The following is a 123545-nucleotide window of genomic DNA, read 5'->3' on the forward strand; positions in this document are numbered from 1 at the left end:
CTTGGCTCTGTGTGTCATCAGTGGGCCCTAGGCCAAACTCCACTGCCCTGTCCCATTCCTCATCGTATGGCGCTAGCCCCCAAGTCAGTTCGAACCCCCTCCCAGGGGTGTTGGGAGGGTGTGAGGAGGCAGGTGAAGGCTGAGTTTCTGGGACTGGGTCAGAGAAAGCTCTAGAGAAGCCAGGAGAAAGGCCCAGGATCTCTTGGGCGTCCGCTAGGGCCGTACTGCTGCGGACAGACCCACCCAGTGGGGAGAGAGGAGATACAGCCCAGGTGAGAGGAGGGAGGGTGGACAGGTGGGATAGTGGAGCCAAGCTGGGGGGTGCTGTATTAGAGAGGGCATTCAGGGGGGAGAGAGGGGGCTGGGTGGGTGCAGAGGGTCCCTGTAATCCGAGAGTGGCCTTCCCTGTTTCTGTCTGGCTCTCCTTCAATGCAGGACTTTCCCCTTTGTTTACAGACTGTTAAGAAAGGATACACATAGCAAATGGAGAATGACTTAGGACAATGACTTGTTTACAACTCTATTATCACTACGACAATCCCTATATCGGTACAACTGTATCACCTAGCAACTCAGGGCCATGAAGCAACCAAGCATGAGTATATGACTGTCGTGTTGATAACCAAGACAATAATATAATAATGTATTGGTTCAGCCAAGCCACTCTAAAGGCCTCCTCTTTGTACTTTGTTTCCTTTCTACTATTTATAGTATTTTCTGCGACGCCTCAGTGACTATGTGGAATAGCCGTGCTTCTTTGACATTATTTAGAGTTGAAGTTATTTCCAGACCAATAGATCTACACACAACAGCACTGCAGAGTTCTGAGACATCTGTGACTCACTTCATGTGCTTGGTGTATTTCAGAACATAACACCCACTCACTCCTGGTGGTTTCAGGAGCTCTTGGTCTTTCGCCTTCTTCTTTGGCTCTTTGTCTTTTTTCTTCTTCTCCTTCTTCTTAGTGGCGGGGGGCCCGTGGGGCTGTGTGCCGGCTCGTTCGCGCTCCTGTTTTACCAGGCTGCGGTATTGCTCGTCACACGGGTGGTCCCAGGTGGACTGACCCGAGGAGAAGTTGAAGTAGTACACGTCCCCCGACACGTCCTGACTGCGAGAGGAGGGAGAGGAGGGAGTCACTTCAGCACCTCAGAACCCAGAGAAGGGAGAAGAGACCAGTGAACGTTAAAATAACAGTGGCACTAATAGGTGGGATTTGAGAAACCACTTACTGAACTAGGCCAGCTAGGGAGGATCTAGAGAGTAAGAAAGATGTGGAGAAAGCACTTTTCCTTTGACAGGTAGATTGTAGGCGTATATGGTGTCTGGGAATACTGGGCAGTCTACCACTGTTGTTACACAGCTAGGGGCCAGAGATGGAGTCAATGTCAGGTGTCTTCAAACTCAGATCACAGTAAAAAGACTGTGAATCGAGACCTCGACCAAGACACAACTGATCCATGCAAGAGAAGGGTGACATTGTGACTAGTCAGTATGACCAAATCTGTGTTATTTTTGCTTAATGAATCACTATCAAAAAAGTACTGTTAAAAATGTAATAAAAAGTACTGTTTTACTGCAATTAATTGGCGTAGCACAAAAAGCATCCCCCCTCTACAAATATGTTGACCATCCACACACAAATTCACCACACAGGTGAGAATATTTGTGTTCGGTTTCAAATTCACTTGAGTGGATGTTACCGACCGACGCCACCAGGTTCAGACTCCATTTCTGGTATAGTGGCAGACACCTGCCTGCTTACCAGGGTTTCCATTCGGGAGGCAGTGGGGCAACAATGCCCTCCCTGGCCAGCCATAGGAGCTCCGGCTCCTGATTGGGATCAATGCCAATCTCTCGTGCGTACTCGTGGATCTCTGATAGGGGAGGGGAAGAAAGCAGTGAGGAAAATATCCAGCTAACATTACATGACTTCTCACGCAACCAAAATAAGTTAGTGAATGTGTCATGAAGCACAGCATGTCTATGTAAAACAGAGCATTGCTTGGTTTTGAGACGTGCCTATGTGTTTGATGCCCACTACAATAATTTGCACCATGCTTGTGTAGTTCTGTTTCAGCAATGCGGTGTACAGTCTACTGATCTGTCAACTAGAAAGGTTGCCATACTGCCCCTTCTGTATCATTCCTCTCTACCTTGTTGAGAGGGGATATAGTTCTCATCGTAGTCCTCTTCCAGGATCAGCTGGTCTCCAATCTGTAGAGCAGCAGCTGCTGTCATGGTTACTAAGGGGGGGAAATAGTCATGTTGTAGATGCCATTTGAACATTTTAGCTGGGTTGAATTGCATTTGCAAGTAGCGTATGCATCACTACAAACCAAATCCCATATGGGACCTCTATTTGTGTACAGTCCTATGGGCAGTGGTGGAAAAAGCACCCAATTGTCATACTTGAGTAAAAGTAAAGATACCTTAATAGAAAATGACTCAAGTAAAAGTGAAAGTCACCCAGTAAAATAATACTTGAGTAAAAGTATAAAGGTATTTGGTTTTAAATATACTCTTAAGGATCGAACCCTTTTTTCAATTTTCGCCTAAAATGACATACCCAAATCTAACTGCCTGTAGCTCATTTACAAATGAAGCATTTGTGTTTAATAAGTCCGCCAGATCAGAGGCAGTATGGGTGACCAGGGATCTTGATAAGTGTGTGAATTTGGCCATTTTCCAGTCCTGCTAAGCATTCTTTAGGAATGTTGTGAAGTAAAAGTTGTCAAAAATATAAATAGTAAAGTAAAGATTACCCAAAAAACGACTTAAGTAGTTGGAGGGCCAGTAGGAGGCACCCTTCCATCTGGTCTAAAAAAATATCCCAATGCCCCAGGGCAATGATTGGGGACATTGCCCTGTGATGGGTGCCGTTTTTCTGATGGGACGTTAAACGGGTGTCCTGACTCTCTGTGGTCACTAAAGATCCCATGGCACTTATCGTAATCGTAGGGGTGTTAACCCCGGTGTCCTGGCTAAATTCCCAATCTGGCCACCTAATCATCCCCCACTCTCCACTGTAACTATTCCCCAGGTCGTTGCTGTAAATGAGAATGTGTTCTCAGTCAACTTACTTGGTAAAATAAGGGTTTAAAATAAATAAATAAATATATATATATATATTTAAAACAAAATGTAAGTACTTTACACCAGTGCCTATATGGGTCTATGCTATTATTGGGTTTTGCAAACTCTATCCACGTAACGTTAGCTATAGTAGTTGGGTAGCTAGCTAAGTGAATCTAGTCACAATGAAGAACCCTTTGCCACAGTTAAAGGGGGAAACGTTTTCAAGTGAAAACAAAAGGGGGTAGCGGGAGTTCACATCAATTAGCTAATTTAGCGAGTTAAAACCACAGTATAGTAGTTTTAACTTTGCTTTTTAGCTAGCTAGTACGTGAATGTAGTTGGCTAACGTCAGTTTAGCTACGTAACGAGCTAGTTAGCTACATTAGCTAGTTGGCCGTTTAAATTAGAATAACTAGCTAGATAGCAGGCTAACGTTAAGTTCCCTGACAGATCAAGGCAGGGAGGTGTCATCTCAGAGGAAAACGTCAGCATGCTAACGTTAGCATATTAGCTAGCTATAAAATTAAACTTGGACAAAAAAATTATACGATTTACCTACCTAACTACAAGTTCTTCTCCTGTCCCAGTAAGGGTAAGATCAATCGACTGCGATTATAATCGACATTTTCCCTTACAAATGAGTATAATAGTTGCACTGGGTCTGCTACCTAAACAACCACAACATATCAAAACAGAATCCGCTGATGGAGCTTCCAGGGACGCTTTATTCAGTTTCCGTTCTAACAGCCCTAGCAACCACGTAGACTGCTGCTTCTGCTGCTGCTTCTGCTTCTGTTTCTGCTTTTCAATGAAGATTGACGGCGGTTGACATCCAACATATGTTGCATTACCGCTACATATGTTGTATAAAATCAAAATCAAATTGTATTTGTCACATGCGCCGAATATACAACAGGTGTAAACCTTACAGTGAAATGCTTACTTACAAACTTACAAGAGTTATTAAAGTGAGTATGTGTAGATAATGGGGGGGGGGGGCAATGCAAATAGTCTGAGTAGCCATTTGATTAGCTGTTCAGGAGTCTTATTGCTTGGCGATAGAAGCTGTTTAGAAGCCTCTTGGACCTAGACATGGTGCTCCGGTACCACTTGCCGTGTGGTAGCAGAGAGAACAGTCTATGACTAGGGTGGCTGGGGTCGTTGACAATTTTTAGGGCCTTCCTCTGACACCGCCTGGTATAGAGGTCCTGGATTGCAGGAAGCGTGGCTGCGGTGATGTACTGGGCCATACGCACTACCCTCTGTAGTGGCTTGTGGTCGGAGGCCAAACAGTTGCCATACCAGGCAGTGATGCAACCCATCAGAATGCTCTCGATGGTGCAGCCGTAAAACCTTATGAGGATCTGAGGACCCATGCTAAATCATTTCAGTCTCCTGAGAGGGAATAGGTTTTGTCGTGGCCTCTACACGACTGTCTTGGTGTGCTTGAACCATGTTAGTTTGTTGGTGATGTGGACGCCAAGGAACTTGAAGCTCTCAACCTGCTCCACGACAGCCCTGTCGATGAGAATGGGGGCGTGCTCGGTCCTCCTTTTCCTGTAGTCTACAATCATCTCCTTTGTCTTGATCACATTGAGGGAGAGGTTGTTGTCCTTGCACCACACAGTCAGGTCACTGATCTCCTCCCGATAGGCTGTCTCATCGTTGTTGGTGATCAGGCCTACCACTGTTGTGTCATCAGCAAACTTAATGATGGTGTTGGAGTCGTGCCTGGCCTTGTAGTCATGAGTGAACAGGGAGTACAGGAGGGGACTGAGCACGCACACCTGAGGGGCAAACCCCTGTTGAGGATCGGCGTGGCGGATGTGTTGTTACCTCCCCTTACCACCTGGGGGCGGCCCGTCATGAAGTCCAGGATCCAGTTGCAGAGGGAGGTGTTTAGTCCCAGGGTTAGGGATGAGTCCTTAGCTTAATGATGAGCTTTGAGGGCACTATGGTGTTGAACGCTGAGCTGTAGTCAATGAATAACATTCTCACATAGTTCCTTTTGTCCAGGTGTGAAAGGGCAGTGTGGAGTGCAATAGAGATTGCATCATCTGTGGATCTGTTGGTGCGGTATGTATAACTCCCTTATACTTTGCTAAAATATATATATATATAAATATATAAATCTATTTAGTCCTACTTCAGGCCAACAGCCTGAAAGGATGGAACACCACCACTTAACACAGCCTGTAATTATTTTGATGTCCCGAGTGGAGCAGCGGTCTAAGGCACTGCATCTCAGTGCTTAAGGCGTCACTACAGACACTCTGGTTCGAATCCAGGCTGTATCAAAACCTGCTGTGATTGGGAGTCCCATAGGGCGTCTGGGTTTGGCTGGAGTAGGCCGTCGTTGTAAATAAGAATTTGTTCTTAACTGACTTGCCTAGTTAAATAAATGTTTGTTTTTTAAGTCTCGCACACCCAAATACCTCTCTGCAGCTGCCACCATAACCTCTATTTTTTGCAGCTTACATTCCATCCCTGCAGTACAGTTGATAACCATTACTATAAATGCCTAAAATCCAATCTTACTGAAACATATATCACTCGATGGTTTATCCCTCTGTACTGGTACAGATCTGCTACTCACAACACTCCTCTCAGGATCCCTACCCTTGACCCATCTTCCTCTACTTTCTTCACTGCCTCAGCATATGACAACTTCTGTACTACTCTAACCCTGGAAACCTCAACCTGCCTCTCTCGCACCAAGCATTTCTGATCCCCAGCCCCATGGGCACCCCTACATTTAATCTAGAGGCGAAAGAAACGCACACCTATTTAGGCGAGGTGCTGGCTAGCGGAGTAGAACACTTGAAAAATTAAAGGAGAGCCGCTCACTCTAGGAGCTGAGATGCAGTCATTTAATAACCTAATATCCAACATTTCGACAGACAAGCTGTCTAACCGATATTAGGTTATTACATTACTACATCTGAGCTCCTAGAGTGTGTGGCGCTCCTTTAATTTTTCACCCCTACAATTAACACATACTGTACCATTACTTTCCCCAGTGCTACACATTCCTTTGTCTCATGCCCTTCTGCACACTTCTCTAACCTAGGAACCTCCCTCCTACACACTGCTGCCACATGCCCATAAGCTTGACACCTGTAACAATGTAATGTAGTTGGCACAAAAGCTTGGACAGGTTAACTTATATATCCTAACATCCCTTTGTCGTCCAGACTCAACATCAAAACTCAAAAGAACAAACAATGACTCTTCTGTTTCTCCACTCACGCCACCCTGTCTGCATCGCACCAAACGACGAGCATCACAAACACCGGAAATCTTCCCCTTCAGTTTGTCAGCTTTCACATTTACCGCTACCCCAGTAATCACTCCTTTCAATGGCGCCCTTTTCTTGAGACCAAAACAATTCAGGTCTTGCCCCCATTCGTTTAACATGGAGTGCCTGCTCCTTCTGACCAGCAGAAACACAAACAATTATCACAAGACCACTTCTGGTTACCCTCAGCAATTCCACAGCACCCAACTCTGTTTTCACCCACCCTGAAACCTGAAATGGATCAGCCAAAAGGCAAGAGTACACTTTTTCCAAAAACGTCACTCCTACTGTCTCAGACTAATCTTTATCCTGACCCTCGGGGCAAGCCTTGGGCTTTGAGAACTTCACCACACCTACCACCTCTGATACTTCGCCCTCATTCACTTCCATTTCTCCTCCTGTCTTCAACTCACTCTGCTTACACTTTCTACCATTCTTCTTTAACAAACCATCTCCCTTTTTCCCACCATTTTTAACCGACTCAAGCTCACCCTCTTCCTCTTCCTCCCTCTCTCTCTTAGTCCTCCTCTGCCTCTCTTTTCCCTCCATTCCTCCACCGTATTCCAAGTATACGTCTCCTTATGATAATACTGCACTTCTCCTGACATACATCTTGTTCTTGCCTTGTCAAGGGACGCCATTTAACCGGATGTCACAATCTCCATACAATCACCACAAACCTATCACTCCACTCCATTTCAACCACGTAGCACCCGCCTACCACTCAGAAATATCGCGGTACTAGTAGATTGGACAACAGTGATGCAGAGGACACCTCTCATTGGGCCTAATCACCACCCCTCAAATTATTTACAGTACTGTAATTTACTAGCTAGTACAGTATAATCCCATTAGCAGGTAATCTTATAGTGTAATATGCTAGTGCTTTCATATTTCCACATTCTCATTGGAAACATGAATGCATTTGGCAGAAAATGTAATAAAACACGAATAAGCTTAGAAAAATACATGTAACCACAATCTATTGGTCAGTCCATGTAACAAATGATTGGTCGGATTTCTGCAATGTAATCAATTACATCAGGGGTTTTTGTATTACCACTGTGATTGGTCCCTGAGCCCATAGTAGTCCATTCGAAAATGTATTTCCTCTTTCTGTAAAACCCAACCTTTATCCAAGTGTTAGTTCAATTCATGCGCCTTGGTTAGAGAGTGAGATAGCGGCAGTGTTACTCTCTTAAACACAGGCCAGATTAGTTACAATTGAAGGCTCTAATTTGCATGCAATTGATACATTATTGCAGTGCCACTTCCACATGACATCAACAACAGTGCAATAAAAATAGGAGCCTTCCGGTATGAGGAGGTGTCAAACAGTTGTCATAAAACGTCTTCTCAATGAAGTGGTTCCTTGACAAATGCATCCTGCTTTGTTGTGGGCAAAGTTATGTTATTGACAGCAACCAAAAGGTATATGCACTCAGTTTAGCCTCCATTAATTTGTCACCAAAATGACTCCTTTTTTTACTGAAGTTACAGTATATTCTGCATTGCAACACTATAGATTGGTTTGTCTTTTCTGAATCCATGAATTGGGGCTTCTTTTTCAATAATAACAATAATATAGTTTAAAAGTATCATCTGATTTCAAAAACATTGTCACAATATCTACTGAAAAAAACAGCGTAGACCAGCATATGCTTGACCAGTTAAGACCAGCTTGACCAGCTAGGCAATGCTGTTCCAACCAACTTGACCAGCATCAGACCAGCACTGACCAGCATGGACCACCATACACCAGCATGGACAAGCTTGAAATGTATGCTGGTCTATGTAGTTTTTCTTTTGCAGTGTATTGCTACATGCAGTATGTTTGGCCCCTAGTGCAACACATGCATCTACCATAAGGTGGCAGCAAATCAATCAGAGAAATCCTCTGCTTTCGCTGCTGAGCAGTGACTATTCATTGGCTTTGCTCCTAATGAAAACCTGAAAGATGCCCCTGTGTGTCATCATCACTTTCCATCATTGCCTAGTTTCTCTGCAAAAAAAAACACCCACCGGCCATTTCTACTGTGAGACCCTCCTATAATTACAGAAGACAAATCAATGAGCTAATTGCTTATAGGCCTTGTTTGTCACGGATCCCCCCGGTACTGCTGCTCATTCTGTTCACCAGTTCCAGAGGTCTACGTCACCGGCTTTCTAGGCTTCCTTATCATCAACCCCGGACTGTCTTGTCTGATTACACACACCTGGTTCCCATTTCCCCTGATAAGTATGTTATATATGGGTCCTCTGTTGTCTTTGTCGGTTATTGTTCCCATGTCTGTTGGTGGTGTGAGTGCCTATGCGTTGGTGCAGCCGTTAAGCTGCGTGCAGTATATATTGTGTATTACGAGTATCGTCCCGTGTCTTTTAACGAGGTTTACCCTCGCCCTTTTGTTTAGCTACAGCCCAGTGTTTTTGTATACGTGTTTGTTTTGGGTGTATTAAAAACCCCTATTGTGTATTCCTGCGCCTGTCTCCAAATCCTTTATACCAGCGTGACATTGTATGTCAAGACAGCAGAGAATTTAGGCATGAATGCCAATCACATTTTCAGAAATATTATGATTATGTAGCTGTCTTTGAATATGTCCTCCATGAACTTGAACGTGAGATGTTATCTACACAGTAGCCTAATCTACACAGTAATTAAATTCTTGGCTTTGCAGTCCTCTGTTGCTATGAGAAATAGATAAAGATCTTGAAATAGCCTAGATCACTCTGATGGAATAAAAGCCTCACACCCAGTTGGCATGACTGGTTCAGTTTGTGTGGTAGATGTTTATTTGTTTAATGCCTGTAAAAAAAAAAATTGGCGTTAATGTTAACCCTCCACTGGTATTTTCAGCATATCCCTGATCTAGTATCGGCCAAATCTGAAGGTCAATGACTGATGGTCAATGTCACGGTTGTGTAAGATCTGTGGCAAAGTTTGCCGAATTGTTTCCAAAATGGAGAGATGGCATCTACATTCTTAGAAAAAAAGGTTCCCAAAGGGTTCTTCAGCTTTCCCCATAGTAGAACCATTTTGGGTTCCATGTAGAACCCTCTGTAAAAAAAAGGGTTCTACATGGAACCCAAAAGGGTTCTTCAAAGGATTCTCCTAAGGTTTTAGATAGCAAAAACAATTCGAACAGTATATGAATTTTGCATTGCTGTATTTTGGCCCCTGAATTGGGCACTGCTTTATCTTTATTTTCTGTACTAAGTATTGTGTAGGTGGTTTGGCCGAGGTCCTAGGTGAATGCCCCCTAATTCCCGGCAGTGATAGGCACTAGTACACAAACACGGGCCTTGGAACTTAAATAACAACATCTACACAGCTAAATAAACAGCATCTCTTGCTTATAAATGTAAGTTCTTGCATCTCGAGTACTCAGACTTCAAGGAATTGAAAAAATCAGATTGATTTAAAAAAAAAAATGCATAAATTCAAATCAAATGTATGGGTCACGTGCCAAATACTACAGGTGTAGACTTTACAGTGAAATGCTTACTTACGAGCCCATTCCCAACAATGCAGTGTTAAAAAGTAAGACAATTATTTGCACAAAAAAAAGGAAATAGTAACACAAACTTTAAATAACGAGGCTATATACACAAGGAGTACCAGTACTGAGTCAATGTGCAGGGGTATGAGGTAGTTGAGGTCATTGAGGTAATACAGTATGTACATGTAGATATGGGTAAAAGTGATTAGGCAATCAGGGTAGCAGCAGCAGCTTATGTGAAGAGTGTGAAAGTGTCTCTGTGTGTGTATGTGTGTGGCATAAATATGCATGTGTGTGTTGCGTGTGTATGTTGGAGTGACGGTGTAGTATGTGTGGGTAGAGTCTAGGGAGTGTGCATAGAACCAGTGCAAGAGTGTTGTAAAGAAAGGTCAAAAAAAAATAGCAAGAAGGACGATTTTGTGTTGAACGGCATCTGAAGGAGATAATAGTTGGACCCACTGATTCACAACCATAAATTCCACACAAAGAAGATATCAGTTCAGGATACAGAGAACTCCACTGTGAGTCGTTGGAACCGAGGTTGCTCTGGTCGTGTCCTTATTTACATTATTTATATTTCACAGATATGTGTTACCAAATGCTGGCCTGGTTCAGTCTTCCTACAGTGGCTTGTGAAAGTATTCACCCCCCTTGTCATTTTTCCTATTTTGTTGCTTTACAACCTGGAATTAAAATATATTGTGGGGGGATTTGTATCATTTGATTTACACGACATGCTTACCACTTTGAAGATGCAAAATATTTTTTATTGTCAAACAAACAAGAAATAAGACAAAACAAAAGCATGCATAACTATTCACCCCCCCCCCAAAGTGAATACTTTGTAGAGCCACCTTTTGCAGCAATTACAGCTGCAAGTCTCTTGGGGTATGTTTCTTTCTGCTTGGCACATCTAGCCACTGGGATTTTTGCCCATTCTTCAAGGCAAAACTGCTCCAGCTCCTTCAAGTTGGATTGTTTCCGCTGGTGTACAGCAATCTTTAAGTCATACCACAGATTCTCAATTGGATTGAGGTCTGGGCTTTGACTAGGCCATTCCAATACATTTGTATGTATCCCCTTAAACCACTCGACTGTTGCTTTAGCAGTATGCTTAGGATCATTGTCCTGCTGGAAGGTGAACCTCCGTCCCAGTCTCAAATCTCTGGAAGACAAACAGTTTTCCTCAAGAAAAAACCTGTATTTAGCGCCATCCATCATTCCTTCAATTCTGACCAGTTTCCCAGTCCCTGCCGATGAAAAACATCCCCACAGCATGATGCTGCCACCACCATGCTTCACTGTGGGGATGGTATTCTTGGGGTGATGAGAGGTGCTGGGTTTAGCGTTTTCCTTGATGGCCAAAAAGCTCAATTTTAGCCTCATCTGACCAGAGTACTTTCTTCCATATGTTTGAGGAGTCTCCCACATGCCTTTTGGCGAACACCAAAACTGTTTGCTTATTTTTTTCTTTAAGCAATAGCTTATTTCTTGCCACTCTTCTGTAAAGCCCAGCTCTGTGGAGTGTAAGGCTTAAAGTGGTGCTATGGACAGCTACTCCAATCTCCGCTGTGGAGCTTTGCAGCTCCTTCAGGGTTATTTTTGGTCTCTTTGTTGCCTCTCTGATAAATGCTCTCCTTGCCTGGTCTATGAGTTTTGGTGGGTAGCCCTCTCTTGGCAGGTTTGTTGTGGTACCATATTCTTTCCATTTTTGAATAATGGATTTAATGGTGCTCTGTGGGATGTTCAAAGTTTCAGATATTTTTTTATAACCCATCCCTGATCTGTACTTCTCCACAACTTTGTCCCTGACCTGTTTGGAGAGCTCCTTGGGTCTTCATGGTGCCGCTTCCTTTGTGGTGCCCCTTTCTTAGTGGTGTTGCAGACTCTGAGGCCTTTCAGAACAGGTGTATATATACTGAGATCATGTGACACTTAGATTGCACACAGGTGGACTTTATTTAGCTAATTATGTGACTTCTGAAGGTAATTGGTTGCACCAGATCTTATTTAGGGGCTTCATAGCAAAGGGGTGAATACATATGCACGCACCACTTTTCTGTTGGTTTTTTTTCCGAATTTTTTGAAACAAGTCATTTTTAAACAAGTCATTCTATTTAAATTACAGGTTGTAATGCAACAAAATAGGAAAAACACCAAGGGGGATGAATACTTTTGCAAGGCACTGTATGTGACCGTTGTATGTGACCGTATCTCATCCTAAAGTCTCCTTATCGCCAACACCCATCTGGGAAAAAACTGGTTGAATCAACATTATTTCCACATAATTTCAACCCCAAAATCCAATGTGATGACATTAAATCAAAGTGGAAAACTGATTGATCACCAACGTATGGGAATTTTGTCTTTTTTTCACCCAACTTTTAACCCAAATTCAATGGCATGGTGACTTTTTTTGTTGATTTCACGTTAACTTCACATCAGTTGACAACTCAACCAAATGTAAATCAAAACTAGACGTTGAACTGATGTCTGTGCCCAGTGGGGATCCTACCATTCAAGAGGTTATTCAAGTGCAGGGTGGATACAACTTCTGTTGCTTTGCTTCTGTTATTTCTACATGTTGGTAAACTTATAGGGAAAAGGGGAATTCAAATCTCTTCTGAAGTCGAAGACGTCACCTGGTCTCCAACAGATGCGTGGTTGCAATGCTACTTGTCACAGTGGAGATCAATCAGTAAAAAGTGAGGGAGGGGGTCACCATTCAGCCATATGTTCAGTTTTAGTGGGAAAACCTTCCCTGCTGGTTCTGAGCAATGCTCAATCATAGGGACAGCTGGATGGACCAGATCAAACAACTTGACCTTCGAACTCAGGCCAACATCTGATGAAGCGGTGATTGGCTAACTAAATATTTATAGCATATGGCAATTTTACCCCATGTGCTGTAGTCCGACAGTGGAAATACCTCTAACAGTGTTACCTTGTCATTTGTCACTGTGCTTATAGTTGCTCTTACGGATGTCACTTCTAATAGAATGTAATAATTATATTCTACTAACTTGTTCTAAGCCTGCTATCATAAATTACCTAGCTGAATAATTGTGGCAGTAAATGCATAGGTTACTTAAATAAAGTCTTATGGCCCTGTAATCTCGACGGCAACCTCTGTCAGGATAAATGTGGTGCAATGATAGCAGTTTCAAAGGTTGTTAAGATAACGCTCATTCAATGGACATCCATGCCTTGTTTATCTGGCCCGCACAGCTTATACGGAGTAGAATGTTTGCTGTGATAGTCTACCATCAATGCCAATAAAAGGTTGGTCCTCGTGCTCAGCTAAAGCCAGCTCAGTGCCCTAGGATAGTGAACTGACTGTGGGCTTCTGCAGACCACTAGTACAAGTTCAAAGTTGATTTGTCGTATGCACAGGATACACATACTGTAGTATACACACAGTCCAATGAAACGCTTACTTGCAGGTTCCCGCTCGATAATGCGACAACAATAAGAAATAGTAAAAAATCGGAATAAAAAAAAAAAACTAAATGAGCTCAGTAGAAATACAGGAGCAAACAAAGTAATAATTCACGCAAAAATAGACATTAAAAAAGTAAAGTCGAGTGGGAAGATGTTCACCCTACCCACCGTCTCCATCTTACATCTAATACAAAGCCAGTTCAGTTTGCATTGTTGTCCATAGGCATATGAAGCCGCATAAGATGTGTGTTACATGAATGGATTGAAAAAAGAGGTGTGATGGGTTAGTCTTATAAAGCTTAATGTACAAAAAAGATACATCACTGATATATGACCATGCAATACTTGTTGTACTTCTGACTGAGTGATGATGAAAGGAATGTCTCAAGCTATTCGTAGTTATTGCAAGAGATTCTGAAGGGTTAGGTTTGTATAGGCTGAGATTCTAAACGGTTAGGTTTGTACAGGCTGAGGTTATAAACGGTTAGGTTTGTACAGGCTGAGATCCTAAACGGTTAGGTTTGTATAGGCTGAGATTCTAAACGGTTAGGTTTGTACAGGCTGAGATTCTATGGGTTAGGTTTGTATAGGCTGAGATTCTAAACGGTTAGGTTGGTACAGGCTGAGATTCTAAACGGTTAGGTTTGTATAGGCTGAGATTCTAAACGGTTAGGTTTGTATAGGCTGAGATTCTAAACGGTTAGGTTTGTATAGGCTGAGCTTCTAAACGGTTAGGTTTGTATTGGCTGAGGTTATAAACGGTTAGGTTTGTATAGGCTGAGGTTATAAACGGTTAGGTTTGTATAGGCTGAGGTTATAAACGGTTAGGTTTGTATAGGCTGAGATTCTAAACAGTTAGGTTTGTACAGGCTGAGATTCTAAACGGTTAGGTTTGTACAGGCTGAGATTATAAACGGTTAGATTTCTATAGGCTGAGCTTCTAAACGGTTAGGTTTGTATTGGCTGAGGTTATAAACGGTTAGGTTTGTATAGGCTGAGGTTATAAACGGTTAGGTTTGTATAAGCTTAGGTTATAAACGGTTAGGTTTGTATAGGCTGAGGTTAAACGGTTAGGTTTGTATAGGCTGAGGTTATAAGCAGTTAGGTTTGTATAGGCTGAGATTGTAGGGGTTAGGTTTGTATAGGCTGAGGTTATAAACGGTTAGGTTTGTATAGGCTGAGGTTATAAACGTTTAGGTTTGTATAGGCTGAGGTTATAAACGGTTAGGTTTGTATAGGCTGAGATTATAAACGGTTAGGTTTGTATAGGCTTAGGTTATAAACGGTTAGGTTTGTATAGGCTGAGGTTATAAACGGTTAGGTTTGTATATGCTACTAAGGATCCCACTGGGCACAGAAGTCAGTTCAATGTCTATTTTTTAAATACATTTAGTTATGTTGTCAGCTAATTTTAATTCAATGTGAAATCAACAAAAAATGTCACCATGACATTTGATTTAGGTTAAACATTGGGTGAAAAAAATATGAAATTCCCTTACATTGATGACTGCAAATCCAATCAGTTTCCCACATTGAATCAATGTCATCAAATAGATTTTTGGGGTTGAAATTATATGCAAACAACATTGATTCAACCAGTTTTTGGGCAGTGGGAAGATTTTGATACTAATATTGTTATTTCCTATTTTATTTCATCTCATATCAGGTAACAAATGGTAAAACAGTCCAAGGCCCAGTTTCCTAGGTGGAGTCATGCAGGCTGGGTCAGGTGACAAGACAGGAGACAGGCCCCATCAGCCACTCTGTCTTCAACCACTCATAAAGCTCAATGGGGTTTCAGTGACCAACAGGGGGGAGTGATCCAGGAAGAATAGATTAAACGAGGGAGAAGTGGGGGTAAAAGAGGACACGGGGGAATGAGTGTGAAAATATGCATAAAAAAAGAAGAAATGCGAACAGGAAATAGGGCATCTGAATAGGCTGAGAAAGAATAGATGTTCAGTAGAATAACAATACAGAGGTTGGGAAGGAAACACATTCAAATACACCACAGGAGCTGTGTGATACAGAGTGTGATATGAGTCATTACATGCAGAAGAAAGTCATCTCACTGATTTTGTGGGGCACAATGGGTGCTGAGAGCCACAATTGTCAAAGGAAGTGTAATTCCATGCAACTCAACAATTACAATGTGTTGAAATTAGGACTGTCAGAGTTAATCAAATAACTCTAGTTCATTTTAGTGCAAAACAGTTTTTTTATTGTGATTAATCGTATTGTCTGAAAGCGTTCAAAATACACTGAAAATATCCAAAGTACATCAATACAGCTAAAACAATCAGAACAAGGTGATGTCAAAACAAGTTGACATTGAGGTTAAAGAAATTATACTTTGTCAATGTACCTAATTTTGATAACCGTTACTTTGGACAAAATCAAGACGTCAATATTCTTGTAATGCTTTTTGTATAAATTTTTTTTCATAAATTACAGTTCAATTTGAGCAAATTCTGAATTTGCGATGAATCATGATGAATCACAGCAAATCCTGCGATTAACTCAATTATTTTCTTATCATTTGACAGCCCTGGTTGAAATACATTGCATATTGCATGAGGAGCTGTGCTGTAGTTGCCATCTCTCTATCAAGCTATGAATTGTTTTGAGGGAAATAGTGAGATGACATCCCACTGGGCACAGACATCATGTCACGGGCTGGCTCAAGAAAGCAGGAGAGGTAGAGTCAGGCGCAGGAGACAGAGAATTCTTGACCACACTTCTTTATTCCAGAAAGTAGATATGGTCGCCAAAAAATAGGGACGCAGCCCAAAAAATAGGGACGCAATACTTCTGCGGTGGTGAACACAAAGAAACCAACCACAGGCAGAGGAAAACCAGCACACGTTCTTCAATCACACAAAACGGACAAGAAACATAATCACGCACAAACACAGACATCCTACACATAACCCCCCCCTACTAATAACTAACCCAAAACAGGTGCGTGCCTACCTAGACCTAACCAACAGAAAGTGAAACAAAAAAGGATCGATGGCAGCTAGTAGGCCGGCGACGACGACCGCCGAGCCCCGCCCGGCCGAGGAGGGGCGCCACCATCCGTCAGTGTCGTGACAGTACTCCCCCCCTGACGCGCGGCTCCCGCAGCGCGCCGACGCCGGCCTCGAGGACGCCCGGAGGGCGAGGCGCAGGGCGATCCGGATGGAGGCTGTGAAACTCCCGGATGAGCGCTGGGTCCAACCGGACTGTGTACACCGGGGGCCCCCCGATGTCCAGGGGGGGTGGAGGGACCTCCCATACCTAATTTTCCTGCAGCGGACCAGCTACCACCGGCCTGAGGAGAGACACATGAAACGAGGGGTTAATACGATAATAAGAAGGAAGTTGTAATCTGTAACACACCTCGTTTATTCTCCTCAGGACTTTAAATGGCCCCACAAACCGCGGACCCAGCTTCCGGCAGGGCAGGCGGAGGGGCAGGTTCCGGGTCGAGAGCCAGACTCTCTCCCCTGGGGTGAACACGGGGGCCTCGCTGCGGTGCCGGTCAGCGCTCGCCTTTTGTCGCTCCCTGGCTCGTTCCAGGGATTCCTGCACAGCGTCCCAGGTCTCCCTTGAGCGCTGAACCCATTCCTCCACCGCAGGGGCCTCCGTCTGGCTCTGATGCCATGGCCCCAGGACCGGCTGATAACCCAACACACATTGGAATGTTGGTAGAGGAGTGGCGCAAAGAGTTCTGAGCCATTTCGGCCCATGGCACGAACCTTGCCCACTCCCCTGGCCGGTCCTGGCAGTAGGACTGCAGAAACCTGCCCACCTCCTGGGTTACCCTTTCTACCTGCCCATTACTTTCGGGGTGAAACCCCGAGGTCAAACTGACCGAAACACCCAGTCGCTCCATAAACGCCCGCCACACTCGGGATGTGAACTGGGGGCCTCGATCTGAGACGATATCCTCGGGCACCCCGTAGTGCCGGAAGACGTGGGTGAATAAGGCTTCCGCGGTCTGCAGGGCCGTAGGAAGACCGGGAAACGGAAGCAGACGGCAGGACTTAGAGAACCGGTCCACAACGACCAGGATCGTAGTGTTGCCCTGAGACGGCGGGAGATCGGTCAGGAAATCCACCGCCAGGTGGGACCATGGTCGTTGTGGAACCGGGAGGGGCTGTAATTTCCCTCTAGGCAGGTGCCTGGGATCCTTACTCTGAGCGCACACCGAACAGGAGGAGACATAGTGCCTCACGTCCCTCACCAAGGTGGGCCACCAGTATCTCCCACTAAGACCACACACTGTCCGCTCAACCCCTGGGTGACCCGAGGAGGGAAGCGTGTGAGCCCACCGAATCAGACGATCGCGAACACCGAGCGGAACGTACTTACGACCCACTGGACACTGCGGAGGAGTAGGCTCCGTCCGTAACGCCTGCTCGATGTCCGCGTCCACCTCCCAGACCACCGGTGCCACCAGGCAGGAGGCTGGAAGTATGGGAGTGGGATCGGTGGACCGTTCCTCGGCGTCATGGAGACGAGACAGTGCGTCGGCCTTAGTGTTCCGGCAACCTGGGATATACGAGATGTTAAACTGAAATCTAGTAAAGAACATCGCCCACCTGGCTTGACGCGGGTTCAGTCTCCTCGCCGCCCGGATGTACTCCAGATTGTGGTGGTCAGTCCAGATGAGAAAAGGGTGACGCGCCCCCTCAAGCCAATGTCTCCACACCTTCAGGGCTCTGACCACAGCCAACAACTCCCTGTCCCCCACATCATAGTTACGCTCCGCCGGACTCAACTTCCTAGAGAAGAAGGCGCAGGGGCGGAGCTTGGGGGGGCGCCCGAGCGCTGGGACAGCACGGCTCCTACCCCAGCCTCTGACGCATCCACCTCCACTATGAAGGGCAAAGAGGGGTCCGGGTGCGCCAGCACCGGAGCGTCGGTGAACAAAACCTTCAGACGACTAAAGGCCCTGTCCGCCTCCGCGGACCACCGCAACCGCACCGGGCCCCCCTTTATCAGTGAGGTAATGGGAGCCGCCACCTGCCCAAAGCCCCGGATTAACCTCCGGTAGTAATTGGCAAATCCCAAAAACCGCTGCACCTCCTTCACCGTGGTGGGAGTCGGCCAATTACGCACGGCTGATATGCGGTCACATTCCATCACTACCCCTGATGTGGAAATGCGATACCCCAAGAAAGAGATGGCTGGTTTGGAAAACTCACATTTCTCAGCCTTGACGTATAGGTCATGCTCCATCAGTCGCCCAAGCACTCTACGCACCAGAGACACATGCTCGGCGCGTGTAGCAGAGTAGACCAGAATGTCATCGATGTATACCACTACACCCTGACCGAGCAGGTCCCGGAGAATCTCATCCACAAAGGATTGGAAGACTGCGGGAGCATTCTTTAACCCATACGGCATGACGAGGTACTCATAATGGCCAGATGTGGTACTAAATGTCGTTTTCCACTCGTCCCCTCCTCGGATACGCACCAGATTATATGCACTCCTGAGATCCAATTTCGTGAAGAAGCGCGCCCCGTGAAATGACTCTATCACCGAGGCGATGAGAGGTAGTGGGTAACTGACTAACTAACCTTTTGGAAGAAGCTAGCTAGCTAACGAAGAACAACAAAGAATATCTAGTTAACAGAAGAAAAGAAAGAGAAAATCAGGACAGAAGAAAAAGGATATCAAAGTGAAACAGTTCTCTAAAGACACAAGAGACAATAATACAAGAAACAACACTTCTGTAGCTTGTCAACTATGTGTCTGTCTATCCCTGTTCTCTCCTCTCTGCACAGGCCATACAAACGCTTCACACCGCGTGGCTGCTGCCACTCTAACCTGGTGGTCCCAGCGCGCACGACCCACGTGGAGTTCCAGGTCTCCGGCAGCCTCTGGAACTGCCGGTCTGCAGCCAACAAGGCTGAGTTCATCTCAGCCTATGCTACCCTCCAGTCCCTAGACTTCCTGGCGCTGACGGAAACATGGATTACCACAGATAACACTGCTACTCCTACTGCTCTCTCTTCGTCTGCCCACGTGTTCTCGCATACCCCTAGAGCATCGAGCCAGCGGGGTGGTGGCACTGGAATCCTCATCTCTCCCAAGTGGACATTCTCTCTTTCTCCCCTGACCCATATGTCTATCTCCTCATTTGAATTCCATGCTGTCACAGTTACCAGCCCTTTCAAGCTTAACATCCTTATCATTTATCGCCCTCCAGGTTCCCTTGGAGAGTTCATCAATGAGCTTGACGCCTTGATAAGTTCCTTTCCTGAGGATGGCTCACCTCTCACAGTTCTGGGTGACTTTAACCTCCCCACGTCTACCTTTGACTCATTCCTCTCTGCCTCCTTCTTTCCACTCCTCTCCTCTTTTGACCTCACCCTCTCACCTTCCCCCCCTACTCACAAGGCAGGCAATATGCTTGACCTCATCTTTACTAGATGCTGTTCTTCCACTAATCTCATTGCAACTCCCCTCCAAATCTCCGACCACTACCTTGTATCCTTTTCCCTCTTGCTCTCATCCAACACTTCTCACTCTGCCCCTACTCGGATGGTATTGCGCCGTCCCAACCTTCGCTCTCTCTCTCCCGCTACTCTCTCCTCTTCCATCCTATCATCTCTTCCCTCTGCTCAAACCTTCTCCAACCTATCTCCTGATTCTGCCTCCTCAACCCTCCTCTCCTCCCTTTCTGCATCCTTTGATTTTCTCTGTCCCCTATCCTCCAGGCCGGCTCGGTCCTCCCCTCCTGCTCCGTGGCTCGACGACTCACTACGAGCTCACAGAACAGGGCTCCGGGCAGCTGAGCGGAAATGGAGGAAAACTCGCCTCCCTGCGGACCTGGCATCCTTTCATTCCCTCCTCTCTACATTCTCCTCTTCTGTCTCTGCTGCTAAAGCCACTTTCTACCACTCTAAATTCCAAGCATCTGCCTCTAACCCTAGGAAGCTCTTTGCTACCTTCTCCTCCCTCCTGAATCCTCCTCCCCTCCCCCCCCTCCTCCCTCTCTGCGGATGACTTCGTCAACCATTTTGAAAAGAAGGTTGACGATATCCGATCCTCGTTTGCTTAGTCAAACGACACCGCTGGTCCTGCTCACACTGCCCTACCCTGTGCTTTGACCTCTTTCTCCCCTCTCTCTCCAGATGAAATCTCGCGTCTTGTGACGGCCGGCCGCCCAACAACCTGCCCACTTGACCCTATCCCCTCCTCTCTTCTCCAGACCATTTCCGGAGACCTTCTCCCCTACCTCACCTCGCTCATCAACTCATCCTTGACCGCTGGCTACGTCCCTTCCGTCTTCAAGAGAGCGAGAGTTGCACCCCTTCTGAAAAAAACCTACACTCGATCCCTCCGATGTCAACAACTACAGACCAGTATCCCTTCTTTCTTTTCTCTCCAAAACTCTTGAACGTGCCGTCCTTGGCCAGCTCTCCTGCTATCTCTCTCAGAATGACCTTCTTGATCCTAATCAGTCAGGTTTCAAGACTGGGCATTCAACTGAGACTGCTCTTCTCTGTGTCACGGAGGCTCTCCGCACTGCTAAAGCTAACTCTCTCTCCTCTGCTCTCATCCTTCTAGACCTATCTGCTGCCTTTGATACTGTGAACCATCAGATCCTCCTCTCCACCCTCTCCGAGTTGGGCATCTCCGGCGCGGCCCACGCTTGGATTGCGTCCTACCTGACAGGTTGCTCCTACCAGGTGGCGTGGCGAGAATCTGTCTCCGCACCATGCGCTCTCACCACTGGTGTCCCCCAGGGCTCTGTTCTAGGCCCTCTCCTATTCTCGCTATACACCAAGTCACTTGGCTCTGTCATATCCTCACATGGTCTCTCCTATCATTGCTATGCAGACGACACACAATTAATCTTCTCCTTTCCCCCTTCTGATAACCAGGCGGCGAATCGCATCTCTGCATGTCTGTCAGACATATCAGTGTGGATGACGGATCACCACCTCAAGCTGAACCTCGGCAAGACGGAGCTGCTCTTCCTCCCGGGGAAGGACTGCCCGTTCCATGATCTCGCCATCACGGTTGACAACTCCCTTGTGTCCTCCTCCCAGAGTGCTAAGAACCTTGGCGTGATCCTAGATAACACCCTGTCGTTCTCCACTAACATCAAGGCGGTGACCCGATCCTGTAGGTTCATGCTCTACAACATTCGCAGAGTACGACCCTGCCTCACACAGGAAGCGGCGCAGGTCCTAATCCAGGCACTTGTCATCTCCCGTCTGGATTACTGCAACTCGCTGTTGGCTGGGCTCCCTGCCTGTGCCATTAAACCCCTACAACTCATCCAGAACGCCGCAGCCCGTCTGGTGTTCAACCTTCCCAAGTTCTCTCACGTCACCCCGCTCCTCCGCTCTCTCCACTGGCTTCCAGTTTAAGCTCGCATCCGCTACAAGACCATGGTGATTGCCTACGGAGCTGTGAAGGGAACGGCACCTCCATACCTTCAGGCTCTGATCAGGCCCTACACCCAAACAAGGGCACTGCGTTCATCCACCTCTGGCCTGCTGGCCCCCCTACCTCTGAGGAAGCACAGTTCCCGCTCAGCCCAGTCAAAACTGTTCGCTGCTCTGGCACCCCAAAGGTGGAACAAGCTCCCTCATGACGCCAGGACAGCGGAGTCAATCACCACCTTCCGGAGACACTTGAAACCCCACCTCTTTAAGGAATACCTAGGATAGGATAAAGTAATCCTTCTAACCCCCCCCCCTTAAAATATTTAGATGCACTATTGTAAAGTGGTTGTTCCACTGGATATCATAAGGTGAATGCACCAATTTGTAAGTCGCTCTGGATAAGAGCGTCTGCTAAATGACTTAAATGTAAATGTAAATGTAACTGAAACCCACTGTGATGGCATTTAGACCTCTATAGTCAATGCACGGGCGCAGACCTCCCTCCTTCTTCTTCACAAAAAAGAAGCTCGAGGAGACGGGTGAGTTAGATGGCCGAATGTATCCCTGCCTCAAAGACTCAGTGACGTATGTTTCCATAGCCGCTGTTTCTTCCTGAGACGGGATAAACGTGACTACGAGGAAGTGCAGCGCCCACCTGAAGGTTTATCGCACAGTCTCCTCGTCGATGAGGTGGTAATTGGGTCGCCTTCGTTTTACTGAAGGCGATAGCCAAATCGGCATACTCTGAGGGAATGTGCACGGGGGAGACTTGGTCTGGACTCTCCACCGTAGTCGCACCGATAGAAACTCCTATGCACCTGCCCGAGCACTCATTTGACCACCCCTTAAGAGCCCTCTGTCCCCACGAAATCTAAGGGTTGTGAGTGGCTAGCCAGGGAATCCCTAGAACCACTGGAAACGCTGGGGAATCAATGAGGAAAAGACTAATCCGCTCCTCATGACCCCCCCGCATTACCATGACCAGTGGCACAGTGGCCTCCCTGACCAGCCCTGACCCTAGTGGTCGACTGTCTAGGGCGTGCACGGGGAAGGGTTGGTCCAACTGGACCAGGGGAATCCCTAACTTAGCCGCGACCCCATGGTCCATAAAACTCCCAGCCGCGCCTGAATCGACTAGCGCCTTAAACCGGGAGTGAGGGGAGAATCAAGGAAAAGACACTGACACATACATGTGACGGACAGGGGGCTCTGGGTGAGGCTGGTGCTGACTCACCTGAGGTGTCAAAGGAGCGCTCTGCCTGCCTTCTGGACTCCCAGGTGAGTCTCTCCAGCACCGGTCCACAGTGTGCCCTCTGCGACCACATGAGGTGCAGGAGCGAACTCCCCCTCCAGTCTTCCTGGCTGCTGCCCCCCCTATCTCCATAGGCGTGGGAGCAGGAGGGCTGGAGGGTGGAATGAGCAGGGCCCGGGTCGGACGTCCGCGGGCGGCCAGCAGATTGTCCAGTCGGATGGACAGGTCCACCAGTTGGTCCAGGGTGATGGTCGTGTCCCGACAGGCTAATTCCCGGCGGACGTCCTCCCTCAAACTACATCGGTAGTGATCTATAAGGGCCCTCTCATTCCACCCTGCTCCCGCGGCCAGGGTCCGGAACTCGAGAGCAAAATCCTGCGCGCTCCTCGTCTCCTGCCTCAGGTGAAACAGCCGCTCACCCGCCGCTCTCCCCTCCGGGGGATGATCGAACACTGCCCGAAAGCGGCGGGTGAACTCTGGGTAGTTGTCCCTGGCTGAGTCCGGACTGTCCCACATGGCGTTTGCCCATTCCAGGGCCTTACCCGTGAGACAGGAGACGAGGACGCTGACGCTCTCCTCCCCCGAGGGAGAGGGACGAACGGTCGCCAGGTATAACTCCAACTGGAGTAAGAAGCCCTTACACCCAGCGGCCGTCCCATCGTACTCCCTGGGGGGAGCGAGTTTCACCACACTGGTACTGGGTGCTGTGGGTGCTGGTGGGGGCGCAGGCTGTTGACCTGCCGCGTTCAGGGGGCCGAGAGCGCTTTGGTCCCAGCTCTCCATGCGCGCCAACACCTGATCCATGGCGGTCCCCAGACGGTGGAGCAGGGTGGAGTGTTGGGCAACTCTTTCCTCCATGGACAGGGTTGGCGCTGAAGCTCCTGCTGACTCCATCAAGTTTGGTGCGTGATTTCTGTCACGGGCTGGCTCAAGAAAGCAGGAGAGGTAGAGTCAGGCGCAGGAGTCAGAGAATTCTTGACCACACTTCTTTATTCCAGAAAGTAGATATGGTCGCCAAAAAATAGGGACGCAGCCCTTAAATACTTCTGCGGTGGTGAACACAAAGAAACCAACCACAGGCAGAGGAAAACCAGCACACGTTCCTCAAGCACACAAAACGGACAAGAAACATAATCACGCACAAACACAGACATCCTACGCTAAACTAAATAACCCCCCCCTACTAATAACTAACCCAAAACAGGTGCGTGCCTACCTAGACCTAACCAACAGAAAGTGAAACAAAAAAGGATCGATGGCAGCTAGTAGGCCGGCGACGACGACCGCCGAGCCCCGCCCGGCCGAGGAGGGGCGCCACCATCCGTCGGTGTCGTGACACATCAGTTCAATGTCTAGTTTTGATTTACATTTGGTTGAGTTGTCAACTAACGTGTATTCAATGTGAAATCAACAAAATAATCGTCATTGGATTTAGGTTAAATGTTGGGTGAAAAAGGCAGAAATGCCCTAATGTTGATGACTTTTGGCAAATCCAATCAGTTTTCCACATTGATTCAACGTAATCACATTGATTCAACCTGTTTTTTCCCAGTGGTATTGTATTATTAATTATGCTTAATTCCTAAATAGGAATGCTGAACTATTTTACAGTGCATTGTACACATGTGCAAGACTGCTCTGGACCTTCCCAGATAGCAGCCACCTATTGGAACTGTAATGTTACTGTAGCTACCCAATGTAACCCTCAGTTATGCCATTATAATATACAGTTGCTGACTGCTCTAGTCTAGACAAAGTGCATTCCAGCACATTTCTCCTGTTTTACATAATTGACCATTCTGAGAAAAGAGAGATATGGATGAAATATATTTCCTCAGCACACTGATTTGGAGCCCTTGACTTTTTCCACATTTTGTTACGTTACAGCCTTATTCTAAAATGGATTAAAAAAATGTTTGCCCTCATCAATTATACACAATAGCCCATAATGACAAAGCAAAAAACAGATGTAGAAATGTTTGCACATATTAAAAAGAAACAAAAGTATTCAGACCCTTTACTCATTATTTTGTTGAAGCACCTTTTGGCAGCGATTACAGCCTCGAGTCTTCTTGGGTATGACGCTACAAGCTTGGCACATCTGTATTTGGGGAGTTTCTCCATTCTTTTCTGTAGATCCTCTCTAGCTCTGTCAGGTTGGATGGGGAGCGTCGCTGCACAGCTATTTTCATTTCTCTCCAGAGATGTTCGATCGGGTTCAAGTCCGGGCTCTGGCTGGGTCACTCAAGGACATTCAGAGACTTGTCCCGAAGCCACTCCTGCGTTGTCTTGGCTGTGTGCTTAGGGTCATTGTCCTGTTGGAAGGTGATCCTTCGCCCCAGTCTGACGTCCTGAGCGCTCTGGAGCAGGTTTTCATTAAGGATCTCTCTGTACTTTGTTTCATTCGTCTGTCCCTCAATCCCAACTAGTCTCCCAGTCTCTGCCCCTGAAAAACATCCCCACAGCATGATGCTGCCACCACCATGCTTCACCGTAGGGATGGTGCCAGGTTTCTTCCAGACGTGACGCTTGGCATTCAGGCCAAAGAGTTAAATCTTGGTTATATCAGACCAGAGAATCTTGTTTCTCATGGTCTGAGAGTCCTACAGGGGACTTTTGACAAACTCCAAGTGGACTGTCGTGCCTTTTACTGAGGAATGGCTTCCGTCTGGCCACCATAAAGGCCTGATTGGTGGAGTTCTGCAGAGATGGAAGAACCTTACAGAAGGACAACCATCTCCACAGAGGAGCTCTGTCAGAGTGACCATCGGGTTCATGGTCACCTCTCTGACCAAGGCCCTTCTCCCCCGATTGCTCAGTTTGGCCGGGCGGCCAGCTCTAGGAAGAGTCTTGGTGGTTCCAAATTTCTTCTATTTAAGTATGATGGAGGCCACTGTGTTCTTGGGGACCTTCAATGTTGTAGACATTTGTTGGTACCCTTCCCCAGATCTGTGCCTCAACACAATCCTGTCTTGGAGCTCTACGGACAAATCCTTCGACGTCATGGCTTGGTTGTTGCTCTGACATGTATTGTCAACTGTGAGACCTTATATAGACAGGAGTGTGCCTTTCCAAATCATGTCCAATCAATTAAATTTACCACAGGTGGACTCCAATCAAGTTTTAGAAACATCTCAAGGATGATCAATGGAAACAGGATGCACCTGAGCTTAATTTCAAGTCTCATAGCAAAGTGTCTGAATACTTATGTAAATAAGATATTTCTGTTTAAAAAAAAAATGAAATTAGCAACAATAAAAATAAAAAAAATCACTTTGTCATTATGGGGTATTGTGTGTAGATTGATGAGGTTTTTTATTCATTAATACATTTTAGAATTAGGCTGTAACGTAACAAAATGTGGAAAAGTCTAGGGGTCTAAATACTTTCCGAATGCACTGTATACAACACCAGTCAAATTGTTTTAGAATTCATATTCTTCATGAACTGTTTTCATACCACAGAACGCTCACATTTCAGCTAGAACTCAAGCCCAGGGGTCTGCATGGTTGTCCCACTAATAAATGAACAAGTTCTGTGGAGCTCACTAATCCAGCATGGAAAACTTGAAGTTCAAATCAATTTAAAAATGTTTCATTTTATTTAACCTTCATTTAACTAAGCAAGTCAGTTAAGAACAAATTCTTATTTACGATGACGGCATACCCCGGCCAAACCCGGATAACAGTGAGCCAATTGTGTGTCCCCTATGGTTCTCCCAATCACTGCCGGTTGTGAAACAGCCTGGAATCAAACCAGAGTCTGTAGTGACGCCTCTAGCACTGAGATGCAGTGCCTTAGACCGCTGCACCACTTTAGAGCCCCATTTTTTTAAACCTTTATTTAACTAGGCAAGTCAGTTAAGAACAAATTCTTATTTATAATGACGGCCTACCGGGGTGCAGTGGGCTAACTGCCTTGTTCAGGGGCAGAACGACAGATTTTTACCTTGTCAGCTAGAGGATTCGATCCAGCAACCTTTCGGTTACAGGCACAATGCTCTAACCACTAGGCTACCTGTGACCAAGTGTATTGGTTACATTCGCAGAATACAACAGGTGTAGACTTTACAGTGAAATGCTTACTTATGAGCCCATTCACAACAATACAGAGTTAAAAACGTAAGACAAATATTTGCTAAGTAAAAAGGAAATAGTAACACAATAAACACAATAACGAGGCCATATACAAGGCTAAATACAAGTTTGCTTACAATATATCAATGGATATCTGATGACACACAAACACTATGATGACACACAATCCTCTATCCCAAGGAAATTCCAATTCCTCCGATTGACATGGAGCCAAAGTGACAAAGTCCATCGATGACGGAACAAGTTACAGCTCAACACTGAACCTTTAACCTATTAATCACCATGGAGCATGCGACACACACACACACACTCTCTCTCTCTCTCTCTCTCTCTCTCTCTCTCTCTCTTTCTCTCTCGCTCTCTCTCTCTTTCTCTATCTCTCTCTCTCTCGCTCTCTTTCTCTCTCTCTCTCTTGCTCTCTCTCTCTCTCTCTCTTTCTCTCTCTCTTTCTCTCTCGCTCTCTCTCTCTCTCTCTCTCTCTCTCTCTCTTGCTCTCTCTTTCTCTCTCTCTCTCTCGCTCTCTTTCTCTCTCTCTCTCTCTCTCTCGCTCTCTCTTTCTCTCTCTCTCTCTCTCTCTCTCTCTCTCTCTCTCTCACACGCATACTCTCTTTCTTTGTCTGTCTGTCTGTCTGTCTGTCTGTCTGTCTGTCTGTCTGTCTGTCTGTCTGTCTGTCTGTCTGTCTGTCTGTCTGTCTGTCTGTCTGTCTGTCTGTCTGTCTGTCTGTCTGTCTGTCTGTCTGTCTGTCTGTCTGTCTGTCTGTCTCTCTCTCTCTCTCTCTCTCTCTCTCACACACACACACCCCCACACACACAACTGGCAATACTTTTAATGGAGTGATATAGAAACACTGTGTTCCAATGGAAATTACAACATACTCTATGACACTGGGGTTTATGGCCCTGGACCTGATGCCCTCTCTGTGTATCTTATCAGTGGTCTCAATCAAGACAGCAAACGCTGTCCCACCCCCACACACGCTCCAATGCAACAGCCAACACACAAGAGAAGGAGTCAGAATTGATAGCAGAATGTTATTAGGTTGATTGCATTCAACTAACTCTCTTCTCTTTGACAGGGTTGCCGAAGTTCTACCAGATTTAAATAGCTGGTACCTAAAAAAAATGAAGAAAGCGATACATATACACTCTGACGTACTGTAGGTCCCCATAAATCAAACCATGGAGGCAACCAATAGTGATAATGCAGTATTTTAAACCTTTAAGGGTTTAAAACTAGACAACTCTCACGTATCTCTTTAGAATCTTATTATATATTAGTAGGTTTATTTTTGCTTCATTTCATTGTTGAATCAGGGACAAATCTCTTGTGTCCCAAATTTGGTAACCATAATCCCTCCAATAATGTATAATCCATTCTCTTTTTAGTGAACAATGCAGCGAACAAATGAACAAGATAGCTCGAGCCTAGTTTAGTTTAGTTAAAAAACAAGCACACGTAGAACTTGAAAAAGCCATACATGCACATGAATAAAATCATGGTGGATAACACACAATAAAGTCTGGGACTTATTTCCAATGTGGTCCTCTTGAGACGTCCAGGCTGTATCACATCCGGCCGTGATTGGGAATGCCACAGGGCGGCACACGGTTTGGCTGGGGTAGACCGTTATTGTAAATAACAATTTGTTCTTAACTGGCTAACCTTCTTTAAAGGTTAAATAAAATACAAATCAAAGACAAGATGGCTGGGCAAGTTCCAACGCGGTTGAACACGGTATGACACAAAGAAGAAGAACATCTATCTCATCGTTGCAGTTACATCGTAGAGTACAGATGTTCCTCCTTGAATGGTGAATGTTCTTTGGTAGCATCAAGATGCTAACGCATCCTCAGGGTGCCCCTGCACCTCTCTCTCCCATGCTGTCTGGCCCCATCTCCCTGGCTCCTGCTCAGTATGACTGGCCCTTTCATGTCCCACGGTAATGCCACAGGAGATTGCAGCTCAGGTAGACCAGCAAGGCCAGGCCAAATGTCCCAAGCAGTCATGGAGCACATGGTGGTTGTATTGTGTGTGAAAGTTTCACCATCACACAAGGTGATTGAGTTGAATGTGGCATTGGGAGCACAGCCAGAGTGGAGATTGTAATTATTCACCTGAAAATTAAACCATATCCCAATTAGAAAGACACAAGAACATTTGATTATCCAAGATAATGCACACGCAGACAAGTGTGTGTGCATACGAGAGTGTGGGGGTGTGCGCGTACACTAGTGTGGGAGTGTGTGTCCACAGCATTTCACTTTGCTGACTCCCCCTGAATGCACTCAGCAGGTGACCATTGTACCCGGCTCCTCCCTGTGAGGCGGTGTGGGGGTGAGGTCCACCTCCACGGAGGCACACAACCTCTCACACCTCTCCCCCCTCCTGCTGCTCCAGCCCTATAAAAAAACAGACCTGGCTCTCCTGTTCCCCAGTCCCATAACGACCAATCATCCACCAGGTAAGAGGACAGACTGGGAGAGCTAAGGGCTGGGGCCAGAGGCCAAGGACTTGGTCTGCATACGCAGAGGACTGAGGAACTAGCAGAGGGAAAGGCAGACTAGAATTCTTCTGGAAACTTTTTTTGTCTCTTATTTTGAACGCTTATTACCACTTTGATATGAACTGTTACAAATACATTAGGCAGCAGTTATCACTTTAGCAATACTTCTTTCAGACAGTTTACTATAATTTACTAGAGAGATAGAAGGGAACAATGGAGAAATAATGTTATTAAATGTCCTAGAATAAAAGATGTCGCTAATTTTCTTCCTATGCCAATAGCTTTCAGTTCATCTGGAATTACTCTCAACAACTGTTTAAGTGTAACCTCTGTCCAGGCCACAGTGATCCAGCGATGTGTCTGTTTTAGTGCAGGGATTGGGGATTAGGTGGTAGGAGTTGAGGGTTAATCTCTTTGTAGGAACGGTATAACTCTATCCAGCTCTGTGTAATCTGACCAGATTAGAGGTCCTTTCAATAGGCTGACATATGGCATGGGGTAAACTGATTGAGGGCAGCCTGGAGTTGCATGTCTTTGTGGGTTTGCTCCATGTGATTCTCCAAATCACTGAAGAATGACTTTGAATTATTGGCTTGTTTGGTCTTGGTGACATTTAAAGTTTGATTTAGAGTGTTTTGCAATTAGTAATTTGTTGCACTGTTAAAATATTGTTAGCTCTAATTTAATTTTTAACCATTCAATCTTGACTTCCCATGGTTTACCGTTTCAATTGCGAATATTGGAATTCTTGTCGGGCTCATTGCTCAACATTCGTTCTCTTTTTTCCTCTCAGACCTCCATCATGAAATTCCTGGCTCTCGCACTAACCATCCTGCTGGCCGCAGGTTAGTATCCCAGCCTTGTCATAGTGCCGCCGAACTGATAATGTAGTAATGACATTTTAATGCATCGTGTGTGTGTGTACCATGCTCTGGTATATTGAACAATTCAAAATTAAATCTTACTGAATTCTTTAAAGTGCTGGGCCATTCACCACTCTTCCCCTCTCTCCTCTCCCAGGTACCCAGGCTTTTCCTATGCAGGCCGATGCTCCCTCTCAGCTGGAGCATGTGAAGGCAGCCTTGAACATGTACATAGCTCAGGTGAAGTTGACTGCACAGAGGTCCATCGACCTTCTGGATGACACAGAGTACAAAGAGTACAAGTAAGGACATGTTTCATTTAGTCTTCTCTATCTTCTCGCTCCCTCTTCACTCACTCACTGACTCACTCACTCACTGACTCACTCACTCACTCACTCACTCACTCACTCACTCACTCACTCACTCACTCACTCCATTCAAATTTAAAAGGTTCAATTCAATGGTGCCCAACTTCCACAGATAACTAAACCAATATCTATCCCTCCTCCCTCCCTCCCTCCCTCCCTCCCTCCCTCCCTCCCTCCCTCCCTCCCTCCCTCCCTCCTCCTCTCTCTCTCTCCCTCCCTCTCTCTCCCTCCCTCCCTCCCTCTCTCTCTCTCTCTCTCTCTCTCTCCCTCTCTCCCTCTCCCTCCCTCCCTCTCTCTCCCTCTCTCTCCCTCCCCCTCCCTCTCTCTCTCTCTCTCTCCCTCTCCTTTTCTTGGTGTTCCTCTCAGGATGCAGCTGTCCCAGAGCCTTGACAACCTACAGCAGTTTGCTGATTCCACCTCCAAGTCCCTGGCCCCCTACACCACGGTCTTCGGCACCCAGTTGGCTGACGCCACCGCCACCGTGCGCGCTGAGGTCATGAAGGACGTGGAGGAGCTGCGCACCCAGCTGGAGCCCAAGCGCGCCGAGCTCAGGGAAGTCCTGAACAAGCACATAGATGAGTACCGCAAGAAGCTGGAGCCCCTGATCAAGGAGCACATCGAACTGCGCCGCACCGAGATGGATGCCTTCAGGGCCAAGATTGAGCCCGTTGTGGAGGAGATGCGCGCCAAGGTGGCCGTCAATGTGGAGGAGACCAAGACCAAGCTCATGCCCATTGTGGAGATTGTCCGTGCCAAGCTGACCGAGCGTCTGGAGGAGCTGAGGACCCTGGCAGCCCCCTACGCTGAGGAGTACAAGGAGCAGATGTTCAAGGCTGTTGGAGAGGTGCGTGAGAAGGTGGCTCCCCTGTCTGAGGACTTCAAGGGCCAGATGGGCCCCGCCGCCGAGGAGGCCAAGCAAAAGCTCCTGGCTCTCTACGAGACCATCAGCCAGGCCATGAAGGCATAAACACGCTCTCAGCCGGACCCTCCCTCCCTCCCTTCCCGTCGCACTCACACTGACTCACACACCATACGTACCACGCCAATGCCAAACTGATGCACTTCCTCTGCAGTGACATGGCAGGACTCTTGCTCTCTCTAACCACCACCACATGCGCTCAAGCGCACGCAAGCGCAGACACTAACGCACTATTGCATACATTCAGTTTTGAGTTGTGTTCAGGGCCTGTGTGCACAATCCTGGGCCTGCATCATTTTGACTGTACTATGAACATCAAGTGTGAATATTCTAGTGTCGCTGCTCAATAAACATCATACTGTTTCATACTATTTCATTCTCTGAGTTTGACTTCTTTGGATTGTATTGTTTAGAACAAGCTTTTACATGTGGTTCTCACAACTAACATGCGCTCTGTGACAAAATAGCCATGTTGGGTTTATGTATGAACATCTCGTATCACACACTTCTGTGTTCTAAAACGATATGCGTTCGATGATTTTGAACCACATCGCAACATGATCAAAATGAAGTGATGCAACTATTATCCCTTCTTAAGCATGCAATGAAACGAACGAATGTCTCTTACATGGATATCATGTCACTGTAACAGTATTCACATTGGTTTTAAAGAATGGTTCATCTGAAAATTAGATTTTTTTTACAAATTGACTTTTCTAATAATTTTCTCTGAGTACCAGTGACCATTCATGGAGATCATGGGAGTTCATATGAGTCGTAGTGTTAATAGCCATAGAGGGTTGATGAATGGGTTAATAAGGAGGAGGTGTCAGTGTGTTGGCAGGCTGTGACCCGTAGAGTTTCATTAGAGACGGTGTTAGATGGATGGGAAGCTACTCAGCACCTCTCAGGCTGAGCCCCATCAACACCCTCCCATCACAGAGTATGTACACACACACACACACACACACACACACACACACACACACACACACACACACACACACACACACACACACACACACACACACACACACACTGGAGCATTGGGAGGGGGTATGACTGTGGAGAAAAAAACGAAACTTCATGAGTTTATACTTGAATTCTACGGTTGTTTATCAGTCATGCCATCTAAACATAAGTTGGTTCTTTATAGACTAGACTTCTTCCACCAATACCAACTTCTGTCCCCTCACATGTAACAATCCTTGATAATAAGCAAGAGGGTAGGAATGGGCCTTCAACGGCTGAGTTGGTAGAGTATGGTGCTTCTATCATCAGAATTGTGGGTACTGTTATCTGCACCAACAGTATTATCAAATAATATCTACTGCTATATACTGCTAAGTTGTAATAGTTTTATAATAAACCTATATTAACTCTACTATAAACTTTTATTTGCTGCTATCTACTGCTCAGTTGTAATAGTTTTGATAATAAACCTATACTAACTGGACTATAAACTTGTATCCACTGCAATTTGGTTTTGGTTTGTTTTTAATGTGTTTTGCAACATGATCCTCTTATTGTTTTCTTGGTTTGTCTTAACTGTTCTTTTTTGTTGTTGTTAATGACTGAGTTCGATTCCCCAGGCCACCCATACCAAAAATATATACGCGCATGACTGTAAGCTGCTTTGGATAAAAGCATCTTTTAAATGGCAGATATTGTTATTATATTATTCCTATGGATACGGCACGTATACGATTTCTTCCCAGACGAGACATGGTGAAGCTCTTTTGGTGAACATCTCAAGGCAACTTTAGATTAGAGTTGAAGATTGCAATTAGCATGGTGTTGAAGAGCTTTTCTTTTTATCAATAGCAGCAGCGGCTCTCTGTCGGATGTCTGTCCTCACTCAATAACGGAGGACAACTAGGGTAATTAATGACCTACTTCTAAAAAGTGAAGTGCATCTCAATGAAAATACACATTGTGCATCCTATTATGGCATAAAACTGTAAAGAATTGTCTGAAAGCGGTAGTAAAGGTTTTCATTCCTCCTCTGTCACATCTCATGTGCATGTATCTATGTACATGTGCAGAGTGTGTGTTTTATCCCTCTCAGTGTGTGTGTGTGTGTGTGTGTGTGTGTGTGTGTGTGTGTGTGTGTGTGTGTCCTTGTGTGTGTGAGTATGTTAATATTGCATGTCAGTGGCTTTATTACAGTGTAATGGATGAGGTGGGATCGAGGGTCCCTTGAGTGTCCCAGCCTGTATAAAGCCTGCTTGGTGTTCCAGTCCTCTGTGTCCCAGACCCAGTCAGTGGTACACTGAACCACACAGACACTCTGCTTCTCCAAGGACAGCTAACGGTCTGAGACTAAAACAGGGGATTTGATGTGGTCAAAGTTCTACTCTAAACTGGACATCAGACTGGTCAGTGAACAGAAGACCGATTGATGGAAATTGAAAGTAGAGAAATCTGAAGCATTTCCCACCACTGGAGATTCTGACTGTAACACAAACAGTATGGATGGTACTGGAGCTTCACTGCATTAGTTTGAATTCATGGTTCCTACCTGACTTTTCTTGTGAAATCCTGTTTTTCATGTGTTTTTTTTCCTCCTCTCCTCTCCAGTTCCCCAGCTGTCTCACAGGTGTGCCCTCACGCTGCCCTGCTGTGCAGAAGCTGGTGGGGCCACCTGTGCCAAAGCCCCCCAGGTCACGGGGGTCACAGTTCAGCTGGAGATGCACGCGCTGTGGCAACAGTTTGACCAGCTGGGCACAGAGATGATCGTAACCAAGGCTGGGCGGTAGGAACATGCTAACACAAATGGACACACACACACACACACACACACACACACACACACACACACACACACACACACACACACACACACACACACACACACACACACACACACACACACACACACACACATACACACACACACACACACACACGTAAACACACACACATAAACACACACACTCACTGTGGTTGAACTAATCACATATCACTGTGTTGCTGCTGAGTCATGCATGGTCCTTGTAGGAGGATGTTCCCTACCTTCCAGGTGAGTATCTCAGGGATGGACCCTGCAGCGGAGTATGTGCTGCTCATGGACTTCATCCCTGTGGATGACAAGAGATACAGGTGAGTTTTCTCCATAGAGTTACATAGAATGTGATTTATAGGCTCTGTGGTTTTACCCACACTCTGCCAGCATAAGAGACATACACTAGATCTACACATAAGAGTGTTTGTGGGGAATCCTCATACAGTATATTGTGGTTATGATGTACAGTACATACCCTGGCAGCCTCTTCTTGATTGTACTACATAATATGTACCAGATAATGCACAAAATCTTAATCAGTGCCAATTGAGAATGTATTGAGTAGAACTTTCAGCCTGATGTAACAGAACTTTCAATAGTGGAGTGACACAACTTGCAACCAATGAATATAGTATCTTTGCTCTCCTGTATGTAGATATGCGTTCCACAGCTCCTCGTGGCTGGTGGCAGGCCGGGCCGACGTGGCGGCCCCGGGGAGGATGCACTTCCACCCAGACTCCCCCGCCAGAGGGTCCCAGTGGATGAAACAGATGGTCTCCTTCGACGCACTCAAACTGACCAACAACCTGCTGGATGACAATGGACATGTAAGACAAGCACACACACATACACACACACTCACCGACCAGTCCAGACACAGACACACACACACACCGACCAGTCCAGACACAGACACACACACACACCGACCAGTCCAGACACATACACACACACACACACACCGACCAGTCCAGACACAGACACACACACACCGACCAGTCCAGACACAGACACACACACACACCGACCAGTCCAGACACAGACACACACACCGACCAGTCCAGACACAGACACACATGCATGCACATACACACACATCTTTACAATCAGTACTTGCTTGTGTCCTTTATACATTCTTTGTATGTCTGAGTCTTTGTACCTGTGTGTGGATGTAATGTGCATTGTGATTGTTTGCCAAACACCCAGATGATCTTGAACTCCATGCATCGTTACCAGCCTCGATTCCATGTGGTGTATGTGGACCCACGGCGGGATAGCCAGCTTCATGCCCACCGCAACTTCTGCACCTTCTCCTTCCCTGAAACACGCTTCATAGCCGTCACTGCCTACCAGAACCACAGGGTAATGTAATGACTATGTTATAACGGTCACTTCATATGATGTTGCAGAGACAAAATAGTCCAGTCTTGTATGAATTATGTCTATTGGAGATTCACCCTACATACTGCCTTGAAATTGATGACAGATAATGTTCTCTCTCTCTCTCTCTCTCTCTCTCTCTCTCTCTCTCTCTCTCTCTCTCTCTCTCTCTCTCTCTCTCGCTCTCTCTCTCTCGCTCTCTCTCTCTCTCTCTCGCTCTCTCTCTCTCTACCTAGGAAAGGGCAAAACATACCCCATATTAATTTATGTAGCATTAGAAAAAAGTTAAAATGTGAAATGCTTGATAGAGTATGTGATGTAAACAGAGAGGTCTACTTTCATGGGGACCTGAATATTGACAGATTTTCATCAAGCTGTCCACTCAAGGGGAAGATTATCACTGTAACCAGTCCCTGTAATCTGGTTCAGGTTATTAATCAATTTGCCAGGTTGTTTATAAACACAACAGGAACTATATCATCCACATTTTTACTAATACTGTAGAACTTTGTTCTAAAGCTGTATCCGTGCCCAGTGATCACAATACAGTTGCTATATCCGCAGTTCCGAAAGCTGGGCCTAAAATAGTGTGTAAGAGATCATACAAAAGATTTAGCTGACTCTTATGTGGATGATGTTAAAAATATTTGTTGGTCTGATGTGATAAATAAGGAGCATCCAGACGCTGCACTTGATGAATTTATTAAATTGCTCCTTACAATTTACAATTACAATTATTGATAAACGTCCACTTGTTAAGAAACTGTTAGAACTGTTAAGGCTCCATGGATTGACGAGGAATTTAAAAACTGTATGGTTGAAAGAGATGGGGCAAAAGGAGTGGCTAATAAGTCTGGCTAACTTACTGCAAATTGAGAAATTATATGACTAAACTTAACAAAAAGAAGAAGAAACTGTATTATGAAGCCAAAATCAATGATATAAAGATGATCACATTACTTTAAATGATATTATGGGCAGAAAGACAAATTCAACTCCATCTTTCATCTAATCAGATGCCTTATTCATCACAAAACCATTTGATGTTGCCAATTACTTTACTGATTACTTAATTGGTGAAGTGGGCAAACTTAGGCAGGAAATGCCAACAACAAATAGTGAGACATTGTATTCATGCATAAAAAAAATGAATAATGAAAGAAAAGCATTATATGTTTGTATTTGGTAAAGTTTGTGTGGGAGAGGTGGGGAAATGATTGTTATCGATCAATAATGTCAAACCTCCTATCTGTCATATATTTAATCTGAGCCTAGCGGAAAGTGTTTGTCCTCAGGCCTGGAGGGAAGACAAAGTCATTCCGCTACCAAAGAATGGACCTTAACTGGTTCTAACAGCCAACCTATCAGCTTGCTGACAGCTCTTAGCAAATTGTAGGAAAAAACTGTGTTTGACCAAATACAATGCTATTTCTCTGTAAACAAATTAACGACAGACTTTCAGCATATCGTGGATTCAGAGCTATCTAACAGAACAGAGCGTTTTCTTTAATGGAAGCTTCTCTAATGTTAAACAGTGTTGTAAAATATAAAATGACCTGCCACTGGCATTAAACAAAGCCTGTGTGTCCATCTATGCTGATGATTTCTCCTGTACGTGTCAGCAACCCCAGCTAGTGAAATCACTGCAACCCTAAACAAAGAGTTACAGTCAGTTTTAGAATGGGTGGCCAGTAATAAACTGGTCCCGAACATCTCTAAAACTAAGAGCATTCTATTTGGTACATGTATATCATTCCATGTTCTAAAACTCAGCTTCTGAATGGCATGGCTGTTTAGCAAGTTGAGTAGACTAAATTACTTAGTGTTTGTTACCTTAGATTGATTCAATGGTTGTACAGATGGGGAGGTGTCTGTCCGTGACAAAGAGATGCTCAGCTTTTTGGACACTACACTTCTGCAGACTCTAGTTTTATCTTATCTTGATTATTGTCCAGTCATATGGTCAAGTGCCGCAAAGAAGGATCTTGATAAGCTGCAGCCGGCCCAGAACAGAGCGGCACGTTTTGCTCTTCATTGTAATCAGAGGGCTGATATAAATACTATGCATGCCAGTCTCTCTTGGTTAAGAGTTGAGGAAAGACTGACTGCATCACTTCTAGTTTTTATAAGTAATAATGTATTGTAAATTCCAAACTGTTTTCATAGTCAACTTATATACAGCACTGACACACAAACATACCCCACCAGACATGCCACCAGGGGTCTTATCACAGTCCCCAAATCCAGAACAAATTCAAGGAAACGTACAGTATTATAAAGAGCCATGATTGCATGGAACTCCCTCCCATCTCATATTGCGCAAGTGAACAGCAAACCTGGTTTCAAAAAGTGAATAAAGCAACACCTCACGGCCAAAACGGCTGCCTCCCATGTGACCTACTTTTTGTGTGTATGTGCTGAAATGTATGTGTAACTGATAGATACACACACACGCACACTACATGTTAATGTTTTTAAATGTATGTACATTTTAAAGTCTTTTGTCTATAATGTCTTTTTCATTATGTGTCAGACCCCAGTAAGACTATCTGTCGCCATTGGCGAGGGATCCTGTTCAAATCAAAAATGTCTCTCTCTCTCAGATCACCCAGTTGAAGATAGCCAGTAACCCGTTTGCCAAGGGCTTCCGAACTACTGATCCTGACGCCTGGTAAAATAAATAAACATGTTCTTTGTTCGTTAGTGTCTAGAATTTCAGAATGATTTTGGTGATACGTTGAACATAAAAGTCAAAGGACAACAACCGTATTCAGACATTGAGGACTGATTGTTGGATTCAGGGGGTTTCCCTCCTACAATTAATATCAAATCTAGATTGTTCCATGAAAACGCTCAAATAAATAATAACTGCACCATTGTACATCCTTAACGCTCTCTCTCTTATCACCTGATATTCAGGTTAAGGATCAATCGCAATATGATACCTGAACTTTGACTCTGGCCTCTACATATGACAACACGGCAGACACTCAATTAGGCTTGATAAAGTAAAACATTGGTTATTAAAGTCAAGCGTACCATGATAGGAAAAAAAGGTGACTAATGGTGGTGACCTGTTTTGAACCTGTTGTAATTCTGCCTAACTGTCCTTTGATTGTAATGTGACTGTGTGTTGTTGTGTGTTCAGGGTGGGCAGCGCCAGGCCCCTGCGTCACTCTCTGCCCACCTGGCAGCCACAGGAAGGCAGCCATGAGCCTGGCAGTATGTTGGGAGAGCAGCGAGCACAGAACCTAAAGAGTCTATCAAGTGAGCGGCTGAGACCCAGGAATTAAATACTGAGCTTTTTTTAAGGCAATATACAGCCCTTAATACTTCGCTGTCACTCCACAATGTGAACTAATCTTGGTCAGAGAAATGATATTTTACATAGGTGCTCTTGTTTTCTTCCTCTGTAGGATTAGAGGATTAAAACATTGTCTCTCTATCAACAGCGCATCGTGAACTAGGCCACCACTGCAGGGAAGACATCAGCTGTACCAGTGAGAGAAAAGACGTGGAGAATAATATTTTTCCACCCTTGACTTTCATCCCCCTTCCCACACTCTGGGAATGTCCAGGCATTTCAGAGAGAATGAACCTGGGATGAGAGGAGGGAAGTTCTTACATAGTTTCATTACTAAAGAGCTCCCTACAGTAGCCCGCATTCTCCTTCAATATGTGAATATCTCTCTTCATTATCTCTCAAAGGAACCAAGTGAAAATGTTCTATCATGAGCTCAATCATTTAGCCTATTTTCTTTGATTGTTTCATCTTGGGCTGGTGATTTTAGATATTACTTTTTACACAAAGCACACAAGGCAATATGGGAGGATTAATTGTTTAAAGTGGAAAATATTGTTATTCAAATGATGTCAATAAAGACCAATTTAAAATAATTAGCTCTTTTGCTTTATGATTTATTATAAGCGATTTTTATCAAAGGCAATTTTTTCTGTCATGCCCATGATTAAATCGAAAAACTACTATACCCACAATGCCCTGTGCGCTCCTATTTCCCAACTGAGGTTGTGCTTGCAAGGAGATGCTCCGCTCAGTTACAAGATGATGCAGGATTGATGGAGGAGGTGGGTGAATGCGGGAAGGTAGCGGAGAGAATGCACAGAGGAGTGATGCGGATTATGTTGGTCTATTTGACTTGGATTTTTGGTCGTGTGACAGAACGATGATCAGACGGGTAACGGGCCTCTAGATTGTTGACATTTGGACTACAGTCTTTTTTGGACAACCTCTAATTCAGGCGTTCTATGTTTTCATTTATTATCGGCCTATTTGCGCAATTGTTGATTTCATAATACTGAATTTGATTGTTTTGTGGACAACTATAGGCTATTGACACGTGGATATTTCTATCGTTTATCTAAGATTTTGTAAATTATTGTTATTTTTCTTATAAGGTGTGGACAAGTTATATGGTCGCGGCAGCAAAGCGCTCGATACGACAGCATCTGTACACGGACAGATCTTCAAATCAAGGGAACTCCGCTGTATTTTAATAAAGATGTCAACATTATTGCATTATGGCTGCAACTATCAATTGTTTTGCAGCATCAGCGTTTGATCTTGGTGCTATAAACAACAATTCTGTAGAATTTCTAATGATGCCAAACCGAAAGGAGACGACCGAGCGCGCAAATTAAGTGTCCTAAAATATAAAGCCTAAAATAACATTTCAAAATGGAGGCACTTTGTCCTTGCTGGATGGTATTTTTATGGACGATTGTCGGCCTGTTTGTGGGTGTCAGCTTCGGCACCAACGAGGCTGAAGTTGAACCAAACACCTCTGGCCCACTGACTTTCCACTTCCCACTGCGGCAGGGCCCTCTCTCCGAAACCCAACCCTCGCCTGTGGCCCCGCAGCGCTTCTTGAGGGCTGCGCGAAGGCGCAGAGGGGTCAGGGGCATCAATTTCGTGGACATGATCGACAACCTCCGTGGGAAATCTGGACAGGGCTACTACGTGGAGATGGCAGTGGGTTCACCGCCACAGAAGGTGACTGACTGACTCTCTCTCGCTCTCTCTCTCTCACTCTCTCTCTGTCTCGCTCTCTCTTATTGAGACGCCCAATCAGTTGACCCTGTATGACGTTTTACGCACCTGTGCACTGTATCCTCTGCATCGTGGCACGTCAAACCTACCCTATCAAACTTTTGATTGGTGGAATCAGGTGATGAGTAGTAGGGAAAAAACATGTACACCTCTTTGGGTCCCCAGGACCAGAATTAAGAAACACTGGCCTTCATAAACCTTGGTAACCTGGCCTTTAAAATGACAGATGGTGAAGAAGGAGAACAACAAGAATAAATATGTGTGTGTCTGTGTCTGTGTGCTTGCATGTGAGAGAAGGAGAGAGAAAGAAGGAGAGAATGAAGCCTTTAATTCTGCAGAGAGAGAGAGAGAGAGGGGACGGGGGATAATTCCCAGTGTGATGCAGCTAAGCAGCTGCAGGGTACAGACTGGCACACTACAGGGATTACTGTGTGACAGAGCCAATGTTATGCCCTGCCTAGGACACTCCCATTATGCCACTAGGAGGATAAACCAGCACTGGCTTCCATCCACTCATTAACATTTAGAGACATTGATACAAATACAACCATAGAGATGAATCCAGTATTAATAACTATTTATATGAAAAACTAAAATACACTCAAAAGGAATTCCATTACCATACTGCTTTGATTCAGTAATACAAACCAAACAAATTTCCACAAAGGCCTACTGTATAGACTGCTAAACTCAGCAAAAAAAAGAAACGTTCCTTTTTCAGGACCCTGTCTTTCAAAGATAATTCGTGAAAATCCAAATAACTTCACAGATCTTCATTGTAAAGGGTTTAAACACTGTTTCCCATTGTCACGTCCTGACCATAGAAAGCTGTTATTTTCTATGATAGAGTAGGCACTTTGGTCTGCTCCTTCCTACGACAACCGTGACAGAATCTCCCACCACCAAGGGACCAAGCAGCGTGGTCAGCAGGACAAATGGACATGGGAGGAAATCCTGGATGGGAGAGGACCCTGGAGGCAGGCCAGGGAATATCGCCGGTCAAGGGAGCAGATGGAGGCTGCGAGAGATGAACGGCGAATATATGAGGCACTAGCAAGGCAACAATGGAAGCCCGAGAGGCATCCCCAATATTATTTTTTTGGGGGGGGGGGGGCACACAGGGAGATTGGCAGAGTCAGGGTGGAGACCTGAGCCAACTCCCCGTGCTTACCGTGGGAGCGAGTGACGAAGCAAGCACCGTGTTATGCGGTGATGCGCACTGTGTCGCCAGTGCGCATTCACAGCCCGGTGCGATCTGTGCCCGCGCTCCGCATTTGTCGAGCTAGGTTGAGCATTCAGCCAGGAAGGGTGGTGCCAGCGCAGCGCTCCTGGTCTCCAGTTCGCCTTCTCGGTCCAGGATATCCTGCGCCGGCTCTGCGCACTGTGTCGCCAGTGCGTATTCACAGCCCAGTGCGTCCTGTGCCAGCGCCCCGCATTTGCCGGGCGAACGTAAGCATCCAGCCAGGACGGGTTGTGCCAGCTCTACGATCGAGACCTCCAGTGCGCCTCCACGGCCCAGTATATCCTGTGCCTGTCCCACGTACCCGACCTCCAGTGAGTCTGTCCAGCCTGGTACGCCCTGTGCCTGCTCCTCGCACTTTCCCTGAGGTGCGTGTCACCAGTCTGGCGGCACCTGTGCCAGCCCCACGCATCAGGCCTCCAGTGCGCCTGCCCAGTCTGGGGTGTCCTGTTCCTGCTCCCCGCACTCGCCCTGAGGTGTGTGTTACTAGTCTGGCGCCACCTGTGCCAGCCCCACGCATCAGGCCTCCAGTGCGCATTCCCAGTCCAGAGCTTCCGGCGACAGTTCCCAGTCCAGAGCTTCCGGCGACAGTTCCCAGTCCAGAGTTTCCGGCGACAGTTCCCAGTCCAGAGCTTCCGGCGACATTTCCGCAGTCCGGAACCACCTGAGACGGCCCACAGTCCAGAACCTCCTGAGAGGGCCCGCAGTCCGGAACCTCCTGAGACGGCCCGCAGTCCGGAACCTCCTGAGACAGTCCGCAGTCCAGAGCCTCCAGCGGCGGTCCGCAGTCCAGAACCTCCAGCGGCGGTTCGCAGTCCAGAAATTCCAGCGGCGGTCTGCAGTCCAGAACCTCCAGCGGCGGTCCGCAGTCCAGAACCTCCGGTGATGATCCACGGTCCGGGTCCTTCGGTGACGATCCAGAGTCCGGTGACACAAAAGCGGAGGGATCAGCGGGCGGAGCGGGGTTTAGGCCCCGAACCGGAGCCGCCTCCTCTGCTGGAGGATCTGCGGGATGAGAAGGTTCTGAGTACTGCACCAGAGCCGCCATAGACATTTGTCACCCTCCCTTTTTTTGTGTGTTGGTGTGTTCGGAGTCTGCACCTTTGGGGGGGGGGTACTGTCACGTCCTGACCATAGAAAGCTGTTATTTTCTATGGTAGAGTAGGTCAGGCCGTGACGGGGTTTTCTAGTTGAGTTTTTCTATGTTGTTATGTTCTAGTTTTGTATTTCTATGTTGGGTTTTGTTTGGGATGATCTCCAATTAGAGGCAGCTGGTCATCGTTGTCTCTAATTGGAGATCATACTTAAGTAGGTGTTTTTCTCACCTGGGTTTGTGGGAGATTGTCTTTGAGTTAGTGTATGTTTCACCTCTGCGTCACAGTTTGTTGTTTTCGTTCTTTAGTTTATGTGTATGTATTGCATAGTTTCACAGCGAAAATAAAATGTGGAACGACACACACGCTGCACTTTGGTCCGCTCCTTCCTACGAAAACCGTGACACCCATGCTTGTTCAATGAACCATAAACAATTAATGAGCATGCACCTGTGGAACGGTCATTAAGACACTAACATCTTACAGACGGTAGGCAATTAATGTCACAGTTATAAAAACGTAGGACACTAAAGAGGCCTTTCTACTGACTCTGAAAAACACCAAAAAAGGGTCCCTGCCCAGGGTCCCTGCTCATCTGCATGAGGACTGCAGTTGTGGCCAGGGCAATAAATTGCAATGTCTGTACTGTGAGACGCCTAAGACAGCACTACAGGGAGACAGGACAGACAGCTGATCGTCCTCGCAGTGGCAGACCACGTGTAACAACACCTGCACAGGATCGGTATATCCGAACATCACACCTACGGGACAGGTACAGGATGGCAACAACAACTGCCCAAGTTACACCAGGAACGCACAATCCCTCCATCAGTGCTCAGACTGTCCGCAATAGGCTGAGAGAGGCTGGACTGAGGGCTTGCAGGCCTGTTGTAAGGCAGGTCCTCACCAGACATCACCGGCAACAACGTTGCCTATGGGCACAAACCCACCGTCGCTGGACCAGACAGGACTGGCAAAAAGTGCTCTTCACTGACGTGAGTCGCCGTTTTGTCTCACCAGGGGTGATGGTCGGATTCGCATTTATCGTCGAAGGAATGAGCGTTACACTGGAGGTGGAGGGTCCGTCATGGTCTGGGGCGGTGTGTCACAGCATCATCGGACTGAGCTTATTGTCATTGCAGGCAATCTCAACGCTGTGCGTTACAGGGAAGACATCCTCCTCCCTCATGTGGTACCCTTCCTGCAGGCTCATCCTGACATGACCCTCCAGCATGACAATGCCACCAGCCATACTGCTCATTCTGCGCATGATTTCCTGCAAGACAGGAATGTCCATGTTCTGCCATGGCCAGCGAAGAGCCCGGATCTCAATCCCATTAAGCACGTAATGGACCTGTTGGATCGGAGGGTGAGGGCTAGGGCCATTCCCCCCAGAAATGTCCTGGAACATGCAACTGCCTTGGTGGAAGAGTGGGGTAACATCTCACAATATGAACTGGCAAATTTGGTGCAGTCCATGAAGAGGAGATGCACTGCAGTACTTAATGCAGCTGGTGGCCACACCAGATACTGACTGTTAGTTTGATTTTGACCCCCCTTTGGTTCAGGGACACATTATTAAATTTCTGTTAGTCACAGGTCTGTAGAACTTGTTCAGTTTATGTCTCAGTTGTTGAATCTTGTTATGTTCATATAAATATTTACACATGTTAAGTTTGCTGAAAATAAACACAGTTGACAGTGAGAGGACGTTTCTTTTTTTGCTGAGTTTATAAGACTCAAATGTGTGACTGTTAAATCAACTTCAAGATGTAAACCAGGGGCTGTATGTATCAATCATCACAGAGTAGAAGTTCTGATCTAGGATCAGGTCCCCCCTGTAATCTTATTCATGATCTAAAAGGCTCAACTGATCCTAAATCAGCACTCCTCTGAGATGCTTCATACACACAGCCCCTAAAATAATAGATGAGGTTTGCAACAGGGATTCTAGGCTTCTGCCAGCTAGAGGAAGTGTAGAAGGGTCATAGCAAGAATGAAGTGTGTGTGTGTGTGTGTCAGGATGCAGCCATTACCACGAGCCAGGCGTCTCGGGTGGTGTGTCTGAAGGGAAGCAGGATGCGGGCAGGACAAATCAATTGTGAGGCGTCAGCGTATTCCTCACCAAAATACACCCTCTACACTACAATCAGAGAGAGAAAGGGAAGAGAGCGGGCCAAGAGGCTGACTGAGGGAAAGTTTATGCAGGTTAAAGTTAAATCACTCTTTACAGTACTACCTCATAATGCGAAGGTGATTCTTTATTTATTTCAATATCATATAACATGCAAATGGTTCCACACAGACTGTTATGCACAATCTCCATAGTAACCCTCTTTAATTTACATTTGATTTGGGTTTCCACCGCAATTCATTGCAATGTATCTGTGTTTGCATGGATTGGGGTTTTGATGTGATGTGTGTACAGTGTAGAACATTATTTCAGCTACTGTAAACCTAGGGAATGCATGGTAAAGGGACATGCTCCTCCAAGGAATGTTTAGAAAATTGAAGCTCATTTACTGTATTTCTACAAAATGTAAAAATTCTAAAATGCATTTGGAGCACAGCAAAAACAAGCTAAAATGACTCCAGACATTATCACCTTGCTGCTGTAGCTTCATTCACCTCAGTCAACAGTGGACTGAACATTCTAGAAACCAGTGGAGGCTGCTGAGGGGATGACGGCTCATTTTAATGGCTGGAACGGAGCAAATGGAATGGCATCAAACACATGGAAACGTGTTGGATGTATTCGATGCCATTCCACCAATTCCGCTGAAGCCATTACCACGAGCCCGTTCTCCCCAATTAAGGTGCCACCAACCTCCTGTGCTACAAACACGTCATACAAGAATTAGCTGCTACTCACTAGCTCAGCACCGGGATTAAAACTCTAGTTTAGTTTCATGTCAAGTCAAACAGCAGGTACCTAGCCAAAGCCATCTACTATATCCATCTGTACCTCTGCACTGTTTTGAGTCAAAGTGGCACTGTTCCCTGCAGCTGCGTGATGCTCTCTCTATAAAGCCAGCCAGCCATCCATACAAACAGCCTTCCCTCCTGCTCCCAGCTGTCTGCATGGTCCTAAAGTCAGCCTTCTAGTTCCGGTAAACTGCATTTGCCTTCTAATCAGGATTTAAATTATTTTAGTAGCCTATTTTAAATTGTTTGTGTTGTAGGGTAGGGCGACTGCCATACCCAATTAACACTTCTGTGATAGAGGGTTAGAAGATGACATGGATATGTTATGGAACAGCATGGTGCATGTGATGAGTGAATCTCAAGTGACATGTTTCTGTTAGTGGGAGTGTGTGTGTGTGCACGTGGCATTTGTGAGGAGAGTGTGTGTGGGACCGGGTGAGAGACTAAGGCAACAGGCTGGGGGTTCTTCCATGCACACAGTCCTTCAGGCTCTTGGCTCTGCCACTGAGAAGAACAACTTCCCTGGGCTATGTCCCAAATGGCACCATATTCCCTACATAGTGCATTACTTGGGCTCAAGTCAAAAGTAGTGCACTAGGGAATAGGATGCCAGTTGAGGATGCATCCCTGGATATTTCTGGAGCAGATCTATTATTGATCAGGGTCCTGCTGGTCACCAGAGAGACAACATGGCTGCCAGTCTGATTGACTGACTGCGCAAAATGTGATACTCACACTGAAAGGAGAGGGAAGGTGGGAGACAGAGACAGAGAGAGAGAGAGAGAGAGAGAGGGCAATCCGAGAACAGCCTAGGGGTTGGATGCAGAGGGAAAAGAAAAGAGAAGGACATTTCGAGCAAAGAAACCAATACATAGCAACTGCCAGTACCGTAATGCCAGGAGGTGAGAGAGAGAGAAAGTGACTCCAAATGGCTGAAATGAAGAAGGGCTTTTAGCAGCAGCTGCAGGGAATCATTTTATGAATAGGCATGGTTGTCTCCAGGGTAACAGAGATAATGTCCTTATCATCAGTGTATTTCAATGTATTCTGTCCTTTAACCCTGGAAGACTCAATAACGCGCACACACACACACACACACACACACACACACACACACACACACACACACACACACACACACACACACACCTACATACACCACATATACCTACTGAATACCTGTCACAATATATATGCCTAGTTTGGAAAAATGCCCAGTGAATATGTAATATGGTCTCATAACAATGACAACTATGTTGTGTTTGTGTGTTTGGGAATCAGCTGAATATTCTGGTGGACACAGGCAGCAGTAACTTTGCAGTTGGGGCAGCTGCTCACCCTTTCCTCTGCAGATACTACCATCGCTCACTGTGAGTACCATGGGATCTTATTACGATACACTGAAAGTGCTCTTTCTTGAAAACGTTACTGCTGACATGCACAATGCTTTGGGACCCTATCAACAGTGGACTGATGCACAAAATACTCAAATATGTTTTCTTTTGAGTAAACTATCCCTTTAAATATAATATTAAATATGAATCCCATTGAAGAGTGAATCTCAGTGGTATCTCTACCTTTTAGATGACTCTGCACATACTTCCCTTGGGGGACTTATACAGTAAGCACCAGTTCTCCCCTGTTGTTCATAGGTCTAACTCCTACCGCGACCTTGGGCGCAGCGTCTACGTACCTTACACCCAGGGCCGCTGGGAGGGCGAGCTGGGCACTGACCTGGTGGCTGTGCCGCACGGCCCCAACGCCTCGCTCCGTGCCAACATCGCTGCCATTACCCAGTCGGACCGCTTCTTCATCAACGGATCAAACTGGGAGGGCATCCTGGGCCTGGCCTACGCCGAGATCGCCCGGGTGAGAGTAGGGAAGAGAGGGAGGGAAAGGGAAATGGTCTGGGTAGAAAACACATGGGTGAGAGGGGGGAAGAGGGAGATGGAAAGGGAGGGTGAGAGTGATCAGCTAGAGGGTCACTGGTGAGGGTAGAGAGACAGCACTATACAGTAATGTGAAAAATGCACAGTGATCGATTTATGGAGATACAATATCAGTTTAGGTTTGTTGTCAACAAGATGGCTAAAATGACCACAGGATTGATTTAGATTATTTCCCCCTCATTTTAATGTAGTTATCCTTTTCCCATCTTTAAATCCTTTACCCCCCCCTTTCTGTTTAGCCTGATGAGACGTTGGAGCCTTTCTTTGACTCGCTGGTGCGGCAGACCCCCGTGCCTAACCTGTTCTCCCTGCAGATGTGTGGCGCAGGGTTCACCCAGAACTACAGCCTGGGCAGTGCCACCGTGGGTGGCAGCATGGTGAGATGAGAGAGATAGAGCAAGAGAAATAGACATACAGTAGATAGGAAAAGGCACAGACAAATTTCTGTTTTAGGGAAATACACAGAAGTGGTGTGTTGTGTTAGTGTATAACCATGAGGGTTATAAACTCAGCAAAAAAAGAAACGTCCCTTTTTCAGGACCCTGTCTTTCAAAGATAATTCTTAAAAATCCAAATAACTTTACAGATCTTCATTGTAAAGGGTTTAAACACTGTTTCCCATGCTTGTTCAATGAACCATAAACAATTAATGAACATGCACCTGTGGAACGGTCGTTAAGTCACTAACAGCTTACAGACGGTAGGCAATTATGGTCACAGTTATGAAAATTTAGGACACTGAAGAGGCCTTTCTACTGACTCTGAAAAACACCAAAAGAAAGATGCCCAGGGTCCCTGCTCATCTGTGTGAACGTGCCTTAGGCATGCTGCAAGGAGGCATGAGGACTGCAGATGTGGCCAGGGCAATAAATTGCAATGTCCGTACTGTGAGATGCCTAAGACAGCGCTACAGGGAGACAGGACAGACAGCTGATCATCCTCGCAGTGGCAGACCACGTGTAACAGCACCTGCAAAGGATCAGTACATCCGAACATCACACCTGCGGGACAGGTACAGGATGGCAACAACAACTGCCCGAGTTACACCAGGAACGCACAATTCCTCCATCAGTGCTCAGACTGTCCGCAATAGGCTGAGAGAGGCTGGACTGAGGGCTTGCAGGCCTGTTGTAAGACAGGTCCTCACCAGACATTACCGGCAACAACGTTGCCTATGGGCACAAACCCACCGTTGCTGGACCAGACAGGACTGGCAAAAAGTGCTCTTAACTGACGAGTTGCGGTTTTGTCTCACCAGGGATGATGGTCGGATTCATGTTTATCATTGAAGGAATAAGCGTTACACCGAGGCCTGTACTCTGGAGCGGGATCGATTTGGAGGTGGAGGGTCCGTCATGGTCTGGGGCGGTGTGTCACAGCATCATCGGACTGAGCTTGTTGTCATTGCAGGCAATCTCAACACTGTGTGTTACAGGGAAGAAATCCTCCTCCCTCATGTGGTACCCTTCCAGCAGGCTCATCCTGACATGACCCTCCAGCATGACAATGCCACCAGCCATACTGCTCGTTCTGTGCATGATTTCCTGCAAGACAGGAATGTCAGTGTTCTGCCATGGCCAGCGAAGAGCCCGGAACTCAATCCCATTGAGCACGTCTGGGACCTGTTGGATCGGAGGGTGAGGGCTAGGGCCATTCCCTCCAGAAATGTCCGGGAACTTGCAGGTGCCTTGGTGGAAGAGTGGGGTAACATCTCACAGTAAGAACTGGCAAATCTGGTGCAGTCCATGAGGAGGAAATGCACTGCAGTACTTAATGCAGCTGGTGGCCACACTTTTGATTTTGACCCCCCCCTTTGTTCAGGGACACATTATTCAATTTCTGTTAGTCACATGTCTGTGGAACTTGTTCAGTTTATGTCTCAGTTGTTGAATCTTATGTTCATACAAATATTTACACATGTTAAGTTTGCTGAAAATAAACGCAGTTGACAGTGAGAGGACGTTTCTTTTTTTGCTGAGTTTATATAGAGATGGTATGTGCCAGGTAGGTATGTCGGTATTGTTTAGTTATAATCTGTATTGCAAAGGCAATATGAGATGGAAAGTGTGCTGAGTGTTTGGACCCAGCCTATGATACTGTCTGATTGCCGTTTTCTTAGATCATTGGTGGAGTGGATTCTTCTCTCTATGTTGGGGACCTGTGGTACACCCCGATCCGCCGGGAGTGGTATTATGAGGTCATCATTGTGCGCATTGAGGTCAATGGTCAGGATCTCAACATGGACTGCAAGGAGGTACTGGAGCTAACGGTTTTGCTGATAACATTTTTTATAATGTGTGTTTTTCTGATGATCCTTTAATCAACATTTTCCTCTGTATTTCATTCAATTTTTCTCTTTAATATAATAATATAATATATGCCATTTAGCAGATGCTTTTATCCAAAACGACGTATAGGCATGTGTGCGTACATTTTAAGTAGGAGTGGTCCCTTCTCTTTTTCTCTTTAGTTTGCTCCCGTATTCTCTTTAGTTAACCCTGAATATCTGTCTGTTTACCTTATATCACTAATACTGGTGCGGTAAGTGACAGTGAATAAAGAATGACAATTTGTTTCCTCTCTTGGCTTGCGGTTCTATCAGTACAACTATGATAAGAGCATTGTGGACAGTGGCACCACTAACCTCCGGCTCCCTCGTAAAGTGTTCCAGGCAGCCGTGAAGGCCATTGAGGCAGCCTCGTCTGTGAGTCCCTCCTCATACTTTTTCTCCTCTCTCTCTCACTCCCCCTCTCTGTTGTTTTGTTCTTTCTCATCTTTCCAGCTGCCAGTTTCAGCTAGTGCCATGTGAAATCCCCTTTCTCAGGTCTAATGTCTGTAATACTTTCATGGCTATCAACTTTCTCTAGTTTCTGCAATTGCTAAATATTCTTTCTATCCCTCTCTCTCACACACACACACACACACACACAAACCCCATGTTTCCCTATCAGACAGAGCAGTTTCCCTCTGGGTTCTGGTTGGGGGAGCAGCTGGTGTGCTGGCAGGCTGGCACCACCCCGTGGCACATCTTCCCTGTCATCTCGCTCTACCTAATGAGTGAGAACCGCAACCAGTCCTTCCGCATCTCTATTCTCCCACAGGTAACAGTGTCTGTCTGTGTACTTACCTTCAGTTCATCAATTCAATGAGCTAGTGATGATCCTCTCTTAAACTCCCTTCACTGTTCATTCAATTTAGATGTGTTGAGAACTACAGAGTGTATTTGATGTATGTTATTCCTAGGAGAGACTGGACCTTGGAGTGGTGATTAATAGAATCACTGTTTCAATGGAAATGAGATAGAAGTGGAGAGCAGCTTGTATTGGGACAGTAGAGGCAGCCAGCGCTGGCTTTGAACCTTCGACTAGCAACAGTTAACATTGATAATATGCTTGTATAAAAATGTGAAAGTAGTGAGTATATTCCTCACTCATGCATGGACTGGTTAATTCATGCTTACACCAAACCCAAACTGCATAGACAAGCACAAAACAGTGCTGTGAGCTTATTAGCCTATTGCTGTATTTCTCTTGGTTTACACTTAACATACATTGTAGGTGTCCTCTACTGACTGATGTCCGTTGTTTCTTTATGCCCCCTGCAGCAGTACCTGCGACCCGTGGAGGACGTGGCCTCGGCCCAGGAGGACTGCTATAAGTTTGCCGTGTCCCAGTCCAGCACAGGCACCGTCATGGGTGCCGTCATCATGGAGGGCTTCTATGTGGTGTTCGACCGCCAGAGGAAACGCATCGGATTTGCCGTCAGCACCTGCCATGGTGAGGGGGGGATGGAGGGAGTATGAGAGGGAGGGAGAGGGGAGATATATATATACTACTGTTCAAAAGTTTGGGGTCACTTAGAAATGTCCTTGTTTTTGAAAGAAAAGCAAATTTTTTTGTCCATTAAAATAACGTAAAATTGATCAGAAATAGTGTAGACATTGTTAATGTTGTAAATGACTACTTTAGCTGAAAATGGCAGATTTCTTTAATGGAATATCTACATAGGCGTACAGAGGCCCATTGTCAGCAACCATCAAGAAACTGAAGATCTCGAATAACGCTGTGTGCTACTCCCTTCACAGAACAGCACAAACTGGCTCTAACCAGAATAGAAAGAGGAGTGGGAGTCCCCGGTGCACAACTGAGCAAGAGGACAAGAACATTAGAATATCTAGTTTGAGAAACAGACGCCTTACAAGTCCACACTGGCAGCTTCATTAAATAGTACCCACAAAACACCAGTCTCAACGTCAACAATGAAGAGGTGACTCCGGGATGTTGGCCTTCTAGGCAGAGTTGCAAAAGAAAAGCCATATCTCAAACTGGCCAATAAAAATAAAAGATTAAGATGGCCAAAATAACACAGACACTGGACAGAGGAACTCTGCCTAGAAGGCCAGCATCCCGGAGTCGCATCTTCACTGTTGACGTTGAGACGTGTTTTGCGGTACTATTTAATGAGGCTGCCAGTTGAGGACTTGTGAGGCGTCTGTTTCTCAAACTGGACACTCTAATGTACTTGACCTCTTGCTCAGTTGTGCACTCCTCTTTCTATTCTGGTTAGAGCCAGATTGCACTGTTCTGTGAAGGGAGTAGTACACAGTGTTGTATGAAATCTTCAGTTTCTTGGCAATTTCTCGCATGGAATAGCCTTCATTTCTGAAACCAAGAATAGACTGACGAGTTTCAGAAGGAAGTTATTTGTTTCTGGCCATTTTGAGCCTGTAACCTAACCCACAAATGCTGATGCTCCAGATATTCAACTAGTCTAAAGAAGGCCAGTTGTATTGCTTCTTTAATCAGAACAACAGTTTTCAGCTCTGCTAACATAATTGCAAATGGTTTTCTAATGATAAGTTAGCCTTTTAAAATGATAAACTTGGATTAGCAAGCACAATGGTTAATAATAATGGGCCTCTGTTCACCTATGTAAATATTCCATAAAAAATCAGACGTTTCCAGCTACAATAGTAATTTACAACAACGTCTACACTGTATTTCTGATCAATTTGATGTTATTTTAATGGACAAAAAAATATGTTTTCTTTCATTAACAAGTGACCCCAAACTTTTGAACGGTAGTGTGTGTGATATATATATATATATATACTCAGCAAAAATATAAACGTCCTCTCACTGTCAACTGCATTTATTTTCAGCAAACTTAACATGTGTAAATATTTGTATGAACATAACAAGATTCAACAACTGAGACAAACTGAAAAAGTTCCACAGACATGTGACTAACAGAAATGTAATAATGTGTCCCTGAACAAAGGGGGGGTCAAAATCAAACTAACAGTCAGTATCTGGTGTGGCCACCAGCTGCATTAAGTACTGAAGTGTATCTCCTCCTCATGGACTGCACCAGATTTGCCAGTTCTTGCTGTGAGATGTTACCCCACTCTTCCAAGGCACCTGCAAGTTCCCAGACATTTCTGGGGCGAACGGCTCTAACCCTCACCCTGGCCCTAGCCCTCCCAGACGTGCTCAATGGGATTGAGTTCCGGGCTCTTCACTAGCCATGGCAGAACACTGACATTCCTGTCTTGCAAGAAATCACGCACAGAACGAGCAGTATGGCTGGTGGCATTGTCATGCTGGAGGGTCATGTCAGGATGAGCCTGCAGGAAGGGTCCACATGAGGGAGGAGGATGTCTTCCCTGTAATGCACAGCATTGAGATTGCCTGCAATGACAACAAGCTCAGTCCGACGATGCTGTGACACACCGCCCCAAACCATGACGGACCCTCCAACTCCAAATCAATCCCGCTCCAGAGTACAGGCCTCGGTGTAAAGCTCATTCCTTTGACGATAAACGCAAATCCGACCTTTATCCCTGGTGAGACAAAACCGCGACTCGTCAGTGAAGAGCACTTTTTGCCAGTCCTGTCTTGTCCAGCGACGGTGGGTTTGTGCCCATAGGCGACGTTGTTGCCGGTGATGTCTGGTGAGGACCTGCCTTACAACAGGCCTGCAAGCCCTCAGTCCAGCCTCTCTCAGCCTATTGCGGACAGTCTGAGCACTGATGGAGGGATTGTGCGTTCCTGGTGTAACTCGGGCAGTTGTTGTTGCCATCCTGTACCTGTCCAGCAGATGTGATGTTCGGATGTACCGATCCTGTGCAGGTGTTGTTACACGTGGTCTGCCACTGCGAGGATGATCAGCTGTCTGTCCTGTCTCCCTGTAGCGCTGTCTTAGGCGTCTCACAGTACGGACATTGAAATGTATTGCCCAGGCCACATCTGCAGTCCTTGTGCCTCCTTGCAGCATGCCTAAGGCACGTTCATGCAGATGAGCAGGGACCCTGGGTATCATTCTTTTGGTGTTTTTCAGAGTCCGTAGAAAGGCCTCTTTAGTGTCCTAAGTTTTCATAACTGTGACCTTAATTGCCTAGGGTCTGTAAGCTGTTAGTGTCTTAACGACCGTTCCACAAGTGCATGTTCATTAATTGTTTATGGTTAATTAAACAAGCATGGGAAACAGTGTTTAAACCCTTTACAATGAAGATCTCTGAAGTTATTTGGATTTTTACGAATTATCTTTGAAAGACAGGGTCCTGAAAAAGGGACGTTTCTTTTTTTGCTGAGTTAATATACAGTGGGGCAAAAAAGTACTTAGTCAGCCACCAATTGTGCAAGTTCTCCCACTTAAAAAGATGAGAGAGGCCTGTAATTTTCATCATAGGTACACGTCAACTATGACAGACAAAATGAGAAAAAAATAATCCAGAAAATCACATTGTAGGATTTTTTATGAATTTATTTGCAAATTATGGTGGAAAATAAGTATTTGGTCACCTACAAACAAGCAAGATTTCTGGCTCTCACAGAACTGTAATGTTTTCTTTAAGAGGCTCCTCTGTCCTCCACTCGTTACCTGTGTTAATGGCACCTGTTTGAACTTGTTATCAGTATAAAAGACACATGTCCACAACCTCAAACAGTCACACTACAAACTCCACTATGGCCAAGACCAAAGAGCTGTCAAAGGACACCAGAAACAAAATTGTAGACCTGCACCAGGCTGGGAAGACTGAATCTGCAATAGGTAAGCAGCTTGGTTTGAAGAAATCAACTGTGGGAGCAATTATTAGGAAATGGAAGACATACAAGATCACTGATAATCTCCCTTGATCTGGGGCTCCACGCAAGATCTCACCCCATGGGGTCAAAATGATCACAAGAACGGTGAGCAAAAATCCCAGAAGCACACGGGGGGACCTAGTGAATGACCTGCAGAGAGCTGGGACCAAAGTAACAAAGCCTACCATCAGTAACACACTACGCCGCCAGGGACTCAAATCCTGCAGTGCCAGACGTGTCCCCCTGCTTAAGCCAGTACATGTCCAGGCCCATCTGAAGTTTGCTAGAGAGCATTTGGATGATCCAGAAGAGGATTGGGAGAATGTCATATGGTCAGATGAAACCAAAATATAACTTTTTGGTAAAAACTCAACTCATCGTGTTTGGAGGACAAAGAATGCTGAGTTGCATCCAAAGAACACCATACCTACTGTGAAGCATGGGGGTGGAAACATCATGCTTTGGGGTTGTTTTTCTGCAAAGGGACCAGGACGACTGATCCGTGTAAAGGAAAGAATGAATGGGGCCATGTATCGTGAGATTTTGAGTGAAAACCTCCTTCCATCAGCAAGGGCATTGAAGATGAAACGTGGCTGGGTCTTTCAGCATGACAATGATCCCAAACACACCGCCCGGGCAACAAAGGAGTGGCTTCGTAAGAAGCATTTCAAGGTCCTGGAGTGGCCTAGCCAGTCTCCAGATCTCAACCCCATAGAAAATCTTTGGAGGGAGTTGAAAGTCCGTGTTGCCCAGCGACAGCCCCAAAACATCACTGCTCTAGAGGAGATCTGCATGGAGGAATGGGCCAAAATACCAGCAACAGTGTGTGAAAACCTTGTGAAGACTTACAGAAAACGTTTGACCTGTGTCATTGCCAACAAAGGGTATATAACAAAGTATTGAGATAAACTTTTGTTATTGACCAAATACTTATTTTCCACCATAATTTGCAAATAAATTCATAACAAATCCTACAATGTGATTTTCTGGATTTTTTTTTCTCATTTTGTCTGTCATAGTTGAAGTGTACCTATGATGAAAATTACAGGCCTCTCTCATCTTTTAAGTGGGGGAACTTGCACAATTGGTGGCTGACTAAATACTTTTTTTGCCCCACTGTATAATATACACTGCTCAAAAAAATAAAGGGAACACTAAAATAACACATCCTAGATCTGAATGAATGAAATAATCTTATTAAATACTTTTTTTTTACATAGTTGAATGTGCTGACAACAAAATCACACAAAAATAATCAATGGAAATCCAATTTATCAACCCATGGAGGTCTGGATTTGGAGTCACACTCAAAATTTAAGTGGAAAACCACACTACAGGCTGATCCAACTTGGATGTAATGTCCTTAAAACAAGTCAACATGAGGCTCAGTAGTGTGTGTGGCCTCCACGTGCCTGTATGACCTCCCTACAATGCCTGGGCATGCTCCTGATGAGGTGGTGGATGATCTCCTGAGGGATCTCCTCCCAGACCTGGACTAAAGCATCCGCCAACTCCTGGACAGTCTGTGGTGCAACGTGGCGTTGGTGGATGGAGCGAGACATGATGTCCCAGATGTGCTCAATTGGATTCAGGTCTGGGGAATGGGCGGGCCAGTCCATAGCATCAATACCTTCCTCTTGCAGGAACTGCTGACACACTCCAGCCACATGAGGTCTAGCATTGTCTTGCATTAGGAGGAACCCAGGGCCAACCGCACCAGCATATGGTCTCACAAGGGGTCTGAGGATCTCATCTCGGTACCTAATGGCAGTCAGGCTACCTCTGGCGAGCACATGGAGGGCTGTGCGGCCCCCCAAAGAAATGCCACCCCACACCATGACTGACCCACCGCCAAACCAGTCCTGCTGGAGGATGTTGCAGGCAGCAGAACGTTCTCCACGGCGTCTCCAGACTCTGTCACGTCTGTCACGTGCTCAGTGTGAACCTGCTTTCATCTGTGAAGAGCACAGGGCGCCAGTGGCGAATTTGCCAATCTTGGTGTTCTCTGGCAAATGCCAAACGTCCTGCACGGTGTTGGGCTGTAAGCACAACCCCCACCTGTGGACGTCGGGCCCTCATACCACCCTCATGCAGTATGTTTCTGACCGTTTGAGCAGACACATGCACATTTGTGGCCTGCTGGAGGTCATTTTGCAGGGCTCTGTCAGTGCTTCTCCTGTTCCTCCTTGCACAAAGGCGGAGGTAGCGGTCCTGCTGCTGAGTGGTTGCCCTCCTACGGCCTCCTCCACGTCTCCTGATGTACTGGCCTGTCTCCTGGTAGCGCCTCCATGCTCTGGACACTACGCTGACAGACACAGCAAACCTTCTTGCCATAGCTAGCATTGATGTGCCATCCTGGATGAGCTGCACTACCTGAGCCACTTGTGTGGGTTGTAGACTCCGTCTCATGCTACCACTAGAGTGAAAGCACCGCCAGCATTCAAAAGTGACCAAAACATCAGCCAGGAAGCATAGGAACTGAGAAGTGGTCTGTGGTCCCCACCTGCAGAACCACTCCTTTATTGGGGGTGTCTTGCTAATTGCCTATAATTTCCACCTGTTGTCTATTCCATTTGCACAACAGCATGTGAAATTTATTGTCAATCAGTGTTGCTTCCTAAGTGGACAGTTTTATTTCACAGAAGTGTGATTGACTTGGAGTTACATTGTGTTGTTTAAGTGTTCCCTTTATTTTTTTGAGCAGTGTATATACATACACACTGAGTGAAGAAAACATTATGAACACCTGCTCTTTCTATGACATAGACTGACCAGGTGAATCCAGATGAAAGCTATGATCCCTTATTGATGTCACTTGTTAAATCCACTTCAATCAGTGTAGATGAAGTGGAGACAGATTAAAGAAGGATTTATGTATGTGTGTGCCTGTATGTATGTTGCTGATCTATATGTATTTCTATGCTACAGTGCACGATGAGTTCCGTACGGCCTCCGTCGAGGGGCCATTCCACGGCGTGGATCTGGAGGACTGCGGCTACAACATCCCGCAGACGGACGAGTCCACCCTCATGACCATTGCCTACATCATGGCGGGCATCTGTGCCCTTTTCATGCTGCCACTGTGCCTCATGCTGTGCCAGTGGCGCTTCTCCCGCTGCCTCCGCCCACCTGGAGCTGGGGACTTCGCTGATAATATCTCACTCCTCAAATGATAGAGGCATGGAAATACAGTACACAGGAGAGGCAAGCCTACCAGGAATGGAGATGAAGGCTTTTCTAATTGTTGTTGAGGACGCATCAGCCTCATTGAGTAATGCAGAAACAGATTAACATGCAGGATGGTGTTGGTTGTGGCTTGGGAGGGTAGCACAATGACCAAACAAGCCAATGGCCACTTACTTTGGATTCATCAAAGGTGGATATACCAGCAAGCTGGGTTAAATGGCTTCCTGGATTCAGTGGACAACTTTGTTGATAGAAGGGCATGATATAAATATACAGTATTTATAGATGTATGTGAGTGTTCGTGATTGTATGAGGTGTGTGTAAATGTATGTACAGCACCAGTCAAAAGTTTGGACACACCTACTCATTCAAGGATTTTTCGTTATTTTTACTATTTTCTACATTATACAATAATAGTGAAGACATCAAAACAATGAAATAACACATATGAAATCATGCAGTAACCAAAAAAGTGTTAAACAAATCAAAATATTTTATATTTGAAATTCTTCAAAGTAGCCAACCTTTGCCTTGATGACAGCTTTGCACACTCTTGGCATTCTCTCAACCAGCGTCACCTGGAATGATTCCCAAACAGTCTTGAAGGAGTTCCCACATATGCTGAGAACTTGTTGTTTGCTTTTCCATTACTCTGCGGTCCAACTCATCCCAAACCATCTCAATTGGGTTGAGGTCAGGTGATTGTGGAGGCCAGGTCTTCTGATGCAGCACTCCATCACTCTCCTTCTTGGTCAAATAGCCCTTACACAGGCTGGAGGTGTGTTGGGTCATTGTCCTGTTGAAAAACAAATGATAGTCCCACTAAGCGCAAACCAGATGGGATGGCATATCGCTGCAGAATGCTGTGGTAGCCATGCTGGTTAAGTGTGCCTTGAATTCTAAATAAATCACACCAGCAAAGCACCCCCACAACATCACACCTCCTCCTCCATGCTTCACGGCGGGAACCACACATGCAGAGATCATCCGTTCACCTACTCTGCATCTGTTGGAACTAAAAATCTCAAATTTGCACTCACCAGACCAAAGGACAGATTTCCACCGGTCTACTGTCCATTGCTCGTGTTTTTTGACCCAAGCAAGTCTCTTCTTATTGATGTCCTTTAGTAGTGGTTTCTTTGCAGCAATTAGATCATGAAGGCCTGATTCACGCAGTCTCCTCTGAACAGTTGACGTTGAGATTAAGCATTTATTTGGGCTGCAATTTCTGAGGCTGGTAACTCTAATGAACTTATCCTCTGCAGCAGAAGTAACTCTGGGTCTTCCTTTCCTGTGGCGGCCCTCATGAGAGCCAGTTTCATCATAGCGTTTGATGGTATTTGCGACTGCACTTGAAGAAACTTTCAAAGTTCTTAAAATTGTCCGGATTGACTGACCGTCATGTCTTAAAATAATGATCGCCTGTCGTTTCTCTTTGCTTATTTGAGCTGTTCTTGTCATTATATGGACTTGGTCTTTTACCAAATAGGGCTATCTTCTGTATACCACCCCTACATTGTTACAACACAACTGATTGGCTTAAACGCATCAAGGAAATAAATTCCACAAATTAACAAGGCACACCTGTTAATTGAAATGCATTCCAGTTGACTACCTGAGTGTGCCAAGAGTGTGCAAAGCTGTCAAGGCAAAGGATGGCTACTTTGAAGAGTCTCAAATATAAAATATTTTGATTTAACACTTTTGTTACATGATTCCATGTGTTATTTCATAGTTTATGTCTTCACTATTATTCTACAATGTAGAAAATAGTACAAATTCAGAAACACCCTTGAATCAGGTGTGTCCAAACTTGACTGGTACTGTGTGTTTATGGATCACATATACACAAGGTAATCTAGAATTTAAGGATGGACCTGATTGAATATATTTGATTTTACATCAACAGTACCAGCTAAGCAACGCTAATCATAAGTGCTAATTGGGTGAACTTTTCAAGAGTAAAATTAGCACTCAAATATCAGATGCAGTGAACTTTTATGGTGAAGCCATGTTACTTGGTGTACATTAAAAAGCTTAGATTAATGTATTTAATACAGTTACTATCAGACACTTTTATATGGCTCTTAAGTTGGTACCTCACTGCCAGTGAATGTACCAATTCACACAGAAAGAGAAGCATGGACACGCAATCATTCTCCCACACATACAGAGGTCTTCAAAACCGCCAAACAGCTTGAACATCTCAGCCAACCCCTTAACAGCTCACCGGCACAGACCCGGACAGTAACACACGTTCATGTGCCCCAGTCAACTGCACTATTCCCATGGTGTGCTTGAATATAAATTGTTTTGTGATGATTATGTAAATTAACACAATTGTAAAATGTTTCATTTACGGACAGATTCTTTCATAGACCTGCTGTAAATAAATAGACGCACCTGACACAGCACTGACCACCAATAAATAAAGTAACAAATATAATTGAATCTGTGTCATGACATGAATTCCCCTTCCCTGATGAGTGAGATACAGACATCTGGACCTATGTCACTATTGAGTAAATCAATCCTGCATTGTCACTAATGCTGGGAGTCAGAAAGCACGTGCAGATGGTAAGTTTAATCAAACGGAACATCAAACAATATCACAAAACAAGAGTCGCATATAGACATTAAACACAAACAATACTGACTGGGGAAAGAATCTAAGGGACTGCCAGATATAGGGGAGGTAATGGAGTCTAGGTGTGCCTGATGATGTACAGATGCGCATAATGATAGAAGCCAGTTGTGCATTATGATGGATCCCAGGACTGGAGGGCAGGCGCGGGAGTAGACATGACTGTACCCAACGCGCGGTTCCAGCCGCTGGACGACGACAGCCAGAGGGACGGCCCCGAGGAGCAGGCCGGTCCGGGTGGCCGAAGGTATAAATCACGGATGTTGGGATCCAGAATGTCCTCCACTGGAACCCAACACCACTCCTCTGGGGCATACCCTTCTCAGTCCACCAGATACTGGAGCCAACCCCCATGACGTCGGGAGTCTAGAAGAGATCTGACGGCATAGGCTGGACCCCCCCCCCCACCCAATGTCCAGGGGGGTGGAGGGGTGTTGTGGGGGACAGCATCAGCTAGGGGACCAGAAACCACCGGCCTGAGAAGGGAGACGTGAAAAGAAGGTGAGATACAGTAGTCACTGGGAAGCTGTAACCTATACGTCACCTCGTTGACCCGCCGGAGAACCTTGAATGGCCCCACAAACCGGGGGCTCAGCTTCTTGCAGGGCAGGTGGCGTGGGAGGTTCCTGGTAGAAAGCCAGACACGATCCCCAAGGTGGTACACAGGAGTCTCACTGCAGTGGCGGTCTGCCTGCTCCTTTTGACGGTCGACAGTGCGCTGGAGTCTCACGTGAGCGTCGCGCCACACTTCTGCGCCTGAACCACTCATCGACCGCAGGAGCTTCGGTCTGGCCCGGGGTCCCGGAGACAGGGCCAGCTGAAAACTCAGAACACACGCACTGGGAAATACCTGGATGTCCAACGACAGCGGTGTGTGCCCAGGTCAGCAGCCGATCCCTTATCCTGTGGGAACTTAGATGTGCTCGGGAGGACGTGCGGGCTCCCTCTCCAGAGCCTGGCAAATGTCCACATCTACGTCCCAAACGACAGGGGCTACGACTCGGGAGGATGGGATTATAGGTCGGTGAGGATGACGAATGGTTCCTTGGCGCCCTCCAGCCAGTGTCTCCACTCCTCTAATGCAAACTTCACCGCCAGGAGCTCTCGATCACCAATGTCGTAATTCCTCTGCAGGGGACAGTTTCTTAGAGTAATATGCACACAGATACAATTTATGTGGATTACCCTGTCGTTGAGAGAGAACTGCCCCAACGCTCACCTCTGAAGCGTCCACCTCCACCACTAAGGAGATAGTGGGATCTGGGTGTTTGAGCAATGGGGCAGATGTGATGGAAGGCCCCGTAGGCTGCTGGACTCCACACCAACCTACGGGGACCACCCTTGAGGAGAGAGGGGCGGCGACAGAGCTGAAGTTCATGATGAAACAGAGGTAGAAGTTGCAAACCCCAAAAAACGTTGTAATCCCTTTATGGTGGTTGGGACTGGCCGTGACCACATCTACCTTCTTGTCATCCATCCTCAATCCCTGCGGGCTGATTTGGTAGCCTAAGACGGAGACCGCCTTCTGATGAAATTGGCACTTCTCAGTCTTGACGAACAGGTGGTTAGCCAGGAGGCGTCCCAGGACTGCTCGGACGTGAGTGATGTGATCCTCCAGGGTAGCCTAGTAGACCAGGATGTCATCGATATACACGACCACCTGGCGTCTGAGCAGGTCCCTGAACACCTCGTTAACGAATGCCTAGAACACTGACGGAGCATTGGCTAAACCAAATGGCAACACCAAGTACTTGTAGTGACCAGACATCGTGCTGAATGCAGTCTTCCATTCATCCCTCTCCTGGATGCAGATGAGATTGTATGCACTCCACAGGTCCAGTTCGGAAAAGGAATCGGGCCCCGCGGAGCTGTTCTATAGCTGCCGGCACCAACGGGAGAGGGTAATGGTACTTCATGGTGAATTCATTGAGTCCTCTAATCCTGCTTGGCCACGAATAAGAAACTACCCGATGCAGGAAAAGTGGACATACTCCACGGCCTGGGTCTCAGCCACCGACAGAGGGTAGATGCGTCTGCGCAGAGGGGCAGACCCTGCCAGCAGGTCGATGGAACAGTCCAAGTGGCAATGAGGAGGAAGACAAGTGGCGCGGGTCTTGGAGAATACATCCCGAAGGTCCTGGTAAACCTCCGGGGATGTTGGGCTGAAGGGCAACCATAGGACCCTCAACCGACATGGAACCACAGGGATGGGGAAAGCGAAGCAGGTCCTTCAGTATTCAGGTGACCAGCCTGTGATTCTCATCCTTGACCATGAGATGGTGGGGATATGGCGTTGAAGCCAAGCCAGGCCAAGGATGATTTTGTGAACTGGTGATGAAGGGGATGTTCTCCTGATGAATGGACTCCACGGTGAGGGTGAGTGGTTGGGTGATGGTTCAGGATCCTAATGGCCGACTATTGAGGGCTTGAACTGGGAAAGGATCGAGGGTATGAGATGTTGAGGCGGCAAGGGTCTGGTCAATAAAGTTCCCCGCGGCACCGGAATCCACTAATGCTGTAGACACAGTATGTGAGGGACAGTCAACTAGTATGAGGACGCCAAAAAGAGCATAGCAGAAAGTGATGAAGATGCCAACTGGACAACTTATTTGTATTGCTCTTAAATCTTTTTAATGACTTTTAATCTTATTAACACTTTGTTCTAGCTAGCTATTTGTGTAGGTAGCTATCAAGTAAACACAGGAGGAGAAACTGCCCCAGGAGGTGGAAGATCACATGACTGTCCCTCTGCTCTTGTGGATCCCGAATTGGGAAGTGCCGGACAACGCTGGAGCCCTCCTTGACCACAATACAGACAGAGCCCCAGCTATCTCCATCTGCGTTGCTCCACCCCAGGGAGGAGTGTGACCCCCTACCTCCCCCTACCTCCATGATCAAAGATGCACTTGAACCGAGCCATAAACCCCTCATATGAATCTAGCTTCTCCTCTCCCCCAAACGGTCGTGTCCCATTCCAACACCCACCTAGTCAGCAGAGAAATAACTGTAGCAACCTTAGACCTCTCGGTAGTGGGGCTCCCATCTGGTGTGTAAAGTAGAGGGAGCAGGTAGCAGGTAGCCACGACTTTTAGATGGGGTACTGTCATATTTATCCAGGAGGGACAAACGGGCATCGCTGACCTGAGAGGGTTGCTGAATGGGCTCTCTCAACTGGTTGTAGAGTATCCTCCGCTAGTTGACGACAACGCCTCCCGGGCATGTTCGAGACGTTGCAAACTGTGAAGAGCCTCTTCCATAGCCGTCCCAAGTTGTGCCCGCTGGTCATGGCGTTGACGTAGAAAGTATCCCTGCTCGTCGACCATCTGGGAGATATTCTGTTTCCCTGCTGCTTCAGTTGTTGGAGTCAGTATTCAGTAACATAAACGCTGGGAGTCAGAAGGAAGTGCAGGTGGTGAGTTTAATAAGAAATGGAACATTAAACAATATCACAAACACAAGTCGCATATAGACATGAAACATAAACAATACTGACTGGGGAAAGAACCTAAGGGAGTGCCAGGTGCTTGTAATGATTGATGCGAGGTCGAACACCGGAGGGGAGGAGCAGGAGTAGACGTGACAGTTACATTTTATGTAGGTTGAAATACTCAAGGTCTCTAAGTGAAAGACCAAATACTGCAGTATCATGATTAGAATAACTTAAGTTATATTTTTCAAGAATACATGGAATATATAATTAATTTAAAAGTAAAAAAGTTTATGTAGCAACATTCCTAGAGGTTATGATTATCTAGCTGTGAGAGATCTGTAAAATGTTATTATATTTCACCTTACTTTTTACCTGGGTCTCAGCCTGGGTACCAGTATTTTTAGCTAACATTCCACTGCTTGTTCTCCATGTCATGTGCCAAAGATGTTTAGCATGACAAGGAATGCAATGACGGCTAAACATACTGGCACACATAATAAGACTAGATCTCCCCCAAGTGGAGAAACAAATTATAGACGGTCAAGTTGTTGCGGAAGTGACAACCTTTCGGTAAACGACAGACAGCTAAATCGCTATCGTAAATGAAATTGTTGTCCACAAATAAACTGTAGAATAAAGACGTCGACGAAGAGGTAAAATACATAAAGCAGTATGAAATGTAGCCATGTTATTATAGTACTATACTTGCTTGCGTGTTGTGGGCTAGCTCTGACTACAACATCCTCATATCAAATGAGCCATACTGTCAGTTTATAGCTAGCTAACTAACGTTAGTAATTATCAGATTTACTAACGACTTCTCTGGCTATTTACATAGCTAACTAGCTGTTGAATAAAAACAATACAGTAAGCTGTGTTTCAGTCGCTGTCGTGTTATGAAACGAGCTTCCAAACTGCTTTACTGTAGCTAGGACAGTAACGTTAGCTAACTACAGTACTATAGCTTGCTAGCCTACGTATACTGTACAGATGGCTACACTCTTGAAACAAGCAATATTGGGGTTTTACATCGGTGTATGATATCTAGCCATCTTACTAGCTGTTATGTCAAGTTGATTCCATGCATTTTGGAATTGGGATATAGGAGGCTGAGTAAGCTAGCTAGTTTGGTAGAAGTAGGCCTAACAAATACATGACATAGTTAACGTTAGCTAACAAACATGTTTTTCTTAATTTGTGAATATCTGGCAACATCGATATCCATCCTCAATTAATTTACTACTGAATAACTGGTTGAACTGGTCAAACAACCCAGAAATGACAACCCTGGTATTTCCCTTTGTTGATGTAGCCTAGCTTATTCTGCTTTGTAGCTAAATTCACCCATCTTAATTTACAAGCTTGACAGTGTGTGAATTCTGTTGTGCTGTAACATGAATAACACGCATGGTTGTCTTAGTCGGGTTATAGTCCTATTATTTCCTAACAGAGAAAAAGGGCATGTCAATTCTCGGCAAAATATGCGTTGTCCGGGTTGGCTTTGGCATTTTGTGGAACTTGAGTTGATTCATATGCTACATGGCGTTGTCCTTGTATTCTGTGGTTAGACTAGCCTATAATTAGCAGGATCATAGTGTCACATGGATATGGTACAACATGTACCTGCCGCCTCTCCAGTGTTAGTGTCATTAACAGCACAATGTTATATAGGGCTGGTGCAGTGATTGGCTGGAGGTCTGATATGAACAGTGTGCCAATGAAGGGTGTGTACCAATGTGTTACTTTGAGGACTGTTGAATGTGAGAACTGGGCTGTTGTTGTGAAATATCGCTACTGCCTTTTGAATGTCACACTGTAGTGGAGCCATCTCTCCCTCTTCAGTGTGTTCAGCTACCTTCTCTACTCTTCCTCACCACACTGTGTCTCCTCAGGCTGCAGGTCCTAATGTGGAGGCAGAGCAGAACTTGCGTTGAGCACCTGCCTGTGTTGCCATGGGTTCACCCCCCTTGTTCCTGCTCCTCCTGGGCCTGACCCCTATGCTCTGCCTGACTGTTCATACCCTCCACACGTCTGCCCCTCCTGCGGCTCCTCCACCCTCCTGTGGGCCAGGCCAGTCCTGGGCAGTCCGGTTGCACACAGACTCAGAGCTGCTGGAGGCTGAAGGCTCCACCCTGCACGAGCTGGCCAGCATGGTGGCTGAGCAGGCTGGCCTGGAGAACAGGGGCCAGATAGGGCAGCTGGAGGGCCACTACCTGCTCTGTGCCGGCCCCGAGGAGGAGGGCAGACCGGGGGACGTGCTGGCAGCCCACCCTCATGTGCTCTGGCACTCCAAAGAGCAGGTCCTCAGCCGTTCCAAGAGGGCAATGGCCTTCAACGACCCCAGATACCCCTTACAGTGGCACCTGGTGAGAATTTGGCCTAATTTGTCTTTTAATTTCTCTTCAGAACTGTTTCATAGCTAAGCAACATTTAGATCTACTTACTGCACACTTATAGCCTATAGAAGATTCAGATCTACTTACTGGACACTTATAGCCTATAGAAGATTCAGATCTGTAAGAATGCACAGTACTTTTTGAACTGAGTCGCTATATGCCACGTTTATTTTCATTCTTAATTTGCAAACAATATCTTGGACTCGAACCTTTGTCACTTCCCCGCTCCTCTCCTCCTCCATCCACGCTTTCTTCCTCCTCCTCTCCACCCACCCGCAGCATAATGATGTCAGGGAGGGCATGGACATCAATGTGACTGGTGTATGGGAGCGCAACATCACAGGGACAGGGGTGACAGTGGTGGTCGTGGATGATGGGGTTCAGCACACCCTCCAGGATATTCAGCCAAACTATGTGAGTTTCATGCTGGCCACGTCTAGGCTGATTTTCTTTCTAGCTTTTTGCTGTTAAAAAGCATAAGATGACACACACCGCAAAATCTTTTGTAGAGGTTCTGACTAACAGAGATTAAACTATAAAAAGAAAGTAAGTAGCACACTCTAATTATACTCCCAAATATTTCATGGGTATCGCAACCAACGTTCCCGCACACAGTGCCTTCTTCAGTGTTAAGCACTGTGCTGAAACGTTGGTCGCGATACCCATAAAATATTTGGGAGTATAATTAGTAACTTTCTTTCTATCATGTCATCATCTAGTATGTTATTTTCAAATACGAATGTTCTCGTGCTTCATTCTGTCCCTTTAGAGTCCAGAGGGCAGTTATGACTTGAACTCCAACGACCCAGACCCCATGCCCCACCCGGACGCCCTCAGTGACAACCACCACGGCACGCGCTGTGCTGGGGAGATCGCCGCCGTCTCCAACAACAGCTTCTGTGCTGTGGGCGTGGCCTATGGCAGTAAAGTGGCAGGTACGTTGTGTGTTTGGAAAGCTTGGTTATGGTGACTGTCAGAAGTTTTTCCAGGGTTGTGTTCATTATTGCACACCGTAGCAAATAGTTTTGCATGGAAAATGAACATTTGTGTTGCTTATTGGACAAGATCATGTAGTCCCTCCCTGTTTGTCTGTTTTCTTTAGTTTTGTGCCTAGAGGGAAATTCAGACCCAAGTTACGTGCACATAAATGGAACTTTATTCACTTTTTATGCACTTTTCTCTCAACGAGTATTCTGATCTTTAACTTGAGCATCAGGAAACGCATGTGACAGCCAGCTAAACGTTTGGGGTGGATATCATAAAAATTGAGGTGGCAGAGGTGTATGCCGTATTCTGACCTTGACTTAATTCCCTCATAACTCCACCACCTTAACGCGCTAGGAAGCCATGAATAAGGTCGAGCACCTGTATGTTCAAAGTGGAAAAACATCTACTATTTCCGATAGAAATAACACATGCATGGTAATGTAGAAGTTGATAAGAGCTAGGTAAATGAGTAATCTGTTTGGAGAAGGGGTTTGTAATTTCAAATAGCAATTGTTTTAGCGTATTTTTCCTTATGATCTCTAGAGACGAATGTGAAACCAATCATGGAAGATAACAAAATAATATCAACATGACATTTTACAGTGCATTCAGAAAGTATTCAATTAAAGTCTTTTTTCCCTCATCAATCTACACACTACCCCATAATGACAAAGTAAACACAGGTTTTTAGATATGTTTGCTAATAAACAAAATAATTAAATACTGAAATAACCTTTTACATAAGTATTCAGACCCTTTACTCAGTACTTTGTTGAAGCACCTTTGGCGGTTACAGCCTCAAGTCTTCTTGGATATGACGCTACAAACTTGGCACACCTGTATTTGGGGAGTTTCTCCCATTGTTCTCTGCAGATCCTCTCAAGCTGTCAGGTTGGATGGGGAGCGTTGCTGCACAGCTATTTTCAGGTCTCTCCAGAGATGTTCGATTGGGTTCAAGTCCGGGCTCTGGCTGGGCCACTCAAGGACATTCAGAGAATTGTCCCGAAGCCACTCCTGCGTTGTCTTGGCTGTGTGCTTAGGGTCATTGGCCTGTTGCAAAGGTTCACCTTCCAACAGTCTGAGGTCCTGAGTGCTCTGGAGCAGGTTTTCATCAAGGATCCCTCAGTATTTTGCTTTGTTCATATTTCCCTCGATCCTGTCTAGTCTCCCAGTTCCTGCCGCTGAAAAACATCCACACAGCATGTTGCTGCCACCACCATGCTTCACCGTAGGGATGGTGACAGATTTCCTCCAGATGTGCCGCTTGGCATTCAGGCCAAAGAGTCAAGTCTTGGTTTCATCAGACCAGATAATCTTGTTTCTCATGGTCTGAGAGTAATTTAGGTGTCTTTTGGTAAACTCCAAGCGGGCTGTCGTGCCTTTTTAATGAGGAATGGCTTCTGTCTGGCCACTCTACCATAAAGGCCTGAATGGTGGACTTCTGCAGAGATGGTTGTCCTTCTGGATGGTTCTCTCATCTCCACAGAGGAACTCTGGAACTCTGTCAGAGTGACCAAGGCCCTTCTCCCCCGATTGCTCAGACTGGCCGGGCGGCCAGCTCAAGGAAGAGTCTTGGTGGTTCCAAACTCCTTCCATTTAAGAATGATGGAGGCCACTGTGTTTTGGTACCCTTTCCCAGTGCCTCGACACAATCCTGTCTCAGAGCTCTACAGACAATTCCTTCAACCTCATGGCTTGTTTTTTTGCTCTGACATGCACTGTCAACTGTCTGACATTATATAGACCGGTGTGTGCCTTTCCAAATCATGTCCAATCAATTTAATTTACCACAGGTGGACTCCAATCAAGTTGTAGAAACATCTCAAGGATGATCAATGGAAACAGAATGCACATGAGCTCAATTTCGAGTCTCATAGCAAAGGGTCTGAATACCTATGTAAATAAGATATTTCTGTTTTTTATTTTTAATACATTTTACAACAATTTCTAAAAACCTATTTTCGCTCTGTCATTATGGGGTATTGTGTGTAGTAGATGAGGATTTTCTTTTATTTCATTCATTTTAGAATAAGGCTGTAATGTAACAAAATGTGGTAAAAGTCAAGGGGTCAGAATACTTTCCGAATGCACTGTATACAGTGAAGTAGGCTATAAATAGCTGTGCCATTATTCAGAATTTTATTGTATTTCCTCAAAATTTGCAGGAATGAAATGGATACCGAAGCTATAGGGTTATGTATCACCAGACCTACTGAGTTGGTGTACTGTGTGCGCTCTAGAATGTTTTAATTATAAGCACAGGTTTTTATTTTATTTGTATCATGCTAAATATTAGCCACTATCGGTAGCCACCGTCAGTAATTCCCACATGCATTTTATAACAGTCACTTTAGTGTCAGTTTTCTTCAATTTGTAGCTTACATTTTGCATCATTCCATTCCGTTGACCTTTCTTTCCTCTGTCACGTCCGTGTAGTTGTTTCTGAGGGTTGCTAGCAAGTGTGGAACATATTAGGCTAACGTTGTGCAATAATTTGGCACATGTTAGCCTATTTCAGGGTTTCCCAAACTCGGTCCTCGGGACAAGGGGTGTACGTTTTGGTTTTGCCTAGCACTACACAGCTTATTAAAATTATCAAAGCTTGCTCATTCGTTCATTATTTGAATCAGCTGTGTAGTGCTAGGTCAAAAACCAGAAGGTGCACCCCTTGGGGTTCCTGAGCACCGAGTTTGGGAAACTCTGGCCTATTTGAATCATTATGGAACTCATACCACAGCCTGGTGCACAGTTCACGACGACTGGATCGTTATCATACAGTTCCATGATTAGCAGAGTAGATTTTATAGGACTATTGTTCAACCCCTATTGTGCACTTTTCTCACCTTCCAATATTTTATGGATTGCACAATTGAATATGGCAACATTCAGGATGAATCAAACCACTGTATTTTTCATTCATCAATATATTTTGTGCGTAAAGGCTCCAGACCATGATTTATAAATACTTTCCTAACCCTAAATTATCTACAAGATTAGAGTATTTTAAAATCAACCATTTGTTGCGGAGACAAATATGCATATATTTAGATGTCTTTCTTTTATCTATCCCTAGTATTCTGAACCCGTTCTCTCTATATATATTATATTGTCAGTCGAGAATTCAAATTAAAGGTACACCGAATTTAAACGGATGGCTTTAGATAAATGTACTGAAAACCCCATTGACTGAAAACTCCATGAGGAAATCTGTTGGCCAGCAAGTGTGAGGGTTTTCAGCAGTTTAATTAAATATATTCAGTGCGCATAATATGCCTCTGCCAAAGAGCTCCTTGCGCACCTGCATAAGGTAAGTCTGAATACCAAATACTGAGATGTGCTGAAATCAAAATATGTAGGAAAGGCATACATTTCCTAAGTCTGAATCGGGCCCCTAGTGAATACAACCTTGGTCTGGTCAGGTGCTGAGAAAAATCTCATGGCCCTAGTTAGGTAGAGGGTGCTATGACATTCTTATGTTTGAAGTCCTTTCTTCACGTCATGTTTTGTGTGTTCAGGTATCAGAGTCCTGGATGGTCCACTCACAGACAGTATGGAGGCTGTGGCTTTCAACAAGCACTACCAGATCAACGATGTCTACAGCTGCAGGTACAACAGTGTACAGCTCAGCCTCACATGACTCTGAACATGCTTGGTTTGCTTATAATCTCAGCATAAAGCAAACTACTAACTGTAATATACAGCCAACCACAGCTCTAAGCATAGTTATAAAGATATGCCCTTCTCTCTTTCTCTCTCTAGATTAGATTCAGTGGCTGTAGGAAAAATATGTCTGATTCAACTGTTCTCTTCTCTTTCCTCCTCTTCCTCAGTTGGGGTCCTGATGATGATGGCCGCACTGTCGATGGACCACACCCCTTGGGCAAGGTTGGTTTGGATACAACATGCGTTACTACACACAACCCATTTCTAACACGAATTGCCAGTCCTGGTCTCTTTATAGAAATGCATTATGAGAATGCATTTTTGCACCAGCAGAGGGCAGTATACTGTTGCACTCTACAGGGTACAGTTTGTGAGTGTCTTATGAGACCAAAAAAATAAAAAGAACGTCCCTCACACGTACAGACACACACACACACATTCTGAATCGAGACAGAGTGTCTGGCTTTTTCTGGTCATGTTCGTTGCCTAGGTGTTCCTCACTCTCAATGTCTTTGGCAGGCACTGTGGAAATGAATCAGAACTACCAAATCCCCTCAGCCAGTCCTCATGGTCTAATAGAAATTCATGCTAGCTGCGGCTTCCAGTTTTTCACAAACCTAAGAATGGAGGTATACACACATAGTGATCATATAGTTATAGGATTATAGTGACATACACTGACTATACCAAATATTAGAAACACCTTCCTATTATTGAGTTGCACCCCCCTTTTGCCATCAGATTAGCCTCGTTGGCCCATGTCGACTCCAATGCTTCCGACAGTTGTGTCAAGTTGGCTGGATGTCCTTTGGTTGGTGGACCATTTTTTTATTTTAATGTGTTTTTTGTTGTACTTTTTACCCCTCTTTCTCCCCAATTTCGTGATATCCAATTGGTAGTTAGTCTTGTCCCATTGCTGCCATTCCCGTACGGATAGGCGAAGGTCGAGAGCCACGCATCCTCCGAAACATGTTCCTGTCAAGCCGCACTGCTCCTTGACACACTGATCGCCTAACCCGGAAGTCAGCCTCACCAATTTGTCAGAGGAAACACTGGCGACCGTGTCAACGTGCATGCGCCCGGCCCGCCACAGGATTCGCTAGAGCAAGGACATCCCGGCCGGCCAAACCCTCCTCCAACCCAGACGACACTGGGCCAATTGTGCGCCGCCTCATGGGTCTCCCGGTCACGGCCTGCTGTGACACAGCCCGGGATCAAACCTGGATCTGCAGTGACACCTCTAGCACTGCGATGCAGTGCCTTAGATCGCTGCGCCACTCAGGAGGCCCGGTGGACCATTTTTGATACACACAGGAAACTATTGAGTGTGAAAACCCCCAGCAGCGTTGCAAATCTTGACATAAACTAGTGCGCCTGGCACCTACTACCATACCCTGTTCAAAGGCACATAAATCTTGTCTTACCCATTCACGCCCTGAATGGCACACATGCACGATAAATAACTCAAGGCTTAAAAGGCCTCCTCCCCTTCATCTACACTGATTTGAAGTGGATATAACAAGTGACAGCAGTAAGGGATCATAGCTTTCACCTGGTCAGTCTATATAATGGAAAGCGCATGTGTTTTGTATACTCAATATTGAATATTCAGGTATGACTAGGCCTGAGAATGCTGCTCACCAATGAGGACCCTTGTTAACCATTTTAAAATGTTGCTATATACTCTGGTTGGCTGTATAAGTCTACAAGAAGTTACTAGGCGTGACTGAAGCGAATGTTTCCTTGTTTTGTCTGTAGGCGGCGCTGCAGCACGGAGTGATTGCTGGCAGAAGGGGCTTCGGCAGTATCTTTGTCGTCGCCAGTGGCAACGGGGGCCAGTACGAGGACAACTGCAACTACGATGGCTATGCTAACTCAATCTACACTGTTACCATTGGTCAGTGAATAGGAGCAATGTTGTCTGTCTCTGTGTGTGGTGGTGAGTGTTTTCTAATTGTGTGTGTGTCTCTTGTAGGAGCAGTAAATGAGGAAGGGAAGATGCCATTCTATGCTGAGGAGTGTGCCTCCATGTTGGCTGTCACCTTCAGCAGTGGGGGCAGAACGCTACGCAGTATTGTGAGTCTGTACTAGTAACAAACACACACCATTTAGGGCGTTATCACACAGTTCTGAGTTATAGTTTGAATCAGAGTTCGATTATATGTTGTATTTTTTTCATTTGGTCCGTTTGGTTTCACATCGCCAAATGTCAAGAAACATAACCTGTGTGTCCCAAACTTCATATTACTTTCGCTTTGGTCTTCCAACAACATGCGGGACTAAACAGTGCACTAGTCACTAACTATTTTCCATAGCCTATAGCCCCCTCCCCTCTCCCCTAATCCGCATCAGATGCAATCATAAATGTGCTGCTACTCGCAGAATGTTTCAGAGATACCAAGTTAAAGTACTGTGATCATTTCATCAAATGCTCTCAGTCAAACAGCCAATAATACTGCGCACCTCTGGTTCTTTTCCTGTGTTTGGTCCGGACTGCATTCTCACCTGCAGTGAACTGCACCACGGTACCAATGGAATCCCCCTTACAAAGACTGGTTGTGCCTTGTCCCTTAAGACATAGATTATTGACGTGGAAGTTAGACAGTGGGATATTGACAGATGATACTGTGCCAGTCAGACATCTTTGAATGAAGCAGAGAGGACACATTGATGGCTAGTGAAAACAATCTTTTGGGTGCTAAGTCCATTGTTGATATAGTCTCAGAACGTTTTGCATGTCAGCAATCAAGTTTTCAAGATACATAACTTTCAAAGCACAGAAATACAGTTGGTATGCTGCATTTTGCATCATGAGATGCTGTGTTTTGAGCGAGGGCAAAGGAGAGGGTTTTAGGAAGCTAGAGAGGAGATCTGTAAGGCAAATCTCTGTTTGCTGCTGTTTGTTGCCATCTCCTGGGTAACATGGTTTGGCCGGGTGATGTAAGCCCCGGGTTAAAACCATCAAACTCTCAACTGGCATCCGTGACTTCCTGAAAGGCCAAATCCACCACTTAACACCAGGCCAAGTGGTTTTAGGGCTAGGCTCTAGCTCTTCTACCCTGTCGCACGAGTGCTCTGCACATACTGTGTGTATACCACATGGCACCCTATTCCCTATATAGTACACTGCTTTTGACCAGTAGTGCGCTATATACGCAACAGGGTGACATTTGGGATATAGCCACTGTATCCACCCACCAGCCCAACTGCCTCTAGCTGCCATGTGCTATGCTGCAGTGCCACCACTGCTATGCACCATTCCCTCATCACATTGACAACACATGGGTCCCATTTGATGTTGAGCAGTGCTGCAGTCTGTGAGCTCTCTTCTCCGCTCTGTGCTTTCATGGCTTTGCTTTAAATGAGAGAAGGCGTTCTAGTTGACATATGTCTGTGGATTCTTCCTCCGTCCCTTTCCCTCCTCAGCAGAGAGGCTGCATGTCGTCTTCCCGTCAGACTGTCTCTCCTCTCGGTGTCCGACCAGGCCCGTCGTCACCTATGATCAAACACCCCTAGCTGTATGTCTGTGTCACCAACGCTCCAGAGAGGTCCCTTACTCCTCTGGAAGACAGACTGTTTAGATGGCACTGTTTGGATCTGTACTACAATTCTGCGTCCCAAATGGCTCCCGATTTTATTTTTTTATTTTTTTTGTCCTTTTTTATAGTACATTATATATTTTATATTATTTTGACATGGAGTCGATGCTGAGACCAAGGTCTCTTTTTCCAGATGAGGCCTGTATAGCACCACATGCACATCACAATACCATAAACACATTAAACTACACATTCATATACACATTATCGTACACGAAAAGCCAAACACAATCATAAGAAGCAGACACATTCTTCAGTGAAAAGGTTCCCTAACAACCTGAAATGCCCTAGAGGCACCAATTCCTCCATTTTGAAAGTGTATTGTAGATCGTTCCACCCGTAAGGTGCTAAACAACAACTCCGTAGAGATGGAAGGGATGTCCAGAGTTGGCCAGCTACTTTCTGATACAAAATGAAATGTGTACTGAACCTATTGCCCATAATAAAGCGCATAGCGCTATGATAAACTGCATCCAATGGCTTCAATACAGTGGCAGCTGGATCCATATAAACGTGTATACAGGTCATTTGAATGCTGCGCACCTCAGCACATACCATTGTCATGCATATTATGCTCATAAGCTAGTACATATGCAACAATACACCCTATACTCTAACCCAAAACTACACACATCACAGAGCTCATACGTTATTCTCTCTTTGTTTACGTCAAATATTGAACCCATGACTATCCAGGGTATTTCCCACTGAAGTCCAATAGGGAATAGGCTCTCATTTGGGACGCAACCATAGTAATTTCTCTCCATTTGGAAGGGCTGTGGGATCTATGCTAGTATGCAGGTCTGAAATGCTTGAGCATGTCGGTGATCATTCAGTAAGGCTGAAACAGTGTCTATAGAGCCGGTAGAAATACATGTGAAGCGAGAAAATGGCATCTTTATCTGTTACCTCTCCCCCCCGGCAGAGATCATGTTTACCAGTGACTCCATCAGCAGCCTTTTTCTCCCTGCTGTCTCCCTGTCCCTGTATTCCTATCAATCTCTCTCCCTCCTTCACCACTTCCTGTCTGTCTGTTTTAGCACTTCTCTCTACTTTTCCTCCACCTTAAGACCCTCCATCTCCAACTCTCTCCATGTTTTATTTTCCTCCCTAGCCGTCGCATAGCTCTTTACCACTGGCTGTTTGTGAGAGTGTTTTGTCTGCATGCATGTTTGACTATTCTGTCTGTCTGTGTGTGTGTACTGTGTAGGTGACGTCAGACTGGTCACTGCAGCAGGGCACGGGCTGTACTGACGGGCACACGGGCACCTCGGCGGCGGCACCCCTGGCGGCTGGCATGGTGGCTCTGATGCTGCAGGTCCGGCCCTGTCTCACCTGGAGAGACGTGCAGCACATCATCACCTACACAGCCACACAGGTACAACCTCTATGACAACAGACTGACGTCACCACCTACACAGCCACACAGGTACAATCTCCATGACAACAGACTGACGTCACCACCTACACAGCCACACAGGTACAACCTCCATGACAACAGACTGACGTCACCACCTACACAGCCACACAGGTACAACCTCCATGACAACAGACTGACGTCACCACCTACACAGCCACACAGGTACAATCTCCCTGACAACAGACTGACGTCACCACCTACACAGCCACACAGGTACAATCTCCATGACAACAGACTGACGTCATCACCTACACAGCCACACAGGTACAATCTCCATGACAACAGACTGACGTCACCACCTACACAGCCACACAGGTACAATCTCCATGACAACAGACTGACGTCACCACCTACACAGCCACACAGGTACAATCTCCATGACAACAGACTGACGTCACCACCTACACAGCCACACAGGTACAATCTCCATGACAACAGACTGACGTCACCACCTACACAGCCACACAGGTACAATCTACATGACAACAGAGTGACATCACCACCTACATGTCCTCTCAAGCACACTTCACAGTCATGCAGACATACAGTGAGCTCTAAAAGTATTGGGACATTGACATACTAACCTCTCCCCATTACAATAACAGGGGAGGTTAGCATTTTTGGGGGGTATGATATTTGTCCCAATACTTTTGGTCCCCTAAAATGGTAGGATTATGTCCAAACAGTGCTCTGGTTTCTAAGTGGTTCAACCGATATGGATGAAAATGCCCTCCAATGAAAGCTGACAGTCTGGTATCATTTCAAATCCAGAGTGCTGGAGTACAGAGCCAAAGGAATAAAACATTAGTCACTGACTCAATACTTCTGGACCTCACTGTATGACTCCCCTTTATGTACTGTATCATTAATCACTGCTACACAGGCACATACCGTTCCTAATTGTGTGTGTCTGTAGTATGATGTGCAAGGGGACTGGAAAATCAATGGAGCGGGCTTCCACCACAGTCACCAGCACGGCTTCGGCCTGCTCAACGCCTGGCGGCTGGTCAACGCTGCCAAGGTACCACTCCACCTCACCCACTCCCTTCCTAATGTCTCAGCAGCACACTAATGTCAAGCTTTACCAACTACACTACTGACACTGTTAGGAGTGGTAGGGATTTTCTTTCAGCTAATTCAATATTCTGCTCATTTAAAAAAGACTGAAGGTATACATGTGAAAGTTCTTTGTTTTGTGCGTGTGTATTAATCAGGTGTGGGAGATGGTGCCGTTCCTAGTGTCCTATCAGAGCCCAGTGCTGAAGGAGGAGGAGCTTATCCCAGCCTATCCGGGTCAACTCAGCCTAACCTGGAACGGTTGGTAGAGTTTGTGTGAGAGAGAGCGAGAATGAGCAAGCGAGTCTGAATATTTGCTGTTTCTCTTCTCTCTGCCAGTGCTCTCCAGAGAGACCCTCCCAACAGGCAATCAGCAGTCTGCCCTTATTAGGCAATGTTCTTCAGAGTCTCTCTGTCACTGGGCACACTGACTAAACTATTGGAGAGAGAACACATCCCTACGTTCCCTCTCTCTCCCTCTCTGACACACACAGTGTCACAGCAGAGATGTCTGTATTCCTCCTCCCTCCCTCTCTCTTCTTCCCTCCTAGCCCAGCGTATGCAGCCTGTGTGTTGCCTGTTCTGTGGTCAGCAGCAGAGCCAGAAGCACCTTTTCCCTGCTGCAGCACAGCCGTGTGTGTGTGTGTGTGTGTGTGTGTGTGTGTGTGTGTGTGTGTGTGTGTGTGTGTGTGTCCAGTCTTACGTGACTAGGGTTTCTAAGGTCAAAGCAGAGGAAGAGTTGCTGACAAAGGCTAAATGTTTTAGTTACATGTTTTAGTCCAAGTGAGACATGCGTTTTGAAGCAATGAAATTCGAGATGTAAATCGACTTTGTATTTATACATGGAAATTATATTTCCATTCATTGAAAAGTAAGCTAGTTTTGGTTATTCTCAACGATACATGAAGCAGGTTGTTATGTTAAACTACTCTATCGCTAGGCTATTTGTTGTCCTTGTTGCTATGTGTTTTGGCCGGTCCATTAGCTTAAGGTCCAGTACGATCACTATTTCCTTCCCATGTGAAAAGGGAAGACTAGAGTGTTCAGTCTCAAACGTTGGATTCCCAAAAGATAGGCGTGTGTTGTTGTTGAAAAGAAAAGCCATTGTTAAAAACGTCTTAAGATGTTTGTCAGGAGAGGAATGTATGGGGTGCATGCCAGGCCAACGTTGATTAAAACCTCTGCCATTCAAACTGTGCATCCCAAATGGCACTCTGTTCTTATAGTGCACAAAGGCTCTGATCAAAAGTCATGCAAATATCTAGGGAAAAGGGTACCACTTGGGATGCAGCTAAAATCTCTGGCTTATTAATCTTCTCGTGTGTGTGTCGGAGAGGGAGAGAACAATAGAAGCAAAGCATAGCCATTGTGTTGATTTAGCTTCATTGAGTCTATTTTATGCAGACTTCGATAATGGTGAAAAAGATTCTATCATTTCAGAGCTTGGAGCATTTGAGTTGCAACAAGTTTGTGCATCATTTAATATGAAACGTGTATGAAAAGGCAGTAACACACTCTTAAGACACATCAGTTGGGATTATGTGGGTGAAGAGTGAGATTCTCATGACAGGTCACTGTCTGTGTGGGAGGGTCTCTGAGGAACTCTTACCAGTCCAGTCCTGTACGCTTGGAAGATGATTTGGACTCCAGGAAGAGTCCATACTCCCCCCCCCCATCCATCCTGCTACCCCTATACACTCTGCCCCTCTCTCTGCACCCTTTCACCACCAGTCTCTCTTCCTCCACACCTTTGTATATCCCTCCCTCTAGCTCTCCTTCCTTGGCCTGGGGAAGTGTTTTTCCCTATATGGTAATGTAGCATTAAGGCCCATTAGCAAACAGGGGGTGAGGAAATGCCAGTGAATTACAGTACGCTGCAGGTCAGGGATCCAGAGAGAAAGGGAGGCTCCGCTGCGAGGGACTACAGGTCTGTCTGCTCTTTGCATGTTCTACAACTGAGACATATTGACATATTGTATTCCTCTGGGGGAATTGGCTGTAGAATATCAGCAAGAGAGCCATTGCACAGTGGATGGTGTAGTGACAATGTTAAAGGCTTCGGGGGGAGATTTGGGTGTAAAAGGAGACCATTCAGACAGCAGTCATCAAGTTCCTAAAATGTATTTGAATGTCCCAACAGGCACCTGATACAATTGCTAAAACAATATATAGTCATTCTGAATGAAGAAGACAGGCCTCATTACAGACACTGGGTAATATGAGACTGATGACACTTTCAACAGCATTCAATTAAACATGAGGACAGTGATGCATTATCTTGAACAGAGGCGAAAACAAGGTTGCAGGTGTCTGGGACAGACGCATATACACAGATCTTATCTCATTGGGAAAATACAGTTTCACACTAAATGGAATGGCCTTAGATGGCCTTTAAGTAAGATTGGACCTATGGGCAACCAGAGTAAAGGTCATCCGACCCTTTACTGTTTTATATGTAGTTTTCATTGGCTTCTCTGTTCTTCCCCTCACTCTGCCATTCCTATAGAAAGACACACAGTCATTCATTAGGATCTCTGTGCTCCTCTCACCCCAGTCACTGCAGCTGACCTCAGGCAGTCCGGGATGCAGACCTTGGAGCACGTGTCTGTCACCTTGACGATGGTCCATACTCGCCGCGGCAACGTGGAGATTGTACTACTCTGCCCCAGTGGCATGACCTCACTCATCGGGGCGCGCCGTACTCTGGATATGTGAGTTTGCGCACGCACATAAATTGAATGTAAAGCTTATTAGTCGCGTACACAGATTTGTATAATGTTATCGCAGGTGCAGCGAAATGCTTGTTTCTAGCTCCAACAGTGCAGTAATAACTAGGGATGCACGATATATCGGTGAACAAATCGGAATCGGACGATATTAGCTAAAAATGCCGGCATTGGCCTGATGTCTAGTTTTACGCCGATGTGCAAAACCGATGTCAAAGCTGACGTGCGTACCTATATAACGTAGGTACATGACATAATGATGCCACGTAAAATTTTGCGCTACACGTGCAACACAGCATTCCTAACCTAGCCCACAATGTCTGCTGTGTGGATCGAGCAGTCAACAAGTTGAGCAGTCATTTGAAAGAGTAAGAACATTTCAGCGAGACAACTCAAAGGCTGAATCCATTAACGGCAAGATGATGGAATTCATTGCTCTTGACAATCAACCGTTTTCTGTCGTGGGTGAGGTTGGCTTTTGCCGACTGGTCGAGCACCAGTACACACTACCTAGTACTCTATTTTTCAGATGTTTCCCTACCGGAGTTACACGGTAATAGTGTCACTGCTAAAAAAATAAAAAATGCTATTAGCTTCACGACTGACGTTTGGACCAGCGATATCAACCCCATGAGTCTGACAGCACAGTGGGTCGTCAAGGATTTTGTATTCAGGAGGTCGTATTGCATGCTCATGAATGTGCTAGTTGTCATACCGCTCCTGCCATTTCAATGGCATTTGAGAACATGTTTGAAACTTGGAAACATGAACACACTAGCTAGCTCCATTTGAACAACTGACTTGAGAAATAAGCTCATCAACTGCGTCTGCAGCAGACGTGATACCCTCTGTCAAGGCATTGAAACGCCTGCTCAACAAAGCCTTTCGATGGCGTTCTCTCTTTACTGTGTCGCCACCATGCTCGATGCCATGTACAAGGACCACTACTTCGATGCAGACAAGAAACAGGGTTTACATGAAATGTTACATACACAGCTGGACAAGATGGAAACGGACACAGTGACAGTGTGCACCGAGGAAGAGAGGCCACGGACAGACAGCTGAAACTTCACTGCTTGACATGTATGATGAAATCCTGGTTGAGAATGAAACGACTGAACAAATGAACAACGAAACAGCACAGTAAGTGAAAGAAATGGGTTTTGATTATGTTTTACTGGTAATGGGGACATATGTAAATGTTTTTTTTTTTGTGTGTGTGTGTAACCTTTATTTTACTAAGCAAGTCAGTTAAGAACAAATTCTTATACAACGACGGGCAAACCCGGACGACGCTGGGCCAATTGTGCGCAGCCCTATGGAACTCCCAATCATGGCTGGATGTGATACAGCCTGGATTCGAACCAGGGACTGTAGTGACACCTCTTGCACTGAGATGCAGTGCCTTAGACAGCTGCGTCCATGTGTGTGTTAACTATTTAACTGCACTAGAATGCTTAAAAGGCCGCCAAAATTTTAAATATCGGTTATCGGTATCAGTTTTTTGTTTTGGCAAGGAAAATATTGGTATCGGCCAAAAATGTAATATCGGTGCATCACTAGTAATAACAGTGCACACACAGACACTATATATTCAAAAGTATATGTGGGCACACCTTCAAAGTAGTAGATTATACTATTTCAGCCACACCCGTTGCTGACAGGTGTATACAATCGAGTACACCGCCATGCAATCTCCATAGACAAACATTGGCAGTAGAATGGCCTTACTGAAGAGCTCAGTGACTTTCAACGTGGCACCGTCATAGGATGCCACCTTTCCAACAAATATCTGCCTTGCTAGAGCTGCCCCGGTCAACTGTAAGTGCTGTTATTGTGAAGTGGAAACATCTAGGAGCAACAACGGGTCAGCTGTGAAGTGGTAGGCCATACAAGCTCAGAATGGGACTGCTGAGTACTGAAGCGCGTAGCTCATAAAAATCAACTGTCCTTGGTTGCAACACTCACTACTGGGTTCCAAATTGCCTCTGGAAGCAATGTCAGCACAATAACTGTTCGTTGGGAGCTTCATGAAATGGGTTTCCATGGCCAAGCAGCCGCACACAATCCGAAGATCGCAATGCCAAGCGTTGGCTGGAGTGGTGTAAAGCTCGCCGCCATTGGACTCTGGAGCAGTGGAAACGTGTTCTCTGGAGTGATGAATCACGCTTCACCATCTGGCAGTCCGATGGACGAATCTGGGTTTGGCGGATGCCAGGAGAACACTACCTGCCCGAATGCATATAGCTAACTGTAAAGTTTGGTGGAGGAGGAATAATGGGCTGGGGCTGTTTTTCACGGTTTGTGCTAGGCCCCTTAGTTCCAGTGAAGGGAAATCTTAACGCTACAGCATACAATGACATTCTAGACGATTCTGTGCTTCCAACTTTGTGGCAACAGGTTGGGGAAGGCCCTTTTATGTTTCAGCATGACAATGCCCCTGTGCACAAAGCAAGGTCCATACAGAAATGGTTTGTCGAGACCGGTGTGGAAGGACTTGACTGGTCTGCACAGAACCCTGACCTCAACCCCATCAAACACCTTTGGGATAAATTGTAACACTGATTGCGAGCCAGGCCTAGTAGACCAACATCAGTGCCCAACCTCACTAATGCTCGTGGCTGAATGGAAGCAAGTCCCTGCAGCGACGTCCTCTCCAACATCTAGTGGAAAGCCTTCCCAGAAGAGTAGAGGCTGTTATAGCAGCAAAGGGGGAACCAACTCCATATTTATGGCCATCAATTTGGAATGAGATGTTCAACAAGAAGGTGTCCACATACTTTTGGTCATGTAGTGCATACTGATTTTAGTTTGACATTTTATTCACTTACTCGAAAAGAAAATTGCACAACATATGACGTTCTTGCCTCTGTCCTTTTGTGTGTTACTCCAGGGACACCTCCGGTTACTCAGACTGGACGTTCTCCACTGTACGCTGCTGGGGGGAGAGAGCCGAGGGCCAGTACAGGCTGCAAGTCTCTGACCACAGTAAGGACCAGTCTTTGTCTGTCTGTCATTCACCTGTCTGCCACTGACCACTACATGACCCCAGCTACAGTATGAGCTCTCTCCTGCTCATTCATCATCTCCCCCCCTCTCTGTCTTTGTCCCTTTTATTTTAGAAGACCCTGGGTTGACCCTGGGCTCTCTGAAGCACTGGAAGCTCACTCTGTATGGCTCCTCTCTGTCCTTCGAAGAGGTCAAGGAGAGACAGAGGTCAGGAGACACATCACTGTTAAAACAGCAGCCTGGATTATATAAATAGAACATATGTGTGATTCTATTTATTATGCGTTTCTGGATGCTCTATTTTTAAAGGAAAGTGATGTTTTGTCATTGGTGCTCCCTTAGTGGATGTGAGCATTGATTTGGTTGTGTGTTTTGATTGACAGTGTAGTGGAGGAGGCTATGGGGGGGCAGTATCTGGACAGCACTTTCTCCCTGCCCTGTCCTGCAGGCATGGACATCCCCTCTGAGACGGTCAGCCCGTTCACCTCCAAGAGCCTCAAGGTATGTTACACACACTCACACAAAATAAATATGCCTCATTTTATAATTTCCTCCCCTCACCCATCACCATGTCTCTGTGTAGTCTCTGCTACTGCTGGGCTGCTTTGCTCTCTTCTGGTCCCTGTACTACACCCTGGAGGTGACCCTGGCCAACCTGGACTTTAGGGGGCTGTGTCGGCGGGGCAGGGGGACGCGGGGCTCCCGCGGGGGCCGGGGGAGAGGCACTGGAACTCTGGGGGACAGCTCTGAGCTGGAGATGCAGAGTGTGTCGGACTCAGAGTACAAGGTGCCCTTCATCACTGGAGATGCTGCCACATAACACTGGAGAAAACCTCTGTCCTTTCTCCTTACGACATCCCACCCGCCTCTCATCAGTCTGGGCCTGGCGCCAGTGGGGCCAACTGAACTGATCTGGAGACTGAACTATGTGGGCTGGAACTGTGTGCTCACTGGCCAACCCATTGCTCTCCAAGCCTGTGGCCTTTTATCAGCGTTGCAGTGCCCCATGTGTGTGAATAAGTGTACTGCGGTGGATTAACCTAAACCCCCTGGATCTCTCAGGACCCTCCGGTCTCGCCTAGCAGTGCTATAGAGGTGGTAGTTTGGCTTGGTCTTTGGGTTAGAGTATGTATCACTAGTTTGGTTCAATCCCTTACCTGGGTCTTTTAGTGTGGGACTAGGTGTGCCGGACAACCAGACAGAGCATCACTCCTGGGGCGGTTTCCTGGACAACCAGACAGAGCATCACTCCTGGAGCGGTTTCCTGGACAACCAGACAGAGCATCACTCCCGGGGTGGTTTCCTGGACAACGATTAAGGCTAATCTTGGTCAGGATTAGGTTTAGTCTGGGTTTATGTCAGACTGCTGTGTATGTGAATGTGTTTTAAAATGTAAATGGTGTTTGGTTTTGAGGATGTGTGTGAGTGATATTGCTCTTGATTATGGTTACTTTTTAAGTTATTTTTTTAAATTAAAGGTGTTACTCATAGGATTTTATAAAAATGTTGCATTGTAATTTCAGAAAATGTCCATAATACACTGTGTACAAAACAAACACCTTCCTAATATTGAGTTGCACCCTCCCTTTTTTCCCTCAGAACAGCCTCATTTTGTCGGGGCATGGACTCTACAAGGTGTGAAAAGCATTCCACAGGGATGATAGCACATGTTGATGCCAATTATTCCCACAGTTGTCAAGTTGACTGGATGTCCTTTGGGTTGTAGAACAAGTTGCTTTCGGTCCACCAGCTTCAAACAGCTGTAAAAAAAAAAGTTATTATTGAAAATAGATTTTGCAACGATTTAGATGGTACAATGATTCCCAACACTATTCAATGCTTTTTTTCGCACATAAACTGAAATTGAGCGAACAGTGTAGAATTTGAGCAATTTCCACTAGATAAGACAGAACAGCTTTCCTATTTTAACAACAGATACCGTTCTGGTGGGAGAATATCACAGCCAATCACAACACTAGCTGCTAATATAATACTTTGAAACACTATTAGCGACAGATATTTTATGGACATTTTCTGAAATGACAATGCAAAAAATAAATCCTATGTGTAGAAGCTTTAAAGCTACAATATGTAACTATTTGGGCGACCTGACCAAATTCACATAGAAATGTGAGAGATATTTAATTCCTATTGAAAGCAGTTTAAGAAACAGTAGATCTGTTCTGTGTGCTATTTCAATGCTTCCCGTTCTGAAGTTTTGTTTTTGCTTCTTTTGCTTTCGGTTTTGTACACCAACTTCAAAAAGCTGAATATACAATATTTTTGGTTATGGAAAATATATTTCACAATGACTTAGATGGTACAATGATTCTCTACACAATGACTGTTTTGTCAAACTGAAATTAGGCCAACTATTCTAATTTTAGCAAACAGGAAAATGGTGGAGCGATTTCTGCATAGTGCACCTTTTAACTTAATTATTTTGTAAACAGACCTCCCGTTTGGGTGTGGTGGTTTTGGGATGTTATTTTGTGCAGACTATATACATTTTTCTGGTACTTGAACTTGATTTGGGATCTGAATGTGGGGTTGAATGTGTTTTTAAATTTTTTGTATCAACTGTAATATGTTACAATCATCAATATTTCAGAGTTTGATTTTTTTATGAACTGAAACAAAGATTTTATTTGTATTTACTGGACTAAACTGGAAGCCTGTTCTGCTGTGCAAGTCACAGCTTGACTGAGTAAAATGAATTGGGATTTTCAGGCTGGATCATTCCCATAATTTCCCTTGAAATCAAACCAGTGGAATTTAGGACGAAGTAAGTATTTCAAAATCATTCTTGAGTCCCACTATTGCCGGCGTGTTTTGGATTTCTAACCCCTTTTTAAACATTGTCTGACCTACAACAGCTGGGTTGTTGCGTTAGTCTGTGTGATTAACGGGGGTTGAGCTAGAGTGGTGTTTGAGACAAGGGTGGATCCCGAGAAATGGTTATTCTCAAAAACGTGTGTAAAGTCCGAACGGTTTGAGCTACAAAACATTATGACCATTTATTAAAAGCGGACCCTAGTCGTTAGAAGGCAAGAGGTTCTTCTACATAGAAGATTATTGGAAATCCCAGGACATAGTGTCTTTTAATACTGTAATAAGCTCAGTTGCTGTCAAACTCTAAACTCCACACAATTGTCACTGACTAATTGGATATTCATTTCCCACCGAGCAAAAAAAATTGTGTACTTACAGCATACTTAAATTCATTTTTTTGCTTAGCGGACCTTATTTGTGCATTGATATTTGTCAATAAAACTCATGGATGCAAGTATTTATGTCAAATAGTTTTTTCTACTTGAAGCCCTGGTTGTCCTGAAAAGACACTGGTAAAACACTTCAATGTGAGGCTAAATATGTGGGCAGAGCAAGCAGTGAAATTTTTTTCACTGGGAAACCTAGGACAAATGGAGATAAGACTATGTACAAAAATATGCGGCTGTTAGGTCATAGCAGCTGTCCGGTATCGGTACATACAGCACTGTTAACTTAAACTCATCCATGACACAATGAAGACACAATGAAGACACAATGAACTTCAACCTAATTTCCTTCCTTTTATTTGGTATTTTTCAAACAATCTCTCAAGCAATCTCTCAATGTTTCTACATTTGGATAGAATGTTTGTGTTCTAAGAAGACATGGCTTAGTTGCTTCAGTGCCTTCTCTATGATTCAAATATCAGTCTCATGTAAACATGACAATTGCATTTGAGGATGAGTGATTGACAGCTGTATATGCATGTTGTCCCTTTCACCTTAAGCCTCACATATGGCATTTGCAGTGTAGATTTGGGTTGTAATAGATTGGGCTGGTCAAGTTTGGTCATAGTGGTGTGATACTAGTGAGACTGTTCCTACTACACTGGGATAAGGTTGAGGCATTAAGACAATCTGTTGGGCCTGTTGTAGCTGCAGTAAGAGGGCGAAGGGGGGAGGAGGGCAGTGCGGGGCCTGGTGGAGAAGGGAGGGGAAAGGACAAGGGTCAGTGGTTTAGTATTTATTATTGAATCTGTCGGGTGGCCCCGTACGACATGCCAGTTTGGCTGGCCCCTTTGTTGGAGCCCATCTGCAGGCCAATCACACCCTTCCCCGCCTTCAGCTGGTCGTCTGTGAACTCCCTCCGGTTCTCCTGGGCTTTCCTGCAAGGGTACATGGACAATGAACTCAAAAACACACACTGGCACAGCACAATACACACCCCAGCTCTAAACAGCCACAGCACTGGCTGAATACACCAGCAATGCAACACCATCACTCTTCACATTCTTCTAACTCACTTGAAGAACCAGTTGGGATCGCCGTGGTAGTTGCCGTCATCCTTGGTGACAGCCACACTGCCGAGGGACATCAGTGTCCTCTGGACTGCAGCTAAATCCTTCCCTGTCACAACAAAATCACAGCAGGGTTTATAAGTCTCCACACCATAGTGACAGTACACTACACAGTTGTATGTGCCCACCACTACATCCACTTATCTGTGGCATATGTAATGCCCTGTTTTGTCATTGTGATTGTTTGATGATATGCGAGATGGACATGCTTTGCGAACCTTCCCAGAGGTCCACGGTCTGGAACATGTCGGTCTTGATGACACCGTAGCTCTCGGCAGCAGTCAGGAACTGTGAGATCTGTTCCATCTGTTTGAAGGCCATGCTTGAGCTGGCTATCTTCTTGATGGGCTTGTTGTCCTTATGCAGGCTGTTAATGAGCTCACTCAGGACCTGGGGGAATAGTAACATAAAGCCAAGAGTATGTTGGCAGAAAATAACCATCTGTACCGTCATATACTCTTGTGGGGTCCCCCAAGGTTCGATACTTGGCCCATTGTGGTTTTAAATTGTATATGATCATCATCTGATTTCCAAAGTGTTTGTTTCTCCATTCTATACACAAATCTTAAGATCGAATAAAGATGGTCAAAATAAATGGCTCATATGAATTCTGAATGTTGTTAAGTTAAAATGTATGTTTCAGTCTGAGGGGTCTTAGGCATTAGGTTGGTACTCACACATCCATCCTTGAGCCAGTCCTGGAAGCCCAGTTTGCCAGCCTCAGGCTTCCCAACTCCAGATCCACACTGGGCCACAATCCACTGCACCAAAAGCTCCTCCACCTCAGCGTCGTACTTCTTGTCAATCTTGTCCTGCACCACCCGGCTCATGCCATAAGATGGACCTTTGTTGGCCATGCCTACCTGAGGTCCCTTTCCCACCGAGAGACAGAGTGGAGTAGAACAGATATTAAATCGAGGAAATATGGATATTTATGTGAGGAAAGGGAAGTTGTTATATGATAGGATTCCCCAACTGGTGTTTTCTGACAATTTCTTCGGTTAATTTTTCTGAGTTTTCTGAGCATTTTTTGTTATTAGTTTATTGTTGGACATAAAAGACTAAAAACACCAGTGATTTTAATTTTGGAAATCTGTTCCTGAGTATTCCCACGAATAATAGAGAGATATAAAGTATGTGATTGTATACAAATGTAAAGCAAGGTTTAAAATAATTATGTTTTAGTAAAATCTTATAGCCGTTTGGGCTTCTTGCGGTCAATTTACAGTTTACAGATTATTTGTAATTATGTTCCGGCCCCCTGATTATCCACTCAAGAAACAAATCGTCCTGCGCCTGAATATAGTTGATGATCCATGTTCTATAATATCTGAGAACATCTTGATCTGGTATTAGACCTGAAACTATTCCATGGTTAAGATTACATTGTGACATTGACTATGTATAATGTATGTTGTATGACAGTTTCTATATAAGTAGTGCCTGAGGTGAGCATGTACACCTCCATTTGCATGTCACTTGTGCTATAATCTGCTATCATAACTAATACAAAGGGACTCCTTTTTCCACTGGCCCTTGACTGAAACAGATATGACCTTAGTTGCAAGTCAAGCCATTTCCAACAGCTCTTTGGATATATATGCAGATTTGCATGCGGACACATTAAGACGTTGGACAAATGGCACATTCACTCACAAATACGCCTGCGAACACTTATACACACACATATATAGATGTCATGCATTTATAAAGGCGTGTATTTGAGCCGCTCCCTCCAAAGCTGATTGTCTCCGAATGCACACCAGTTCAGCCATCTGCATTAATTACGGAACTAAATATCAGGAGCCAAGGTGCTGTACAATGGGAGCCCTAGAATCAGCAGAATCACTCTCTTTTTGTGTCTCTCTGCCTCTCTCAAGCACACTAGGCGCCACCAACACCATTGCTTGCAAAACTGTTGCTTTTGGGCCAAGCTGCCAAGTGCAAAGCCCATATCAATGCACACGTATCACCTTGTTTGCCATCTTGATGTCAGGATACCACGACTTGTTGTGCCTGGGGGTTGAAGGTCAAATGTTAAATGTTACCACCTGGAGTTCATCTTCATCCTGATTGGAGGTCATGCTCGGTCCTTCCCCAGGCTGCTGTTGGATGGGGTAGCCAATGGCAATTGTAAGATCTGGTCACTTCATGTGTCTCAAGGAGCCAGTTGCCTTATCTACACAAAATAGTTCCAAAGGGGTTCTTCGGCTGTCCCCATAGGAGAACCCTTTTTGGTTCCAGGTAGAACCCTTTTGGATTCCATGTAGAACTCTCTGTGGAAAGCGTTCTACATTGAACCCAAAAGGGTTCTACCAAAATGGTTTTAAGTGTGTTTTAGTTGAACCCAACTACTCACACTCCACCACAAGGTCAGCATGGACCCTTCCATACCTAGTATTTGAATGATGACCTGTAGCAAGCTCAAAAAACCTTACTAGCAGCAACACAAGCAACAAATGGAAGACAATATTATTCTTCAATCTTTATGCTTATTCTTTCTTGTGTTTCTACAAAAAGATTCATTTGAAACTCAGCTCCCATTTTTTCCCTCCAAGAGTTCCTGAATCCACATTGTGCCTCCACTTCCTCATTCCCATATTGACTCATCAGTTTAAGTCAGGCAACACTTAAGAGAAAATGTATCGATCAGCTGCCATTAACCTAGTTTTCTGAGCCAGCAGTCATTTGTTGAACATTGGCATTAAGAGCATGTATCTGTGTCACCACATTGTGTTGGATTGGCAGCCATCAACACACAGCCCTGGACTGTCTGGCACTGTGCCCAGTCAAACATTACTGCTGCTCCATCATGCAAAGAAGTAGACCAAGGCATAGTCCTTCTAGACACTATTTGCCAACAATCCAGTCACACGAATATGAAGCCTTCAAAATACAGAAACTTGAGGTAATTTAGTGTTTCAAGCTGCTCAGTTGTTTCATGGAACCTTATTGACAGACTGCTGTAGTTCACAGGTGATCAAATGAACTCTTAACCATAAAGACAAGAAACGTGCCTAATATGCCCCACATCCTCAGAGTCAGACCACAATAAGCTCCCAACCTCACCCTAACACACTCAGTCAAACCCTCGCACAGTGCATCATTATAGAAACATTACAGAGGAATGTGAGGAATGTCGGGCTGCTAGCCATGTCATTACTTTTTCACTCCAGTTGGTCTAGACCTATGCTTCATAAACAAGCATTTTAACCAATAGAAATTAGACTGGATGTTCCTCCAATGTGGAAAGCCCCTTTATTCTCTGTGCTACTGCCAGTACAGGTCACAGCCCTCCACAGAGGTGAAATGGATGGCCTGAGAGGTCAGTTCACATGGGACAGGACCCTGGTTCCATTATGGTATTTATGTGTGCTTAGGGACCTACTGTACTGTTGGGTTTGGCATCAAGCCCTGTCTCTGACATCTCCAGTCCAGAACAGTATGTCAGGCTGGCCTGTTGGTTGGCTCAGTCTGGGGTGTCTCTGTATGTATGTGTATGTGTGTGTGTGTGATGGGGGGGTCTGTATGTGTGTTAATTACATAGCTATGTTTCTATTTTGACCTGATTATAGTGAGTTCTACATTTGGTAGGACATGTAGATTATGTGTTTGGAGTATTGTCATTCAGTCTCTGAACTACATGTTGCTTCTCAACTGCTGGTACTACAGTATGAAACGGTTTCCACTTATCCTAATGAAAATATGACATCACCATCCATCTCTCCTTTCATGTCTGTTTTACTTCTGTGTTTCTGTCTCGCCATGGTAACACAGCTGGCTGTCTCACCATAAAGCAGTTTGAAAGCTGTGGTCTGTGAACTGTGGCTAAAGCCATGACGTAATGCCAGCGGCGCTGCAGTGCCACTGAAATGGAGCTCAAGATAGTCTTATCTCCTGCTGCTGGTCAGCTATCCTCTGGGACTTTACTCCTGCTAGGCCTACTGTACTGTAGATAACTCCACAGCTACTGAAGCTGCTGCTGTAGTTCTCCAGTGTTATCTCTCTGTCTCTCAAACACACTTCCGCTCACCCACAGAAAACATTAGGCTGAAAAACGGTATTGATTAATCCCACATGATCAATGAAAGCCGCTGTGTTTCTGTGTTACTCGTTTGCATCTTTGTCTGTGTGTGTGCGCGTGTTTTTCTTCTTTGGAAAGTGTGTCTGCCGTGGACTTTTGTTGGCTATTGAATTCCTAGCCAAAGCTAATGTACGGCACTCCGTCATTTGCAAGTGAAAACTGAGCTATGCAAGTGTCTCTTACAAGAGGAGCTGCTGTGCTGCCTATCCCAGATCTCCTTCTGTGACCAAACTGGTCACACTGTTTTCTCTGTTACCTTTACATCTTTGTGACTGATTTGGATGGTTATTCTACAGTAGAAACACGCTAGCTCATATCAGAACTACATATCCCATCCGTCTAGCACCTGGTATCCCATTGAGCAAGACACCATCCCACATAGATCAGTAGTATTTGTGTGTATATTCACACCCAGTCACACACATGATGGAGTATGAGACACACAGACATACAGTATGGATGATTAGTGAAACAGTGAAAACATGGTTAGAGAAACACAATGCTCTGACAAGGTTACTTTTCTCAAAGTCTTAACTGATGACATAGCTGACAGACAGCCATATGTGTCTTCTGGCTCTGTACACTCAGGATTCCATCACAGGACTGACAGACAGACAGACATCCCTCTCAGTAAGGTGTTCCTCTGACTGGAACCCAAAAGCAGCGACAGTAAAGAGATATACTCACTGTGTTAAAGTATGAAGCGAAGAGTCTTTCCTCTGTACAAGCGCTGGGTCAGGAGGTGTGTGTGTGTCCGTGTGTGTGTGACTGAGTGTTTGTATACTTCTAGCTCCAGCAAAGTCCTCCCTCGGAAAAGTGCTGGCTTAAAAGGACCAGACAAGCTGAAATGACTTCACTTCTCGTAAGCCTTGTTTACACCTTGTGCTAACATGTGAGTTTCATGATCTCATCAATATGATCCTACCACTATCTGATAAAGGTTTGTCACGTCTACACATTGTATTAAAATGTGTCTCCTATCCGTCCACTGTGTCCGCATTGTGACTATATTAGTTGGTGGCTCCCTGTATGCAAATTATTTGACAGAAATTATTTCAAAATAATATGATTTTATTTATTTTAAGACAATTACGGAAGCCATAAATCAATGGTGCTACCTGTCAATGATGGTATAATGATGAGTTAAATGCTTTGACCACTCAGATCTGTTGACACTTGATTGATATCCAGACATGATGCATGTCTGACTACCTCCTAAGATGGTCAGGAAGATCTGATCACTATCAGATCACAATGTGTCTTTTAATCTACACCAATCAAAACATTTGGGCACAATCGGAATGTGGACAAGAACAGGACTCAGGGCGCATGTTAGCACCATGTATAAACGTGGATTTAGCTAAGGAGAGAGGGAGAGAGAGAGTAAATAGGAAACCACAGCCTTAAAAGGGCATGGGCTTTCTGTCTACTCTCCTTCCATCCCTCCCTTCTTTTGTCTAGTGCTTTCCCTCTCTCCTCCCCTGTCTTTCTTGATTTTTATTTTTTTCTTGTCTGTTTAAAAAAGTGCATCCTTATTTGGGAAGGCCTGTTCAGTGCGAGGGGAGCTCTGCCAGGAGGCTCTGGTTTGGTCAGCAGGAATACTCCAAATACTTCACCACGCCACTCCATCAGCAGAGGAGAGAGAGAGAGAGAGAGAGAGAGGCGCTGCCTGGGAAGAGAGAAAAAGAGAGGATGGAAAGGGAGGCTTGAGCTAGAGTAGGAGGCGGTGATGAATAGAGGTGGTCGTTAAGGGCCCATCAGGATATCAGGCCCATGGATAGTGGCACAGATTGTTTCAACAGACCACATCCGTTCTTTCCCCCCCTTCATATTTCGCCAAAGTCTGTTATTGATGTCAGAAATTTGATGAGAGGGGGGGGGTGACCACAGAGATGGGAGGAGGAGCGGGAGGAGTAGTAAAGGGAGGAGGAGGAGAGGGAATCTGAGGTTGAGAGAGATAAATGAGTGAAGACAAGAGTCATCTCACCATCAGAGCACAGCAGACCTTTTATGTCCAGGATGCTCCTCAACTGGCCTGCTGAGTTGTGTTTGGGCGAACGTGTGTGTGTGTGTGTGTGTGTGTGTGTGTGTGTGTGTGTGTGTGTGTGTGTGTGTGTGTGTGTGTGTGTGTGTGTGTGTGTGTGTGTGTGTGTGTGTGGTGAGAGAGAAATGGGGGTGGGCAACCGAGGATGCGTGGATGTCATAGTTAGTAACACATTCCCTTCTTATTACCAACACTCCTTCTCTTGCCAGACCCCAGTAGTGTAAACTCACTTTGCCTCACACCCAATGCCAACCATTGTTTCCTACATTAAGTCAGTTGTTGTGGCTTCTGTCTCAGTGTCTCCTCCTATCTAACCAAGGTATCACAAGCCCCTTTTAAACCTGGTGCTAACATGCACCCTTTGTTCTTATCTTGTCTACATTCTGAATGTGCACACATTTTTGGAGAGGTGTAGAAGATTAAACGATACATTGTGATCTGATCTTCCTGACCACTTCTGGAGGTAGTCAGGAATGCATTGTGTCTGGAATCTGGAAATCAATCAAATGGAATATTTCCAGAAAGATCACCAGTCTCAGTAACCAGACTTTGTAAAACACAAAAGGCCTTCAGGTATGTAAGTAAGCTTCGGACAAATTTACATTTTCAAATGTATTTATTTATAAAGCTCTTTTTACATCAGCAGTTGTCACAAGGTGCTTATACAGAAACAAAGCCTAACCCCCAAACAGCAAGCAGTGTAGATGTAGATGTAGAAGAACGGTGGCTAGGAAAAACTCCCTAGAAAGGCAGGAACCAGGAGGAAACCTAGAGAGGAACCAGGCTCTGAGGGGTGGCCAGTCATATTCTGGCTGTGCCGGGTAGAGATTCTAAGATTGCATGGCCATTAAGGCCAGATAGTTCATCAAGATGTTCGAGACAGATGGAAGAATTAGAGGAAGCATATAAGTTCACACAGGACACCAGATAAGACAGGATAATTACACCAGATAGGACAGACTGACCTTAGCCCCCCACACAGACTATTGCAGCATAGGAACTGTAGACTATTGCAGCATAGATACTGGAGAGTGAGTCTGGGGTCAGAGGACACTGTGGCACCGTTCTATAATACCCCTGGACAGGGCAAACCAGACAGGATATAACCCCACCCACTTTGCCAAAGCATAGCCCCAACACCGCTAGAGGGATATCAACAGACCACCAACTTACTACCCTGAGACAAGGTTGAGTATAGCCCACGAACATCTCCACAGCACGAGCCAGAGGGGGCAACCCACTCAAATCGAGCGAAAAAAGGCTGGCACGGAGTGACGCACCACTCCTACAAGTAAGCTTTGCCCTAGCCAGAATGGCCCATATGGCAGTAGCCTACAGTTTGCAGCACGAGGCAGCTTTAATATACAACTCCTGGACAGGATGGTAGTCTGTCGCAGGGCCTTACCCCCAATCCATCTATTTAATGCTGATTGCCAAGCAGGTCCCATTTTTAGTCTGGTATGACTCGACCAGGACCTCTCCACTCTCTCCATGTGAAGCAGTGTCGCAACGCCTTATATTTTAGCGTGAATGCTGCAGCAGAAGCTAAACTCCTTCGTCCCTGTGCGCCCACGTCAGTTTCCCGTCCAAATAATTGTACAAACCGCAACCGCTGACGAGTTTTGCTTGACTAAAAGACACACAGCCTTTCTATGCAACCAGAGTGTTCTTACGGTTGTCATCACCTTCGGAATGGTAAATGTACAGGGGTGCCTTAGCATATGATACTGTGCACTATGGATCTATTACCATTCAATAATCATCAATTCATTTATTGAAACAAGACGAACCTGTAACAGTATGCATATTGTCATGTCAAAGCAGCACTCTCTCATTCACTTTAAATCCCAGTCTCCTGGAATGATCGCCATGTCTCTGTTTAAACCCTCACACTCTGAGATTTTAATCTGATGTGTGCATGTGTGTGGATGTTCGGCATTTGTGTATGTGTGCGTAGGGTCATACGTCAGAGTGAGTTTATAAGAGTGGAGGAGTTTGCTTACATCTAGCCCCTCGCTGGTTTATAATAAATTAGGATAAACAGTGAGAGACGACATATGTTTACAGGGTTACACAATGCCGCCAGAGGACATGTACACTATGTCATCCAATATCCCCCATAATCTCTCGAGCTCAACATCTCATTGCTTTTTTTCCATTTCAGGAAATACAGTATTTGGGGTTACATGTGCCCTCTAGTGGGCAAAATGAGTCAACAGTTAAACAGTACACAGTGAGTGTATTATGTATCTGGAATGGCTACTAACATTACACTGGGGCCTATTCAATCAAAGCTGGTTTCTGGGTTTGTCTGGCATTCTTTTATACACTGCATGAATGAGCATTTGTATTATTTTGGTGAATAAAACAGTGTTAAATATGTTTAGGTTTACATTATTTTAGATTCTAAGATATACTTATTTTAACCAACTCAGTGGCCTTGTGGTTAGAGTGTCTGCACTGAGATTGGAAGGTTGGAGGTTTTATACCCGGTTTGAGTCATACCAAAAACTCAAAAAATGGTACCCGATGCCTTTCTGCTTGGCTCTCAGCATTAAGGAGATGGTTTGTTGGTAAGGCCCAGCAATAGTCTAGTGTCCTATCCAGGGGGTATACTTGTACATCAAACTGCGTCACGCTACAGAATCAGATAGGGTTACAGATAGGGTTCCTGCCCTATGGACCATTCTGCCTCAGGCAACGCTTACTTACTTATACCGTATCTGATTTAATAGGGCTCAAGGTGTTTTATCACACTTGGGTTCAAGCATACATTACCTTTAGAAGTCAAGTGCAGTGTGCTTGTTCGACAATGCTCCATTGATTGAATCCTGGCCCAAATTTGTTGAAATTGTTTTCAATTATTATGATTCGTTTATGTACTGTTTTGTAGCCTACTTTATCACACATGATTTGTGTACGTAATCGCCTCACATAACTGAATTTGGTACCAATGAACACTTTGATTATAAATTGTTTTGGTTTGATTCGTTTTTTGAGAACAATTAAAATGCTTCTACTTACATGTTGCGGTCCCTTTCACCAATATCTACATTCAATGCATCCCTCTTTTCAACCAGTTTACTGTAATACTCTCATGATGTCATGGGTCTCATCCCAGCTCTTGGTGGAATCCATAACAGATCTGTAAAAGTCCTCCAGGCAGGTAGCCTAGTGGTTAGAGTGTTGGGCCAGTAACCGCAAGGTTGCTAGATCAAATCCCTGAGCTGACAAGGTAAAAATCTGTTGTTCTGAACAAGGCAGTTAACCCACTGTTCCTAGGCTGTCATTGTAAATAACAATTTGTTCTTAACTGACTTTCCTAGTTAAATATTTTTTTTTACAAATAAAAACATGGTAGAGGCAACAACATCAAAATCATAGTCGCTCTCCTCACTGGCAATAGTGAAGATCACATTCTGAGATCTTCCAGTAGCTCCACAATGCTCATGAGGCAGTGAGTGGACTGTGTAACCCTGCAAGGGGCCCTTACCAGGTACGGACAGCCAGGCCAGCTGACCCTGGGACTTGCATAGGGCAGAGAGGTCACTCCCTGAAGTAGTTTGTTTGTAAACACTCACAAACTACCTGCTACTCAAAGAAAAAGCAACAAAGAAAACCTTAGAAACATAGAAAAACCCACAACCAGTAGTAGTACGTTTTTCTCATTGTTATTACTGTGCATAACATTATCATCTATTACACATGGAATACGTAAGAGGTATGAGCTGCATTATATTCCTTACCTAGTGGATCTTTCTTGACTCAGGCTTAACTGTCAACATCCACAGGGCGGCGACAGAGTCCATCAGGCAGAACGTGGTGAATAAACTCTAGTCATTCCGAGGAGGCAATATCCTTTTATTTTTTAGCCAACCACCTCTTTTCATTCAGACGACATTTGTTCTTTATTTGATCAAGCTGAATAAATATTTGTATGATAAAATGTTGCATTACGATTATAACTATTGTATGCCCAGCCTGATGGTCCCCAAGGTACAGTTCCACCGCTGCTGCTGTAGCGATTTTAGCAAACAGTGACAGTGCAACTCCTCTTGCAGATCTTTTGGTAGGGATTGCCTACGTACCCCATTATGTAGGCAGACCTGCAAACCACTGCGACAATGACAGTTAACCCTTTGGGGAGGGATTGAAACAGGTTTCCGGTGTATGGTTTGTTACACTATCCCCTCTGTTCGGTGGAGTGTGTTCCCATATGTCACTATCGCAAGTCCCTACGTCACGTAGGCACACCACTCCAATGGCCCCGAAGAGACCATCCCACCACTGCCACCAGTGTAGCGATTTTAGCAAATAGCAATAGTGCAACAATCCTTGCGGATCTCTCAGCCCATAGGCATACCTGCTACCCACAATTGGAGCAGTGGCGGTAGCTATTAAAAGTGTAGAAACGGGTTGCTGACTAATTGTAAGCACGTTGGCTAACTGTAGGGCGAAGCAGTTAACTTATTTACAGTTAATTAGAAACCGCACCACTCTTTGCTAGGAAACACGACACTATCACAAAAAAATACACAAACAAAAATGTGTTGAGGTGTTCCATGATGTCTGGAGGGTTTGTCTCCACGCTTCACAATAGCAAGTCGCTCACGTGAGCACACCTCTCCAATGGCCCCTAATAGACTAACTTCTCGCTGCCACACAGGTAGCGATTTTAGCGAACACCAATAGAGCAACTCCCCTTGGGGATCTCAAACCTGGATATCCCAGTACCGGGGGATTGTAAACTGGCCTTCCAATCTAGTTATTGTTATGTAGCCTACTTTACATGATTTGATGTTTGTAATCACTACGGTGGACTCCACAACACATTTGTAAAAACTCCTCCAGAGAAATGGGAGAAGCAACAAACATAACAATCATACTCACCTTCACTCTTACCTGTGCCAATGGTGAAGATCACAGGCTCAAACTTTCCAATGATGTTGAAATTGCAAGAACATAATTGATTCAAGTTGTTCCAATGACGCTCTGTAATAATCCACCAGAGAGACTGAAAAGTCAGATGAATATTAGCTTGCCCCAGTGAGGTTGAATTCAGATTTCACAACTTCTCTGCTTTTCTCGGTGTTCTAGGCATGATGCAACAATGCTACTACAATGTGGGCCATTTGCTCTGATCTGATCTATTTCTATGGTTCTGTGGGTCTTCGTCAATGAATTTCAATGTCAAGACTTTAATATTAACAAAATAATCAATAGATAAGTGTTTAGTCCATTTTAAATTATGACACCAAGTCCTATAGGCCATTAACTAAGAGAAACTGCTCATTTGGCTAGCAGTAAATACATACAATTCCCTAAATCAGAGATAAACTTCTAAAAACATAGGCTTATCTCTCGCCTGTCCCGGGGGACAAGGTCAGGCGGATAAAGCCATATTATTTACTCAAGTAGCCTACTGCCAATCTTAAAGGGTCTCGAACCATTTCCGCAGCAGCAGGGCACTGTCCACCAATGAATTGACACGTGTCGAACTATAGCACACTCACACAGTTGATACCAATTGTATTGGTATTGTAGCCTATGCAAATATACACTGCTCAAAAAAATAAAGGGAACACTTAAACAACACAATGTAACTCCAAGTCAATCACACTTCTGTGAAATCAAACTGTCCACTTAGGAAGCAACACTGATTGACAATACATTTCACATGCTGTTGTGCAAATGGAATAGACAACAGGTGGAAATTATAGGCAATTAGCAAGACACCCTCAATAAAGGAGTGGTTCTGCAGGTGGGGACCACAGACCACTTCTCAGTTCCTATGCTTCCTGGCTGATGTTTTGGTCACTTTTGAATGCTGGCGGTGCTTTCACTCTAGTGGTAGCATGAGACGGAGTCTACAACCCACACAAGTGGCTCAGGTAGTGCAGCTCATCCAGGATGGCACATCAATGCGAGCTGTGGCAAGAAGGTTTGCTGTGTCTGTCAGCGTAGTGTCCAGAGCATGGAGGCGCTACCAGGAGACAGGCCAGTACATCAGGAGACGTGGAGGAGGCCGTAGGAGGGCAACAATCCAGCAGCAGGACCGCTACCTCCGCCTTTGTGCAAGGAGGAGCAGGAGAAGCACTGACAGAGCCCTGCAAAATGACCTCCAGCAGGCCACAAATGTGCATGTGTCTGCTCAAACGGTCAGAAACAGACTCCATGAGGGTGGTATGAGGGCCCGACGTCCACAGGTGGGGGTTGTGCTTACAGCCCAACACCGTGCAGGACGTTTGGCATTTGCCAGAGAAGACCAAGATTGGCAAATTCGCCACTGGCGCCCTGTGCTCTTCACAGATGAAAGCAGGTTCACACTGAGCACCTGACAGATGTGACAGAGTCTGGAGACGCCGTGGAGAACGTTCTGCTGCCTGCAACATCCTCCAGCATGACCGGTTTGGCGGTGGGTCAGTCATGGTGTCGGGTGGCATTTCTTTGGGGGGCCGCACAGCCCTCCATGTGCTCGCCAGAGGTAGCCTGACTGCCATTAGGTACCGAGATGAGATCCTCAGACCCCTTGTGAGACCATATGCTGGTGCGGTTGGCCCTGGGTTCCTCCTAATGCAAGACAATGCTAGACGTCATGTGGCTGGAGTGTGTCAGCAGTTCCTGCAAGAGGAAGGCATTGATGCTATGGACTGGCCCGCCCGTTCCCCAGACCTGAATCCAATTGAGCACATCTGGGACATCATGTCTCGCTCCATCCACCAACGCCACGTTGCACCACAGACTGTCCAGGAGTTGGCGGATGCTTTAGTCCAGGTCTGGGAGGAGATCCCTCAGGAGACCATCCGCCACCTCATCAGGAGCATGCCCAGGCATTGTAGGGAGGTCATACAGGCACGTGGAGGCCACACACACTACTGAGCCTCATTTTGACTTGTTTTAAGGACATTACATCCAAGTTGGATCAGCCTGTAGTGTGGTTTTCCACTTTAATTTTGAGTGTGACTCCAAATCCAGACCTCAATGGGTTGATAAATTGGATTTCCATTGATTATTTTTGTGTGATTTTGTTGTCAGCACATTCAACTATGTAAAGAAAAAGTATTTTATAAGATTATTTCTTTCATTCAGATCTAGGATGTGTTGTTTAAGTGTTCCCTTTATTTTTTTGAGCAGTATATTTTCCCTTTCTCTGAGCGAGACCTGCGCTTTTCCCGAGAGCTTTGCCGCCTTTTCCCCCCCATTAAAATTATATTCACCAAATTAAAATGTAGGCCTACATCACGTGTCTTGTTACATACTTAATTTGCAAACTTAAGTTATTGACTACAATCATTATCCTGCTGTTTTGATCGGAACTTGAGGCAAACACCCCTGCCCTGAGCCAGCCTGCTCTGATCTGACTTTCGGCCGCGACAACCATTTTGCTGTCAAATGAAAGCGTTATGAGTCTGTGTGGTCAAAACAGAGGTGGCCGTGGTTTTGAATCAGAATTCCCTTCTGCAGATGAACGAATGCGGTCTCATCTAAATTTGGTCTCGATTTGTTGTCTTAAATAAATGGACTGGTGGTCTTTAGCGATCCATATTAAACAGGTTTCCCAATCATACATAAAAAAGTTATTGACTTGCGAACTACAGATAAGAATTTTCAAGACGAAGACCAAAAGCACACTGGACAATGCAATGTGAAAAAACGACCGAAAATACAAGACAGGCTCAATTCATTTCCAAACAGGGATCCGTATGTAGACCTATAATTCCCCAATTTTCTGAAATTATTAAATTACATCGCATGACTTTTTCAGTCTGAAATGCACATTTAAAAATGCCAAGATATTACAGAAATTCCATGACTTGTCGGAACCCTGACTAAATTCAAAATAATAATGCTAACTACAACAAAATACAAGCCAATCATAATAACACTTAGGTTAGCTAGCCTAAGGCTCATTATCATCAACTTGTATACCTATTTGGTTGTAGGTATCATTATTATTCATTAACTCAGCATTCATTTAGAGATAAATTAATTAATTTAGACCCTATGGAAAGACCACACCTGTGAAGGACCATTTAAAAAAACAATAAACAGAACACGATGTGTCCTGCTTCATGTAACAAACCAGCTTTTATTTTGTTCAAAGCAATACTATTTCAAAGGAAGACTGTCTGAATTTCACTGTACATGGAATATTATTGGTTACAATGGTACACACACACACACACACACACACACACACACACACACACACACACACACACACACACACAATAGACACACTTGGAACATTGTAATTGCATGATTTATTTGAGGCTCTGGCTCTTTGTAGAATTCCATTTGAGTTTAGATGTCGATCAATGTTTGAATATCTGCCTCCATAATTTCATCACATTTGTATTGTCATGCTCAGTATGCCAGTGAGTTGATCTGTTACAAAGAATGTGTATGTGTCTGCATGTATGTGTGCGTGTTTATGTGTTTGTGCGTGCCATATCCGTATGTCTTTGCACATGCATGTATGAATTTATGTGTGTGTGTGTGTGTATTCATGCATGTACTGTACGTGTGTGTTCATGTGTGTATGACTCTCCCCTCTACTCCTGTGTGAAGGGGTAGACCAGGTATCCACTGAACTTGTTGAACTCCTTGGTGTTGCCACACAGACTTCTGCCAGAGAGCAGCTCCACGTACACCTTGTCGCCCTGGCGCCGAGACACCAGCACCGACTGGGTGCCGCTGTCCTCCGTGTCCTCCCGGTTGTCCTCCCACACAGAGGCCACCACTTCGTTGTTCTTCATCAGCTGCACCTTGTGGTAGAGACGCTCGCAGTCCACGCCCACGTTGGAGAAGGAGTGGGGGGCGGTGAAGGTAACTGGATAGAGGACACACACAGGGAGATGTGAGTGTAGGTGTGTGTGAGTCTAGGTGTGTGTGGGGGTGAGTGCGAGTATGTGTGTTTTAGGTTGTGTTATGTTATTTATCCAGTAAGTATGTGGGGAAATGATGTGACAACGCAGTGTGGCGTCCTACCCAGAGCGTCATTGTATCCGTTGCCCTGGTTGAGAGAGATGAAGTAGTAGCGGATTGGCACGTTGCTGGTGAAGGGCCCGAAGCAGTCGCATCTAGGAGTCATCGCCACGGTAAACGTAATCTTATTGTTGCCTGAGTCACAGAAAGAGGGAAGGAAAACAGAAGAAGTTAGGAGCCTGTGACATGAACATTAGGGATATGTCAAGCTTTCTACCATGGTTCCTGACTTATTCTGACTAGGAAACAGACATATTTTCCAGTACCTGTGACTTCCTCGATGTCGTTGTCCAATCAGGTGAGCTGCTCCCATTTGTCCACCATGCGCGTGAAGGTGTGGTCCTCCAGCATACTCATCTCATTGGCCACACAGCAGCAGCCCGGCTGGCTCTTGAAGGCACACTCACAATCCCACTTCCCACAGGGCAGGGCCCCAGTCCAGCCTACTGGGGACAAGGGGGAGGAAGGTGGGAGGGGAGGTAGAGGGAGGATGGGCAGAGAGTAAGGGTCAAAAGTTGTCAAATGAGTCGAAGCAGGACCAGTAGTTTGACATTACGTTTGATTGTTAAGATATGTTTGGGGTGGATAACATACAAAAATAAAAGAGAAAAATTGAGGCGTCATGAGGTTTTCTGTTACCTGCTGCATCTCGCATCAGCTCTAAAGTCCCCATGCCCCCCCCTCCCCCCACAGATCAGACACGGCAACTAACTTAATTCTCTGAAATACTTAAATAGTTACTGTTGGTCATACAGCATTTCTTGAAATTACAATGAAAAGAGACTTTGTTTAGCAGCATTGCACGGCTATGTTCTCTGCTAAGAACCAGCTGTATGTAACAGAATATCTTTGTAGTTCATGTTCTGGTCATGATGACTAACTTTCCCAGTCTACTCAACCAATTCCGAACTCTGAAGTTTATGGAGTATGCCTTGTCAAGATGGTGCTCTAAAGTTACATCAACTTCCTTAATTTCCATACTGGTTTAGTCAACCGCAAAATGGTTGACATTCATCGGTCATTACACCATCTTTGATCTATTTTTTAAATTAATAGTTGATCTCAGTACCCAGATTTGATTTTCTGCGTATGAAGCCTTTTGCTAAAGCAGCCTACATCTATACTGAAACTTGTTTTTTTTAACAAATGGATTGGTTTCACATTTCAAATAACATATCATATTATTCTTGCTTATCCAAAGCTGTCTCTCATCAAAATAGACAATATAGAACTTCAGTATCATTAGCTTTATGTATATTCCATAATCATTGGATAGCTCCTATCTCACCAGACCTGAGAGCCTCCAGACAGTCTGAGTGTAAAGGGACCAAAGGCAGTAGGTACTTACTGTATTGCTGTAAGAAGCCCAAGTCTCGTTTCCTCGTTCTTACAGTAGGTGAGCAGACTTGGGAATCCTCCTAAGACTATGTTTGAGTTTAATGCAGGGGGGTGGTGCTGCCGCGCTATTGATTCGCAGTCTGAGGTCCCACTCCTCCGCAGGTGGATGAGGAAAGCTCCACGCCCATTCCCTGTACACAAACCCCAACCCCAAAAACACAGGCTGAGTGGAGTTCCTAACAGAGGGCACCTAGAACACATTCAATACCCTCCCATGTGACAAGTGAAAGATGATGTCATGTCAGTGTTTCTTCCTTGGGTGTGAAAGAGAAGCCAGCTCATCTTTGCTGTTGTGTGAAAATAGTAGGTTTTAATAGGACACCGGTGTCTGGTTACCCTAAAACTCCCAGTGGACACAACATTGTGTGCTAAACTTGAATAGATTGTTATGGAGGATTTCGAATGGAGTTTCCCAGAGATACGTGGGTTTATTGCTGTCTCATTGAGAGGAATGTTCAGTGGATCAGGAGACCCAGATATAAGAGAGAATGAGATATAGAGGGTCATCTGGTTCTCACACCTGGGAGTGGGCTGAGGTAGTGGGCTGAGGTAGTGGGCTGAGGTAGTGGGCTGAGGTAGTGGAGAGAGCTTCTGTTCTCCACTTAATGTTGACCACCATACACAGTATTGATTGTTGTTTTGTCGGCGTTGCTGACAGTCACATGTCCACTGTTGAGCAACCTGGTTATTTAGATGCTATGCATTTCCTTTGAGGGGAAATCAGAGAATGGAGGTCAAAGTATTGTGTTGGTTTATGTCATTAGATAACCTCATCCAACTGCGACTCTACAGAGAATAAACAGGGAGGTATACCCTCAAACTATTAAGTGTCAACTTAGTTTGAAAGTGTTTATGAATTTAAAAGCTCCAGTGTAGGTGATTATTTAAAAGTAGTTTGATATGAAAATGAAATGTATGTTTGACATAGGTTTGTAGAACCACAAAATAAGTATTTGTCTATGCAGGGTTGAGTACTGCAGCTGATGATAATTACTGATTACTTTTTTAAGTGCACATACATACAGTATATGTTTCTATAAATGTTGCATTGTATGTCTGTATGTTGAATTTGTATGCTATATGACACATACATAGAATGTGACATAAGAAAACCTGTAAAGATATTTATATGTCAGAGGCACGCCACTATTGTTTAGCCAAATACACATTGTGTTGTACTTGTGCGCCTCTATTGTCAGATTCATGCAAATTATATTCTAGTCCATATCAGACTCCTTCCTGGATGTTCTGTTACATTATCTCTGATTCACTGAGGTCACTGTCTCATGTGGAGTCTGATGGCAATAGCGATTGATACTGATACAGAGATAGATACAGAATTTGTATTTATTATGGATCCCTATTAGCTGGTGCCAAGGCAGCAGCTACTCTTGCTGGGGTCCAGCAAAATTAAAGCAGTTTTATACAACTTTAAAAACATTACAACACATTTCACAACACATTAAGTGTGTGCCCTCAGGCCACTACTCTACTACCACATATTTACAACACAAAATATATGTGTACGTGTGTTTTTTAAAACTTTTTTATTTAACCTGTATTTAACTAGGGAAGTCCGTTAAGAACAAATTCTTATTTACAATGACGGCCTACCCCGGCCAAACCAGAACCCGGACAACGCTGGGCCAATTGTGGGCCGCCCTATGGGACTCCCAATCAAGGCCAGTTGTGATGCGGCCTGGAATCGAACCAGGGTCTGTAGTGACACCTCTAGCACTGAGATGCAGTGCCTTAGAGTAAGTATGTGTAACGGCTGTCTGAGGAAGAAGTGGACCAAAATGCGGCGGAGTTAGGGTTCGTCATATTTAATTAAACGAACACTATGCAATTTACAAAACAATAAAACTGACAGCCAACACAGTCCTGTCAGGTGCAACCACAATGACAAGAACAATTACCCACGAAACACAAAGGAAACGTAGGCAACTTATGTGTGACTCCCAATCAACCACAACCCTCTACAGCTGTGCCTGATTGGAAGTCACACGGCCAAAATCAATGAAACAATAAAACACACACTCCCTTCTGCCACATCCTGACCCAACTACACCCTCTACTGGTCAGGCCGTGACAGTATGTTATCATATGTGTGCGTGTATGCGCATGTCTATGCCTGTGTGTGTTCGTCTCTTCACAGTCCCCACTATCCCATGAGGTGTCTTTTTTACCTCCTTTTTCGATCTTGTCTCATCGCTGCAAGTCCCAAACGGGTTCGAGAGGCAAAGGTCGAGTCATGCATCCTCTGAAACATGACCCGCCAAACCACGCTTCTTAATACATGCCCGCTTTACCCGGAAGCCAGCCGCATCAATGTGTCGGAGGAAACACTGTTCAACTGATGACGAGGTCAGCCTGCAGGCACCCAGCCCGCCACAAGGAGTTGCTAGAGCGCAATGAGCCAAATAAAGCCCCCCGGCCAAACCCTCTTCTAACCCGGACGATGCTGGGCCAATTGTGCCTATAGGACTCCGGATCACGGGCGGTTGTGATACAGCCAGGGATTGAACTCGGGTCTTTAGTGACACCTCTAGCAATGAGATGTAGTGCATTAGACTGCTGCGCCACTCGGGGAGCCGCATAAGGTGTATTATTATCTGTTTTTAAATCTGATTTTACTGCTTGCACGAGTTACTTGATGTGGAATAGAGTTCCATGTAGTCATGGCTCTATGTACTACTGTGGGCCTCCCATAGTCTGTTCTGGACTTGGGGACTGTGAAGAGACCTCTGGTGGCATGTCTTGTGGGGTATGCATGGGTGTCTGAGCTGTGTGCTAGTAGTGTGAACAGACATGCCACCAGAGACAATCAACATGTGAATACTTCTCACAAATACAAGTAGTGATGAATCTCTCTTCTACTTTGAGCCATAAGAGATTAACATGCATGTTATTAATGTTAGCTCTCCGTGTACATTTAAGGGCCAGTTATGCTGCCCAGTGGCGATTTTAGCATGTAAATCAGGGTGGGGCAAAAAAAAATTATGTTTTAGGTGCATGCCAGCAAAACCACAACACTAAACACTGTTACACCTGGCTATCAGCAGAGCCTTGTCTCGCAGCGAAACAGTTAATTCAGCCTCATTTGCTGCCTTTTAAAAAAACATAGCTGATATAGCTGACTTACTATTTCTGCTGACAATTGAGATGTACAAATTATGGCATAAGGGGACGACAAGTGGATACGAGGCAATCTGTAATTTCGATAAGACAATAATGAGTGAGCTAGGACCGACATAATCAATATAACTATTTGTTCAGTACTTTTGAAATGTACAGCGACAGAATTCAGAACATGGGTCATTCTTAAAGCATTCTCCCTGTAGGCCAAGTCAGAACCATAGGATTAAAAAAGGGGGCATATAAGCAGACAATGAAAGCTCGTACAATATTCGATGATGACCCCATGGCCGCAACACGCTCACATAACCGTGGTTACATACGTAACCTTCGTTATGTTTCACTATATTGGATCAGTCCAATATATTGGTATACCCGTACCAGATTTAGTCGGTGGTAGATGGACCTGGCCAGCCAGCGGCGAAGTCCCAGCGCGGGACTGAGACGCAGGGGCCGCCAATGTGTAAGGGGGGTCCTGGCACAGTCCCCAGAAGGGGAGGCGACGCCCAGGACCGCTGAACCAACCGCAGAGAGAGGTGCCACATTTACCCGATAGTACCTAGCAAAGGTGCAATAGGAAGCCCAGCTGGCCACAGCACAGATATCAGTGAGGGGCACTCATCTCAGTAGAGCCCAGGACGCAGCCACACCTCGTGTTGAATGTGCCACCACAGATCCCAGCACTGGCCTACCAGCCAGGCGGTATGCTATCGTAATCGTGTCCACGATCCAGTGAGAGAGCCTCTGCTTTGATAACCCAACCCCCAGGACTCAGTGGGAGCCCCCAGGACCGAGCCTGACCGACCCACTCGCGCATGGCCTCCAGGCATTCTGAGAACACCACACAAAACAGGCATCCACTAGGGCGTTCCACCGCCCTCTCCATGTGGCTGAAACCCAGGCAGTGCATACACGAGGTATGCAGATCCCCAGCGGGGATGCCACCATCACACCTGTCATAAAAGGAAGCCATGAGCTCAGCCAAGCCAACAAGGCCACGGAGCAGGGGTCCGACGCCCTGGGAGAGCTTATGTGGTGACCCGCCTGGAGGAATAGGAACCCGGTGAGGGATAAATTACCCAGTAACTCTGCCAAAAAATGGGGAAGACCCGTGTGGGAAAAACAGGCAGACATAAAAAACATCAAGCAGGTAAAGGATTTGATTTATTATTTTTACGCCAGCTGCAATATTACCTCGGGTTTAATATCAAAGCAGTAAAAACAGCAACGTATGATGGAGTAACTCTGTTAAGTGAGAAAACCACTCTGGAAAAGGGCGGAACAGCTCCTCCGGATGTGAGCATGAAAAAGATTTTAAATTCACTGTCTAGTGATATGAAGAACCAGAGAAGTGTAAGCAAGAGATAATAAAGAAATATTCCATCATTGTTGACAAAGATGGAATATGGAGTCTGTCTGATGAACAAAAAGCTTGGGGGAAAATACAGAGAATGTCTAACTCATTGACAAAAACAAGATGGTCTTTAACGGTATTAGCCAAAATAAGAAAAAGGATGAGAAGTTCTGTCTTGATAACCGTGATAGGACATTGCAGAGAGATAAAGATAGTTTGAGGGCTCTTGGTGAACAGATAAAAACATTTAAAAGAAGAAATTCAACAATTGCAGGCAAGGGTCGTAACAACAGACTTGGGCCCCAACATGTGGACCCTCAATCTACCCTCAGGCTGAGTTGCGCAAGGATGGTCGGGTTTCAAGCGTCTGGTTCGCATTGCCTGGCTTTGAGTCAATAGACTCTGACAGCGGTGACAAACGATGTCTTGACTTAGGCCAACCAGAACACAGGCTGTAAAAGGAAGTAAAGACAAACCCCCAGTGGCAGTAATCACATATAAATCAGCATCTCCAAATGTGTCCAAAAACCGAAAGAACCCTTTGTTGAATTTGAAGAAAGGTTTAGAGCAGAAGTGGTTGGACACAGTGAGTTACCCAACATGGAATATGAAGATGCACTCACGTCCTCCAAAAATGGGTCATTCACCCATCAGTTGATGCAACCCATACATGATGATTTGCGAAAAACTTTTGTTTCCACAACTACTGATTTGGAGAGACAAAACTACGGCGACATCATCGACAGGTTGTCACGACTGGACAAGGACATCAATCAACATAATAAACCTGCTGTCATCAGAGTTGTGCAGGTTCCAAGTGGAACCAACAGCATTTTTAGTTCAGCAGAAGAGAAACCTGGTGTATGTCATTATTGCGGGATTTCTGTTTTTATGAGGAATGGCCAGGAAAGCAGGGTCCGTCTAAGGGAAAATGGAAACAGGTCAACAGCCCCAATGACACACTACTGATGCAGAAATATAAGGAGCTCTCTCTGGCTCAGCAGCAGAGTTTGCTGGATGCTGTGGGGGGAAACTAATAGACCTCCTTCTTACGTCCCATCTCAGCTGGTGTACATATGAAATCGGATGGAATATATGTGAACATGATGGTTAACAACGTTGCAATAGATTTTTTAGTAGGGTAGGTAGCAACACATCTGCCACGCTGATCCTCAACACTGGAGCCCCCCAGGGGTGCGTGCTCAGTCCCCTCCTGTACTCCCTGTTTACCCACGACTGCATGGCCAGGCACGACTCCAACACCATCATTAAGTTTGCAGACGACACAACAGTGGTAGGCCTGATCACCGACAATGACGAGACAGCCTATAGGGAGGAGGTCAGAGACCTGGCCTGGTGGTGCCAGAATAACAACCTATCCCTCAACGTAACCGAGACTAAGGAGATGATTGTGGACTACAGGAAAAGGAGGACCGAGCACGCCCCCATTCTCATCGACGGGGCTGTAGTGGAGCAGTTTGAAAGCTTCAAGTTCCTTGGTGTCCACATCACCAACAAACTAGAATGGTCCAAACACACCAAGACAGTCGTGAAGAGGGCATGACAAAGCCTATTCCCCCTCAGGAAACTAAAAATATTTGGCATGGGTCCTGAGATCCTCAAAAGGTTCTACAGCTGCAACATCGAGAGCATCCTGACTGGTTGCATCACTGCCTGGTACGGCAATTACTCGGCCTCCGACCACAAGGCACTACAGAGGGTAGTGCGTACAGCCCAGTACATCACTGGGGCTAAACTGCCTGCCATCCAGGACCTCTACACCAGGCGGTATCAGAAGAATGCCCTAAAAATTGTCAAAGACCCCAGCCACCCCAGTCATAGACTGTTCTCTCTACTACCGCATGGCAAGCGGTACCGGAGTGCCAAGTCTAGGACAAAAAGGCTTCTCAACAGTTTTTACCCCCAAGCCATAAGACTCCTGAACAGGTAGTCAAATGGCTACCCGGACTATTTGCATTGTGTGCCCCCCCCCCCCCCCAAACCCTCTTTTACGCTGCTTCTACTCTCTGTTTATCATATATGCATAGTCACTTTAACCATATCTACATGTACATACTACCTCAATCAGCCCGACTAACCGGTGCCTGTATGCAGCCACGCTACTGTTATAGCCTCGCTACTGTATATAGCCTCGCTACTGTTATTTTTCATTGTCTTTTTACTGTTGTTTTTAATTCTTTACTTACCTATTGTTCACATAATACCTTTTTTGCACTATTGGTTAGAGCCTGTAAGTAAGCATTTCACTGTAAGGTGAAATGCTTACTTATATTTAACACCTTACTTACATTTAACACCTGTTGTATTCGGCGCACGTGACAAATACATTTTGATTTGATTTGAGATTCGGGTGCTGAAGTCACTGTATTGATCATATCTTACGCAAAACATATGTCCTGAGTACACGGGCAAGAAGATAAGAGCAACAGGAGTGGGAGGGGGAGACAAATATGAAACAGACCAAACCAGGCTGGGCAGTTACTACAATGGACAATGTGAGTAGTACCAGGCACGTAGATTTTTAGAAAAGCAGACGTTCACTTTATGAGTGACACAATGCTTAATTATTGCATACAACTCTCTAATGCAGTAGGGGAATCAGACAGACAAGTAAAAAGGCGTGGGGAATAACTCCCGAGGGGGGACATGACGTAGTACCTGGACAGTGGGTGATGGTAAGAGAATATGTAACAGAGTTTTGCTCATAACGAGGTTAGCAGTGAAAGTCCAGGGAAAATCACGATGGATACATGTCACTCATTGCAAGGTTGTCCATTTAGGGAGTCGGCCCGAGAATTGAACCCTGTGGCACCCCCATAGAGACTGCCAGAGGTCCGGACAACAGGCCCTCCGATTTGACACACTGAACTCTATCAGAGAAGTAGTTGGTGAACCAGGCGAGGCAATCATTTGAGAAACCAAGGCTGTTGAGTCTGTCAATAAGAATGTGGTGATTGACAGAGTCGAAAGCCTTGGCCAGGTCGATGAATACGGCTGCACAGTAATGTCTCTTATCGATGGCGGTTATGATATCGTTTAGGACCTTGAGCGTGGCTGAGGTGCACCCATGACCAGCTCTGAAACCAGATTGCATAGTGGAGAAGGTACGGTGGGATTCGAAATGGTCGGTAATCTGTCCAACACCTCAGGGGAGATGGAGAATTGTTTCGAATAAATAATGTTAAACAGCATCCGAATGTTTAAAAAAATCATGTCTGTCCTTTATAAAGCCGGTTTGTTCCTGTGATATGAGTCCTGGTAAGACTACTTCCAGACGCCTCGCTATCACCTTCGCCAGCACCTTTACATCCACATTAACCTCTCTGGGCTAGGTGGGACGTTTGCGTCCCACCCTAGTCAACAGCCAGTGGAATCACGTGGCGCGAAATACAAATACCTCAAAAATGCTATAACTTCAATTTCTCAAACATATGACTATTTTACACCACTTTAAAGAGAAGACTCTCGTTAATCGAACCACATTTTCCGATTTCAAAAAGGCTTTACAGCGAAAGGAAAACATTAGATTATGTCAGGAGAGTACCCTGCCAAAAATAATCACACAGCCATTTTCAAAGCAAGCATATATGTCACAAAAACCAAAACCACAGCTAAATGCAGCACTAACCTTTGATCTTCATCAGATGACACTCCTAGGACATTATGTTATACAATACATGCATGTTTTGTTCAATCAAGTTCATATTTATATCAAAAACCAGCTTTTTACATTAGCATGTGATGTTCAGAACTAGCATACCCACCGAAAACTTCCGGTGAATTTACTAAATTACTCATGATAAACGTTGACAAAATACATAACAATTATTTTAAGAATTATAGATACAGAACTCTTTTATGCAAACGCTATGTCAGACTTTAAAATAGATTTTCGGCGAAAGCACATTTTGCAATATTCTGTGTACATAGCTCGGCCATTACAGGCTAGCTAATTTGACACCCACCAAGTTTGGGGCTCACTAAACTCAGAATTACTATTAGAAAAATTGGATTACCTTTGCTGTTCTTCGTCAGAATGCACTCCCAGGACTTCTACTTCAACAACAAATGTTGTTTTGGTTCCAAATAATCCATAGTTATATCCAAATACCTTGTTCACGCATTCAGGTCACTATCCGAAGGGTAACGCGCGAGCGCATTTCGTGACAAAACATTTCAAAATATTCCATTACCGTACTTAGAAGCATGTCAAACGCTGTTTAAAATCAATTTTTATGCTATTTTTCTCGTAAAATAGCGATAATATTCCAACCGGGCAACGTTGTATTCATTCAAAGACTGAAAGAAAAAAATGGAGAAGTCTCGTGACCGCGCATCTCAGTCTCACTGTCCCCAGGCTGACCACTTACAAACTCTGCTCCTATACTTTGCCCAGATACAGCAGACACCCCATTCCACTTTCTGGCGGCTTTAGAGAGCCAATGGAAGCCTTAGAAAGTGTCACGTTACAGCACAGATGCTGTATTTTCGATAGAGATGCAACAGAAGGACAACAAATTGTCAGACAGGGCAATTCCTGTATGGAATCTTCTCAGGTTTTGGCCTGCTATATGAGTTCTGTTATACTCACAGACACCATTCAAACAGTTTTAGAAACTTTAGAGTGTTTTCTATCCAAATCTACTAATTATATGCATATTCTCGTTTCTGGGCAAGAGTAGTAACCAGTTTAAATCGGGTACGTTTTCTATCCGGCTGTGAAAAATACTGCCCCCTAGCCCCAACAGGTTAAGGAGACTTAGGGGCCTAAATGAAGAACAAGAAGTGGGGTCTTTCCCCTTCTTAAGGAGAAGCGCTATTGAAGCCTGTGTTAGGGTAAGTGGCAACGGGCCACGTTCAAGTGACTCATTATACATAGATAAATGTAAAGAGGCCAACTTGGTATAGAATTTCTTAAAGAATTCAGTTGGAAACCCATCAGGCCCTGGAGCCTTGCTGCTCTGCATTGACTTGATAGACTGAATAACTTCTTCAAGGCTGAGAGGAGAATCAAGGTCATTTGCAGTTTCAACTGTGGGAGTCTCCAGTTCACCCCAAAATGTAGTCATATTGGCAATATCTGATGGAAATTCAGACGTATACAGGGAGGAATAGAAAGTTTTGAAGGTTGATCCCCGTCATTGATCCCCATAGGGTCAGAAATCAAGCTATGAGAGGAATCTTTAATTTGGGGAATCAGATGGGTAGCAGCACTGCATTTTAATTGATGTGCGAGCAGGCAACTTGCCCTGTCGCGATGTTCGTAGTAGGTTCCATGTGAATGCAATAGTAACCGTTCTGCATCTGTAGTGGACAAGCTCTGGGGATGGCGTCAGGGCATATTGATGGTCTAAGTCAAGGATGGCTTTAGTGAGTTCTTCTAGTTTAGCATTCCGAGTTTTGTTTAAATGAGAAGAATAAGAAAACATTTATCTTCTAAGATAGGCCTTAAGTGATTCCCATAAGAGAGAATGAGAGGTTGAGCTTGTCTGATTTGAAAAAATACAATTATCAACAGATGTGTAGATAACATTACAGAAGTCTGCATCAGACAGGAGAAGAGAATCTCCAGAGAGGAGTACAAGTTTGTCCTGATAGGACTGTGTTTATTTTACCAGGTAAGTTGACTGAGAACACATTCCCATTTACAGCAACAACCTGGGGAATAGTTACAGGGGAGAGGATGAATGAGCTAATTGTAAGCTGGGGATGACTAGGGGACCATGATGGTATGAGGTACAGCTTGGGAATTTAGCCAGGACACCAGGGTTAACACCCCTACTCTTATGATAAGTGCCATGGGATCTTTAATGATCTCAGGACACCCATTTAACATCCCTCTACACAGGGCAGTGTTCCCAATCACTACCCTGGGGCATTGGGATATTTTTTTAGACCAGAGGAAAGACGGCCTCCTACTGGCCCTCCAACAGCATCTGGTCTCCCATCCAGGGACTGACCAGGACCAACCCTGCTTAGCTTCAGAAACAAGCCAGCAGTGGGATGCAGGGTGGTATGCTGAGGGCTAAAGGTCCATGGTCAGAAATTACAATGGGTAAATATTCAGAAGAGGGTGACATTTGGAAGTAACATGATCAATAAAGAAATAGTCAATACGAGAACAATAATGGTGTACATGTGAAAAGAAAGAATACTCTCTTGCCTGGGGATTCTGAAATCTCCAGGGATCTGTACACCCATTCTGAACCATAAAATCATAGTTCTGGGGTTGGAGCGGTCAAAAGCCGGGCTGATAGCACAATTCAGATCCCTGCCAAATATCAGAAGATGGGTGTTCAGAGAAGGGATTTTCCCCCGCAACCCATTTACAAATTCAACATCATCAAAATCGGGAGGATATACATTGACCAATACCACAGGTGTGTGCCAAATTGTGCCAATTATGATTAAATATCTCCCATTACTGTCTGAAATATCATTAGTAGTTGAGAAATGTATTATTTTAGTAACCACAATTGCAACCCCTCTGGCTTCGGAGTTAAAATCTGAATAGAAAACCTGACTAAACCTGGAGTTTTGTAGCCTTGAGTGATCTTAAATGCGTAAATGGGTCTCTTGTAAAAATAGCACATCTGCTTTTAGCTTTTTCAAATGAGAGAAGACCCTAGACCTCTTGACAGGATTGTTCATTGTCTTAGTATTCCAAGATAAAAACTTTATAGGATTAGGCCTACCTATAGTACTATTATTAGCGTTGTTTGCCATCTAAAATATTGAAATGAAAAAGGTGTGAAAACAGACCAAGCATTTGCAAAGAAAACCGAGAAAACTGATGAAAATAGCAAATAAAAAAACAAAAATGTTAAAATAGGACCGGAAATGGTCACTCTCACTCCCCTCCACTCATGCTCACACCCAAACCCAAAGTCTCCTTCCCCAGCGAATGGAGACAGCAGGTTGAAGTTTGCGCAGCTTCGGTGCATATAAACAGAAAACCTTCCTATCCTAACACGGAGAGTCTCGATAGCACCAGTCGTGAAATACATTTGAAAAGGCATTCACAAAATGATAAAGTAGGTCAACAGATAACCAAAACAAACACCCCATAACAGAGAAATGGAACTGTCCTGACTCAGGGAGTCTTCAATCAGTGCAACACGTACAATGTGTTATAGACCTATATCCATCCTGCCCTGCCTTTCTAAAGTCTTTGAAAGCCAAGTTAATAAACAGATCACTGACCATTTCGAATCCCACCGTACCTTCTCCGCTGTGCAATCTGGTTTCCGAGCTGGTCATGGGTGCACCTCAGCCACGCTCAAGGTACTAAACGATATCATAACCGCCATCGATAAAAAAACAGTACTGTGCAGCCGTCTTCATCGACCTGGCCAAGGCTTTCGACTCTGTCAATCACCACATTCTTATCGGCAGACTCAATAGCCTTGGTTTCTCAAATGACTGCCTCGCCTTGTTCACCAACTACTTCGCAGACAGAGTTCAGTGTGTCAAATCGGAGGGCCTGTTGTCCGGACCTCTGGCAGTCTCTATGGGGGTACCACAGGGTTCAATTCTCGTGCCGACTCTTTTCTCTGTATATATATCAACGATGTCGCTCTTGCTGCGGGTGATTCCCTGATCCACATCTACGCAGACGACACCATTCTGTATACATCTGGCCCTTCTTTGGACACTGTGTTAACTAACCTCCAAATGAGCTTCAATGCCATACAACACTCCTTCCGTGGCCTCCAACTGCTCTTAAACGCTAGCAAAACCAAATGCATGCTTTTCAACCATTCACTGCCCGCACCCGCCCGCCCAACTAGCATCACTACTCTGGACGGTTCTGACCTAGAATACGTGGACAACTACAAATACCTAGGTGTCTGGCTAGACTGTAAACTCTCCTTCCAGACTCACATCAAACATCTCCAATCCAAAATCAAATCTAGAATAGGCTTTCTATTTCGCAACAAAGCCTCCTTCACTCATGTCGCCAAACTTACCCTAGTAAAACTGACTATCCTACCGATCCTCGACTTTGGCGATGTCATCTACAAAATAGCTTCCAATACTCTACTCAGCAAATTAGATGTAGTCTATCACAGTGCCATCCGTTTTGTTACCAAAGCACCTTATACCACCCAGCACTGCGACCTGTATGCTCCAGTCGGCTGGCCCTCGCTACATATTCGTCGCCAGACCCACTGGCTCCAGGTCATCTATAAGTCTATGCTAGGTAAAGCTCCGCCTTATCTCAACTCACTGTTCACGATAACAACACCAAACAGTAGCACGCGCTCCAGCAGGTATATCTCACTGGTCATCCCCAAAGCCAACACCTCTTTTGGCCGCCTTTCCTTCTAGTTCTCTGCTGCCAGTGACTGGAACGAATTGCAAAAATCACTGAAGCTGGAGACTTACATTTCCCTCACTAACTTTAAACATCAGCTATCTGAGCAGCTAACCGATCGCTGCAGCTGTACATAGTCCATCTGTAAATTGCCCACCCAATCTACCTACCTCATCCCCATATTGTTTTTATTTACTTTGCTGCTCTTTTGAACACCAGTATCACTACTTACACACCATCATCTGCTCATAATCATCTGCTCATCTATCACTCCAGTGTTAATCTGCTAAATTGTAATTACTTTGCTACTATGGCCTATTTATTGCCTTACCTCCTCATGCCATTTGCACACACTGTATATAGACTTTCTTTTTTTCTATTGTGTTATTGACTGTACGCTTGTTTATTCCATGTGTAACTCTGTGTTGTTGTTTCTGTCGCACTGCTTTGCTTTATCTTGGCCAGGTCGCAGGTTGGCGCAGGCGGCCAGGGTGACACTGGGGGCGCCTGAGTCGCTGTACACGGTCAGGGCCAGGCTGTAGACACCAGAGCGGGGCGCGGTGAAGATGCCGGTGCGGTTGTTATAGCCCTCGCCCAGGTTGATGAAGACGTGCTGGTAAACAATGGTCTTAGCTTCACGGAAGGGGCCCTCGCAACGTCGTGCGTTAGTCAGGGCCACGGAGAAGGCACTGCGGCTAGCTGCAGATGGAAAGAGAGAGAGAGAGAGAGAGAGAAAGATAAAGAAATGAATAAACAATTAGACAAAATAACAGCAAGTCAAATGGTTTCCAGTCAGAATGTAACACATTGGCCAGTGTTGAGGTGGTAATGGAGATGGTGGTTGATAGTGGTTGCGGTCAGGTGGTCTCACCGCGGACGTTGTTGACCACGACCTTTGCCTTCTCCAGGCCCCTCTGCAGCTCATTCAGACTCATGTTGAAGAACCGCTCCATCCTCCACATCTGCATCAGGCAGCAGCCGCAGGAGGCCTGGTCCGGAAGACACACTGTGTGAACACGGACACACAGATGGACAGACACACAGACAGGACGAAGGATTAGACAGTGGTTTTCAACACTCCTCGCTGTTTGCCATCCTCAATGTGTTCAGTGTGTATCACTTTCTCCCCTTCCCACTCTCTCTCTCTCTGTCTCTTACAGTTCTCTGTTTTGGTGTCCTTTGTTGACTCTCCAGGGCTATTCCAGCTGTATTCATTGGCCAGATTGGCCCCCAGCAACCACAGCAGTACGATAGCTGTAGGAGAAGAGAGCATTTTAGTTGATGGAGAGTGATGGAGAGAGTAAGCACACAGTTACACCACAGTATGCATTCTTCCATATACTGTACACACACCTGCCGCGACACACCATCTTAGACAAATGGTCCGTGCAGAGAGAATCAACACCACTCACAACTGAACAGACTATTTGAATAGGGAAAGTATAAACATAAGAGCCATGGAATAGTCGTTGTAACTTGAATCTCTCATAGACTACCTGATCTAGCAGCATGTTCCAGTGATATTTTAAATTGTTTCACCTCACAAAAAGCAGCAGGACTGCTGCCCTCCAGGACAGGATTGGTGCACTCCCCTTGGCTACAGTTGGCACTATGCATGACAATGCCCCTGTGTAAAAGCTTAACTCCTCTGTCCTCATTCAACCACTCTGGAGCCTAAATCTGCAGTATGCTTTCCTGTCATATAGGAAACCATAGACGCCCACCTCTCATTTTGCAGCTTGGAGATGGCAATCGATGTTCACAGATAGCGGGATGGGATGGCTAGACTGTCACCAGGAGAGGAGCTCGGCCTATAAACTCTGAGTTAACCCCACCTCCCACTGTCTGTCCTCTGTGGGCTGGGCAGTGGCAGGCTTTGTGTCCTGCATATGTGACCCAGGTATTGTCTGTCACCCGGACCATGGAGTTGCCATTGAACTGCAACGACACTTTACCTGTGTTTTCAGGGGTCAGACAGCTCCCACCTGCTCATTGTGTATTTTAATGGGAGATGGAGAGAGTGTCAGGTAGTCGGCAGGGGACCCTTTCCTGATGCAACGGGTGATAGGCGTTTGTGTTGGATTTGCTTGGTGGGTGTGCTGATCAGCGAGAGTTGAAAAACAGTGAACTCATTCCCAGCAGAGCATGTTGGGAGGGGAGCGCAGAGGGCAGGGGGAGTAGGTTGTCAGGGAGTTTGGTGTTATGGTACACTATATATACAAAAGTATGTGGACACCTCTTCAAAATAGTGGATTCGGCTATTTCAGCGACACCCGTTGCTGACAGGTGTACAAAATCGAGCACACAGCCATGCAATCTCCATAGACAAACATTGGCAGTAGAATGGTCTTACTGAAGAGCTCAGTGACTTTCAACGTGGCACCATCATAGGATTCCACCTTTCCAACAAGTCAGTTTGTAAAAGTTCTGCCCTGCTAGAGCTGCCCCGGTCAACTGTAAGTGCTGTTATTGTGAAGTGGAAACATCTAGGAGCAACAACGGCTCAGCCACAAAGTGGTAGCCCAAACAAGATCATAGAATGGGACCGCCGAGTGCTGAAGCGCGTAAAAATAGTCTGTCCTTGGTTGCAACACTCACTACCGAGTTCCAAACCGCCTCTGGAAGCAAAGTCAGCACAATAACTATTTGTTGGGAGCTTCATGAAATGGGTTTCCATGGCAGAGCAGTTGCACACAAGCCTAAGATCACCATGTGCAATGCCAATCGTCTGCTGGAGTGGTGTAAAGCTCTCCTCCATTGGATTCTGGAGTGGTGGAAACGTTCTCTGGAGTGATATATCACGCTTCACCATCTGGCAGTCCGACGGACAAATCTGGGTTTGGCGGATGCCAGGAGAACGCTACCTGCCCCAATGCATAGTGCCAACTGTAAAGTTTGGTGGAAGAGGAATAATGGTCTGGGGCTGTTTTTCATGGTTAGGGCTAGGCCCCTTAGTTCCAGTGAAGGGACATCTTAACACTATAGCATACAGTGACATTCTAGATGATTCTGTGCTTCCAACTTTGTGGCAACAGTTTGGGGAAGGCCCTTTCCTGTTTCAACATGACAATGCCCCTGTGCACAAAGCGAAGTCCATACAGAAATGGTTTGTCGAGATCGCTGTGGAAGAACTTGACTGGCTTGCACAGAGCCCTGACCTAGCCCAACTTGTCACGTCCTGACCAGCAGATGGAGCTAGTGTTTTAGTTTTGGTCAGGACGTGGCATGTTTGTGTTTGTTAAATGTTGGGTTGATGATTGGGACTTCCAATTGAAGGCAGGTGTGTATAGTTGCCTTTGATTGAAAGTCCTATATAGGTGTGTTTGTTTGTCTTTGGGGTTGTGGGGAATTGTTCTGTGTTGAGCCTATGCTTTGCCAGACTGTTTGTTGGTTGTTCGTTCATTCTCATGGTTTGTTATTTTGGCATTCATTTTGATAGTGAATAAAAGTCAAGATGAGCCTGCACATACCTGCTGCGTTTTGGTCCTCTTCTCTCCAGTACGACATTTTTAAGGATGAGTACAACTATTTTTATGACAGAATTCCCCACCAACAAAGGACCAAGCAGCGGAGGAAGGCTGGCGAGGTAAGGGAGACCGAGAGGCACCCCCAAGAATTTTTTTAAGGGGGGGCACAAGGGCTGTTTGACGGGGCAAGAGCTGCCCGCCAGTCAGTCGCCAGAGCTGCCCGCCAGTCAACAGTCGCCATCAGAGCTGCCCGCCAGTCAACAGTCGTCATCAGAGCTGCCCGCCAGTCAACAGTCGTCATCAGAGCTGCCCGCCAGTCAACAGTCGTCATCAGAGCTGCCCGCCAGTCAACAGTCGTCATCAGAGCTGCCCGCCAGTCAACAGTCGTCATCAGAGCTGCCCGCCAGTCAACAGTCGTCAGAGCTGCCCGCCAGTCAACAGTCGTCAGAGCTGCCCGCCAGTCAACAGTCGTCAGAGCTGCCCGCCAGTCAACAGTCGTCAGAGCTGCCCGCCAGTCAACAGTCGCCAGAGAGGCCAGACTGCGCTGAACTGCCGGAGTGGCCAGACTGCGCTGAACTGCCGGAGTGGCCAGACTGCGCTGAACTGCCGGAGTGGCCAGACTGCGCTGAACTGCCGAAGTGGCCAGACTGCGCTGAACTGCCGGAGTGGCCAGACTGCGCTGAACTGCCGGAGTGGCCAGACTGCCCTGACCTGCCGGAGTGGCCAGACTGCCCTGACCTGCCGGAGTGGCCAGACTGCCCCGACTGTCCCGAGTTGCCAGACTGCCCCGACTGTCCCGAGTTGCCAGACTGCCCCGACTGTCCCGAGTTGCCAGACTGCCCCGACTGTCCCCAGCTGCCAGATTGTCCCGAGTTGCCAGATTGCCCCGAGTTGCCAGACTGCCCCGAGTTGCCAGACTGCCCCGACTGTCCCGAGTTGCCAGACTGCCCCGACAGCCTGGAACGGCCTGCACCTGAGCCACCTCCAGGATAGGTGGGTTGGGGAGGGAGGGTGTAGCACAGTGCCGTCGTTGACGGCAGCCACCCTCCCTTCCCTCCCTTTAGGTTTAGGGGTTATTGTTTGTTGGGGTATTGGGGATTTTCTTGTTTTTCTTTTTTAGGTGCATTCCGGGGTCTGCACCTTGAGGGGGGGGGTACTGTCACGTCCTGACCAGCAGATGGAGCTAGTGTTTTAGTTTTGGTCAGGACGTGGCATGTTTGTGTTTGTTAAATGTTGGGTTGATGATTGGGACTTCCAATTGAAGGCAGGTGTGTATAGTTGCCTTTGATTGGAAGTCCTATATAGGTGTGTGTGTTTGTCTTTGGGGTTGTGGGGAATTGTTCTGTGTTGAGCCTATGCTTTGCCAGACTGTTTGTTGGTTGTTCGGTCATTCTCATGGTTTGTTATTTTGGCATTCATTTTGATAGTGAATAAAAGTCAAGATGAGCCTGCACATACCTGCTGTGTTTTGGTCCTCTTCTCTCCAGTACGACATTTTTAAGGATGAGTACAACTATTTTTATGACACAACTTCAGTGTCCTACCTCACTAATGCTCATGGAAATGGAAACAAGTCCCCGCAACGTTGTTCCAACATTAGTGGAAAGCCTTCCCAGAAGAATGGAGGCTGTTTTAGCAGCAAGGGGGGGGGAGACCAACTCCATATTAATAGCCATGAATTTCGAATGAGATGTTAAACGAGCAGGTGTCTTTTGGCCATGTCGTGTTCATCGGGTAGTAGTTTTTATATTTTTAAGTGACGACATTAGGGGGAATTCCACTACTACTACTCTGAATGGCCAGACACTCTACAGTGTAGTCTACACTGATGCACTCTTTTTCCACCATACATGTATCCAACATCTAGATCAGAGAAAGAGGGAGAAAGAGCAAAGTTGTGACACGTGTGATTTGATGTAAAACATAATACTAACTATTCCATAAAATCTACTGCACAATCCTCTCACAAGTTCTATGTGGTGAGATAGTCAAAACACGTGAGTGATTACTTGTATGTAAATGTAACTCTAAGCAACAAACTGAATAATAAAGTAAGCGGTGGAGAAGAGAAAATAATTGAGATTGGGTTACATTTTCCAGTAGGTATAGTTGGGAATGGATTGGCATGTCTTCAACACTGTATGTGTGACTTCCCCAAATGTTACAATTTGCATGTCTTGTTTCCTTCAAAGGCATGCAACTGTATTCATCCTTGCCAATTATGGTGCAGCGTTTAATAATATATAAGGACAATGATAGTCTCTTCCAAACAGTTATGTATCAATACAGATTTAGACAAAGATTTCTAAATATAGAGTGCATTCGGAAAGTATTCAGAACCCTTGACTTTTTCCAAATTTTGTTACGATACAGCCTTATTCTAAAATTGATAAAATGTTTTTTTTTACTCTTCAATCTACACAGAATACCCCATAATGACAAAGCAAAAAAGAGGATTAGAAATTTCTGCAAATTTATACAAAATAAAAACAGAAATACCTTATTTACATAAGTATTCAGACCCTTTGCTATTAGACTCAAAATTGAGCTCCGGTGCATCCTGTTTCCTCCATTGATCATTCCTGCGATGTTTCTACAACTCGATTGGAGTCCACCTGTAGTAAATTATGATTTGGAAAGGAACACACCTGTCTAAATAAGGTCCCACAGTTGACAGTGCATGTCAGAGCAAAAACCAAGCCATGAGGTTGAAGGAATTGTCCCTAGAGCTCCGAGACAGGATTGTTTTCGAGGCACAGATCTGGGGAAGGGTACAAAAACATTTCTGCAGCATTGAAGGTCCCCAAGAACAAAGTGGCCTCCATCATTCTTAAATTGGAAAAGTTTGGAAGTGTGGAAGACTCTTCCTAGAGCTGGCCGCCCGGCCAAACTGAGAAATCGGGGGAGAAGGGCCTTGGTCAGGGAAGTGACCAAGAACCCGATGGTCACTTTGACAGAGCTCCAGAGTTCCTCTGTGGAGATGGGAGAACCTTCCAGAAGGACAACCATCTCTGCAGCACTCCACCAATCA

The 123545-nt window shown here is 45.4% G+C and overlaps 6 protein-coding genes across 9 annotated transcripts; 4 read left to right on the forward strand and 2 right to left on the reverse strand.

Moving 5' to 3' along the window:
• The first annotated feature begins 29311 nt into the window (after window positions 1–29311).
• Window positions 29312–32081, forward strand: LOC100136573 (apolipoprotein A-I). 2 transcript variants are annotated; one of them, NM_001123663.1, is given in 6 exon segments: window positions 30351–30405; window positions 30581–30725; window positions 31158–31218; window positions 31220–31254; window positions 31257–31675; window positions 31677–32075. In NM_001123663.1, coding segments are annotated over 6 exon segments (777 nt in total). In that variant the 5' UTR covers window positions 30351–30362; the 3' UTR covers window positions 31751–32075.
• A 1817-nt stretch (window positions 32082–33898) lies between these two features.
• Window positions 33899–39772, forward strand: LOC106580899 (T-box transcription factor TBX1-like). The gene is made up of 8 exons (XM_014162431.2): window positions 33899–34188; window positions 34291–34465; window positions 34711–34812; window positions 35151–35322; window positions 35702–35857; window positions 38479–38546; window positions 39024–39142; window positions 39328–39772. The coding sequence occupies exons 1-8, from the start codon at window positions 34182–34184 to the stop codon at window positions 39480–39482; spliced, it is 954 nt and encodes a 317-aa protein (XP_014017906.1). The 5' UTR covers window positions 33899–34181; the 3' UTR covers window positions 39483–39772.
• A 116-nt stretch (window positions 39773–39888) lies between these two features.
• On the forward strand, window positions 39889–58569 carry LOC106580819 (beta-secretase 1). Its single transcript, XM_014162279.1, has 9 exons — window positions 39889–40886; window positions 47484–47572; window positions 47855–48071; window positions 48391–48528; window positions 50271–50405; window positions 50754–50855; window positions 51103–51252; window positions 51756–51927; window positions 58168–58569. The coding sequence occupies exons 1-9, from the start codon at window positions 40572–40574 to the stop codon at window positions 58410–58412; spliced, it is 1563 nt and encodes a 520-aa protein (XP_014017754.1). The 5' UTR covers window positions 39889–40571; the 3' UTR covers window positions 58413–58569.
• Window positions 58570–65007: 6438 nt separating this feature from the next.
• On the forward strand, window positions 65008–86641 carry LOC106580820 (proprotein convertase subtilisin/kexin type 7). The gene is made up of 16 exons (XM_014162280.2): window positions 65008–65152; window positions 66392–66865; window positions 67175–67309; window positions 67665–67830; window positions 71398–71488; window positions 71713–71767; window positions 73304–73442; window positions 73521–73621; window positions 76355–76522; window positions 77481–77585; window positions 77779–77881; window positions 80175–80331; window positions 83240–83334; window positions 83469–83562; window positions 83739–83856; window positions 83939–86641. The coding sequence occupies exons 2-16, from the start codon at window positions 66452–66454 to the stop codon at window positions 84173–84175; spliced, it is 2178 nt and encodes a 725-aa protein (XP_014017755.1). The 5' UTR covers window positions 65008–65152; window positions 66392–66451; the 3' UTR covers window positions 84176–86641.
• Window positions 86642–86914: 273 nt separating this feature from the next.
• On the reverse strand, window positions 86915–92714 carry LOC106580821 (transgelin). Of its 2 annotated transcripts, XM_014162281.2 has the most exons (6): window positions 92475–92689; window positions 89677–89719; window positions 88381–88575; window positions 87922–88093; window positions 87650–87752; window positions 86915–87511 (listed from the first exon to the last, which is right to left on the reverse strand). In XM_014162281.2, exons 2-6 carry the CDS (start codon window positions 89686–89688, stop codon window positions 87373–87375), a joined length of 621 nt encoding a protein of 206 aa, XP_014017756.1. In that variant the 5' UTR covers window positions 89689–89719; window positions 92475–92689; the 3' UTR covers window positions 86915–87372. The 2 variants fall into 2 exon arrangements, with proteins under 2 accessions (XP_014017756.1, XP_014017757.1); XM_014162282.2 differs by lacking the exon at window positions 89677–89719 and having other exon boundaries at window positions 92475–92714.
• Window positions 92715–101863: 9149 nt separating this feature from the next.
• On the reverse strand, window positions 101864–104412 carry LOC106580900 (complement C1q-like protein 4). 2 transcript variants are annotated; one of them, XM_014162433.2, is made up of 4 exons: window positions 104168–104412; window positions 103086–103262; window positions 102823–102954; window positions 101864–102664 (listed from the first exon to the last, which is right to left on the reverse strand). In XM_014162433.2, exons 3-4 carry the CDS (start codon window positions 102923–102925, stop codon window positions 102387–102389), a joined length of 381 nt encoding a protein of 126 aa, XP_014017908.1. In that variant the 5' UTR covers window positions 102926–102954; window positions 103086–103262; window positions 104168–104412; the 3' UTR covers window positions 101864–102386. The 2 variants fall into 2 exon arrangements, with proteins under 2 accessions (XP_014017908.1, XP_014017907.1); XM_014162432.2 differs by having other exon boundaries at window positions 103086–103265.
• Between the last annotated feature and the right edge of the window lie 19133 nt (window positions 104413–123545).

Source organism: Salmo salar, chromosome ssa20 (assembly GCF_905237065.1).
Source record: "Salmo salar chromosome ssa20, Ssal_v3.1, whole genome shotgun sequence".
NCBI lineage: Eukaryota > Metazoa > Chordata > Actinopteri > Salmoniformes > Salmonidae > Salmo > Salmo salar.

What these genes read in the sequence shown, in the direction of transcription:
- LOC100136573 (XM_014162053.2), top strand. Translation starts at nt 30,363, where the DNA reads ATGAAATTCCTGGCTCTCGCACTAACCATCCTGCTGGCCGCAG. An exon ending in AACCATCCTGCTGGCCGCAG is followed by an intron (nt 30,406 to 30,580) that starts GTTAGTATCCCA and finishes CTCCTCTCCCAG; the next exon opens with GTACCCAGGCTTTTCCTATG. An exon ending in ACAGAGTACAAAGAGTACAA is followed by an intron (nt 30,726 to 31,157) that starts GTAAGGACATGT and finishes TGTTCCTCTCAG; the next exon opens with GATGCAGCTGTCCCAGAGCC.
- LOC106580819 (XM_014162279.1), top strand. Translation starts at nt 40,572, where the DNA reads ATGGAGGCACTTTGTCCTTGCTGGATGGTATTTTTATGGACGATTGTC. An exon ending in CCATTGAGGCAGCCTCGTCT is followed by an intron (nt 50,856 to 51,102) that starts GTGAGTCCCTCC and finishes TTTCCCTATCAG; the next exon opens with ACAGAGCAGTTTCCCTCTGG. An exon ending in TGCCGTCAGCACCTGCCATG is followed by an intron (nt 51,928 to 58,167) that starts GTGAGGGGGGGA and finishes TCTATGCTACAG; the next exon opens with TGCACGATGAGTTCCGTACG.
- LOC106580900 (XM_014162433.2), bottom strand. Translation starts at nt 102,925, where the DNA reads ATGACTCCTAGATGCGACTGCTTCGGGCCCTTCACCAGCAACGTGCCA. An exon ending in CGGATACAATGACGCTCTGG is followed by an intron (nt 102,665 to 102,822) that starts GTAGGACGCCAC and finishes TCCTCTATCCAG; the next exon opens with TTACCTTCACCGCCCCCCAC.
- LOC106580821 (XM_014162281.2), bottom strand. An exon ending in ACTGGCTCAAGGATGGATGT is followed by an intron (nt 88,094 to 88,380) that starts GTGAGTACCAAC and finishes CTATTCCCCCAG; the next exon opens with GTCCTGAGTGAGCTCATTAA. An exon ending in GATCCCAACTGGTTCTTCAA is followed by an intron (nt 87,512 to 87,649) that starts GTGAGTTAGAAG and finishes GTACCCTTGCAG; the next exon opens with GAAAGCCCAGGAGAACCGGA.
- LOC106580899 (XM_014162431.2), top strand. An exon ending in GTGGATGACAAGAGATACAG is followed by an intron (nt 34,813 to 35,150) that starts GTGAGTTTTCTC and finishes TCCTGTATGTAG; the next exon opens with ATATGCGTTCCACAGCTCCT. An exon ending in TGCTGGATGACAATGGACAT is followed by an intron (nt 35,323 to 35,701) that starts GTAAGACAAGCA and finishes CCAAACACCCAG; the next exon opens with ATGATCTTGAACTCCATGCA.
- LOC106580820 (XM_014162280.2), top strand. Translation starts at nt 66,452, where the DNA reads ATGGGTTCACCCCCCTTGTTCCTGCTCCTCCTGGGCCTGACCCCTATG. An exon ending in GACCACACCCCTTGGGCAAG is followed by an intron (nt 71,768 to 73,303) that starts GTTGGTTTGGAT and finishes TTTTGTCTGTAG; the next exon opens with GCGGCGCTGCAGCACGGAGT. An exon ending in TCACCTACACAGCCACACAG is followed by an intron (nt 76,523 to 77,480) that starts GTACAACCTCTA and finishes GTGTGTCTGTAG; the next exon opens with TATGATGTGCAAGGGGACTG.